The following is a 123004-nucleotide window of genomic DNA, read 5'->3' as shown; positions in this document are numbered from 1 at the left end:
ATTTTGTTTTATAGACCATACTATAGGGAAGCATGAAAGGGAGGAAGGAGTTGGAATTGGCATTCCAGGTGTCAGGGCAGAGACTATAATTTAAGATAAAGAAGAGGAAAACTAAAAGAAGCCTGTGGCTGGCAGACATGCAAATTCCTGAGAGATTCTTGCTGGCAGATCCCAGGGCAGGGTTGTAGTCTCAGCCTTATATCTGCTTTCTTTCAGGGAACCTCCCTTGAAGAGTGTGAAGAGGTAGTCTCCACAGTTTTTCAAATGATTTTTAAAAAACTGGTTAACAACACACCTTGATCCTAGTTTTATCTGTAACTAAATTTCATTTTTAAACTTTTAAAATTATACTTTCAAATTATATTTCATAAAAAGTAATCTCAGGTCTTCACTTTTTAAAATCCAGTTAAAATGCATAAAAAGCATATTGTTATTTCCATTTTAAATTTTTTAATTGGACTGGTGTTTTTTTCACCTTAAGGTATGATGAATTATGGTTTGCTCAGTGATGAATAGCCTCTTTACCTCATCCCATTATCTACCACTCTCTTCCATGTCTTCTAAAGGCTCCTTTTTATCTTCTCAGTTTGAAAGTTTGGTTATTTCTTGGAGTCCTGTTCTAGGGCCGCTTCTCTCATACAATATACTTCCCCTGAGTTATCTCATCTCCCCACAGCTTTAGTTACCATCTCTGTGCAGATGATCCTAAATCTGACTAACTGCCATGGATACTGGTAGTAGAAATGAGTAGTGACTTTCCCTATATCTAACACCTTAATGGCTTAAATCAATGACTGTTTCCAATGCTGACACAGTGATTGTTTCAGGGATAGGTCTGAGACCTAAAATGATACTACTGGATTAAATATAGTACCAGAATTTTTTCTTAGAATGATAGGACAAACTTTTTTCTCTTTCTTTCATTGTTTCTTTTTTTTATTGGAAGTAAAAAGTTTATGGCACAATTGCAGGCCTTGCCTAGGGATGGAATCTATACAGAGAAAGTAGAGATAGATTAAAAGAAACTGAATTTTGGATCTGGAGTTGTGGCTTGAGGCAGAATATGTACTTAGCGTGAACAGAGGCCTGAAGTTCAATCCCCAGTACTAAGAGAAAAAGAAAAGAAACTCAATTTCTTTTTGGTATTGGGGATTGAACACAGGGCCTTTAAAATAAGCTATATCCCTGCCCTTATATTTTTTATTTTGACACAGGGTCTCACTAAATTGTCCATGTTATCCTCCTGCCTCAGCCTCTCAAGAGTTCTGGGATTACAGGAACTCACTACTGGCCCCAGATAAAAAAGAAACTGAATTCTTGCCACCATTGCTGTACTCACTGGGTAAAGCTGTGCCTAAATTTTTCATGTACTTTAGATCCAATTATATGAACTAATTGTTGTCATTTGTTTGCTTATCCTAATTCTGTTTGGGTTTTCTGTCATGTAGAGCATGGATCACCCTGATGGATTTAATTCAACTTAGATCTTAGCACTTATCACAATGTCCTGTAACTTCCTATGAACTTGGTTTTTTTTCCACCCTAGACTGTAAGCTCACTCAGTGCAGAAATGGTGTTTCGTTCTCTATTGCATTTCTAGGTTCTAGCACAGCTGACAGACACACGTTAAGCATATGGTTTGAAAAATAGTTGTTGAAATAATGTTTGTCATTAAAGTGTGCCATTAGATAAAAGACATTTTGCATATTTTTAAAATAATTCTAGGTGAAGATTTCAAGCTATTTTATTTTATGCTTAATTACAGCTTTGGTTTTCTAAAAAAAACTTATCAAAATGTGCAAAAATTTGTTTATAACTTGTTAGTTTCTTAAGGGCAGGTACTATACCTGTCTTGTTCATTATTGTTCTCTTAGCACCTGGAACATAGAAGGTACTTAATTTCACCATCCTTTCATTAAATTATTTCTGTTAACATATAAAATTCTCTAATATGTTTAAAAAAAGAAAATCAAGGGGCTGGGGATTTAGCTCAGCGGCATAAGTGCCTGCCTTGCAAGCAGGCAGTCGTGAGTTCGATCCCTGGTACCAATAAAAACGAAAAAGACAAAAAAAAAAAAAAAAAAAAAGAAAATCAATTTTACTTCTATTTCCTCTTTATTTTTTGGAACCACTCCATGCAGGTTTTTGCTCCCATGATTCCATTAAAACTGCTTATATAGTATCTATGTTGACAGTATAGTGAACAGTTACAGTTTAAGAAGCATTCAACACAGTTAACCCATTCTTCTTTTGGGGACTCATCATCTTCTCTAACTACTGGTCCTTCTCATTCTTCTGTGTTGAGTCCTTTATTTCTAGACCTTTGGGTCTTAGTCCTTCACTTTGGTCAGTATATATTCAGTCTGTCTCTAGAACAAGTTATTCATCCTATCATTTAAAATTCTGTCTATGAACTGATGACTCCAAAACCTCTAATCTTGGCTTTCCCCCATATATTCTACTCAAAATTCTCACATGAGTATCTCATAGGCAATTCAAAAATAATTTACCCAAACTTAATTATACTCAATTTTCTTTTTCAAACTCAGATTTTCCTTGGTCTTCAATTTCTTACACTTAAATTTTTCGAGTCAAAAATATGGGTCAGCATTGAAAGAGGGCTGGGAAGATGGCAGATTGATAAGTAGCAGGGTAGAGAGCCTCTCTGAGAAAAACAACTCAGATGCTAGAATTTAACACCATGGAGAAGACCAAATGAAAGGAGAAGGATTCTCACAACCTGGGAAGAAACTGAGGAAAAAGAAAGGAAGGAAGGAAAAAAGTGGACGAAAGGTTGGAACCAGATGCACTGTCACTGGAGCCAGGCCCACGCTGTGCTGGGCACGCCTTGGAGTCAGACGACTTGGTTGTGCTGAAGTCACTGTAGCGCCGAAATCTGGGATTGGAGAGCCCAAGGTCTTTGGTGGGAGGATGTGGTGCAAAGGAGAGAGAAACCTACATGTAAAGCTGCATTAACCCATGGTGAGTGCCAGGAATTGGGTCCCATGGAAGAAGTAACCAGCTGGACGACTTATTGGAGTTGGGCAGAACAGGCTTGAACCTGGAACCACAGTGGCATCAGTCAGCTGCTCCTTGCCCAAAGAGGACTGGTGGGATCTGCTTGGGCTGGGTCATGCCCCTGGTTGGGACCAAATAGCCAGGGATGAAACTGTCCCAAACCTGTGACATCTGCACAATACAGACTAACGTGCTGAAGGTACTTGCTTGTTGACTGGCTTAGAGGAGAGGGGCCAGCCCATATCGTCCCTGTGTACACCTCACAGATCAACAGCAAACTGGAGAGGGCAGCAATCCCCTAGCCAGCGCACTTCAGAAAAACCATAAACAATATGGAAAAGGCCTGAGACCTCCACCATACACCTGTCTGAAAAAAACCAAAAACATGACAAGAGAAACAAACAAAAAGCCTCCGCTGCTGATGCAGGGAAAATAAGTCCAGGAGATAAATAAAGAAGAAATTGAGGGTAGCAAACATGTAGTATTGGACACAGCATCAGCAGACATAAAGAAATACCTTTGGGACCTCATAGACAAAATTAAAACTAATTCTAGTGAGGCAAGATATAAAAAGATTAATAAAAGAAATGCTAAGCACCTGTCAAGACACAAATGGAACAATGGAGGAACAAGAAAAAGGAGAGAAACCTTTGATGAAGAATATAAACAAAATCTAGAATACATGAAACAGATTCAAAGAGATTACCAGGAAATTAAAAACTCCATTGAAAGCTGGCAAAATGCCTCGACAGAAACTAAAGTTAGACTTTCAGAACTTGAAGATAGGTTTGCAATGTATGATCATGAAAGGAAAGCTCTTAAAAATAACAAGGAACCAAGAAGTAACAATACAAGGCATAGAAGATAAGAGGATTATAACTTAAGAATAAAAAATATGAGTGAAGAAGCAGGAGTAAACACAAATGAAATACAAAGGCTATTCACAGAAATAATTAAGGAAAACTTCCCAAGCATAGGAAAAGGAAACGATATTCAGTACATGAGGCATACAGAACTCCAGCCACCTACAACCAAAACTGATCTAAGCCAGACGTATAATAATCAAGATCCCAGAAATTCATCACAAGAACAGAATATTAAAAGTGGTCAGAGAAAAGAAACATCACCTATAAAGGAAAACCCATCAAAATCATGACAGACTTCTCGACACAAACTATCAAATCAAGAAGAGCTTGGAGCAAAGTATTCCAAGTCCTGAAAGAAAATAACCTCCAACACAGATTGAAATACCCTGCAAAACTCTCTCTCAAAATTAATGGGGAAACAAGATGTTTCCATGACAAAGAGGAACTGTGGGAGTTTTTGATCCCCAATCCAACCTAAAAAAAATCCCGAAGGACACTCTAGAGAGAAAAAAAAATCACCAGGATTCCAGGAACAGTGGCAGAGAGGCCTCAATGAACGGTGCAGACAGTGGAATGAAGGACAAAAGTAGACAACCAGTGGCAGAAAAATAGCATAGCAGGGATGAGGCAGAGAAGATAATCTCTAACATAGATGGCCTTGATATACTAACAAAAAGAAACACAGGCAGAGTAGATCAGGAGATAGGGTCCATTGAGATGCTCTGCATAGGAAATATAATCTGAAAGAGGGTTAATGAATTGAAGTCAAAGATGAGAAAACGATGCTCTATGTGACAGGGAACCAGAGAGAAATAGGGACAACTCGTCCAGCAGGTGCAGATAGTTTGGAAAGTCATGACACATTTGTGCAGTGGAGAACTACTCAGCTATAAGGAAAACCTCGAGTAGATAAAGGAATACAACTTAAGATCAAGTCCAGGGATGAAAAGGTTCAGAACCACTTAGGTAGATAGTGGTTGCCCCTCTAATCTAAAAACTAAAGGAGTTAGTGGGACCCAAAATGTACAGTGCACCCTGTGAAAGTGAGCGGGGAGAAACTGTCTAAAAAAGGAAGGCAGAGGACATTGTTAATAGTGTTATCAGGATTTAAAACCCACATTATTCTCATCACCACTCTGGTTAGTTTCATTATATTCTGTTCCAGTCTGTCTACTTGTACTAGATTTGAGGGCACAGACAGCTATCCCCAAAATAGGATATACTACGGTAAGTATCCTCAATTTTCTATTAACTTAACCTGAAGCCCTGTATTATTTACACTATCTTACTATGACTGATCTTATTTGAATCTGGTTTGTTAGATCGCTATTTTGTCTTGACTGATTTTATTCAAATTTGGTATGCTTGACAGTATCAAGTCTTAGAGCAGAAGCAACTACTCTGAAGACGACAAGATGCAATAGGATATCCATTCGAGTTTATTAACTGATTTTGAAGTCCTAGAATGTGTCTGTTTTGTTTTTATTAATATTGCTATGTAGTGCTATGTTCAATTATATTATGCCTGATGATAGACAATTCTACTGAAAATAAGAGACATCATAGTAACTACTGTAGATCACCTAGTATTGTAGTTTTATATGTCATTTTCATTTTATGTTTTTCTAGGAATTTGTTTTGTTGTCTTGTTTTGTTTTTCCTGCTAATACAGAAAGGATAGGTATATATGAGGAGATTCACACACGTGTAGAATTATATAACATACAATGTAATGGACAGATACTCTAAAGAACATGAGACACTATGATACCCAAGTGCTAATTCCGTAACTTCATGATATAAAATCTAGCAATACTATTATTCTCTGTCCAGTGATATTAGTCTGTTTTCTTTTATTTAATTTCAACATATATAAAGACACAAACAGCTATTTTGAAGAGAATCAGAGACATTATGGCAGCCATTGTTGGCATTCCTATTATCTGTTCTTGAAGACCTAAAATGCCTTCATCCTGTTCTGATCAGTTTAGTACTATTTTTGTTCGGTATGAATTCACTGTATGTGAAGCTATGGACAACTATTTGGAAGGAAACAAGAGACAATATGATAGACAGTGAAGATCTCTAGTGGTATTGCTTTGAAATCTATGTTTCTTAAATTTTTTTCTTATGATCTGTTTATTATGTTAAATTTTACCCTCTTTAAAATAAAAAAAAATGTGGGTCATCCTTTTTATTTCCTCCACTGTTAGAATTTCTGTTAGCAACATCTCCAAAATAACTCTAGTTAGCCAGTATCAATTCATCTCCCCTACAATACAGGTATCACCTGTTAGGTTTTTCTGCTTCCATTCTTACTCTTCTGCAATTCCTTTTTGATGGAATAGCTAGAATAAAGTTATAAATTGGATCACACCTCTTTGCTATTTTAAACTCCTCCAGTAACTTCTGTCATTCTTAATCTTCCTTCGTTATATTTCTGGCCCGTTTTTTTCTAACCATATCCAAGCCATCTCCTTTTCCTTTCCCATAGTATTCTCCAGGTCCTCTTGCCTCTTTAAACAGGCCAATCCCATTACTGCCTCAGAAAAAGTACTGTGCATTTTTTCTTCTACCAGAATGTCCTTTACCACTTCTTTTCTTGGTTGGTCCTTTGCATTCTTGAACTTCAGTTCAAACCCCTTATTTTTGGAGAGGCCTTCACTGACCACCCTGTCTTAAATTTGGCATCCTTCAGTTGCTTGCTATCTATTATTTCTTTCTTAGCTCCAATCACAACTTGCAGATATGTTGCTTATTTTGTCTCTTCCCACTAAGAACTAAGTTCCTAAGAATAGGGACTCTTCAAAACCCTATTCCAGGTGCCTAGAACAGTTGGAGATCTGTGAGGCACTCAGGAATTATCTGTTGAATAAATCCATGTTTATGTTTTTGGTACTTTAAACTACTGTTGTTTCTTTATAGTAATAAAGAATTGGGTTACGAGTTTTTAAAACAGAGGTACCCCGAGTCCACAAAAGTAGAGTGTTCTGAGACGTAAATAAAATTTTGTTTCAGGACAGTTTAGCACAATTGCAGTGATACATTCATCATGGTGGATAAAGGAGCAAGGAGCCAGCTTTTCTTGTGTCAGGTAACCAGAAAATGGTTAGAGTGAAGCATGCCCTTGTTTTTTCATTTTCAGGCAGTTGATCTTGGAAATAGATGGACAGACAGCATAGGCTGTTCAGGTTTGGGGAGGCCAAATTTTCTATTCTAGAGTGAGAATGTAGACTCTTTTCTTTCATTTCTAACTCAACAGTCCCACATTTATTTAACAGCATTAGTGAGATGATAACAATCATTGTTTTCTTTACACATTCTCCTTGCTGATTCCCTAAATTAAAGAGACTGCTTATGAGACACCAAAGTTTTTCTGTGAAGTGGCAGTAATAAGGAAAAGGAAAAATAACATAGATACCGAACACAAAAATAAAATTAAAGTTATACCCTCTTTATTATGAACTGGTATCATTTCAGAGTTCTGATTCTATGATTTTAGCATTATGCCATAGTAAAGGGGAAGTGAGGTGAATGACAATAAATTTAGTTTTCTATATACCTTTCAACTATAAGACTGAAACTATAGAAATGAAGCTATCACACAATGGGAGAATACTAAAAGTACCTCTTATGCAAGCAATAATACTCTGTCCCTTACTATTAATATCTATAATCACCCATGAAGTAATTTTTTCCTAGGATGAAAACACACAAGGTTATTGTATTTGGAAACTTCCTTCTGTGGGACCCAGGAAGCACTCTTCACTGGGCAAGTAATGAAAAGATATCAGTCTTTATGTCTTTGCTTTTATATTTCTACTGGTACTAATTTAAAGTAATTCTCTTGTGTAAAAACAAAACACAACTTCCCCAAAAGATTGACTCATTTGCTGACAGGATGCACATTTTTCATTTTTAAAAAAACTTTATAGACTTTACATTTTATGCAAGTTTTAAACTTTCATTCCATATTTAAACACCTTCCAAGAAAAATATTCAATCCATCATACCTTCTTAAAAGTCTTTCATTGTTTGACAACAGAGTCCAGAAAACTATCTGAAGTATGTAGGTGACGTAGTCCTATTTTGAGCCCAGGATCTCTGAATCACTTCAATGGAAGCACCTCAAATGTCACTTTCTCAGAAAGACTTTCTCTAGTCCTCACCTCACCAATTTCATCACTTAGTTCTTACGAATTTCACACTAGTCACTATCTGGATTTATCAGTAGTTACATTCCCCTCACCTAAAAAATTACCTTGAACCTTTTTCACTTTGGATCCCGAGTGTCCAGTGCTTAAATGTTTGTGGAATGGATACATTCATTTAATAATCTATACTCAGTGCTTTGAAAAAAATCTTGTAATGTTGGAACTCAACACATTGGTCACTGACAAATTATCAGAGATGTATAAATCCTGCCAATTTCCTTTTTCAGTACTACATATAATTTAAACTACAGCAAATCAGAGTTGGCAGTCACTTAACAGATAATTTGATTTGTGTGTCTTAAGAAATTCTCAAAGCATTTTTTATCTAGTCCTTCCAAATGTACACAATATACTGGTATCTACATTTCATATATAAGTGTATCCTATTGTACAAAATTCTTCTGGGAAGGGGACTGGGTGGAGGGATGGAGGACTAAAAATCTGTAAGCCTAGTTTGATGGAAATCTGAAAAATTTTAGCAAAGTGGGTTTAATATAACACTAAGTTCATTTATGAGCCATCTTTTTTAGGAAAGCTTTTCTCTCCCTGTCATTTGGTTTCACGCCACAGTTCCACCTTTCGCCACACTTAAACATTATAACTTTTTTTTGTGGACGTTGATTCCTGCCTTTTCCTTTCATTAAAATTCCTGTGTGCATGCACGCTGGTTACTGAACCCAGGGCCTCGCCGATTGTGGGAGGAAATCAGCACTCTACCACTGAGATCCTCCCTAGCCCAGTGGTGTGAAACCTATGGCCTGCGGGCCTCAAGCTCAAAGGGTTCGCCCTTTAAATTCTAAAGAATTAGATGAAGGGTTAGCTATTCATACATAAATGCTTTTTGTAAGCTTCCTGCCTCCCTTGGTTTCATTTGTGAGTTTGTTGGTTACCATGGAAACAGCCTCACTTCTCAGCTTCCGACTGCCAGCCGGTCCCAGACTCATGCCTCGTGTCTGGGTTCTCGACGCTGGTGGTCAGTTCGCCCCAAGTCTTCTTGCCCAGGACTGCGATGGCGGCGGGGGTCCTGGGTGGAGTACAGCTCTGAGCCCAAACCCACTGCTCGGCCTGGGCGATAGGCTCAAAGTTCAGCGCTGGTCCTGACCGACGGAGGTGCAGAGAGTCGCGGGGGAAGAGGCGGCCGTCCGTGGCGACATAACCACCTCCCTGTCGTGGGTGCTCCTGTACTGCCAAGTCCCCAGTGTCGCCCCTGAGCCACTCAGTCGCGGACAACAGCGCCGGAGCCCCGGCTCCGCACACTCCCGCCGCACTCAACCGCTTCGTTGTCTTAGTCTCTGAGCACGCCCCGCTCCGTGAGCCGCCGCGTGATGGGCGCCCCCAGCCAACCTATGGGAGCCGACTCCGCCCCCCACCGCTGCCTCGCCCGGTCCCCGCGCCGCCACGTGATGCGGCCCGTCGCCAGCCAATGAACGCGGGCCTAGCCTCGCGCCCCGCCCCGCGCGCCGTGGCCGTTTGAAGTGACTAATTTCTGTCATATGACTGAGGCGCCCATGGGGGTGGCGGGGCGGCTGTAGGAGCGGGGGCCTAACGAGCTCGCGCCAGCGCGACCCCGGCTTGGCAGTGGCCAGCATGGCCCCTACACTCTTCCAGAAGCTTTTCAGCAAGAGGAGCGGGCTGGGCGCGCCCGGCCGAGACGCCCGAGACCCGGATTGTGCGTTCAGGTAGGACGCTGCGGGGCTGGGGGCGCGGAGCTGTGGCCTTGTGGGCTTGGTGCTCCGGCGTCGGGGCTTTTCGGGGTCCTACCCGTGGGGCTGCGGCGCGCAGGGGCCGGGAGCGGGCCCCCAGTGGGGTGAGGCCGGCTGCGAGCTGGAAGCCTAGGCGGGGGCGAGCCCCCGCACCCCTGGCCGCCGCTCCTGCCCTTCCCGGGTGCGTTTGTTTACGTCCCGCCCGCAGCCACGCGCCGCTGGCCCCTCCGGACCCTCGGGGCCTCGAGGCGCTCGGTCCCCACGCCCTCCTGGCGGCGAGCAGCACTGGGCGCGGGCCGGGCTGGACCTCAGCCGCGGTCCGGAGCGCCGAGAAGTCCTCCCCTCCTCCTCGCGACCAGTCGCCCTCTGGCAGCTCCGTGCCAGCACGGCTGGCGCTGTGGCGAGAGCGGCACGTTTGGCCAGCCTTCGCGTGCAGAGGAGGCCGCGGCAGCCAGGAGGCTAAATGCCGTTCTTTCGGGTTTCTTGGAAACAAAAATTGGAGCTGGGCACTTAGTTACCGGATTGAGCGACTTTACTGTTCTCTGAGGAGAAATGTGAAACCTAAGAGGTTAGGATAACTACTCGCCAGTCTGAAGTAGAACCGAGTCGAATGAAGTCTGGCGTTAGAATTAGCTATGCACACTTTTCCTTTACAACTGTTACTGAAGCGGAGCCGTGTAAACATTGAAAAGGATAACAAAATATTTCGTGATATTAGGGTCTTGTTAAATTTTGGTTGCAGTATCTGTTGCTGATAAAAACTTTGGAATTGTAAGATTTGTTACAAATTTGGATTCCAGATAAAATATAGTCGTGCAGTTATGTTTGGAGAAGCTGTGTATCTCACAAAAATGCCTGCATACTTTCTGCAGTGTGAAAACTTGCAGATATACCCAGGCCAGATGTCAATTATCCCTCAAAACTTGAGAGCCAGTTACACCGTGGTAGTAGGAAAAAATGAGACTCTACCAAAAGAAAAAAATTGCAACAGAAGCGTGAGATGATTGTACCACACTAGTTTTAAGATTTTTAAACTCTTTACGTTTCGCTAATGCAAAGCATACCAGGAAACTTTTAGTACATATGTACGGAATTGGAATATTAAATAGAAATTTAACTGACTTTTAGATGAGAAAAATTTTAGTTGTGAACATTTTGGCAAAGTGCTAACGTAAAAGACAGTTTTCTATTCCAGTGGAAAGTAAGGCTTTTGCTATACTCATGTGACTTTCTTTAACGTTTCTTTAGTGGTTTTCCTTTGAAAAATGAAATTGCAGCCTAGGAAAGACTGTACTGAAGTATCCAGTAACTCGAGACAATAGGCAGCAGGTTCTGGAGATAAATTTAAAAGATGACATTTGAATAGTGATTCCTATTTCAGACCAAAGACTGACTTTGGATACCTAGGTTTACAAGGGTCTTAAGTTACTGCAAGTGACTTTTAAGTGAAAAATTTGTTCTGTTTTTTAAAAAAATGTCTACTGTATAGTTGTGCAATACTTTACAGTTACCAAAGAACTTTCCCATCACTTATCTCTTTTGATGTTTCACAACTACCTTGTGAGAGAATCAGGGAAAGTCTCAGTATAGATAATGATATAATCCCTTTTCCCAGTGGAAGCCCGATAACTGCAGTGCATCATGAAAGTATTTGGTATAAAAGAGGTGTACTACAAGGGTACATGTGAGAAAATGAAAACTACTTAATGTCACACAGATAATGACTTGCAGATCTCATCAATCGTCTTTTTCTTTTTACTTCATTGGACTGTCATTTAAATACAATAAAATAAAAATTTTTAAGAGTACAGTTCTGTGATTTTGTTACATGCATGCAGTTGTGTACCCACTGCTCCATTGAAGGTTTGAAACACTAATCTCCCATAAAGTTTCATCTCCTTGTTTGCATACCATTGCCAATTGTCTTCACCCAAGGAATAACTCATCTACTTCTTTTCATATAATTTTGAATTTTTTAGAATTTCTTAAAGATGTAATAGTACTGTGTGTCTGGTTTATTTTCATCCATAATGGTGCTTTTTTTTTCCATGTCAATTTTATCAGTAATTTTGCCCACCCTTTTACTGCTGTGTACTATCCCATTGTTTGGGGTATACCACAATTTGTTTATTCATTCACCAGCTGGAGGACATTTGCACTGTTTGCAAATCCAGGCTCTAACGAACAGTTCTACCATAAACATTTCTGTACAACATATTTAGAAATAGATTTTCATTTAGTTTTGGTGCCTCACTAGCTGTAGGGTTCTGGGTCATATACAGAACGTTGTGTTTTAATTTTTGTTTGTTTGTTTCTTTCTTCTTTTTTTTTGATATCAGAGATGAAACTCACGGTCTAGCTTGCAAGGCAGGTGGTTAGGCTGCTGAGCCCTGGTGTGTTTTAATTTTTTAAAAAATTTTCTAGTAAAATAGGATTTCAAGTTCATACTCTTAATACTAGCATTGTCTTAATACTTTCTTAGTTTCTTTTAAAAAATAAACACTATTGTGGTAAGAAAGCTGTAGTATAATATTTGCTATCTTATCCATTTTGAATCTTTTGCTAGAGAGTAAAGTGACATCACATTGGGATTTTAATTCGTATTTGCCTAAGGCAATGTTCATCATCTTTGTATGTAGCCCAGGTTTTTTTGTAGATTAAAGGTTTTTTTGTTTGTTTTTGTTTGTTTTTGAGATAGGGTCTCACTGTGCAGTTTAGGCTGGCCTTGAACTCTTTTTGTACCCAGGCTGGACTTGAACTCACAGTGATCCTCCTGCTTCAGCCTCCCCTGGGATTACAGGCATGTGCCACCATGCCTGGCCTAAAATGTAGTTTTTATTTAGATATACCATTTCCTTTTTAGAATCCTTGTTTGGTTTGGTTTGGTTTGGTTTGGTTCTGGTCAGCTTAAATTGTTAAATCAGCAGTTAACTGTAGCTCATTCTCTGTTAGGAAGAGCATAGCATAGCTTGTACATTAGGCCTGATGATGACAAGCTACACACTAGGCCTCTAGAATATGACATAGTTTTGATAAAGAAGCTATAAGAGTCTTTCAGTGTTGTTTTTTATGGTTAACCCATTGGAAAAGATGGCCAGAGATCTTCCGTTAAGTCTTTACCTTATTATTATTAGCCTGTAGGTTTATTTGTGTTTGTCTTAAGTTTTTTGAGATGAATTTGAAAAGTAGCAGAGGGGAGTATATTTTACTCAGTCACTTGCAGAATTGAAACAGTAATTTGTGTTAAAGTGGGAGAGAAGGTGCTGTCTAGGAGAAGATACCACTTTGTTTTCTCTGTTAGGCCACTTTCCTTTTCTTTTTTAGAGCCTTCACACCGAGCTGTATCCCCAACCCTTTTTATTTTGAAACGAGGTTTCATCGAGTCAGTAAGCCGTCCTCTCAACCTTGCAGTTGCTATGCAGGCGCTTACTCCAGTGACCCTATTAACTAGATTTTAATTTAAATTTAAGTCCACTAAATATTTGGTGAATGAACAAAAAGTTACTGAATCAAAAAAAGTTCTGATTGATTTCACAAAGCTGTTTCTGCTTTATTTTTACTCCTAAATATAGTCATTAATTGATTGATTTAAGCAGGTTTTTCCTTGACATTGTTTGGCAATTTAAAGTATGATTTTATTTGTCTATTTTTTTCTTTTTTAAAATTTCAAAGATGGCCTCATTTTCCAAATAGCCTATATCCTCCATTTGTATCCCTCAGAACAGTGTGTATGCTTTTGTGCATGTGCTTCCCTAACATGGATTCTTTTTGGTAATGAAAGTTTAAGATTGCAAGGGGTTGGAGATACCATGGGATTTCTTTTCCACTTGGATATTCTGGGTTCTTGATTTTGTCAGATTGTTAAGTGGTTATTATGAGGGTCTAGGGTAACAATTTAACCTAGCTCTTCAGGGACACAGCAGGAGCTCTTAAGTATCTACTTTACAGTTCAGTGTAGGGCAACCCTTGACAAGATAATATTTTATTCCAAGTCTCCTCAAATGTGATTGGCCACTTTAAATATTTCTTTTTCTCTATAATGTAATTCTAGTGGTTAGAGTGGCAGAGTTGTTATCAAGAACGTGTAGGATAATTAAACTTTTCATTTTATACTATTATGGTTGCATTTTAAAGATGCAGCTGTTGGACTTTTTAAGGCTTTTTATTCTGCTTTTCTTACCCCTTTGTGATGTAATTTTTAGATTTCCGTCTATATCAAGAAACTGCAGCTTGTAAAGTTAACAAGGTGAATCAAGTTAATCTATTATTAAAGTTCCCACAATATGGATTTGATACTGTTTTATATTAGTTTTGATTACTAGTTACTTTAGAATATTAAACTATACATTTATAGTAGGTCAAAAACAAATTACTTGTGAATAAATACTGAAAAATGTTATCTAAGAAATACAAGACTTCTGCAAGCCTGCAAATGCTTGGTTGGCAATAGTACAGTGTACCCTTAAATAACATCTCCACGTACTTATTTCATTCCTCAATAACATAACTCTCAACAGAGTTTTGTTGGAAAAATGCATACCCTTGAGGGAAAATGTGTGGTTCAAATCTAAGAGGTTAGTTTTTTAAGGTTTTTGGTTCCCAAATGAAGTCTTCAGTTTAATCAAGAATCTGTTTCTTGTTTAATCATTCAGCCTTTCTTTGGCTGACTCATTTACTCGCCCAGATACAGTGCATTAGAAGGCAGGCAGCAAATAATGCCAGCATTAGTGCCCGGACATGATTGTCCCCCCCTGCTAGCATGTCCTCCAAACCCCAGGATCTGGTGTCCTGTGTAACACTTCCATCAAGACAGAGGCATAGGAAAAGGTTTCCACACCAGGTAGCTTTACTTAGTGTGGATTCATTCTTGCTACTAGTGACTTCTGTCACACTTGCATTTGGCAAAGGGCTTTCTGGTAGAGAAACCTAGGCTGCATCACATAACACTTCAAAAGTATTTCTGTTAAACCAAAAATACAAAATTAAGAAATTTCCAGGGCATTAAATTTGGTGTAAAGAAACTTCTCAGTAATCTTGGAGGGATTCCTCAAGTCTGTTTTAAGAAATAAATACTGCTGAGTTTAGCAGTAGATAAACTTTTGTTCTTGTGGCTCTTCTTTATATACTAAAACTTGGTGCTGTCAAGACCTTTGCTTTTTAGAAGTTCAGAGGGGATGGATTCTTAAATTATTCATTGACTTGAGTTTGTAGTTACTTCTGTTCTTGAAAAGTCAGTTATTAGCTTTTATCTTTCAGAATATTTATTGACGTCCTAATCCTTTGTAATCCTTTCGTATTCCTTTGTTCTAAAGCTCTGTACATATATTTTATTCACTATCATTTTAGAGAGATTTGAATATCCAGGCGTTATTTAATGTTGATTTTTCTTGAAAAATCTTTAAAACTTCATTATGAAAAATTTCAAACAGGGAAGTGAAGGGAAAACATTACAGACATTCTTTTATTTCATTTATAAATACTTCAGTATGGATCTCTAGTAAAAGATTATGTAAAAATGAACAATGATTCTTTAAGCTTTGATGCTTAGTTTATGTTCAACTGTTGTTTCAGAATTTTTTTTTAGTTAGATTTTTAAAGTAGGATCCTAATAAGCTCCATTATATTCATTTGTCTGTAGACTGCACTACAATTTGGATTTGGGTCTCATTTGTTACCTTGCGCTCTCTTTTTTCTCCCATGGGAGTTAGACCTAGGGGCTTGGTGGGATTCACATTGGTTTGTTGGTTTGTTGTTGTTTTCTAAGACTGTTTCATTGGTGGTACTATAAAATTGATCAGCATTTCACCAGAAAACACATAATCTCTAGTTATCTCACTTTTTGTGGGACTAAGATTGATAGGTTCAGGAAGGTTGTTCAGCTAATGATTTTAGCATACACTGATTGATAATTGCTAGATTAATTTTGTCAAACTTTAGTGTACATCAAGATCACCTTAAAGGACCAGTGAAAGCTCAGAATGCTGAGCCCCATCCCAATGACTTACATTTCCTGAGAAAGTTTTTAGGTAGTGTTGATGTTACTAGTAGTATGAGGGTTCCTCTTTGAGAATCACTGTAGTATTTCACTAGATTGTGCAGAATGATGATTTACTAATTATTATTTGTTTTGAAATAGTTAGTACAGGAAAAGCATTATAGATACTTAGAAATTTGCAATATAATAGTATATATTCTAGCAGACTTCAAATGTGGCCAATGAGGTTTTTCTTTTTTTCTTTTTTTTTTTTTTTTTAAGGGAATCGTTATCTTTGGCCAGTCAGAGTCCCTTGAGATTGACCGCTACATCCTTTGACATAACTGTAGTAGTTGTTCAGGCACCACAGTGTGCTATTTCAGGCATATTTCAGTTGCAGGATCATTTCCTCCCAAGGATTCCAATTGTTTTTGATAGGTATGGTATTTAGTGACCATTCTCCCTATCCTGTAGCTCTTTAGTGCCACAGTTCATCATTTCTAGGTCTTTTTAGAGGAAAATGCTGTACACACAACGTTTTCCTTCTTTTAAAAAGGAAAATTTTTTGAGTTTTTAAAATTTATATTTCTGTATGCTGTGCTTAAAATCATGTTTAACACCATTACTATCTTTTTTTTTACTGTACACCATATATAATTGTGTCAAAATAACATTTCCATTATTACAACATGGTATTATTATTAGCTATTTCTTTCTTTTGAGGTGATTTTTGTTTTTAGATTACATCTTTTTCAAGTCTCTTGAAATAATTCTTTCCTGTGTGGTTTTGTCACCGAGTATAAAATAGGTTTGTTTTTTTAAATTTCTAAAACACTATGTAAAATGTGATCCCAGAGTCAAATCTGTTAAGGAAAATATGCTACATAATTCTAGCCTTTGTTCCTTTTTGTTTTCTTCATTATAAAAAGAGTAATTTTCATTTTTTGTATATATATATATATATATATATACACACACACACACACACATGCATAATTATATTCTGTTCTTATGAGAAAGGTAGTGTTCAACTACACACCAATTTATACTTTCCTTTTTTATTAATAGTTGTGGAGCTTGCTCCATATCACTAGCAAAGGTCTTTTATTTTTTCTGACTGCTGAAGAATGAGTAGTCCATTGAACAGATGTAACAATTTATTTAACTAGTGACCTATTATGGACATTTGGTTGTTTCCCATCCTTAGCCATAACAAACAATGGGGCCTGAATGTCTATTTGTATATGTTTTTTCCCTTGAATACTACCCCCTCCATTATGTACACAGTTTAAATGTTAGTGACAATATATTTTAAATAATTTTTAGAATTATACTTAGTTTTCTGTTCTGTTAACCAACATGTATTATAAGCTGTTCAATATTTATGAAGTTATAATTTGTTTTATTCGTGAAAGCTGTATTGTAGAACTGATTGCATTGATATGTAGCTGCATTTTCTTTTAGGGCTAGAAGAAGTCAGGAGGGATATAATTAGTAAATTCAAGTGACAGTTGTAAGAGAAACAGCAGTAGATTCCAAGTATTTTAAAACAGTTGAATTTTTCTCTAATTTGTCCTATTGTTGTCATCCCATTCCTCTACTCTTAAAAGTACATTTTATTCAAGTGTAGTGTGTAGCAAGAAAAGTGTACAGATCGTAAACATATACTTTACTACATTTTCTCAAACTGAATCACTTATGTAATCACCGAGATATGGAAACAGTAGGAGTATCTTAGAAGCCTACCTCATTTCCCTTTTTAGCTACCCTATCACCTCTAAGCAGAGTCACCACTCTCCTGACTTTTAACATTGTAAGTTATTTAACCATTTATTTGGCTTGTTTTGTTCAACATATTTCAAATTTATCCATGTTTTGCATGTAATAGCATTGCTGCTGAGTAGTAGCTTGTGTGAATATGCAAGAAGTATCCGTTCTGTTGCTAACCGAGACATTCCCAAAGTGTTGTTTATAATTTGTGACTATTAAGAAAAAGGCTGTGAATATTGGTATGTATGTCTTAGTGGACAGATGCTGAACACTGTGATAATTTCTTTTCAGCATTTCTGTGTTTGCAGTAAACACTATACAATTGTTCTCAAGGTAGCACAATTGGCATTCCTCAATATTTTGTGTGACACATACTGTACTATATGTATGAGAATACATATTTAGCCCTACTGTAATTATACAGTATGACTTGTTCTATATCATATAAAGGATATAGATGAAATGAGTCCTTTCCATGTAAAATATGTAAAAATGCACCCATGGTATTAGTTTTGCTTGGATTGCAGTAAACAATGCAGTTTTATAGATTTAACGCTTTTACAGATGGGAAGAACAAGTTAGTAGTAGCAGAGAGGAATAGGAGGGGAAAGGGGCAAAGGGATGTGTTATGTACATACACAGACTCCCCCTAGTAAATGTAATCATTGTGTACTGCAACTATGTACACATTTAAAAAGTATAAAAATGTTAGGTTAGACTTTCTGGATATGGAGATAATAAATAAGATGGCTACCAAAGAACTCACAACCTGATACGTGAAATAAGAGGTAAACATAATTTCTTTTGCATTGTGCTGAATAAGTGCCAGGAAGAACTGTGAAGTGCCTGTAGTAAGTAGAAACGGGATAGTTTTTCTTTAGGTGGGGGAAGGACTGGATTTAGGCAAATACTAATAGGGAAAGATTTCCAGGGTGTGGGAACAGCATGAACAAATTCACAAAGGTAGGAAATCACAGATATATTGAAGGAACTCTGGGAATATAGATGTGCTTGTATATAAGATTTGCAAAAAATTAAGTTAGGTTTAGATTACTGGAAAATTCAATAGCAATAAATTTTTGTGAACAGGTAATCCCCAAAAGTTTGAGAAGGGAAGGTGTTCGGCTGTTCATCTGGTCCAGTTGATCACAGTTTTAGCTGTGACCTTCAATTTTAAAAGTGCCTAGTAAAAAGCTGGACATAGTGGCTCATGTCTGTAATCCCCACACTTGGGAGGGCTGAGGCAGGAGGATTATTGCCGTTCAAGACCAGCCTGGGCTACAAAGTGAGCTCAAGGCCAGCCTGAACTGCATAGCAAGACCCTGTCTCAAAAAGACCAAAAAAAGTAGATAGTAAAATTATAAGTAGCATAGATGGTATCACCTAGTTCTTATACCTGTGTCCAACAAATGGGTCTACTTTTTAATATAAAACTTTATTAGGATATAAATTCAATATACAGTTTACTCATTCAAAGTGTTTAATTGGGTTGTTTTTAGTTACAAAATTATGCAACTAACAATACAATTAATTTTAGAACATTTTCATCACCTGTAAAGATGTGCCCATTAGCTTTAACTCCCAATTACACTGTTGTCCCCTACCATGCACCTCCCCCAGTACTTTCTATCTCTATAGATTAACATTTTCATACAATATGATCTTTTGTGACGGACTTCTATCATTTAACATAATGTTTTCAAAGTTTACGTTGTGATGTGCATCACTACTTCATTTCTTTTTTGATAAATAATATTCCACTTTTGATTTAGGTATTCATCACTTAATATTTGGGTTCCACTTTCTGAGTATTGTGAACAGTACTGCTGTGAGCATTCTTATGTAATTTTTTTTTGTTTTCATTTCTGTTAGACATATGCTTAGGACTGGAATTATAGGATCATAAGATAATTCCATGTTTTAACAGTTTTAAAGAACTGCCAGTATTTTAAAATGAAGAATTCACTGACATACATTTTTGGGGATTGAAAGGAGGTAACTGTCGACCTAGTATTGATAGTTGGTGAAATTTCACTGAGAAGGCAAAATAAGTTTTCATATATATATGTGTGTGTATATATAAATGTACACATATATTATGACAACCAAAGTTGAGAGGATGTGTCATTTCAGAAAAAATTTGAGATGTAAGAAGAATTGGTAAAAAATAAGAAATAACTTACAGGGTTGGGTAGGTGAGGTGAGAGAATGAAGTAGAAAGCATTTTAAAATTCTTTAATGTATTGAGAAGATAATTAAGATATTATGAAGAATACACGTTAACATTTCAAGGTTACATGTTAAATGTATACAGTTATGGTTAGTCCTTTATCTGTGTGTTCTTCATTTATGGATTTAACCAAATGTGAATTGATTGCTTGAAAGAAATTGTGTGTTTTGAACATGTACAGGCGTTTGTCTTTATTCCCCAAACAGTAAAGTACAAGCAACTGTATACATAGTATGAATACGTACCTAGGTATTTGTTTTATTTTTTTGTCTTCTTGAGACTGAATCTCACTGTGTATCCTAGCTGGGCTTAAACTCATTTTGTTGCTCAGGCTGGCCTAGAACTCACAGCAGCCCTCTTGCCTCAGCCTCCTGAGTGCTGGGATTACAGGCATGCACCACTACCTGGCTTATAATTAGGTGTTCTAAATCATCTAGAAATAATATAAAGTATAGAAGAGGCTGCACATAGGTTATATGCGAATAGTACATCTTACAGTATAAAGGACTTGAGCATCCATGGAGTTTGGTACCTTTGGGAATCCTGGAACCAATTTCCTGTAGATATCAAGGGATAGCAGTCTATACTTTGCAAATAAATAGAGGGGAAATGAAATAACAGAAATGTAATTCAAAAGAATCTTTTAAGGGGTAGGAAAAGAATTCACAAAACAAGTGCAAAGCAACAAATTAAAATAGTAGAAATAATTTCAGCGCATTATAAATTATATTAAGTGAAAGGAGACAAAAGATGCATTGCAGAGGAAAAAAAAACATGTTAGGCTAGAAAAAGTAAATTCCAGCTGCATGTTGCTGTTTAAAAGAAAACAAAAATCCCCAGAATACACAAATACAGATACAGACAGACTGAAAATAAGAGGTTAGGAGAAGATATCTAGACAAATAACCAAAGGGAGTTGGTATAGCTTTAATCACATCAAGTTAAATAGACTTTACTATAAAAACATTACAAATGGTAACTGTAATAGAAGATTTAACTTAGCAGAAAGTTATGTTTCGGAAATACAAAAATCAAACTTGTCTACTGTTAGGGAAAGTGATTTTAGTATATCTCTTCTACATACTGAAGATAGAAAACAGTTAAAATTGTTAAAAATTAAAACTATTTTAGAAACAAAAGTGATTTATTTGATGTAATTGATATATATAGAAACGTGTGTTTTCTTAGAACTCTTATGGAACAACTTACGAGTCAAGGAACAAATTCTAAATAGAATTTAAAAACAAACTGGATTATAGATAGCATACTATAAAATGTAGGATTTATCTAAAATCTTATTAGTGAAATTTATGTTTATGTGAAAGAAAAGGAAAGATTCAAAGTTTAAATGAGTGTCTGTTTAAGGATTTAGAAAAGGAAAATAGAATAAACCGAAAGAAAATAGAAGTAGTAAATCTGAGCCCAAATTAAAGTAGAAAACAAATATAAAAAATTTTAAAAACTGAAAACTTTTTATGAAATAGGTAAACATAGTAAAAAATAATGAAGAAAAAGATAAATAATATTAGATAAATAGTATTAAGAATATATATTAGAACATTTCTATAGTTCAGCAGTGATGAAAAACATTGGACATTACTGATTTTTATAGCAAAATATTGCTTATGTATCAAGTAGACTTTTAAAGACTAGGTATATTTATTTAATTCTCTAAACAAATATACAAGGTAGATAAAGATTCATGTTTTATAAATTGTGAAACTAAAGCAGCGTTACAGATCAAGTCGTTTTCACAAAGCTTAATAGGCAACAAGAGATAGAGCATGCTATAGTTAAAGTAATGATTCATCCCCTCTGAAACTCATGTTGGTGTTTAATCCCTGTTTTGAGATATTCAGAGAACAGAAACTTAATCCAGTGTGATCTTTAGAGGTGGAGCCTTTGGGAGATGATTATAATTAGATAAGGTAATCAGGCTGCAATCCTATATTTGAATATTAGTGACTTTAAAAGATAGAGAAGAAAATTCATGGGTGTACCTTGTCTCAAGACAGATCACTTTGTGCCACCTTAGGGCTCCCACAGCAAGGTCATCACTAGATGCACCTCTCTCCCTTTGATCAAAACTGTGCACAAAAATCAACCTCTGTATATTGTGTTACTACTAGCAGAAAATGGACTAATAAAATTATGAGCCTAGATCCTTCAAACTGATTGTCTTGAATGCCAGCTTTGTTTATTGGTAGAATTTAAGAGTAAGATTTTAACTCTACCTCATTTTCCTTGTCTGTTAAGTGAAGTGGTAACTTGGCCATTTGATTGAAGGATGAGTCACTATGTGTAAAGTATTTTCAATGTCTGGAATTCTGAATTATTTTTTTAAATATTTATTTATTTATTTATTTTGTCTTTTTGAAACAGGGTTTCACTTTGTAGTTCAGGCTGACCTTGAACTCACTTTGTAGCCTAGGCTGGCCTCAAACTCATAGTGATCCTGCTGCTTCAGCCTCCCAAGTGCTAGAATTACAGGCTAGGATTAAAGGAGAAAGACCAAATGGTTAGTCATTGGTGTGGATTCATTTGTTAAAAATCATCATCCATTTATGATAAAAACTCTTAGCAAATTTAGAATGGAATTTTCTTCATTCAGGTAATTTCAGTAGATGAAGGCTAACTATCAAAACCACAGCCAGCACAATTGGGGAGAGAACAGTACAAATAGATTGACAAGTTGGACCATACCAAATGTTAACAGTGTGGAGCTGAGAGAACCCTTGTATAGTCATCTTGGAGTATAATTTCATACAGCCGCTTTGGGAAGCAATCTTAACATTATTATTCCGTTAAAGTAGAAAAGGCTCATATACCTAAGCAGGTTCTACTCCAAGGCAGTTGTTTACTTCCCGTAGAATTTTCATATATCTTTTTGTATTTTTCACCTCTTACACCCAAATAGGCCATCTTAGCATTGTGGTCAATAAGTAAATGACAGTTACTTGTATTGTTTCTGTGCAGTTCTTCATGCTGTCATTGATGGAAATAGCTCATATCCTTAACTTTGGAAGAAAGCTTTTCTAGAGAGCACCTAAGCTCCCATTGGACCTTAAGTCTGAAGGAAACTTTTTTTTTTTAAAAAAATGGTAACTTATTAGTGCATGTTAATATTACATGATGTAGTTTATTTGGGGAAGTTAATGCATTCATTTAACATACCTTAATCAGTTTCAGTTCTCTTAACCCTCTCTCTTCCTCTTCCCTCCTCTGACTTATTCTTTCTGTGTCCAGGAGCCTACCTTCTGGTTTTGGGTCCTCTCTTTCTAATTTATTTACTTATTTATTAATTTATGTGTTTTCTTAGGTTTCTCATTTAAAGGAAAACAAGTGACATTTTCTATGTGTTAAGCTACTGTTTGGACCCTCTTACTGCTTCCTCTTCCTTACTTGAGTCTTCCCTCCCTCCATATCTTTGCCATAGGATAACCTATCCTTTTTTGAATAATATAACATATTCTCTTGTATTTATGCTAGTAGAGAAGCTCTTTCATGTATAACCAGGAAGTAATGCATGAAAATACTAACACGAACTCATATGATATTACTTCTGGGCTTTAGTGTGAAGGTTCCAAAGTAGGAAGGAGATCGGGAGTCATTGCCTCTTGAGTCATAAAAGTTAGTCAAGTAGTTGTAATAATGATTCAAACTGATAAATATTTTTCTTCTTTGCAGATTAGTTGGCTGAGAGCCTATCATTATGCTTTGACCTTGTATACGTTTTGTTTTTGTAAGAGGTAGAATTTGATTTATTTTATGACCTCTACTTTGTTGTTTAAATGTTGATTCATCCATTTAGTGCATCTGTAGGAGCTAGTGTGCCTTACAGAAATACAAAGAGGGCTCTCCTAAAGTCCATTTATATCAGATTTTAATGTGTGGCTAGGGTATAGAATCACTTGACAAGAAAACAAGATGAAAAAAGATTATGCTTTCACTTAGATAACAGAGGCCTGTAGGGATAATTATTGAAATACATGTTAGAAAAACAAAAGCAATAAAAAAATAAAAAACCAAAATAAGCAAAAACAAAAAAGGAGTAACAAAACTAATTGATCATGTCTCAGTCCACTTTTTAGTTAATTGGTAAAATTGTTTTATTGTAATTCCAGATTAAGATCATGCTCCCATTATAGAATATTAGAACTATCTTTGGTTCTTGTTGTTGCTCTTCCCCTTCCTCTTCCTCTTCCTTCTCTTCCTTTTCTTCCTCTGCTTCTGCTTTTTTTTTTTTTTTTTTTTTGGTTCTGCTTTTTCTGCTGCTGCTGCTGCTTCTGCTTCTGCTTCTGCTTCTTTAATACTAGGGATTGAACTGAACCCAAGTTCTTTCAGAGTTACATCCCTAGTCTTTTCTCTTTTCTTTTAAGATAAGGATTTGTTTACTAAGTTGCTGAGGCTAACTTTGACCTTGCAATCCTCCCGCTTTAGCCTCTAGTAACTGCTTGGCTTCTTATTTTTAAATTCTGTATTTTAAATTCTAGTCATTGGATCCTGAGAAGATAGTGAATCAATAAGTAGCAAGGTAAAGAACCTCTCTGAGACAAACAGCTCAGAAGCTATAATTTATCACTATGGAGAAGTCTGGACAAAAGGAGAGGGATTCTCATGACCCAGGAAGAAATTAAAGAAGATAGAAAGAAAGAGAAGAGAAGAGAAAAACGTGGACTGAAGGCCGGAGTCAGACAGGCTCTCACTGGAGCTGATGCAACTCACGGTCACAGTGCTCTCACCAGAGCCGGTCCGATTCACAGTTGTATCGCTCTTGCTGGAGCTGATCCAACTCGAAGTCATGCTGAAGTTGGGGATTGGGGAGCCCAACAGACAATGGAGCCAGTGTGGAGACCTGCACTAAACTGTGGTGAGTGCTCGGAATTTGGTCCTCCCGTGGGAGGGGGGTGAACAACTGGATGACATACTGGTATTTGGAAGGACCAGCCTGAACAAGGAACCGCACAGATGTCAGTTGATCTCTTCCTACCCAGAGGAGATTGGTGGGATCTGCTTGAGCTGAGTCACACCCCTGGTCAGGACCCAATAGCCAGGAACAAAATGGTTCCCAAAGTTGTCCCGAACCAGTTCTGTCCATGCGGCACACACTAAAATGCTGAAGGTCCCTGCTGGTTGACTGGCTCAGAGGGGAAGGGCCAGCCAACACCACCCCTGCTTGCACCTCAATGATTAACAGCAAACTGGAGAGGGCAGCAATCCCTAGCCAGCACACTTCAGAAGAACCATAACCAATACAGAAGGGGGCTGGGACCTCCACCATACACCTGTAGGAAAAAACCAGAAATGTGACAAGAGAAAGAAACAAGAAAAAACTCCAGCCACCAACTCTGGAAAGATGGGTTCAGGAGAGGTAAATACAGAAGAGACTGGGGGAAGCAAACATGTAATATCGGACACAACTTCAGCTGACATAAAGAAATACCTTTGTGACATTATAGATGCACTCAAAACTGGAATACTAATGCAAGTAAAGCAAGATATAAGACGATTAATAAAAGAAATGCTAAGCACCTCTCAAGACACAGATGGAACAGTGGAACACAGAAAAAGGAGAGAAACTTACGATGAAGAATATTTAAAAAACCTAGAATAGATGAAACAGATTCAAAGAGATTACCAGGAAATTAAACTCGATTAAAAGCTTGCAGAATTGCCTGAAAGAAACTAAAGATAAACAAAACTTGAAAATAGGTTTGCAGTGTGTGATCACGAAAGGAAAGATCTCTTAATAAGGAACCAGGAAGTAACAATACAAAGGCTGGAAGACGACAAGCAGATCTATAATTTAGGAATAAAAAATGTGAGTGAAGAAGCAGGGGCAAACACAAATGAAATTCAAAGGCTAGTTACAGGAATAATTAAAGAAAACTTCCCAAGCATAGGAAAAGGAAATGATATTCAGATACATGAGGCATACAGAATTTCAGCCAGCTACAGCCGAAACTGATCTACACCCAGACATATAATAAGATCCCAGAAATTCATCACAAGAACAGAATATTAAAAGTGGTCACAGAAAAGAAACAGATCACCTATAAAGGAAAACCGATCAAAATCATGACAGACTTCTCAACACAAACCATCAAGTCTAGAAGAGCTTAGAGTGAAGTATTCCAAGTCCTGAAAGAAAATAACCTCCAACCCAGATTGAAATATCCTGCAAAACTGTCTTCAAAATTAATGGAGAAACAGGATGTTTCTATGACAAAGAGGAACTGGGGGAGTTCATGATCACCAATCCAACCCTACAAAAAATACTGAAGGACATTATATAGAGAGAAAAAACACCAGGATTCCAGGGAACAGTGGCAGAGAGCTGAAAGGTGCAGACAGTGGAATGAAGGACAAAAGTAGACAACCAGTGGCAGAAAAATAGCATAGCAGGGATGAGGCAGAGAAGACTGGCTATAATCTCTAACATAGATGGCCTTGATACACTAACAAAAAGAAACACAGGCAGAGTAGATCAGCAGATAGGGTCCATTGAGATGCTCTGCATAGGAAATATAATCTACCTGAAAGAGGGTTAATGAATTGAAAGTCAAAGATGAGAAAACGATGCTCTATGTGACAGGGAACCAGAGAGAAATAGGGACAGCTCATCCAGCAACTGCAGATAGGTTGGAAAGACATGACATTTTCGTGCAGTAGAGAACTACTCAGCTGTAATGAAGGAAACCTTGAGGCTTTTGTTGGTAAAGGAATACAACTTAAGATCAAGCTCAGGGGTAAAAAGGTTCAGAACCACTTAGGTAGATAGCGGTTGCCCCCCTAATCTAAAAACTAAAGGAGTTAGTGGGACCCAAAATGTACAGTGCACCCTGTGAAAGTGAAAGGGGAGGAAATGTCTAAAAAAGGAAGGCAGAGGACATTGTTAATAGTGTATCAGGATTTAAAAGCCACATTATTCTCATCACTCTGTTTAGTTTCATTATATTCTGTTCCAGTCTGTCTACTTACTTGTACTAGATTTGGGCACAGACAGCTATTTCAAAAATAGGAGGATATACTACGGTCACATTCCTAATTTCCTAATAACGTAATCTGAGTCCCTATATTACTTACACTGTCTTACTATGACTGATCTTACTTGTATCTGGTTTTTTAGATTGCTATTTTTTATTGGCTGATTTTATTTGAATCTGTTATGTTTGATAGTATCAAGCCTGAGAGTGTAGGCAAATACTGTGAAGATGACAAGAATCACTAGGATACCCATTCTGGTTTCAGTATTACCTGCTTTTGTAGTCCTATAATGTCTCCAATGTTTTGTTTTTAATTAATGTTATGTACTGCTATTTTCAATTATGCTGTGCCTGATGATATAGACAAGTCTATTGAAGATAACAAGAAACATAGCAACCATTGTAAATCACCTAATATTGTGCTTTTATATGTCTTTCATTTCATGTTTTTTTAGGAATTTGTTTTGTTTTTCCCTGTACTACAGAAAGGATAGATATACATGTAGAGACTCATGCATGCGTAGAATCTCTAAACAAATTTTTAGAACTAATTATTTAATGCACGATGAAATGAACAATTACTTTGGAGAAAAAGGGACACTAAGGTACACAGTGCTGATTACGTAGCCACATGATGTGAAATCCCGCAATACTATTCTTTGTCCAGAGTGATTTTAGTTTGTTTTGTGTAATTTCAACGTATGTGAAGGTATGGACAGCTGTTGTGAGGAGAATGAGAGATGCTATGACAGCCATTGTTGACTTCCTTATGTCTGGTCTTGAAGACCTAAAATGCCTTCATCATCCTGTTCTGATCAGTTTTATACTAGGCTTTATGTGAATTCACTGTATCTGAAGATATGGACAACTGTTTGGAAGAAAACAAGAGACAATATGATAGACAGCAAAGATCTCTGCTGGTCTTGCTTTCAAATCTTTTACTCTTGCATTGTTTTCTTGTGGTCTGTTTTGTTTAATTTTACTCTTTAAAACAAAATTAAAAAAATAAATTCTGGTCATTTTTTAAATAGCTCCATTGATTTGTATTTAATTTCAAATTTTGCTTTTCTTTTAAATCTGCTTTGTTGAAATGTGACACATTCAGTAAGATGTATCCTTTCAAGTATGTGTGTATTAATTGCACCTTTTTATTTTCTTGACATTATGACATTTGGGGCCCTGCTTGTCCTGGAGAGATTGAGCTTCCCAGGGTTAGCTAATTCCTAGAAACACCAAGGTACTTACATGCAGTCAGTCTAGTCTTCCAGCTACCTCTTTATTTGTCTTGGCCACTATCCTGCTCCTGTCATCACCCCAGGACCAGGTACTAAACAACCAGGGATAGTGCCTATATCCAAGAGACCACAAATATCCAAAGTAGCCAATTGTAAGATTGCTTACCTTGCTTACTTGCCTTGCCTGTTCTTTCCCTTGAAACCACAATAAAAGCCCCTGATACATTTTCCTCTCACTCTCTTGCTTCCTAATCTGCTCTGGTGCTACAGCCACATGGCCGTATGAGGAGTGACATCCCACTTATTTCTGGAGACCTTTGTGTATGAATGTCTTCCTGCCTTATATGTCTCTGCATCTACATGTCTTAACTATACCAAACTGAAATAAAATATTGGGATACATTTTAAAACCATACACTTCTATCAGTTTTTACTGCTACAATCAAGATATAGTACTCTGTATCATCCCAGAATATTCTCTTCTTATTCCTGGTCATTAGTCTGGCCTTGACTTACCTTTATCCCCGTTAACATCTGTGGTCTACTTTCTGTCACTGTACATTAATTTCACCTATTCTGAAATTTCATGTAAGTGAAATCTAAAGCAGCATATTTTCAAAATTCATCCATGTTGCTGCTTGTTTAGAAAGCTCATTACTTTTCATTGAAGACATTTATTCCATTATATTAATGTACCAAAATTTGTTCATCCATATACCAGTTGGTACATTTTTGTATTAGTTCCAGTTTGGCGGGTTATTTATATATAAAGTTGCTATGAACATTTGTAAATCTTTGTATAACACAGATGTTTATTTATGTTGGTTAGATACTAGCAATGTATGATAATTTCCATTTCACACCAACACTTCATAGAGGTCTCTCTAATTTTAGGGAGTCTATTAAGAGAGTGTAACATGTCATTTTGCTGTAGTTTTGTTTTTCCCTAATTCCTGGGTATTATTCCTGAGCATATTATTATTACTGATATATATATATATATATATATATATATCATATATATCATATATATATCATATATATATATATGACTTCAGTAAAGAAGTATTTTGTCCATTTTAAAATTGAATTGTTACCTATTGTGAGTTATGAGAGAACTTTTATGTATTTTGGAGAAAGGTTACTTGTTAGATATGTGCATTGTTAATTTTTTCCAGTCTGATTTGTCTCTTTATTTTTTAGTGGTATCTTAAAAAATCAGAAGACCTGGATTATTATCAAATATGGTTTATTCTCTTCCAAATTTTATTGTATTTTTTCATACTGTAAGAAAATTTTGCACCTTTATTTTATTTTATTTTATTTTTGAGACAGAGTCTCAGTAGGTAGTTCAGGCTGGCCTTGGACTTACTCTGCAGCCGTTGGCTGGCCTTAAACTCACAGAAATTCTCCTGCCTCAATCTCCCAAGTGCTGAGATTACAGGAGTGTGCCATAATACACTTGTATTAGTAGCTTGCACTACTCTTAAGGTCACAACATTTTTCTGTTTTCTTTTAGAGGCTTAAGCCTTTATGTTTAGGACTTTGACTCATTTTGAGTTTATGTATGGAGGGAGATAGAGCAGAGCTTCATTTTTTTCTGTATGAATGCACAATTCATCCAGCACCATTTTTGCAAAGATGTTATCTTTTTATATTTTCTTGATTATGATCTTTTAACATGGTTCTGTCTTGTATTGTTGCATTCTAGTTCGGGAGGTATTTTCAGAACAAATGAACAGTGAAACTGCCATCCATTATGTCCTTGAAGTAGTATACAAGTATGATTGTCTTTGAAATATACAAAGAGAAATTATGAGATTTTATTCTAATCATCAAGCCACAAAGCTCTACACATAATATATTTAATAAATAAAGATGCTTTCTTAGGGGCTTGACCTTAGTTGTACACAACCTGAATTTTTGTTTTTGCTCAGGTAGTGTAAACAGTTTGCAACAAGAGAAAACTGCTTTTAATAAGAGTCTCCAACTTCAGGAAACTTAGACTCGAGTGGTAGAGAGATTCCACATACCTCTAAAAATAATACACATGTTTGGTAATTTGTGAAAAAGGGAATGACATTTATATTCTAGTAATTTTCATCTTGAAGTGTGCAGCAGTGGGGCCTCTAAAATAGTTACATTGTCATGCCTAGAATTCATTTTTTGGAAAGGTTTCTAGGCATGTGAATGTTTTGGCTTGTTTCAAAGTTCTCCAACGTGATTTTGCAGTACAGCTCTAGTTAGCAATTACAGATTAAATTCTCATAGTTTCACATTTTACCACTTAGTAAGTGATATTAGGGCAGTTTTGCAAATGAGAAAATAAAGCAATGTGGTTAAATACTTTACTCCACAAGTGATTGAAAACAGGAAAATTTGTAAAGATATTTTAAAATTGAATTATATGTAACCTTTGTAATTAAAAAATATGAATAGAAATGTCTACTATTTACTCAGTCTGACAAATATTAGAAAATTTATTCTGGCAGAATATTTGTAAAAGAAATCCTGTTAAATGCTGATGAGAGTCAAAAATGTACTCAGCTATTTTGGAGAACAATAAATAGTTAACTGAAGGTAATGAGATAAGCATGTTACACTGTTTATTGAACATTATTTGAACTTTGCAGTTTTAAGTTGGTTATTGTGTCCATAATTAGAGATTGATTACATAAGTTACAGATACATTAGAACATTGTTGTATGTCTAAATTGAGGTTTCCATATATATTAAGTTTTAAGAAGTTGCAGAATAGGGGCCAGGGACATAGCTCAGCAGTGCAAGTGCCTGCCTGGCAAGTGCAAGGTCATGAGTTTGATCCTTGGCACACAAATAAATAAGTTGCAGAATAGTTTGCAATATCTTTTTTTGTATATTGCAATATGATCTTCTTCTTGTAAATATGTGTATATTAATTCCTCTATATTTGTGTATAAGAAAAAATCCAGGAGTAACACAAAAATGTTAAGAATGATTACCACAAGGACAAAGTCTGTTAGATTGATTTTCACATTCTGTATTTATTTATTGATTTTATTGCCTTGGAGATAAAGTCTCATCTGTAATTTTAAAAAAGATGAGTGTGAAAAGTAAAACTTGATTATGGTCAACCCAACTAAGTGGCAGAGTTAGTATATGGAATTATCAAATTCCAAGGGAGAATGTTTTCAGAATGATACTTACCAATATAATAGTTGATTTGCCAAAGAAGAACACTGCATATACTGTAAAATTCTTTATATACTATAAGATTTTCTTTGTAGTGTATAGTCCTATGAAGTTTTTGGAATGAACGTTGCATGAAGAACAATAAAACTTAAGAAAAATGTACAGATAGTACTTAGCTCAGTAAATTCATATATTAGGTCAGGTAACTAATACTCAGCTCAAAAATAGAACATTGCCTGTTTTTATGAAGGTCCTTATCATGACACCCCCCCCAACTATCCTTACTGACTTCTAACACCAGGGATTTATTTTGCCTAATTTTGAGATTTATATAGGTGTTGTTATATATAGGTGGTGTTTTTGCTTGTCTGGTTGCCACTGCTTGCCCCCTCCCCCCCCTTTTTTTTTGGTACTGGGAATCGAACTCACAACTGTGTACTTGCAAGGCAGGCACTTATGCCGCTGAGCTAAATCCCCAGCCCCAGCATGATATTTTGTCCATGACAGTCTGTAGTCTAGTTCACAATCTCATTGCTGTAGGATTTCTCAAACTCAGCACTATTAATATTTTGGGTGAAGTTAATTCTTCATTGTGAGAGCTCTTCCTGTGCGTTACAAAATGTTTGTGGCATCCTTGAGTTTTACTCTTTAGCTACAGTAGTATCTCCCAGTAGTGCCAAACTAGGATATAATCAGATAATGCCACATGTCCTCTGTGTGTGGCCATAGCCATCTTTGATTGAAAACTATAATAGTACACAATTCCAGTGCAGATTGTTTCCTGTTGGAAGTTGTAATGAGTAATGCTGCTATGAACATTTTTGGGGGCAAAAATATGCACACATTTCTATTGAAATGATACCTCAGATTGAATTTATAGATCATAAGATAAATATATGTTCAGCATTATTAGTTTCTGCTATCTTATTTTACAAAGTGATTGTATTGGCTTTCAGTCTTTCAGTTATGTGTGAGAATTTCATTTGCTTCATATACTTAATAGTGCTTGAATATGAACTCTGAATTTTTGAAATTAGGGCAGTTGTTTTACTCTCTGGCATTCCCACATATGTGGAACATAAAAGAGGCCTGTTACTAAGTAAAGACATAAATTATGGCCTCTGTTTTATTGTTCTATAGGCCTGATGTTATATAGCTTAGCTCATAGTAACCAATTGAGGAGCCACTGGTTACTCGTCAGGGCTGCTCTTTCTATGTTGATGACAAGGTCCCCCTCCCCACCAACTGTAGCACTTTATTGACTACACAGGGCCGTTTGTTCACTTTCCGGGCGAGTTTCATGTCCTGAAATGGCTGTCATAGCCAAATGCCATAACTATCTTAAGGTTTACTGAAATGTTTTTCTAGTTTTGTCATTGAAGTAAAACTTTTTAATCAAATGTGATCCCCATTTTTTTGTTGTGGTTATGTCTTATGGAAAAATGACACTTTTTTCCCTAGTGAACCATCAGCTCTTTAAGGTGTTCTGCATATTTCTTAAATGCAAGTATGTTAAATGCAGTTATAGTTTCCTTGCTTTTTAAAAAGGGCACATCACTACTACTGTGTCATTATTGCCATTGTTACCATCATGCTTGCTTACCTATGAGAGAGATTTATGTATTTATATGCACTTTATTAAGGTAGATGAAGTCTATGTAACAAAAAAATAATAAGCCAATTTGAAGTGAATGACTCAATGGCATTTAGTGCATCCAGTGTTAATGCAGCCACCACTTCCAACTAGTTCTACAACATTTCCGTTTCTCCACAGTAAAACCCTTTTCTCATTCAGGAATCTGTCTACTCTCAAATCTCTTGGCAGCCACCAGTCTGCATTCATTCATTCATTCATTTTCTCTCTCCTCACCATTTTAGATATTTTCTATAAATGAAATAATACACTATTTGTATTACTTTGTGTCTGACTTTTTTCACTTAATATATTGTGTTAAAGTTTCATCCATATTGTAGCAAGTGTCAGTACTGTACTTCATTCATAGGTGGGTTATAATGCACTGTATTTTGTATGTATATTCACTTGCTGATAAATATTTTGGTTGTTTTCCCTCCTTTACTGTCAGTGGTGCTGCTATGAATATATATGTACATGTACTTACAGTCTTGTGACTTTCACACATAGCTAGATTTCTCTAGTTACCATCACTGGTAATGATTGCCCTAACATAGTCTCCTGTGCTGCTACTCTGCTTTTGAATAGATTTTGTGCATACTTCTTAACTGCTGACAACTACTGATTTTTTTCTCTAGCTTAATAACAGCAGGAAATTAGTGTCTTAACTATGTAGTTTTAAGTTTTATAATAGATTTTGCTTGAGTTATATTTTAAAATGAAGAGATGTTTTAGAAATCAAGAATTAGAAATATTTTATACTTGAATTCATTCATTCATTCTTTCTTTCTTTCTTTCATCAGGGTCTTATTATGTAGTTCAGGTTGGGCTTGGACTCATTGTGTAGCTCAGGCCAGGCAATCCTCCTGCTGCAGCCTCCTGAGTACTATGATTATAGGCATGTGCTACCATACACATCTGGGTATTACATGATTGTTGACTAGGTACAAGTTTTATTTTTAAATGGACCGTTTCTTACCCTGTTTTGTTATTTATAAAAAGGTTTTTGAGGTTTTATATTTTCTTGCTAAAATCTTCCATTGGATATATATTGATTGTTTGTATGTTAATTTTTAAAACTCAAGAAAGATTACTCAGCTATCAGAAAACAACATGCACAATAAGATAACTGTTTGCCAGGAAAAAAAAAAAAAAGCACTGTTGTCTTCTAGTACCAGTTGGTATTACGTAGGTTTGTTTGCTGGCTCATATCTTATTTATAGTAGTTTGGAATCGGAAACCAGACACTAAACACACACTCATGTTCCACTGTAACTTAACCATACATTACATTCTTGCTTTTTTTATAACTATTTTTACTTTCCCATGTATGTACTTCTGAGAAGTTGGTAACTTATATATTATGGAACTATAGAAGAATACAAATAATAGGTATTGCATTGAAATGCACTCATTTGTTAAGATGATACTTATAAAACTATGTAACCTAAATAAATTACAAAATAATAGATATTTTATGATCCTCAGAAGTTACTGAAAGTGAACATGAAAAGATATGTTAGTGTTATGTGTCTAGTTTTAGAAGCTTTCCAAGCTCCTTTCTCTTAAGAGATTCTGTTCAGAGAAATCTCAAGTCCAATGATGCATTTCTTAAAATATTCCAGATGTATAGTAAAGATTCCAGATTGTAAAATTTTGTAAAAGTGTCCAAAATCAGATTATTGATAATTTTAATTGTGTATCTGTTTTTTTCTTGGTGTTTAGTGGCTGTGTAACCTTGCTTTTCACCTTCAGCATGCTGACAGAAGCATTGTGATTACTTCATTTTGTACTGGGAATGACCTTTGTGAGTTGGCCTGATAACTGTTTCATAACAAAGAACCTTTGTGAGTGAATTTTTAAAAATCTTACAGAACATAATGGAAAACTATGAAATTTAAAGAAGATATTAGATATGCAGTTTTCAGAAGTCATTCTGAAAGTCAGAGGTCTTAAAAGTCTTTCCTGTCAGACTTGAATGTTATCTTTTAGAGCTACCTTTGAGAGTTAACATAAACTGGCATTTAATGTACAGCCTTTAGACTGGAAAATCAGACTTTTTTAAAACTGCATTTTAAAAATGCAGAAAATTTCAGTAATTCATTTTAAAAATACGTTTCATTACTTTAGTCAACAGATTTTTGGATTTTTTAAAATATGTAGCAGTCACTGTGCTTAGTCTGAATAAAAGATCTAGGTTATAGGCTTCTGTTTGTTAAAACTTGAAATGCTTTTTATTAAGTTTTTTATAGTTTTCACCTAAATGTATAGGCAGTCATAGCACAAACAAGAAAAAGCACCCTCATACAGTAATTATAATAACTAGAGCAAAAGCCTCACTACATAAATAGATAAAATGCAGTATCTTAAAGTGGTGTTTTATAACAAAGAACATTGCACTAATGTTACATTTTAAGAAATGTCTGTCATCTAATGCAGAAAAGATAAATGTGCATGTATAGGCTTATACATACCTAGAACTTCTAAAGAGTTTACAAAAATTGATTTTATTATTGTTATGGTATGAACAGCTACTTTGAAGAAAACGAGACTTTGCGGGAGCCATTCAGCCATTCCTGTCATCTTGTTTTGAAGTCCAGTAATGTTTGGTTTCTTTGTTTTGATTGGTTTTAGTCAGTTTTCTTTTTGATTTCAGTATGTGTGAAAGTATGGACACCTATTTTGAAGAAAACGAGACATTATGGTAGCCATTGTTGATTTCCTATTGTCTGGTCTTGAAGACCTGTAATGCTTTCATTATTTTGTTTGGATTGGTTTTATCCTATTTTGTTTTGTTTGATTTTATTGTGTATGAAGGTATGGACAACTATTTCAAAGAAAACAAGAAACATTATGGTAGCCACTGTTGATTTCCTGTTATCTTGTTTTGAAGTCCTGTGTTGTTTCCATTGTTATGTTCTGATCTGCTTGTTTTGTATTATTTTCTTTAAAATAAAAAGTAGAAATGGTTGTCATTATTGCATTTTCCAGTTTATTAACATGCATAAAATTAAAAGAAATATGAAATAAAGGGTGATGGAGGAAGGAAGTGATGAAAGAATGAAGGAAAAGAGCTGTAATGGAGGGAGAAAACCAAGGGCTGTGGAAAAAGAAATAGAGGAATGGAAAGAGAAGGTGAATAGCACTTTTTAAAATATATCGATCTACTTTACAGTTGGAAAATATTCTTGGAAATCTTTTCAAGCTGATTATTTTTAACTGGCTCAAATTACCAAAATCTTAGAGTGGAGTTGTAGCTTAGTGGCTGAGAGCTTTGCTTAACATACCCAAGACTGTAAGTTCAGTCCCCAACACGGTGTGCATGCATGCATACTTGCATACATACATACATACTTGCGTACTACACATACATACATAAATCAGCCTTTTGGTTTGTTTTGAGCATCCCAAATTACCAGTCTTCCTTCAGCATCTCATATCCCTCGCTTGTCCCTTGACTGACCACTAATTTTTCTCTGTGGAATCAAAGCATAGAGTGGTATTCTTATTTTTCCTGCAACATGCTATTAAGACAGCCTGGTAAGTAACCCTTCTTACAAAAATTTTATAAATACTTTAAATGGAATACATGGAATTACAAAGGAAATTCATTGAAATAGTTCTAAAAAACTATTCTGGGAGAATATATGGGAAGTTACTTCTGTTTAGTGGTTCCTCTGTTTCTGCTAGAGGAGGTGGCATTGAGTTGTTCTTAAATTTAGTTCAGCCATTGGAAGGGATATGACAAGCTTAATAAGAGTGTCAGGATATGCATATAAGGAGATGGCAGGAAATGAGAGGTTGGGATAATGCTGGTGCTTAAAATATAAAGACAATTTTATTTTTACTAGGCAGATGGAAACTAGTCCAACAGTCATCTTTGTATTTTTAGGAAATTTTATCTGAGAGTGACAGAATAGGGAAAAGATTGGGATCACCAGCCAGAGAAGCACTGTTGGAGTTGTCACAGGCTACAGAAGCCAGGGGCAGCATTATGACTGTAGCTGGATAATGAGAAAGGAGGAGCAATGTCTAAAGAAGATTCAGCTTTTGACTTAATGGAAAGGGTGAAGTAGTTGTGTCCTGGATCTGGGAGATTTGGGCATGAGGCATGGTAGCGCCAGATGATAATGCTTTTAAACAAGGTAAAGAATATAGGAGGGAACAATGCCAGTAGGTATAGTAGGAAAACACGTTTAGTTGTATATTTAAATTTAAAGTAGCCTGAGATTTAGGTGTAGGCCTTACTGACTTGGCAGTGGGGGCCATATACACTTTGAAATCTTACTATTTAGATAGTCATAGTTATCTGTGAAGGGTGTGTGTGTGTGTGTGTGTGTGTGTGTGTGTAGTTAGTTTTGAGGTATAATTTACATGCAGTAAAATTCGCTCTTTAGGTTTGCAGCTTGATGAGTTTGACATATGTGTTGTCATATAATCTCCGTCAGCATTAAGATGCAGAACGTTTTCGTTACCTCAAAAAGCTCCTTTGGAGCCGGGTGTGGTGATGCACACCTGTAATCTCAGCACTGGAAAAGCTAAGGCAGGAGGATCATTGCAAGTCTGAAGCCAGTATGGGCTACATGGTGAGTTCACAGCCAGCTTGAATACATAGTGAGACTCTGTCTCAAAAAATCAAACAAAAGTTTCTTTGTAATACATTTGTAATGATTCTCCCCTCTCTCACATCCATCCCGACAGTGAATTATCTGCTTTTTGTCCCTATAGTTTTGCCTGTTCCTGAATGTTACACACATTAAAGTTACACATTTGTGTATCCTCTTTTATTAGGTTCTTTGTAAATGTTTTTGAGATTCCTTCATGTTATTGCACATGTCAATAGCTTATTTTTAGTAGCTTATTTTTGTTACTTTGTATGTGCAAAGATTGTTTAAAAACACAACATAAATGTATAAGACGATCCAAGAAGTGCTAATTTGTTAGAAACTGGATATGATGAAAATGTAAGATAATAGAATACAAGGAGATGACTGTCACATGTGTATAAATCTAATGAGACATAAAGAGACTGTATGTGGTAATGCATGCCTCTAATACCAGCACTATGGAGTGCTTAAAAAGAGCACAAGATTGAGACTGAGCAGCTTAGTGAGACCATGTCTCAAAATTGAAGAGGGATTGGAGGGCAGGTTGCTGAGGTAGCTAAGTATAAATGTCCTGAATTCAATCTCAGTATCAGGGTGATAGAGATGTTTGTGTGGCAATTGAACAAGAGACTAGGAGGGATAAGGAACACACTGTAGACTTAGGGCAAACATCTTTTGCTTTACGGTACAAGAAGAGTAGTATGAGTGAGTCCTATTATAAGTGAATCTAAGGGGGATAAAGGAATGATTATTTTAGAAAGTTTGTTAGCACCCATATGAAAGCCCATAAGAAATCACTGTTAATTTTGTCACAGTGGAATGATCTGATGAAACATTATATTGCTGGAAGATGAGTCTGGAATGATTTGGGACAGAACGTTAAGAATAAAAAATTACTATATTTGTGTGTGATACCATGAGGTCCTGGGCTTTAAGAATCATTGCAAAAAGCGGCAGTTTCATGTACCTTGAGACATTTATGTTTCTTTGTTTATTTTGAGACTTGTTAATAATTTAAATGATTAGCTGTACTTTTTTTTTTAGGTTCAATAACTTAATGGTGCTACTGACATAACAGTGCTTAATTTTCCAAGCTTTTGTTTTTATTGTGTCTATAAAATCACCACTGTGACTCTGAATTAATATATCTTAATTCTTATTTGTGAAGCCTTCCCCAAATAACCCATATTGTAAAGACATTTAAAAACCTGTTTCTATACTTTAGACAATATCTGAGTTTTCAGGTATTTATGGTAGGTTGATACAGTATTTAAAAAATGAAAACTTTTAATTTTCCTCCTTTTGGAAATTCAGAATATCTAATGTGATGATTAAGTAGATGAGCGTATCTGCTTTATTACAGATGACCTTTTCATTTTTTTCAGTCCAAAAAAATTTTTTGGGTATCAGAAGATCATTCAAAATACTCTCAGATTTGTTTTTGAATCTATGAAATATCAGCAGATTAATTTTAAAGTATACTTTTGTTGAAAATTAAACTTACTGACAAGCTGTTTAAATGGGGTATTATTGGGTGATTTGCATTTTTTTTTTCAGTTTTTCATAGCCTCAGGAGTGCTGAGATTTTTCTCAACCAAAAGTTTGAGATAAAAATCTGTCAATGAGTTTATCTTGGAATCTGAGAGAAAGACACAGAGAAAAAAAAAATCAGATTTTATAGTGGAACCTGTCAAATTACAGCTCAGTACTGACTTCCAGTAGCAATGCATTCATGTACATATTTTACCTTCCGTAGGGACATCTTCATTTTGACATCCCCCTAGTACATGAGCATAATCATGATATCAAATTATTTAGGTTTCTTATTTCTGTGATTGGATTTTTGAAATATATTTCAAAAGTGATAATTTACATTTGTGGTATACAGTGTGATGTTTTGATATTTGTATAAACTGTAGAATGATTCAGTTAATTCAAATGCTGTCACCTCACATGATCATTTGTGTTACGTGCGGGTGTGTACATGTGCTGAGAGCATGTAAGATCTCCTTTTTAGGCACTTTCAAGGGTGTATACATATAACCACTATACTATCATTTCTTGTAATTGAAACTTTGTACCTTTTGACTATTGTCTCCATTTTCTGACCTTTGTTACCACCATTCTAATCTCTGCTTGTGTGAGTTTAACTTTTGATTCCACACGTGCGTAAGATCTTTCTGTGAACCTGGCTTGTCAGATCTTTCTGTGAACCTGGCTTATTTTGCTTAGCATAACATCCTCTAGTTCATCTTTGTCGTCCTAAATAACAGGATTCTTTCTTTTTAAAGGCTGAATATTATACTGATATATATTTATATATATCTATCTTTGCCCCCTCATCCATTGATGATAAATATTTTGAGGTATTGTGAATAATTCTACAGTTGAACATAAGAGTGCAGATGTCTTAACACTGATTTCTTTTTTCCTTTCTCTAGAATGTGTACTCAGATGTAAGGTTGCTGGATCATATGGTAGTTCTATATTTAATTTTTTGCTGAGCCCCTACACTGTTTTCCATAAATGGCTAGTTTACATTTTCACTCATAGTGTACAAAGTTCCCTTTTGTATCTCATTGTGAATTTGTTGTCTTTGACAATAGCTGTTTTAATAGATGTGAGGTGATAGCTCATTATAGTTTTAATTAACATTTTTCATTTTCTGATGGTTATTGATGATGAACATTTTTTTTTTTTTGCATTCCAGACCTTTTTTGTCCTACCTTAATGTCTATTCAGACGCCTCATATTCCTACTTCACCTCATCCCCACTTTTGTTGCTGTGTTATGGATGGAATCTAGGATCTTGAGCGTACTGGACAAGTGCTGTACCACTTAGCTACATCCCCAGCCCTACTTGTTTTTTAAATATTTAAATATTTGTTTTATTGCTCTTGACTTATGTGAGTTCTTGATATATTTTGGGTATTAAACTCTTAATATAGTTTGCAAACATTTTCTACACAGGATTTTGTTGAGGAATTGTTAGGTCTACCTAAGTATTGCATTTAATTATTCATTAGATGTTTTGATTCTTTCTCAAATCCTTTTGTGCCATTGCCATCATCATAGGCACAATCCTGATAATTTTAAGCTGGTTATTTGTTACATTTATTTATAGTATGTATCATTTGTTACTCTCCTAAAAATCTGTGATGTTGTCTGTTGAGATTGTTTTTGCCTCGTGAAATTTTTCTCATTCCTTTTATAGATGAGTTTATTTTTTGCATTCTTATTTTCCAAACCTGATATTCAAACATTGCTGCTTCAAACACTGAAGTTTCTACAAAATTTAGTACCTATTTCATGTTATGATACTTGATTATGTAATTATTACTATTTTTGTAATCTCTTGATTAGGATGGTAGGCTCTTTCCGGTCTGAAATGACTGCTTTTAATTCTACAGAAGCCATTTTTTACTTTTATGATTAAAAACATTTGCATAGTTATAGAATAAATAGGTATTTCTTTTTCTATATTACGGCAGATTCCCGCTGGCTTGAACCATCAGTGGAACATGCATGACTGTACCACTGGTGGTACAAATGAAACTAATAATTTTTATCAGTGTTTTTACTAGTAAAATTAATAAAAAGCCACCTGATGGGATAGTCATGCATGTACCTCTGGTACTTAAAACTGCCTAGCAGTGGTTGGTATAGGGTAGGTGACTAATACAAGAGTGTTCAGTCAATAAAATGCAAGCATCAGTTAATAACCACCATTAAAAATGCATAGAGAGAGAGAGAAGAAAGATACCTTTTATTGTGTGTTTTATGTTCCAGGCATTGTGCTAAGTGCTTGGTAAATATTAGTTGTTTCTAAAGCCTGTTATCATCAGGGTTTGTAAGAAGAACAAGACGACACAGAACACATAATTTATAATATTATCTTATAATGGCCCCCAAAGTATCAAATACAAAAGAAAGAGTGCAGGAAATCTGTCCACACTGAGACCCAAAGAATCCAGCTGAGGGCCTGGATCCCTGTCTAGCTGAAGACCTAGAGCCCATGGCAGTGCCTGTCCCATGAGTCCACCTGGAGGCCTGGAGTCCATGACAATGTCCCATGTGATACAAGTCTGTGTCACGGGTCTGTGCTGGGAAGTCCCAAAGGTCAGTGGTGGAAGGCAGAAAGTCTGCACCAGCGGGATGAAGGATCTGTGCCAGAAGCCAAAGGACGGATCAGGGCTCCCTCAAAGTACCACAGGCAACCTCAGCGACAGTAAGGCCCCAAGCTTCTCCAACAATGAGAACAGCCTAATTCATACCAGGAAGCCAGTGTGACGAACTTCTCCATAAGATTGAACAGCACACCATCTTCCCTTCCAGAGCCAGGAAATGATGCTCAGCATAAGGACCAGAGCTCCCCCAAAGTGAATCGCAGCCATCCTCAGTGACAGCAAGGTCCTGAGCTCCTTCGATGATGAGACTGAGTTCTTATCAGGAAAGAAGCTTGACAAGCTCCTCTCGGAGCGCCAGTGACAAGAGGAGAGCTAGCAACATCGTGGAGAAACAACACTATCTCTTCCACTCCAGGTCTCCTTTTTGTCTTGGCAACTGTCCTCAGGTGGGCCATCCACACTCGGCACCACGATGATTCAGTCCAGCTGGTGTTACAAGTTGACACCAGTTATCAATCCACCACAAATACTTAACAACAATTGCATGAAATAAGTACTGTTATTACCTTAATACTGGTAACATTTGCCATTAACAGCATGGGAGAAGTAGTATGTGTTTGTTTGCTATTAGAACACTAATTACTGTGTTCTACTGATAAAGTATATTTAAATGAAGTTTTATGTTTAAGATGTCTACATTAGTAGTAAGTATCCTAAGACTATGTCAGATTTAAATGCCTGGTCACCAAATTAATGCTTATTTTATAAATTTATACTCCTAAAATATATCATAGTGATGTACCCTGTATCATCATTGCATCATTAATAAGAAACTTGATGTACAGTCGTGCATCACTTAATGATGGGAAACCATCTGAAAAATGCACTGCAAGCATAGGTTGTTCTTACACAAACCTATGTGATACGTATAATTCACTTGACATGGATCCTTGATGCAGTCAAGGGATGTAGAAGGGTGCTATTGCATACTACTATACAAAATTTTTTAAATAAGTAGGAATTCTAAAGAATGATAAAAATTCAGTATGGTAAATACATAAACCAGTAATATAGTTACTTATTAGCATTATCAAGTATTATAGTTCCATGAATAATTACATGTGCTATACCTTTATAGAGCCCCACAACAAAATAATTTTGTTTATCCCAGCATCCCTACAAATATCTGAGTAATGTGTTGTAATACCACATTGCATTGGCTATGATATCACTAAGAGATTGAAATTTTTCAGCTCCATTGTAATCTTCAGGGACTACTGTTACATATATAGGTCAGTGTTAACTGAAATGTCCTTATATATGCATGATGATATTAATGTCAGAGAAAATAATTTTGAATTTAAATTTCGATCAGACTTCTTTTGTAAGTTATAAGGTCAGTTTTAAAAAATATAATTATGCTTGAAAAGAATCTTATTCTGTTGTGAAAGAGAAAATTATGTGAGTTCAAAAACAGGCTAAACAACATAACAAGATGCTGTCTTGAAAGAAAGCAAGAAAGAAAAAGATGAAAAGCAAGCAAGTAAATATTTTGGCTATATTAGTTTAAATTTTTTTAAAAGTTTAGTTTGAGAAAATCAGAGGGCATTCTTCATCATAAATTTAGAGTTTTATGGTTTCTGATCTCAGAAAGGGAAAATGACTTACCTAAGAAGACTTCCCCTGAGACTGGTGTAATTATGCATCAGAGTACGGCCAAGCTTTGTAACAGACTGTAAGACAGTAAAGTATGATACAAAACTATTCCTTTCTCCTGCAGTAGTAAAAAATGTAAGTGGATACTCTTTGACAGGTAGACAATGCAGTTAAATAAAGTCACAGAGTGATTTAAACTGATCAGTTAATTAGGACATCTCTGTCATTATGAAGATGTGGCTTCCACTGTTGAGTCCAAAGAGCTGCTTTTTTCAGTTTCTCAGCTATCAGAATGAGGTAAGGAGAAGAGAGGTAGTTTTGTCTTCAAGAAGAGACCTACCATTTACTTAGGCCAATTGCTGTTTTATACTCCTAATAGTTTAAATTTAGTAATATTAGCTACACTTAGATGTGAAGGATTTGGGGAATGTAGTTTCTCTAGGTGGCTGTGTTCTTGCCAAAACCCTGGTAGTTTTTTTACTAAAGGAAGAGACAAAAACTCTAGGGGACAGTTGATAGTTTTGATTACAGTTCTAATTCTCAGAATTTTTATTGAGATTGGTTACATTGGTACTTCTGACTAGCATATACCTAAATTTGCACTTAGGAAAAACATAAGTATTCAAGATATACTACATTATTTGTACAGTTTATTCACAATGAGCCATACTTATCACTTAGGGAATGTTTTATGTAAGGAGTTGTTTATCACTCAAACGCTCTGCCAGCCAAAGGCCAGTCTTGGAAGCAGCTCTCTCTGAGGTCTAAGTCTTAGTTTTGCCATTGTTAATTCCATTCTACACACATAGTTTCTGCCTTTATTCTCGTTGTTCTTCCAGGTTTCTTACAGAATGGATGCCTTGTCTCTAAATAGACAAGACTACAAATAACAGTTTATGGATTGCTTTCTTGCATATTATCACTTCTGATTCTTCTAATGATTCTGTAATTAAAGATAGAAGAGATAAATTTTATAAACCATTTTTTGAGCATGCAGGTAGAGATTTATAATACCATGCAAGATACCAAAGGTGATAAAGGTTGAAAGCCAGGTCCCATGAGTTTCACGCATTTTAAATATTCTTTTTAAAATAATTTATATCTTTAAATTTGATCAGCACTAAGAAGGAAAGTTAAAGGGAGAAGGGGTCATTGAAAGTTAAATGTTCTGATAAGATCTATAAGAGCTTCCTTTTATAATATGCCTTCCTTAAACTTTGTGGAAAAGAAAAAAGAGGATTATATAGTCAGTTTACATTTAGTGTTTATAAGGATTATTCTCATTGTTAAAAGAGTTGGGGGAATGGACTACTGAATGTAGTATATTATATTTACTTTAAAGTATAAACAGAAATGTAAGAAAAATATTTTTATCTCATTGTTGTAAAGAAAACTCAATACAATCCTGTTTAGTATATTGTTTTAATTAAACCGATCTCAAGAGATTTCATCAGTGTTCGTTCGAAAATTAGTTTCCACTTAATGAGAAGCTGCTGACTGTCAGCTGTGGTGCTGGAAATTTGAATTACAGCTTCATACCAAGAGTTCACACAGGGCTTATGGTCTAATAGGAATGGAGACAGTAAACAAGTGATTATGACATAGTCTGTTAAGCAGTGGAATGAATGGTGGGTGCATAGAATGTTGGTTTAGGGCACTGGTAAGAGAGAATGAGCAAGAGAGACAGACTTAGACAGACAGACAGGGTCTCACAGTCTCTCCCTCTATCCCTCCCCCTCTCTCTTTCATAAGGCGAATGGGAATGGAAACTATTCCAGATGTAGGGATTGGTGGTGGAATTGATCAGGAAAGCTTCTTATTTGAAGTAACATGTAAACTGAGATCTGAGAGAAATAGGCCAAGAAGAGAAGGACTGCAGAAAATGTCTAGACCAAAGGCAAAACACAGTGGAGGTTTGTAGTGAAAAGAATGATTGGACCTGAGCAGGGAACAGGCATGGGAGAAGGGTAGTCAAGGCCATGTCTACTTGGAAGTTAGGACATAACCTGAGAGCTGTGTGGTATTGATGAGAGATTTTAAAGTAGGCAAAATAACATACTAAGATTTCCCACTTTGGCTACAGTGTAAAGAATGAATTGGAAGAAAACCACAGAGGAGAAGCTGGAAGAATAATTTAAACTGACGTGCTATGGTGGCTTAGATTTAAGATGATGACAGTATAGTTGTATAGTATTGAGTTAACTCAAGATATTTAGGAGACAGGAGCAATAGGACTTGGTGAATTTTAAGATACTTGATTTGAAAAGAGGCGGTGGAGGTTGACACTAGAGAAAGAAACCTTAATTATTGGCTTTTCTGTTTTGGAATATTTTTACATTGTTCTGTTATTTCTTAGGTTTGTAGCATTTATGCTTGTTTTCAAGCTTGTGCCCATCAAACTTTTCTTTTTTCATCAAACTTTTCTCTGGCCTATTCTTCATTATCTGGAAACCTTCCAGTGGGAAAAAAAGAGATAATCTTCCTTCTTAAGAGTATGATAGTGATTAAGTTGTTTTATATTCTTTGAGGAGAGTGTATCCAGAACCTGGGGAATCAAAGAAGTGATTATTTGTATTCATTCAAAATTTTGTTACCAGATTAAGGTATGTAAGAGCATAAGGCAATGCAGAGTATAAATGTCTGTCCAATTTGTTTCATTTCCTTCAGATTCTTTTAATGGTTATTTGTGTATTTTTGTATTATGTTTCTTAATTATCTTCCTTGAAAGTATTAAGGACTAGGAACATAGCCCAGTGGCAGAGTGCTTGCCTACTGTGTATGAAACCCTGGGTTTGGTCCCTGGCACTGCAAAACAAATGAATAAATAAAAACTGTGTACACAAGCATATTAATATTTTTGTCTTCATATCAGTGGTGTGTGTTATTATTTCAGCCTTCTTTTCTTCATGTAATAATTACTTTAGAGCTCTTCATAAACAGCCCACATTCTATTAAAAGCCCACACATTATTTTGTTTCATGGACGGTTACCATAGTGAATGAATGTACCACAGTTTTATTTACCAAATCCCCCATTGATGAGCAGTTTAGTTGTTGCTAGTTTTTCCCCACTTAATACATTTGGTAGTGCAGTTAACATGCTTGTACTATGTATGATTAAATTAAAGCCAGGTATGTGTCACAGGTCGGTCACAAATGAGCACCATATGTGTGTTTCTATGTACAATAAATATTATTGCTTACAGGATTGATATATAGGAATTGATGGTAGTACATGTGAAGAAATTAGCACTGTCTCATGGATTCAGTAGGAATATGAATATGAAACTTAGTCTACAACTTTAGTACATTTTAAATTGCTTCAGATGTTTTATATCAAATCTTTTAGGTATGAAATATTTTTGTCCTACAAGACAAGACTTTATAAAAGCTTTCAGATTACTACTGTTGTCTGTATGTCGGTTTTTGACTTAAAATCAAAGACAGATTTTAAAAAACTAATTGTCATATGGTGTGGACCCATTGTAACAGGTTTTATATATCTCATCAAATACTAGGATTATTAGAATTAAGTAAAGTTAAAATAATGGAAAATTTACAGTTTTTCTAATGAGACAACATGACACTATCTAGAACTTTGAAGGGAAAAGTAACTGCAGTAATGAAAATAGGACTATTGAATTCGCTACATTTGATGTACTGTTTCCAGGATTGAAGAGATCAAACAACCCTGTACCAGTTTTAGAAGCAGTCTTATTTTATAGATGAGGAAACTGAGGACTAGATGAATTAAGGTACTTCTCTTAGATCACATTCAGTATTTGTCAAGAGTTAGAATTTAAATACAGTTCTGCTGACTCAGAGCCCATTCTTCTCTTTCTGCCCTTTTGGGTGTGAAAAATGATGCAGGATCTCAGCATGTCATCTCCTAGGTGGTGGATTAGCAGCCCACTGTATTAAGGCGTTTCTCTTACTGCATTAGTCTTATCAACAGACATTCCCAGATACACTCTTCAGTTTTATGGAAGAACTTACTGGTAATGATAAAATATAAATCACTGAAAGACAGTATTTGTAAAGTAAGCTAAAATGTCTTTTGTAAATTAGTCAAATGATGTAACATGATACTTTTATCAAAGTTTGTAAGTTCAGAGACTGCATTTTGTGTTACACTTGACTGCTTAAATTTAGTTTAAGAGCTTAGATTACTGAGCCAATTTACACCCTGACTACTCTGGCGCCATAATCATTAAGAGTTTTTCTTTGTGTGTGTTTTTTGAAACAGTGTCTTGCTGTGTAGTTTAGATGGCTTTGAATGCATGGCAGTTCTCTTGCCTGAGCTTCCTGAATGCTGAGGGTTTGCTTTTCTACTTGCTGGTCAGCTGAGTAGTATAATATGGGCCTGCTGTGAGTTCCAAGAATGTGTGTATGGACTTGAGATAACAGAATTGAGACACCCAAATTGAGAGAGAGTTAATTCTGTTTTGTTGTTTACTTTAAGAACCTATAAGATTTCATATAGCTGTGGATTGTTGAAAACCTAGGTTCTAGCAATGGTTGCCTGAGCCTTCCTGTACTCAGTACACTACTTACTGAAATAAAGAACCGTTAACCAAAGGACGTGGGGAAGGGTGAGAGAGAAGGGAAAGGGGATAAAAGGAAATGCTTCTGGAAGACACCCAGAAGGGGCTGGGCTTAGTTGGGTGGAATGGGACCTCTAATCCTAGTTTTTGAGGAATCTCCACACTGATTTCCACAGTGTTTGCACCAGTGTGCACTCCTGCCAGCAGTAGAAAAAGGTTCCTTTTGCACACAGGCCCTCCAGCATTTGTTATTGGTTGAGTTTTGATAATAGCCATTCTTTCAGAGGTGAGATGGAATCTGTGTTGTTTTAATTTGTATCTCTTGGTAACTAGTGATGTTGAACATTTTCTCATATATGTATTTGCAATTTGTATTTCTTCATCTGAGAAATGTATATTCATCTCAGATGCCCATTTTTGGATTGGGTCTTTGAATTTGGGAGTCTGTTTTGTTTTGTTTTTTTCTCCCAATTCTCTGTATGTTCTAAAATGTAAGTGTTTTGTCTGAGGGACAACTGGCTAAATTTTTTTCTCACTCTGTGGATTGTCCTTTTATTCTGTTGGTGATTTCTTTTGTTGTGAAAAAGCTTTTTTATTGTTTTATTTTTTGGTACCAAAAATCAAACTGAGGACCTTGAATTGGCCAGGCAGGTGCACTGTAATAAGATGAGATGCCAGTTTATTCTTGGTAGTATTTCCTGTGCATCTGGGTTTTGTACATGAAATCTCTGCTTACACTTCTGTCTTCAAGATTTCTACCTATTTTCTCTTCCAATAGATTAGGGTTTTTAATATTAGATCTTTAAACCATTTAAAATCTGCTGTGCTCTGAATATGTTTCCCAAAATTCATGTTCTCATTTAATCACCAATGTGATTAGATAGAATTTAAAAAGCGCAACCCTTTTATTTACAAGTACCTCCACAAAAAGAGGAGGACCTTTTGGAGGTGAAGTTAAGTGGTTGGAACCTTCTTTTTTTTTTTTTTTTTTTTTTGGTCTTTTTCGTTTTTATCGGTACCAGGGATCGAACTCAAAGCTGCCGGCTTGCAAGGCAGGTGCTTATGCCTCTGAGCTAAATCCCCAGCCCCGGTTGGAACTTTCTTAAATGCAAACAATGGCCTTAAAAAAGAGCTACAGAGAAGCTGCCTCTCTCCGCTTTTCCCTTCTATATATCCCATCATGTAAGGACAGAGAACTCAGACATAATCTTGAAAACACAAACTGGGTTTCACAAAATACCAAAACTTGCAGTACTTGAATGTTTGCCTTCCCAGCCTCCACAACTGTGAGCAATAAATTTTTCTGATGATCAAAGAAAAAAAATCAAGATATGCTGTGTCCACCCATGCACACACGTGCATGTTTGTGTATGTGTATGTACTAATTGCCCAAAATGAATATAATTATTGTATATCACAAAGGTGCATCGATAAAACAGCAAAAAGTGGTGTCCCAGGTCTGCACAAGCTGCTAGGATAGTGCATAGTTTCCAAAATCCTTAGATTTTCTCTTGGTCTGATACAGTAGAAGAGGTAAAAGAATTGGCACACAATCTTAACTTGTATGTGAAAAATCTGGAATTCCTAAGTGAAACCCAAAAACAGGATGTAACCTATGAAATTATAGGACTGAATAGATGAAGCCTTTGGCAAAAATAGATTTTGTTGAGGGCAACAAGTTTCCTAAAGGCTGCAATCCCTCATGGTCCTGTTGCTAGGATTAAGCCTTTTTGCATTTCAACATGGAGAAGGTTTTATTTGAGTTAAATTCAGACTTGTTGTTTTGTCACCTGACAGTCTTGTGGTTTCAGACAAGTATAGTTCATTGCTATTATTAACATGAGTTAGCAGTTGTGCATAACTGCAGGTTTTTCGGGATTTTGAAAAGTTAGGATACCACTAATGTACAGCTTAACTCAAGATGTTATTTTTCAAGTGTGTTAAACGTGAAAAGTCACTCCCTGCTAGTCAAACATTTGGTATATATTTGCTTTAAATACATAAAGTGAAAATTTAAAAGTTATGTTAAATATATTCATTTTTTGAAAAGCTAATATAAATTATGTTAATTATTAGAAAACATCTTGAGAATATTTTAGACTAGATGTTACTTGTTATTTTTGAAATATATAAGCACTGTATTAGTCTTTAGTGTATGTGATTTTTGTCATTTACTGCTCTCCCTAATTGTGTTTACATAGATTTACGATAGATATTTGGAAAGCAATGTGTTTTTGTATATATGTCCCATGAATATATTTGTAAATAAAATTTAAATACTTGGCATTGTATTAGTAAATTGACCATAATTCAATTTTTATAGTTAATGTTCTTTAATGTTACTTACATGGACCTGAATTTATCTGATATTAAAATTCTATTACATTCCTTATCTCTATCTTCTTCCTGTAGTCCTTAATTTGTGATTAGCCAGTTGTTAATTTGGAGAAATTTTCAGTGTTTAAAAATTAATTTGAGTTATGGAAAGTAAAATTGGTACAATATGATGTCTTTTCACCAGTGATCATGCTTGCTTAAAAAATATTTTTATTCTTTAATGTGTGATTCTCGCAAATCTGTATGTGTGAAATGCAAAGTCTGTACCAACTAGAAAACTAGGCAACTTTATCTGCTGCATAGTCATTACCTGAAGAAACAGTAGGATTAACCTAGCCTTTCATGTGTTAACCTTTGCCTTTCTTCCTTTACTCTTGAAGAGATTACTTTTTTTTTTTTTTTTTTGTAAATCAGTTGACAGACATAATATGCTGCAGGCATTATTTTGATGTCTGGGAATCGGTTTATCATGTAATTCATTGAGTCAGGATAACATAGACTTTGATAGTGGAAGTATTCTAGATTTGTAGATTTCTAGATTGTGTCAGTTGGTCTAGAGACTGCTTCCTTTTGACCAGCATCCAACTGAATAGAATAAGGCCAAGGACATTTACAACATCCTGGACTAGTAAATGGGGATGGAGCTGTCAAAGAAAAGATTTTAGAAAAAATATTACAGAATAGAGGGAAAAGAACATTAATCTGCACACTTGCAAAAATATATCTGAATCTTACTAGTCAAAAATTTTAAGTAATTTGGCATTCTCAACATGATGCAGAGAAACTTAGTTTCTGAAGTAGAAACAATATCATAAAGAGATATTGGGAGAGGAGAATAAAATAAGATGATGTGGAAAGGAAGATAGGGAAAGGAAGATTGCACAGAAATGAAAATATCCTGTGACAGTTGTATTTTATAGCACTGTCAGTAATTGGTCGAGTTGATCTGTGGGCACAAAGGTCAGACATGAAACTATTGGAACCTAGAGGACAAGGAAAAGATGAGGAAAATGTATGTTGGACATACAGATTTGTATACAGAGGAATCATTGAAACAAACAAAAATCAGATATATAAGGCAAAGATACAAGAGTAGAAAAATACATATAGGTTAGGATTTTAATATATTCAAAACTATTCATTAAAAAGTTTTAATTTCACAGAGTACAATGTCATAGGAACTAACAGCTAACTTTTATTAAGAAGTTGACTTGGTTTGCTGTAGCTTTAAAATGAATTACTGAATCATTTTTTTAAATTGGTGGGTAACATATTTTTCCAATACATTCCTATATACCCTGATCCTAAGAACTTCTGAGTCCTGAGAGGATAATTACTTGATCTGATCCTTGACACTCCCACAGAGTTCTGTGTATAAAGAGTAAAATTTTGTTGCACATACAGTTCTGTTTTTCAAATGTACGAAGATGCCTTTTTTATTTATACCAAGTTCAGAGTAACCTTCAGTCATATGATCTCAGTTACTGTATACTACATTTAAAAAAAACATTGAAGTGACACCTTCTTGCCAAGTACAGTGGCACACGTGTATAACCCCAGCACTGGGAAGGCTGATGCATGAGGGTGCTGAGTTTGAGGCCAGCCTGGTCTATATAGTGAGATTCTGTCTAAAAAGACAAACAACTAAGAAAAAAAAAGAAAAAGGAAAAAGGATGTTGTTGGGTTGTTGGTTGTGGTGGAGTGCATGCACAAAGCCAGAGGTTAATTCCCTAGCACAAGTACAGGGATGGGGTGGGAGAGAGAAAAGAGACCAAAAAAAAAAAAAAAAAAAAAAAAGAATCTTCCTGCTATTAATGGTTAGAAATTGCTTACAGGCCATATTGTCACAATTACTGTATTTTTAAAAATGCATAATAAGCCTCATCAAAAGGGAATTTGAAATGCATTCATCTGTTACAGTTGGGGCTATTTTAGCCTAAAATAAATAATGCATTCCTTTGCCATTCTTTTCCTGGTATGTTTTACAGAAAGAAGGATGAATGTTATTTCTCTGTTACAGGACCAAAATGTTAAAATGGTATGGAAAGTAAAACGTACAACTATATACCAGTGGTGATGAACCTATGGCACACATGTTTTTTTTTTTTATTTTGAGACAAAAGATGTTAATGTATGAGTTGTTTTTTCTAAACTAAAATCTCATTTTTTGGATTTAATTGCAGTGGTGGCACTTTGTGAAAAACAAGTGGGATTTCGCTTGCAATTTGGGCATTCATCTGTAAAAAGTTCTCCATTATTGCTGTATAGTTTAGTTTCAAGGGTCACTTGCCAAAACTATCTAGTTAATAGATTTCTTTAAAGTGGGGTCTGCCCATATAAGATTTTTGAAATTTAGAAAATTTTACCCATGTGCAGAAAATCTTTGTCCAATTAGCTGTGTTGCTTTTGGGTTCCGACGGTGGCTAGTTCTTGGTATGTTGATCTTACATTGGGAAAGCTTTTTACTTGGTTCTTGCAGCCTTGTCTCTCTTTCATCCCTTTCTTCCTTCTTCCCTTCTCTCTTCCCTCCGCCCCCTTCAACAAACTCAGAATGTTTGTTAGTGCTTGTTGTGTGTATGAGGGAGTCCTTAATCCTACATACTTAACTTTTAAAACTTCACTGCTTTCTATTTTATATAGGAGTGTAAGATTTCATGGTTTTTTAGAACTGGTCTGTATCATCTTGCATCGTTTATATTTCAGTGAAAAATAAAAATGTTGAATAGGGCTCATGAAAGAAACACACACTAGCCATGTGAGTCAAATAATTGGCATTTTACCAATAATTACCAAAAGAATGAATGAACTAAAAGGCTTTCAGATTTGATTAGTGTATTGTATAGTATTTGATGCTGTGTAGAAGTGAAAACTATAGATAATAAGAGGGAAGTAGGGTAAAAAAGTTGATTCGATTATGTGATGATTATTGAATCAGAAAACTTGATCAAATAGGGAAAAAAGGTGAAATATTTAGGTATTTTCTTTGAGGGTGATAATTATTAACGTATTAGTGTGAAAAATACTTAACCCAGTATTTCTTAGCCATTTTTTTCCCATTGTCATCACCCAGGGAGCCCTTTTACATCCATTTTTCTAAGTCCTCATTTCCCCTACCGATTTGCTCGAATGTGTCAAACAGAAAACATGAAAGTAGATAAGCTGAAATCAGCGATAAATAACATCTGTGTAGAGTCTTAAACTAGTTTGTGGTTCTTTGCTGAACACAATAGCTTAATACTAAGAGTGTTTTGCTGTAGAAGGACAGGTAACTTTTGTGAATGATGGTGGTGCTTACCTCTGTTAATGGTTTGGGTTAGATATGTTTTTCAGTTAAGTTTTAAGAAAAAGAGGCAGCTTGATGAAATGGAAATCGTACATTATATTAGCTATGAGAAAGTTTAGGTTTTAGTATAGTCAAGTGATCATGCTAAACAATTTGAATACTGAGACCAAGTGAATTCCAGTGAAGTAGCATATGGATAGAAGTGACAAGAAACAAGGTCCACCAGGTCTCTCCAGTACAGTACCATTAGGTAGGTCATTTTTTTTCTTTACTTCTTCCATTTCTTTCACTTGAAGTGAATAAATTTGAGATGACTTATTTAAAATTATTTGTTTATTAAAGGAGCTTGTTTGAATTTGTTGTTTTGTGTATTCTCATGTGTTTCAAATACAATTATTTTGTTAGGCAGCTTTTCATAATAAGTTATATTAGTTGGTTTCCTGTGTCTGTAGATTTGAGAGTGTACAACTTCTTTCTGTAATTAGGCAAAGAGAATCAGGGCTTTGTCAGCAATGACTCTCCATTTCAGGAGTATACTCTTTAATAGGATGTCTTGCCTCATGACTTTTAATCTGCATTTCTTATTATTGTTTTGAGCTGTAACTCTAGGGGTGTCTGTTTCAAACCAAAACAGCTTTACAAAGATTACTGTTTTAAGTATGACTCTGTTATTTTTATCTCTGTTTTAGCAATTCCTGCCTCGTTTGGAAATATCCAAGAGTCCAAGCCTGTCTGTATGATGATCCTTTTTCATATTCTACATTTTCCCTCTCCATTTAGGAATACCTGGGCTGGCTTTTTTCTTAACATTCAGAATGCCTTCCCTTGTGTGCTCACTTTCTTCCCAGTTTCTCCATCTTTTTTTGCACTGAAGGACTATAACTTCACTTTGTCCTAGTGTTCTTTAAGACCTTTGATGCCTAGCTGATAGTCTTCCTTCTCAGATCCCTTTATATCGTCATGTTGGAAAACCCACACTTTTTATTCTGGCCATCCAGATCCTTCTTTTATCCTCTGCGTTGGAACATTTCTTTGGTTATACTTTGAGCCTTGTCCTTGTATTTTGAGATTTTCCATTCTAATTTCATGTTAGTCAAACTTTTCCCTTTTTTCTTTTTTAAAGAGAGTTGCTAAGTTGCCCAGAATAGCCTCAAATTTGTCATCTTTCCGCTTCAGCTCCCAGAGTGCTGAGATTATAGACATGTACCATCATGCTTGCCTATACAAAACTTCTATAACTAAAATTCTATACCCCAGTTTGGCCCACCAAGCTCACATATGCTTATAAATATGCTTGATTTCTGTTTTTCAGAAAAATGATCAAATGGTTATGCTCAATTTCACTTCTGTCTTCAAACTCATCTTTAGCAATTTTCTTGCCTTATTGTGATTTTTCTTGCCTTATTAAGTATACTCCACATTTCTTTAGGGGCACCCTTACTGCTGTTCTCTGGGATTTTAATTCAACAATTCTCATTGCCTTTAACTTTTACCAATTCCTTCTCAGTTTAGAAATATATACCTTAAGCACATACATTTTCCTTTATATTTTGTATATGTATATATTTTCCCTTTGTGAGAAAAGTGTCTTATATCCTTACCTTATCTACTTGTCTTGTGTGACTGTGTATGTGATAATCTCAGTTCTTCCCTGTTAGAGCTCTCTTTTGTTTTTCAAAAGTGTGCTGTTTCTGAGGTCAGTTCCATGGTTACCTATTCCTGTATCTCCCTTTCAAAGGGCTTCCTAGAACCTCATATTATCTTAAATTTTCAGCTCTTTTCAATCCCATCCCCAGTTTTGCTGCTGACACTCTTCTAGTCAGAGGACCAAAATGATCAAGTTACTATATTTCAGGGACACTGTAATTGATCTTTCTGCAATGTGTAGTGTTGTGTGCTATTACTTTCTTCTTCCTTGGCTTCCCTGACTCTGTAACAGCATTTTACCATGGCCTGTCTCTTGCTCTCTGGTGGTTTGTCTTTACTAATCTTCGCTAGCTTCTTCACTTGTATTCGCTGTGTCCTTAAAATATTATTGTGTCAGTCAGGTGTGGTGCTCCATATCTGTGATCTTAGTAAACTGGAATTGTGAGGCCAGTGGGCCACAGGTTTGAGCCCTGCCTGAGCAATTTAGCAACTTAGACCCTGTCACAAAAATTAAAAGGGTTGGAAATGTAGCTCAGTGTAAAGGCCCTGTGTTCAGTCACTAGTACCACACACACAGAGACATACACAGATTGGTTCTTTTTTTTTCAGTTACTATGTTCTCCTTTTCTAAAGTATGCAATTCATTGAACTTTAAAGTACTGTACATTTAGTACCTATTTATTATAATGCCATCACTACTGTCTAATTCCAGAACATTTCATGCCCTCAAAAGAAACTCCATACACATGACAGTCTCACTATAGATTTCCCAATTCTGTATGGTTTGGAGAAATGGAATCATGTGATCTTTGGCCTTTTGTGTTTGTCATCTTCTGTTTTGTAGAATGTTTTCAAGGTTTACTCTGTTGTAGGATATTTCTTTTTTTGAGATCAAATAGTTTAACTTTTAAAATGTGCCCTGTATGTCTGTGTATTTTCAAGTTGTGGAATGTGATGGTTCAGTCAGTTCACAGACTCATGAAATTTTTAGTGTCTATATCTTTTTTGGGATTTGTAGAGTAATTCATTTACTGTGTTTATGACTGAGGCTTCAGAGATAAGTTCTGTGCTAGCGAGCTTTGTTTTGATGAAAGAAACAGGCATGTGAATTAGTGAACACTGTGGGGGAAATACAGTTAGAATGTGTCCAAGATAAATGTAGTTCCAGAATTCAGCAATCAACTCTGCTTAGGTGAATTAGTCAAAACTTCCCAGAAGAGTGACATTTCAGTTAGATATTTAAGAAGAAATAGGTTTTTGCCAAGCAGGTTAAGGATGTTTCTGGTAGAAGAAATGGCTTAAACAAAGGCATGAAACTATGGAATACCGTGTTTTGAAATGGCATGTTTTGGCAGTACTGACAGCACTATGGTGATAACCTCGGCTTTGTAACATTATTCTGGAAAGGCAGATTTGTCTCAGATTGATGAGCTTAATGTCCAAGTAATGGAATTTGAATTTTCTTTGGGTGCTTTGGAGACCAAAGGAATTTGGATAAACGAGATGGCATCATTACTCCTCAAACGTCTCAACCCTAAATTCTGCATCGTTAGTATATACACATGTCCAGTATGTTCTTTCTTAATAACAAAATATGTCATTCTTATTTACACTTTCTTTGTTCTTTGACAGTTCATTTCTCTGTTCTTCCTCATTCTTCAGTCTTCTGCAGTGTTACTTCTGTTGTCTTTACTCCTTACAGCCGTGCTTGCCGTGGTGACCAGTGACTTGTTTTTAAAACTAGCAGATGCTTTTTAGTGGCTGTCATGATATTTCTTCTCTAAAGTACTCTTTGGATCCCATGAGATCACATTCCTGATTTTCATCCTATTTTGGTCTTTTGTAGTTTCCTTTGCAAAACCTGAAAAACAGTTCTGCAAAAGCAGTTCAGTATGGTGCAAATCAGTATAATGTACGGATGAATTTCTGGTTTAGGTTGAGCATTTAAGGTAGAATCTAATCATTTTCTCACACATTTGTTGAGAATTAGAGAAAAGATTAAAATTGTGTTTCAACACGAATTTGGAATGAAGATACTTTATGTTGCCAGTTACAGCTAGTTTCACAGTTACAACTAGTTAAGGTTCTTTAAGGAAATTAAAGAACACTGTCAACTGCTGTACCTGACTTGACCATTTAGCCTGATGTAACTGGTCTCTTTTTTAACAACTGCCCTGTCAGTAATTGCTTTCTCTTTTTATTTCTCTTTCCTACCTCATCCATTACATTAATCTGAAATTATGAAATATAATGCATATATAAAAGTACTTCAATAATGATTTTTAAAGATGTATACTGTAAAGTGAGGATCTAAGGACTATTTGGTCAAAGCATCGACTGTCATTATTGTTTCAGTCTGTCTGGAATGTCCCTTCCTGAGTGCGATCCCCTCTATTTGCCTCTGTATACCTGCACTCCTTCCCAAAACTCCTAGAAGTGATCACTCTCCAAACTTGAAGTTCACCATTATCTTTGTTTTTGTTTTTGGGTTTTATTTTTAAAAACTGTATATCCCTAGGTAGATCCTTACCTGTTTTTGACCTTTATATAAATGGGAAGATAGAATAGCTGTTTTGTGTGTTTATTTCCTCCATGGTCTGTCCCTGTTTTTGCCTACAGCTGAAGTTCAGTCATTGAGTTTGTCATATAGCATTTAATATTTTAATACAGTGTAATATATCTACCCATTCTGCTTGTGGTGAACATTTAAATTGTTGTCAGTTTTTAGCTTAATAGAGTGGGGTGCTGGAGATGGGAATGAGAAAAAGAGGAATTAAGATAGATCATGAACAGATACAAATTCCCTACAATGAACATGGTCATTATGTATACCTAAATTGTACCAACAAACTTAAAGGAAAAAAAGAGTGAGACTGCAGTCAATATTTTCTGCTATGGTAAACTTTTTGGGAGTATTGCTGGGGTCAACTTCATTTTTACTTGATTTTTGTCTAAGACGAAAAACAAACATGCACATATGTATAAATATGCTTTTCTAAGGTAATGTTGCCAATTTTTATTCATACTAGCACTGTCTGACTTTCATGCTTGGTTATCACTTTTTTAAAAAACTTAGTGTCTTGTAAGTTTTTTGCTGCCATTTAAACTGAAAAGTCTTGGTTAAACATTTCCATTTTATGAACTGTCTGAAATATGAGTTAATCTAATTATCTCATCTAGGTTCATGCCATGAAATCAATTTATATTTTCATTCTCTTAAATGTACTTAGTTGTGCTTACTGAGTTTATTTGTCTATTCATAGGGGATGACTATATTTTAAATATACTAAATGATAGTTGTCATTTTTAAAATAAAAATGCTTATTTTTTGCTTTTATTTTGTCTTTAACCTGAAATGTCATAGCTGTGTAACTTTTCATCACTAAATAGTAGTTTTGTTTTTTTTTTTTTTTTGAGACAGGGTTTGCCTATGTTCAGGCTGGCTTGTACTCACTGTGTAGTCCAAGTGAACTTGAACTTGCAGCAATCTCCTTACCTCAGCCTCCTGAGTGCTGGGATTATAGGCATACACACCAAGCCCAGCTTTAAATGGCGGTAGTTTATTCAAAAAAAGTTCTACCATCTGTTCTTTACTAATAATATAACTTCTAGCTCTATTATAGAAGTTTTATTTATAAGAATATATGTGGAATGTTTAGTAATGTTAACTAATGGATCTTTTTCTTTCAAGTTGGCCTTTGTCAGAGTTTGATCCAAGCCAGATTCGACTAATTGTGTATCAAGACTGTGAAAGACGAGGGAGAAATGTCTTGTTTGACTCCAGTGTTAAGAGAAAAAATGAAGATACATCAGTATCGGTAAGCATTGTTGAGTTTTTAAAAAATTAATGTTGGGTATTTTAATAATTAATGAATAGAATTTCAACTGTGATATTTTTGTGGGTAACTGTAAGTTCTGATTTTGAGATTAAAAAAGAAATACTTGCTTTTTCTAGCCAGGCATTATTTTAGTTTGACATTTATTTCCTTGTATGATTATTCCTTATATGATGACCAGAATTACTGGCATCCTTACAGAAAATCTGGCCTAAACTTCTCATTTTGGATTTATGAAAAGTGAAACCTAGACAAACGAAATTATTTATCTGAAGGTACAAAGCAAGTTAAGTCTCTAGTCCTTAGGAGCATCATATTTTTTCCTTAAAGTAGAGGCAAGAACTTTGTGTGAATTTTCAGTGCCATGCTTTGAAGTATGTTGTGAACCACTTTGCAGTAGTACATGTACATTCACTTGATCATGAAACATAGGTAATGCTACTGCCATCATGCACACTCAGGTCTCCTATGTAATATAGATACAGTTTCTTTGAACGTTTATGTAACCAAATAATTTAAGTGATTTTATCATATTACTATCCTTAGATAGTTTTCATCAATGATAATGCAGTGCTATTTTGTGGATTCCTAGTGAAGTACAGTGGTCATATATTTAAGCCATCATTGATGTTACATAAGGCTGTTACATAAGGATAAAGTGTTATACATAAGGATAAAGTGTTATAATTCATACAACTTTTTGGAAAAGTGGGTATAGATTTTAAACAACGAATATTTTATATTCTGAAGCATTAGAGTAGTCCTCCTTTACTTATGATTTCATTTATTCACAGTCAACAAAAAGGAGTGTAGTACAATAAGATCAATACATCTTTCCTTACTCTTCTAAGTGCAGGGATCATAGGCATGTTCCACATAGAAGGTTTTTTTTTTGTGTGTGTGTGCTGGGGATTGAACTCATGATCTCATGCTTGCCAGGCAGGCATTTATGCCACTGAGCTAAGTCCCTGGCCATGGAAGAATTTTTTAAACTGAAAAATACTATATAAGTACTGTTTGTTTAATTGAATTTCATTTGTGATACAGAATCTGGAACATGAAAAACAGTATGTCTAAATTAAAAGTTTTCATGCTTTATGCCTGCCTTTCTTCTACCCTTCTAAATAGTTCAGTCCTAAAACTGAGTACCTTAGATGGTAAAGGCACAGTGGCCCAGAGCAGGGTATCAGAGCCCAGTGAAGGAGATACCAGCCCTAAGAGTGCCCTGGCACAGGGTTTCAGCACCCAGGTGAGACGAGGACAGCCTTCACCCCCGGCATCTTAGCCTGAGGAGAATGCACTTGCAGGGGAGGCAGGGCAGGGCAGATGGAAGACCATCTATACCCATGAGGTTGATTACACACATGATAAAAATAGTGAGAAACATGCATTTTAGTGTCAGAGAAAGGAATTGGAAATAAGGAAACAGATAAAACTATAAGAGCTGTGTGGTGGTATTAGATTAGAATTGGAATTTTTAGTGTGGTTTTGTTTTTTATATATATCTACACACAAATACGTATTACTAACCCGATAAAGATTATATATATATATATGTGTGTGTGTGTCTATATTTATGTATTTATATATATATTATTATATATATATTTATATATATTTATGTGTATACAGACATATATTTTCTTGCTGTGTCCATCAAGAGGTCTTGGGAACAGTGAGATGCCAATGTAAGATACATCCCTAACAATGACATCATTTTTTTTTTTTTAATTGGTACCGGGGATCGAACTCATGACTGCCTGGTTGCAAGGCAGGTGCTTATGTTGCTGGCTAAATCCCAGTCCCAACATCATTTTTCTTAAATTCTATTTTTTACTAAAAGGAACCTGTTTTTCTTGGAGAAATGACTTTATACCTGGACCAGAATAGGAAAAAATAAAGATAAACCTGGAATTTCTTGTACTAGAAACTTAACAAGTGGGAGAACATGTCAAAGAACCCAGAACTCAACGTCAGGGAGCTTTTACTAGCCAAATTGGGCAAGACTTCAGTATAAAAACAAATAGTGATAGTAGCAGAACATAAATCATTGAGTAAAAGCATGAATCTGTACTTAAATGTATAAACTGAAAGTTTAATGAGAAATAGCATGGAAAATGGTACCTCCAATCATAAACACTTTTGTTTGTAAACAATTTGGTCTGCAAACAGAAATGTTTGGCAAAATTTTGTTTTTGTTTGTAAACTGCATACAACCATGATCAATACAACCATGGCTATCTTTCCCACACAAACACAGATGTGGCCATATTTTCTAAAATTGTTAAAAAAGTTGAAGTTCTTGGACTGAGGTATCACTGTGTGTGTGCCTATGGTATACATAAATTACACATATTTATATGTAAATGTATAGTTATATATAGTTATATAAACTATTATGTGTATATATACACATATGTATAGTTTCATAATCTCCCTTAATCACTCACCAAAATATTAATTATAAAATGACAAGAATTTCTTTATGGTTTCATAGTCATCCTTAATCCCTCACCAAAATACTAATTATAAAAAAGACAAGAAAAGTTAAAAAGGAAAGATAGACGAGAGTTTCTTTACAGTGGAGATGCTTAGTAAATAAAATCTAAATGATATTATCATCAGTGTCAAGAATCAAAATTGTGTGCTATAACATATGATTCAAGAAAGACACAGTGTAACTTAAATGTTATACTTCACAATATATAACCTAAATCTTATCACAAGATAATGGAAAGAGACATGAAACAATTCAGTCTGCAAAATGACTGTCCTGAAATCTTCAAAAGTCAGAGAGAGACTGAAAAACTTTTCAACAGGAGGAATTCCAAAGAGAAATAACAAATATGCAAATACAAAGAAGATTTTGAACTGAATTCTTTTGCTCTTTGTGACATTACTTGGACAGCTGGTCAAATTTCATTGGAGCCTGAGAATTGGACAGTTATAATTTATCAGTGATATTTTTTCCTAATATTTTTGGTGGCACTGTACAAATGTAACATTCCTATTTTTAGGCAATACACATATTTATAGGTGATAAGATATGTTAAGCAGTTTTTCTCATTTGGTTCAGAAAAAAAGTACTTTGTAATGAACTTGCAACTTGTTTCTGTTTGAGATTGTGAAAAGAGGAAATAAAAAGTGTAGTCTAGTTATAAAATAAAAAGCCACACTCATTTCAAAATAATGTTTATAACAATGTTTATGCCTAAGTAGAGGATATCGTGTGGTTTTATGGCTTAGAGATAAAATACATGATCACTTCTTTAAAAGTGAAAGTAAGAAATAGTGAGCAAATCAAGGCCCTATTCCTGTAATTCCTTCTCACTGAAGACTGGTGCTTGTCTGAGGGTTGCTAACTATCCCTTATCAGACCACTAGAGCATTCTATTCCACTGCATTTGTTGCTATTCGGTGTCAGAAAAGCTATGACTTCTGAATGGGAGAAGGAAAATAAACCAAAGTAGCTAGAGAGTTCATGAGAAAAAATGTGTGTGGTCTGCTTCTGTATAAAGTCCTATGCATGGTTTTGTACTTTAGTTCTGAAATTAAAGTATTTGTCCCTTTTTTCCCTCTAACAAACTACTTTTGATTCAGAGATTGGATGTGTGTAGTTCTCTAAGCCTGGAATTCTTTGTATCCCTCCTAGTCTTTCACCTTAACATGTATGCTTTTTTTCGTAGTCCTAACTTGTCACTTTCTTCATCTCCCTAGATTGAGTCTTCTTTTGAAGGACAAGTCACTTAAGCATCTTTGTTCTTTACCTATTTATCTATAAATGGGAATACTGCTACTACTATTCAGTATTACCTATATTTACTCCTTAAAGAGCACATTTTATAAATTTTATTTGTGTGGAGTTGACTGACTGGGAATGTGGCTTAGTGGTAGAGGACTTTTCTAGCATGATTAGGTCATGAGTTCAGTCTTCAGTACCACACACGTGGGCACACACACACAGGAATAAGTATATGTATAACAAAATAGTACCTGGCCAGGTAGTAAATGCTAACATGAATTAGCTATTCCTACCATTTGTTTTAGTAGCATTTTAAATATCTGTTTAATTGTAATGTATTTCTATAATTATTTGTTAAATGTTTCTTTTCCATAATAGACTGTTAATGTGAGGAAAAAGATTATCTCTTTCTTTATTCATCTATGTTTTTTAGGATTTGATACACATAATACAGTAGTCAAATACTTTTGTTTTGTTTTTTTTTATTTAAAGAAAAGGAAACGAAAAAAAAATACATGGAGATTAAAAAAAAAAGGGTAGAAATAATACTAAATTACAGACAAACAAAAGGTAAGAAATTGCCAGTTGATGAGTTACAAATTGTCTTCTTCAAAATGGCTGTTCAGGTTATAGAATTAAAGTATTTAGAATGACATTCAAAAAAGTGACCCTACAAACCATTCTGCTTTATGGCCGAACAAAAGCTCCGTAATATGATTATCAGTCCCACCTATTTGTTTTACATCTCTAAGAGGATAAGGTTAACCATATCAAAACAGAACAGAACATTTAAAAAAAAAAAAACAATTTAAAGAAATACAGATTTCAAAGCAAGTCCACTGGAGATCTACCTTATCTAACTGTCTCTAGCTTCTTACAAATAGTTGTCCCTAACTTCACCCACTTTCTATACTTATTGCATATTATAGAACAAATCAAATCATTACAGGATGATGGAGTCTTTTTAGGTCCTCAAGTTCCAGATTAGGGAAGACATTTCCAACTACCATCGCATCTCTCATTCTCTTTGTGATAGCCGTCCCCATCTCTGCATATGCTGAAGTTGAGCTGAAGAAACCAGTCCAGAGTCATTTTAATCAGCAAGCAATAGATTGCTAGAATTTATATTATAATGCTACAAAATAAGCCTCGGGTTTTTCAGGTCTCTTCCTCAGAGTATTTGTTCCTATCCTCTCTGTATTATAGGGAAAACCAAGTCATAACAAGACAGCGAAACAATTTCCTAGATAAACATGCAATGGATAAGACTTATAAAACTATAATATAAATGATCTTCCATAGCTACTATGTTTTCTCTTGTTATTTTCAATAGATTTGTCGACAACACTGGCTTATTATAGTTAAATATACTATCACCTATTTTTATAAAAACTTATCTTTGACTGCATTGTAGTATTTGAGAGCTGTTACTGATTCATACCAGTATGGATATCCTTTACATCCTGTCATGCTCAGAGTAGTTTCCTCTACTTTTAGGGTTGATTCTAACACGCATACCGATTTCAAATAGGATCAGTCAAGGCCAACCAATAGTCTTATGATTCAGATACAATTAAGATCAGTCATAGTAAGACAATGTAAGTAATACAGGATTTCAGCTTAAGTCAATAGGAAAATAAGGATAGTTACCATGGTATAACCTGCTATTTTTGGTTCTAGAGGTCTGTGTCCTCAAATCTGATATGAGTGGACAGACCAGAACAAATTTAATTCAATCTAAATATGGCACTAGGACTACTGTGTCTTTTAAATCGTTATACACCATTAGCAATGACCTCTGCTTTTTTTTTTTTTTAAATATAGTTTCAGAGCTGTCTCTACCAAAGACTAGCTTACCGTCTCTGCCTCATGTCTGCTACTCCACTTTTCTGCTATAATTTGTCCACCTTATTCCCTCATTCCATGGTCTGCCCCGTACACTGAGGCCTCTCTGCCACTGTAGCTGTAATCCTGATATCTCTTCCTCTCTTTCTCTGTAATGTCCTTCAGCGCTCTCTGTAGGGTTGGATTGGTGGCCACGAACTCCCACAGTTCCTCCTTGTCTTGAAAGTATCTTATTTCTTCATTAATTTTTAGAGAGAGTTTTGACGGATATATGAACTTAGGTTGCATATTTTTTTCCTTCAGGACTTGGAATATTTCTCCCCACTCCCTTCTTGACTTAAGAGTTTGTGTTGATAAGTCTGCTGTTATTTTGATAGATTTCCCGTTATAGGTAACCTGCATCTTTTCTCTGGCTGCTTTTAATATTCTGTTTTTTTGGTGGATTTCTGGGATCTCGATTATTATATGCCTAGGCGTAGATCTGTTTTGGTTGTAGGTAGCTGGCGTTCTGTATGCTTCTTTTATCTGGATATCATTTCTTTTTGCTATACGTGGGAAATTTTGCTTTAATATCTCTGTGAATATTTTTTGTATTTCATTTTTGGATGTTCCTGCTTCCTCACTCACATTCTTTATTCTTAGGTTATGCATCTTTTTATCATCTTCCAGTTTTAGAATTGCTTCTTTCTGGTTCCTTGTTATTTTTAAGAGGCTTTTTCTTTCACGTTCATAAGCCCTAAATCTCTCTTCAAGTTTCAGAAGGTTGTCTTTAGTTTCTGTCAAGGCATTTTGCCAATATTCAATGGAGTTTTTAGTTTCCTGATATTCTCTTTGGATCTGTTTCATGTATTCTAAGTTATGCTTAAATTCTTCTTCAGATGCTTCTCTTTCTTTTCTGATTTCCTCAGTTCTTCCATCTGTGTTCTCTTGGGCGGGGCTTGTCATTTCTTTAATTAATCTCTTTATATCTTGCCTCACTTGGATCAGGAGTACATCTTTAAATTCCTCTATGAGATCATGTAAATACTTTTTAATTTCGGCTGATGCTGTGTCGAGCAATGGATGGTTACTGTGTTTGTTCTCTTCAGTGTTTAGTTCTCTTGGGTTTAATTTCTCCTGTTGAACAGCTGGAGATTTTTTTTTATTTTTATCTCTTGTCATGTTTCTGGTTTCTTTCAGACTGTCCTGGAGTTCTCTGGCCCTCTCCGAATTGCTTAGGGCCTTTCAGAAGCGTGCTGGCTTGAGTTTTTGCTGTCCTCCCCAATTTGCTGTTATCTGGGGTAGGCTGGGATGCAGGGGCGGTACAGTCTAGTCTCTAGCCTTTGTGTCAGTTAGTTCATAAATTAGGCTGTACTTTCTGGTTGTCACTGAGTTGTGACCATTCTGCATCCGCCCATTGGGCCCCAAGCAGAGGCCTGGTCTAGCCCCAGTAGCTCCTGCCAGTTCTCCCTGAATCAGAAGCAGCTGGGTAATGGCACAGGATTCTGCCCAGGTCCCAGCCGTTCTCTTCCAAACCTCTCTGTGATAGGAGCTCTAGAAAAGCAGATCTGCCCAAAACCAAGATGGCTCCCACTAAGTTCTCCGTGCGGAGCTGAAGCCAGCAAGCAATCAGACTCTGCCAGGACTCAAGATGTCTTCCACCAGCCCTCCCTACAGGGGGACCTGGTGATGTTACCAAGCTGCGGTTTCTGCCGCCAGGCTAATATGTCTGCACCAGATTCTGTGTTATTGATTTCCCCGTGGTGGCGGGCCAGCTGTTCTCTGGTCAAACCCAGCAGCCGCGGGGTTTTCTGTACTCACCAGAGTCCAGTGCAAGTCCCCACTCCGGGACCGCCGCACACCAAGCCGTCCACTTTTCCCCACCTTGCGGCTCAGCGCTGACCGGTCAGATTTCTGTGCACCGTTTAGATTCGAAACGCCAGAGCTCTGTACATCTGCTCTGGTGCAGCGGTGCAGAACTGGCTGCCACCTGGAGTCTCGATCTGGGTCTCAGTTTCCGCAGTCCCCAAAAGCAACTCAGCTTTTCGTGCTGGGTCCACGAGTCTGTTCGTTGATTTAAGGGCGCGGGATTTGCAGCCTCCGGTCTCAGCACGACTTTCAATCCTCCAGCTGTACTGTCTTGGTTAATAAGAATCGCTATCGATTTGTCTGGTCCTCTCCATGCTGTCTTTTTTTTTTAGCTTTGAGTTTGAATTCTCTGGAGAGATTCTTCGCTCGATCCCCTAGCTCGCCGCCATTTTCAGACTCCCCGGTCAGGCAAATACTTTTGTTGACTGATAAAACAGTTGTTTACAGTAGTAGATTTTGGCTGTAAATAGATGTGGCGGTGTTATTCAACTTTATTAGTCTTTAGGTTTCTTAGAACAAAAAGGTTAATAGTGTCATTCATGCCCAGTATTAGAGAAAGTATAAATAAATATGTATCATTTTGTTGGTGATAAATAGTAAAGTAATAAGTAGTAAAGTTACTGAGATGTGGCCAAGGATATTAATACTAAAATTAATAGTATTTTTAGTGAGTGTTTAATAAAAGAATATAAATGGAAATACCTTTAGATGTTAGTTCCTTATTTTAACTTTTGAAATTATGACTGTACATCATATGCTAGTTACCCAGGGTATTAGAAATAATAGCAGTATGTATTTTGTATATATAGTAATATGTGTACGTATGTATATTTTTCCCTTAATCATCATTAAGTATGGTCCTACTTCCCATTAAACAGAAAATTCAGATTGAGAAAGATAAAGTAGCTTGCTCACAGACCTAGGTTTTGAATTCATCTCTAGTTTAAACACCTCATTTTTTTACTTTAGATTTTTCATTAAAGATGATTTTGCAGTTGTTAAATATTTTTTCCCAGTATTGAGGGTTGATTCCATGGTCTTTGCATGAGCTACATCTCCACCCCTTTTTAATTTTTTGAGACAAGGTCTCAATAAGCCTTTTAAGTTGCCTCGGCTAGGCTCAAGCTTATTAAGGTCCTTCTGCTTCAGCCTCCCAAAGTGCTATATATAGGTATGGGCTTCCACACCTGATTTATATCCTTCCTTAAAAATGCTTTTGGTGATACTAGCAACTATAAACCATAAGCCTTCAAAACACTGTAATTTCAGTCAAAGTGCTTGCTCTTTCTTTTTTTGACTTTTCCAAGACAGGATACCAGTTGTAATTCAGACTGGCCTTCAATGTTGGGATTACAGATATTTTCTACCTTCAAATTGCTTTTTTTTAAAAACCTACCGGAGGTCTTCTGTATGGAATAACTGGTAAAGCACTGGAACATTGTTTCAGTAGTATCATAGACCTTGATGGAGTGTACTTTTAGTAGTTGTGTAAGCAGTGAAAGCTCTGAAACTTGTTTAGGAAGAGAGAAAAAGAAATATATCCTTCCCCCATAGTGAATGGCACAATCTTTTGGTTCTATATATATATTTTTCTGTTCATTACATGAGTACATTCTTATTTCAGAAGATAAAACATATGTAAGTATAGTAAAATATATCTCATTTCATTTCTCTTTCTATTCCTAAATTTGTTCCTAGAATGTTTGCCTTGTTTCTGGCAACAATGTCATTTATGTTAACTTGTATCAGTTTTTTATTATTATGTTAAATTGAGTTAATATTTTGAAATTAGTTGTAATTATAAGAAAATATTATTAGAAAAATTCATATAAACAGAAAGCCTTTGTGATTTTAAGTAATCTGTGAGAGCAGAGTGATTTCGAGACCAAATAATTTGAGAAATACTAAGAACACTGTTATTGAAGCCCTGCTATTGAACATTTGTAGAACACATGGAAAAATTCCAGTGATTTGACAGTGTTTGTGAGAAAAGTACATTGTGCATTTCCACATTTGCACAAATGTTTTGAGTAAAAAAAAAATAGTACTAGAAAAAACGTAGCAATATGCAAGTTTATATCATATAAAGGTTATGTTGTTTTAAGTCATTTTATTCTTGGTTTTTCTAAATGCTTTTGTATTATGATTAAATTGGATTATGATGAAAAATGTATTGAAATGTGAATGAAGATATTATGTATTTCAGAAACTCTGTAGTGATGCTCAAGTTAAAGTCTTCGGGAAATGCTGCCAACTGAAGCCCGGAGGAGATAGTTCTTCCTCTCTGGATAGTTCTATCACTCTGTCTTCTGATGTAAAAGACCAATGTCCTAAATATCAGGTAAGATGACTCATTTCATTTATTTACTCTTCAATTTGTGGATATTTTTGAGCATCAACCTTAGGAAGCAAGGTATGACAATGACTAGTCCTAGAGATAGATGTTTAAATAAGTAAATTTGTATATTTTTATTGGGTTTTTTTTCCAAATCCATTTTATTTCAAGGAGAAAAAGAAAAACTACAAAATTTCAAAACACATCAACCAGGGGTATAAATTTTTTTAAAAAATCTTAGAAATACAGCTATAGATAATAGCACTAAGGATATTTTTTCATTTTTCTCAATTCATATTTGTTAGGCTACCAAAATAATTTCTTTCATAAACCTGTGTGGTGTATAGTTTTAGCATCTTTCTTGAAATAGCATAGGTTTTATTTCTGGGTCTCTTTCTTTTCTTTTCTTTCTTTCTTTCTTTCTTTCTTTCTTTCTTTCTTTCTTTCTTTCTTTCTGTTTTTGTTTGTTTGTTTGTAACAGAGATTGAGCTCACAACCTCACATTTGCCAAGCAGGCACTTACACTGTGAACTAAACCCTCAGCACTACTGAGTCACTATTTTTAACTATTCTGTATGTCTGTCTTTATCCTAATACCATATTGCTTTGTAGTATATTTTGAAATTTGAAAGTGTGGTGCTTCTAGTTTAGTTCTTTGTCAGGTTTGTTTGGCCATGCATGGTCTTTTGTTAATCCACATGAATTTTAGAGTTTCAATTTTTGTAAAAAGTATTAGGATTTTGGTAGGGATTGTATTGAATTTGTAGATCACAAGTCTTTCAAAAAAGATATAAATTACCCCATTTTTGTATGTTTTTCTGCATAACAGAGTAAAAACTATTCTACTTGCTTAGTGAATTACACTTTTATCTCTTGTAGCTTAAAGAAACTTCGTTTTGATTTTTGGAGACAGTCTCACTATGCATTTCAGGTTGGCCTTGAACTCACTGTGTAGCTCAAACTGGCCTGGAACTCCCTGTGATCTCTTCCACCTCAGCCACCTGAGTGCTGGGATTATAGATGTGGGCCACAATGCCCCAGCTAGAGAAATGTTTCATGTGTATAAGAAATGGTTACAGATGTTGATTAGAGGATTATTTGCAGTAGCAAAAGACAAGGAATGACTTGAGTAGTCATCATTTAAGGGAACTGGCCTGATAGACTGGTATTCACATACAGTAAAATGCGATGCAGCTTTTCAAAGAAATGAGTTAATCTCTATTTAATGATATGATTGGATTTATAAGACATAACATGAAGAAAGTCGAGTTGCAGAACAGTGTATACAATGTAGAATTAAAACCATCAATAGAGAAAAACTACAACAAAGTGATTTAGAAGATAGAAATCACTATTTGAATAATCACAGTTTTAAATTCTGTAGTTTTACTAATGTGGTTATTGTTCAGGGTTCTCGGTGCTCTTCTGATGCCAATATGCTTGGAGAGATGATGTTTGGCTCAGTAGCAATGAGCTACAAAGGATCCACCCTAAAAATTCATCAGATCCGGTAAGGAGTTTTCTGAGTATTTTAAAAAATGAATGCAATTTTGGATATTTAGTGGGGTTTTTTTTGGTTTTTTTGTTTTTGTCTTTTTCCTTTTTATCGGTTCCGGGGATTGAACTCATGACTGCCCGCTTGCAAGGCAGGCGCTTATGCCGCTGAGCTAAATCCCCTTCCCCAAGATATTTAGTGTTTTTGAGGATGAGAGAATTCGTATGATCTGCATTCAGGTTGGACATGCCACTCACTTATGGCCCTGGGAGTTGAATGGCTTTGGGATTGTGCTGTGAAATCTGTGCAACTAACAAGTTTTAATTTAGAGTAAATCAGTAAGGTCATTCATTGAGTTTTGCTTTTCCTATGTCCCTGATCATGTATTTTTCTTTGTAGTTCGCCTCCACAACTCATGCTCAGCAAAGTCTTTACTGCGCGGACGGGCAGCAGCATCTGTGGAAGTCTTAATACGTAAGTGCTATGGCTGTAGAAGAAAATCGATTAGTTAAGATGTGCAGGGAATGAACATTTTTTAAAAATGCTTTTTGAATTATAGAACATATTCATATTTTCTGTCTTCTCCAAGTTTGAATATTCATGGAGCCTAGATGGCATTCTCATTTTGAGTTTGGTTGAACAATAGGAGGTATGATTTCTGTTTTTGTGAGTTGCTAGAAAGTATATTTAGAAGCAAAATGTTGAATGTATTTCCATCTTTGGTTAACATACTAATTCTCAGTTTTGAAATTTTGTGCCAAGTCAGTACATATATCTGTAGCATTACGCTTTATAGTTTTCTGATCTCCTTCAGACAGTGGTGACCTAGGTCATTCATATGGCTATTATGCATAGTCTACTATGGCACATAAACTAGTGACCACCGCTGTACTGCCAGGATTAGAATAGTAGAGCTGAAGCAATTAGGCCTGACATCAGAATAATGGGATTTGTGCCAGAAACTAGTAAATGAAGTACAGGATTAGGTGGTAGCAGACACCAGAGAAAGTTTTTGCAGGTTCCAAATTAGAATGGAGCTCGCTGGCTAGCCTAAGTCCCAGTGGTAACCTGGGAACCAGGAAACCTGCTCTGTATTCTCTTGAGCAATCATTTGTTGTAAACCACTTTTAAAAAATCATAGTTTGAGTAGTTAGTTTTACTAGCTGAGTTTCTAACACTTGTAGTTGTTTTTCTTTTTTTTTTTTACTTTCAAGAAGAAAAGGGAGATGTTCTTCAAAATATTCTTCAGTGTGTGAGCACTTAAAATCTTGATGCCAAAAATGTTGAGTTTTAAATTTAATGCTAAAGCAGAAATTACATAGCACTAATATTAGCTTTCTTTTTCTTTTCTGGTACTAGGAGATCAAGCCAGGGAACTCTCTTAGTCACATAGTCAGCCCTTTTTTTGAGATAGGATTTTGCTGATTTGTCCAGACAAGGTTTGAATTTGCAGTCTTCTTGCTTAGCCTCTCTGAGTGTTGGAATTATAGAATATCTTGGTGATTTTAGCTTTAATCATCTCAATTTCTTCATCGTTTCTAAATTCTTAATTCCTAGAATTTATAAAAAGGATACTTTTAATTAAAGCATAAAATAATTTTGTTTTTGGTTTTCTAAAAGATTACTAGAAGAATATAGGCCATTTTTTAATGTGTGAGCTAGTTTTTGGTTATTTAATTACTGCTGCAGCCTACCTTCCTCCTTTTTCTGCCCCTGGCTTTTTTTCCCTCTGCACTCTTTTCCCCCCACCATATCAGATATTTGCAAAATATTTTCAGGTTCAAAATCCAAAGGAAAAACTGTTTTGTAATATAAATCAGAGTCAACAGCTTTCTTCTGTAAAGGGCCAGATAGCAAATGTTTTGGACTCCTCTTGGACTCTTTGGACTCCATTGTAGCATTAAAAATAACCATAAACAATACATGAATGAGTGTGTATGGCTGTGTTCCAGTAATACATTGATCATAAGAGAGGGCAGACTGACTTAGTTGGCCATCAGACTTAGTTTACCAACCCCTGTTTGAATGATTAGTTATTGTTTATAGTGTTAATAGGAAAACAAAGCTTAACATGTTTCACACTTAAAATTTCCTTGAGATGTACAGAGTTGCTATTAAAAGCATATTATTAATATGAATTTTTTTCCTTCTTTCAATAGACTGCAAGACAGTCTTGAATTCATCAACCAGGATAACAATACATTAAAGGCTGATAATAACACAGTTATTAATGGACTACTTGGCAATATAGGTAAATGATTCTCTTGATTTTATAACTTTAAGAAATGTTAACAGTATAACAAAGGTTTGAACATATTTCTTAATCAGATCCTTTATAGATGACCAAAGAGTTTTCGCATAATATGAGTGAGAAATACGTTTATGTTGTTTGGAAAACATTTCTGTGAAAAAAAGAGCACTGCTAAAAATATATCTAATTTGTAAAAAAAAAAAAAACTTTAGAGCTGATTCATCTTTGAAAAGGAGCTGTGAGGAAAGCCCTTACTTGAGCTCTCTCAAATATTCTAGCTGAGAAGATTACTATACTTTATATCTTCTTTTTTAACCATGAAAGTCATTTTAAAATGATGTTTATTTTTGTGACCTGTAATTCATATTAGCAGATAATTCAAATTTGATGTTTCTTAAAAGATTTATTAGAATAACAGCTTACTTAGTAATTTGGTTAGCCAATTATTGTTATCATTGTATATAAGTTAAGCATTTTAAAATGACGAACTGTTTGTGAAATTTCTGTCATTTTTTTCCCTGGAAAGCTCACCTAAATTGCTGCTAACCATATTTCCAGTGCATAAAGAAATACAGTAGTTCAGGGAGTGGAAGCATTTAGGATAGTATGAGTATTTAGTAGAAAATGTTATTTATAATTAATAGATACACACTAATTATATTAATAGAAAAACTTGAGCAGTATAACATTTTGTTCAATAAATTTTAATAATTGAAGTTTTGGGACTGGGGATATATAGCTCAATGGCAAAATCACATGCCTGCCAAGCACAAGGTCATGTGTTCGACCCCCAGTACCAAAAAAAATTCAAATTTTTTCAAATAAGCAACTATTTATTAAGTGCCTACTGTAAGTTTAATAATGTTAGACATGTAATTTATAATGTATGTCTAATTATAGAGAAACAAAAAGTTTTTCTTAAGTCACTTGATTATTGATTTTTTTAATAAACTGAAAAATTTAAGAAAGTAAATCTTTTTTTCGTTATAATTTGACATTTTAAAAAGTGCAGCAGACTTAACTAAAATCTTGGGCATTGAACCTAGGCTGATGAATGTTAGTTTACATTTTCACCAGGTTTTTTTAAAATAGAATTTTACTAGGAAAAATCACTAAGAAAGAAAATGAGAGAGCTGGAAAGCCTAAGTGAGTCATAGATTCTGATGTGAATCTAACCCTGCGTGAAGGAAAGAGGGATAGGAGTTTGTTGAGTAGAAAGATCCTAGCTTGCTTTACAGTCCAAGAAAGGACAATTTAGCAAGACCAATTTGGTTATCAGATATATTCAGACTCCCTGAATATGGACCTAGCATACCTAATGGTTAGTCATTGGCTTAGAGCAGTGGTAGTGAACCTATGGCATGCATGTTGTTATTCTTTTAAGACAAAAGATATTAATGTATAAGTTGTTTTTTCTAAACTAAAACCTCAGTATTCAGTTTTAATTGCAATGTTGGTGCTTTCTGATAAGTAAGTAGGCTTTGGTTTGCAGTTTGGGCTCTTATCTCTAAAAGGTTTTTCTTCACTGATTTAGAGTAACCTACTGGCATAGTATCCTTGCAACTGTGGTAAGGGAACTCAGACCACAACCAAGACCACAACCACTGGGGTTCTTGGTCAGTTATACTTCTTGTATTTAGAAATCTGTGAGGTAGTTACATTCTCAAGGCCACTACAGGAAGGCTTTCAGAAGACTATAACAATATGATCACATCCTGTTTGTATGTGTAAAAAAAAATATTCTAAGGTCAGTGAAAAGAGGTGAGCAAAATGGGATTGAAATATGTCATGAAAATCCCATCTCATGTAGATAAGTAATAGGAAAATAGAAAACCTCACAAACTCCCCTCAGGGTTTATAAGGAGTGTCAGCTTTGGGCCACATTTGAGAACTGGTAATTTGTAGGTTTTAGGTATATGAGGGGAAAATGGGACTGACTGTCTATTCACTGATGATAAAGGAAGTCATAAGGAAGATGAAGTGAAAGGATTAGTAGAGGGAGATTTATGAAGGAGAATGAGGACTTAGAATCCTGGCCAATTTAGAACTAACTTTATTAGACAGGGAAGCACCTGTGTCAGGATTCTTTACCAGGACCCTAACACATCAAAACATTCTCTGGTTGTTTCTAATTGTTAGGCAAAGGAGGGAAAGATGGACAAACATTTGAGCAAATTTGAGGACAGAGTGGTAGAGAAAGGAGGGTTCCCATCTAGGAACTGTGTGTGTGTGTGTGCACACAAGCATACATGTGCGTATTGTAAAAATCAAGTCATGCTGAAAATAAACATGAAGTGGATGAGCAAGAAATTTAAAGGACTTGATAAGTTTTAAAAAACTGGAGAATGCTAAGAAAAATTATAGAAAGAGCTGACCCCTGGAACATGGAAGGACTGCTGCACATGCACTATAATTATATAGATTCTTTGCAGAAAAAACATAGTGTCTTAGGGATTGAGAAGTACAATAGTCACTAAAACAGAAAGCTTCCTACTGTATCCTAGGTAGAACTCCTAGATGGCTAGACTGTCCTGATTAAACATAGTAGGAAACCCAGTTGGTTGCCTCTACTTATAATGTCCCTTTTGGATCTGCAGACTGTTACAATTTTCTCTCAGTCCGGTGTGTGGCCACGTTTTGTGGACATTAGGGAGTCTCATGAGCTACATTACTTCCATTACTTTATAGCTTTATATACTTAGATTGGGAAGTACAATTTTTGGCTTTCCTACCAATAAGATCTTTTTCTGAATTTGTTCTTCATTCTTGTACTAAGTACAGTGAGATGATGATGTCCTTACTACAGTTATAGGAGAATATTGTAGTCCTAAATGACTTTTTAAAAGAAATAAGCCAAATTAGGTAGATAGCAATACTGTAGGTTTTTTGGAATCATTAAAAACATTGTTTTATGCTAGAAAGGACTGAACATTTAAAATAATTTTTGCCTTGTATAGCAGAAGTGTACATAGGTATGAAATTGTCATTTATAGGGCTGGGGGTTTAGTTCAGTGGTGTAAGTGCCTGCCTGGCAAGCATGAGGTCATGAGTTCAATCCCTGGTACAAAAAAAAAATTGTTGTTTACATAAACTATGGGCACAATCTTTTTTTCAAAGAGGAAAAGCCAGTTTGAATTATTCTTACTTAGATTAAAAGTTTCTGTCCATATCTGTTGGTCTGCTTTCCTGCTGCCTTGCCTCGCTTTTTCCCTCTGATGCATTATAGCTTCTCTAACAGCCCTCTTTCATGTGTATTTTACATTTTTACCATGTAGGTCTTTCACAGTTCTGCAGCCCCAGGCGGGCATTCTCTGAGCAGGGTCCGCTCCGCCTGATCAGGAGCGCCTCTTTCTTTGCAGGTTTGCAATGTGCTCTGTGGGTAGACTAGTTGGTGTGCCCTAGCAGCTAGAGTTTGTAGTTAAGCTGTGGAAACAAGAGAGGAGATGGATGCAACTGAGGGGTTTGTAGTCAAGAATCACTACTTATGAAGTATCAGAACTTAATTTTTTCCTACTGAATATATTCCTTAAGTTTTCCATAAACTGAATTATCAGAACATTTTTAAAAAGTTTCCATTTGTTTCTTTTGGTTTTATGATTTTAACTTTAGAATGTTAATTCAAAATTTGTTATGACAATTATTTCTTATAATACTTGGAGTTTTTAGTGTGACTCTGTCTTGTTTCCATGGCTCAGTAGCTTTTGTATCGTAGTTCACCAATTGCAGAAAATATTCTTATTGTAAAATTTCTGATCTACATTGTTCCATAAAAATGATTTTTCTTGGAGCTAAGATTTAGATGAACAAGCACCATTGCAATATTCCATTGAAGGCATATGTAATTGTTTATGTTGTTACATTAATTATTATAGAGTGTGTACTCATGGTTATATACCCAGAATGTTAATTTCATTCTATACTTTGCAAATTTTACAACCAGTAAGCTTCAGGTATAAATTACCAGGATATGTAAAGATGTGCTTATTATTTTTCTCAGGTTGGTATCAGTTTAGCTTTTGTTTTAATTTTTATTTTCCCTATAAATATTAGATGTAACAATACATATTTGTCAGAAAAAATTAGGAAAACATGTCAAAAAGGCAAAAAAAAAAATGTTGCCACCTTGTCACCCAGGAGTACCCACTTATTTTTGGTAGTGTTAGATATTGAATTCAGGGCTTCCTACTTTGCTGGGCAAATACTCTACCACTGAGCTACACTCATGGTACTCCACCTTCCTCAAACAAAATTGATATCATGTTATTTAGAACATTTCTCAAACTTTTTATGAATTTTTAAGTGTATTATGTTTGTAGCTAAATATTTAATATAGGCAGGATTAGTAGAATGCATTGTGATATACACATCACTTAGACCCACCAATCAACATTTATTTGCTTGCTTTTTCACTTAATAGAATGTTGTAACTATATTTCTGTGTCATTGAATATAAATACTTACAAATATGAATTCTAGTTAACTCTAGTTTTTAAAAAATACTTTATCATAGATTATTTTCATACTTTATGTCAGTCTTCAGATCTCAAAGCTTGTTCAACTGAGTAATAGCTCTTGGTGTTGGGTTGCTGCCATGCTTGAAAAATAAAGGAATGCAGTGTGATGAGCATGATTTAGTTTGTGAATTAAAAGGACAACATTTAACCTGAGTAAGACTGTAACTTGTAACTGACAGTTTTATATTGGTTTACAGTTCACAGTAACCCAATGGACATGCCTGGAAGAGAACTGAATGAAGACAGAGACAGTGGCATAGCACGTTCTGGTAAATTTAGGTTCACGTGTTAATCAAGGTTTTTATGAGGTTGTTGCTAGCTGGCATTGATATTCTTTTTATCCCTGCTTTTGTCCTCTGATTCTCTGTTCACACTATGTTCATCTTGGTTCTTGCCATATAAGAGGATTGCGGAAAGAATAGAGAGATCTCTTCAGTGTTGTTTTGTGAGGGTGGTGAGACATGCCATTGCCCCAGCATTTGGGGGGTTGAGGTAGAAGGATCACTGTGAGTTGAAGGCCAGCCTGGAATATGTGGCTAGACCCTGTCTCAACAAACAAAACAAAATTAAATTTAGTATTTTTCATGTTCATTATCAAATATGCCTAGTGGAGGACAGTGATACCTGGATTGACTAATTCTTTCCACGATTCTGGTTGCAAAATGAATTGGACGACCAGTATATGAAAAAAATATTACTGAGGATGCTACTTAAAAATCATAGCAGAAAAAACATATTAGTTTATATCTGCTTGCTGCTAACTAGTGTTTAAATTTTCAGATTTTTCTTTTGTCTGACAGTCAAAGCATTGTAGCAGTGGTGAAGAAAGCTTGTACTTTCCAATACCTTAGGCAGAAAATCTTATGAGAAGGAATAATCAATCCCTCTAATCTGGGGACTGCAGCAGTGTAATTAAAGTAGAATCTACTGGATCTCTCCCACACACGTATTTTCCCTATGCCCTTTTTAGTATCTATTGATACTATTTGTTTTAATTCATGTTATGGCATATGGTATTTACATTAATTGGGTCATTAGGTTTTTGTACTCTTGAACATATTTAAAAATTTGTCATTATCTGTAGTCATTATTGACTTACCTGTTGTATACTGTTCTTCTGACTTAACAGCATCTCTCAGCAGCTTGCTTATCACCCCGTTTCCTTCCCCAAACTCTTCACTTACCCGAAGTTGTGCTAGCAGCTACCAGCGACGTTGGCGACGTAGCCAAACAACAAGTTTGGAAAATGGGGTGTTTCCTAGATGGTAAGTTCGAATCTGTACAAGATTAAGTAATTCCTAAACACAGTTTTGTGTGAAGTTTTTATAGCCTGGGGTTGTATTTTCTATATTTTAAGCCTGGAAGTGAAAACTTTTAAAATTATATCGTATTTTTTTATTGTGGTAAGTTACACAAAACAGTTGTTTTATTTTTAGCTGTGCACAGAAGTGATACTAAGTACTTTCACACCATCATCACTGTAAAACACATGAACTTTTTCATTGTCAAACTGAAATTTTGTACCAGTGAAATAAAGCTCCTCATTTCTCCCTTTTTGGCCCTTATAACTTTATGCATTTTCTATGAATTTGACTTCTGTAGGTACCTTATGTAAGTGGAATCATACAGGTGTTCTTTTGTGTCTAGCTTATTTTACTTAGTATAATGTCTTCAAGGTTCATCCATGAATAACATGTGTCAGAAATTAATTGCTCTTTATGGCTAAATTACATTCCATTGAAAGTACATTTTGTGTATCTATCTGTGGATGAACAGTTAGGTTGTTTCCACCGTTGTCCATAGTGCTGCTATGAATATGGGTATACAAATATCTCTTTGAGTCCTTACCTTCAATTCTCTTTGCATATATACCAGAAGTGGAAATGCTGGTGTTTGTAGTGACTGCATTTTACATTCCTAACCAGCAACGTAAAGTATTCTAATTTATCTGTCTTCACCAACACATTTTATTTTCTGTTTGTGTGGTTTGGTTGGTTAGTTGGTTGGTTTTGTGGTCCTGGGGATTGAACTCACAGCCTCGTACATGCTAATCAGGTGCTCTCCCATCCCACCCTCACCCCTTTGTAGCACTACCTAATAGATGTGAAGTGGCTTCCAACTGTAGTTTTAATTTGCATTTGCTGGTAATGGTCGTGGTCTTCAGGATCTTTTCAAGGGCTTATTTAGGTCATTTGTATATTGTTTTGGGGACATGTCTATTAAGTCCTTTGACCATTTTTAAAATCAAGTTTGTTTTGTTGATTTGTAAGTGATTTTAAATATATTTTAGATATTAATTCATTACAAATATTTTCTGCTATGAATTGCCTTTCATTCTATCGATAGTATCCTTTAATGTGCTAAAGTTTTTTCACTTTGAGGTAATTTGGTTTACTTTTTTTTTTTTTAATTTTGTCTGTGGTTTTTTGTGTTATATCCAAGAAATCTTTGCCAAACCCAGTGTCATAAAACAATTATGCTGTTTTTCTTTTAAGAGCGTTAGGTTTAGATCTTTGATTCTATACCATGTTTTGATGGTTAACATTCTTTATATTTCTGTTATGACATATTCTTGAAACAGTGGTTTTAGTTAAAGTACGTTTAATGCAGCTATGGATTCTTGTTTTCTTCATTAATGTATTAATTCCTTTATCTTTTAAGACAAGTAGCTTCTAGAACAGTGACTAGATTGTACCATACTCATCTGAAAACCTTAAAATATGAACATTTTTAGTTTGATTATGCATTGGAATTATCTTCTTTAACAACTTCTAATTAAAGTTATTTATAATCTGATAGAAGTGAAAACATACAAAAAAGAATACTGAGTAGATTCGACAGAGAGATATAATTGATAGTAAAATTCAGATGCATTTGATGCAACAGCAAAGACCTTTAGCTTGCCTACTTTTAATTAGCAAGTAGATTAATTTGTGAATTTATTTAGTTTTTTTAATTAAAAAAACATTTATTTTCAAGGTCTATAGAAGAAAGCTTTAATCTATCAGATGAAAGCTGTGGCCCTAACCCAGGAATTGTGAGAAAAAAGAAGATTGCAATTGGGGTAATCTTTTCATTATCCAAAGATGAAGATGAAAATAACAAATTTAATGAATTCTTTTTTTCACATTTTCCTCTCTTTGAAAGCCACATGAACAAATTAAAAAGTGCAATAGAACAGGTAAGCAATTATTCCTATCTTGTGTTTTTTATCTTTTCCTTGGAATTTTATTGTTGTGTTTTAGCATTATGTTTATTCATTTGGTAGAAAAATTAACAACCGCAGTGCAAGTACCTTACAAAATAATCTGGGAGAGCTTGTTGTCTAATGAAAGATCTAAGGCTGTTCCCACAAACTAAATTTTTGTGGACCTGTAGTATAACAGGACTAGTCTAGCAACTAGAGAGAAAAAAGCAGCCCTTCTGATCTCATGGCGTAGCAAATAAACAAATGTGAACGTACATTATTTTAAGGGATTAATTGAAATACAAAGTAGAACCTAAGGACAGGCAGTTTTAGTTCAGAAGAAATAAAAACAATTTCTTATTGGAAAACGGTTTCATTTGGATTATATCTGAAAGGATATGAATGATATTTTAAACAAAGTTTTGAAAATTGAGCATAGCACAAAAGCAAAAAAATCGATGACCTTACCATCCGAGGGAACTCATTACCACTTTGCTAAAAGTCTTCAGCCTTTTCTATGTGTGTTGTGCTTTTGTTTGGTACTGATTACTTAGCATTTTAAAATTTTGTGCCCATTTCAAAAAAACTCATCATTGTAACATCTACATGAAAAATGTGTATGTTAAACATAAATGTATCATAATTTAAATTGTTTTCTTTTTGGTACTGAGGATATAACCTTGGGCCTCACACATGTTAGGTAATCCTTGTTACTGAGCTACATCTGCAGGCCTTTTTATTGCATTTTGCGAGGGGGTATTACTAAATTTAGTTCAAGTCTGGCTGTAAACTATGATCCTTTTGCCTCAGCCTCCCTGAGTAACTAGGATAACAGGTGTGCACATCACCATGTCCAACATATAAATTATTCTTAAATATATTTTACTGGATTTTCTCAGTTATGAAACAGTTTTCTTATTAGGCCTTCACACATTTGCACAATTATTGCTACTTTAATGGCTGTAATCAAAGTTGTTAATATCTGATGGTAAGTTGAAGGGAAAGGATTTGAAGAGTAATAGTGAATAGTACAACAAACAGACTTAATGAGGACACAGTTATAAACGATCTAGAATATTTGCCAGAAAGTTATTGGTTTGTTTTTAAGGCTCTTCTAAGGGTATGCTTTTAGAAAATTAAATTTGGCATTAATGTGAAAGAGAAAAGGAAAAGTGTAGAGACCAGTTAGAATGACCCTAGCTTGCCATGGTGCACCTCAAGGGTCATTTGCCTCTGGAGCAGGCATGGATATTTATTCACATTGAACCTATCAGGAAAAAAAAGAAATAGCAGCAAATAGATTATCAGCAGTACTTTTTTACTGAATCAATGAATTAGAAGTCATTTGGGTTTATCTTTTTTTTTTTTTTTTTTTTGTACTGGGAATCAAACTTGGGAACTTCCACTTGCCAGGCAGGCGCTGTGCCACTGAGCTGTCTCCTGGCCTCATTTGAATTTATCTTAAGTGAGACACTGGTCACATTTTCTTCAGTTGGCTGCTGTCTTATTTCATAGTCCTTTGTCACCAGAGTCACAATACACATATATTGTGGCTGAAACATTTTAATGCTTTGAATTAAACTTATGGGGCACTTGTAGAATTCATTAAAGATTACTTTTTAAGTGCTTTCATGTCTTAGTGCTTTTGACCAATCTCTAACCTAGAGTATATGTTATTAATACTTACAGTTTTCTGTATATTTGTTCAATATCTCATTTTTTATTAAAGCTGACAGATAAAAATGAATGCTTCTGCATAACTGAATGGAAAATTTTAAAACTTTCTTAGTAGTTACTGATAGAATTTGGGAAACACTAGGTCATCCAAAGAAGTGGGAGCAGCTTTTAAACTACTCTTATTTTTTAGTAAAAGCTGTGAATTTTGCTTTTGAATACATTGGCAATTATTTTAAATCTGTGCCCTTTTTTTGGAGAGCTGTAGTGTAATTTTAGAATGTTACTGATAAGATTAAAGAGAACCATTCCTTGATTTCAGCAAAATAACAGTCATTTACTTCTGAATGTTAATCTCTTAACAGTTTTTAAAACATAAATTTTCATTTTTATCTTCTGATGCTTGATCACTAGTAGTTTAGCCTTCTTTTAAATATGTTCTTTAAAGATTCTTTATCAGCTTGTAACTATGTAAAGAATTTGTTTCACAAAAGTTAAAAAACTGTGAAGGTGGGTTTTTTTTGTTTTGGTTTATTTATTTATTCAGGCCTGCATAATCATTCATGGTTTCCTTTTTGTCTTTCTGGTGTAAAATTTTTCAACTTGTGCTAAATTTATTTTTAGGTGAATTTTGTTTTGTTTTGTTTTTTGAGACAATTTTGCTATGTAGTTTTGGCTGGCCTTGAACTTTATGTAGGCCAGGCTAGTCTCAAACTTGCAGTGATCCTCCTGCCTCAGCCTCCCACTATGGGGATTTGCCACAATACCTGGCTTAAATACATTTGTAAAAAATATGAGTAATAACTTGAGATATCTGTCAGCAGAATTTTTACATTGTAGTTTTTTTAAAAAATGCTAGCAGAAGCAATAACCATGAAATATAAGAGTTAAACCATAAGCTATTATTATATCTTGTTCTATTTAGAAAAGGGGAGTTTTTGGTAACCCAAAGACTGTCAACATTAGTGTATGTTGTCAGTCTATAACTGGCAATTATAATAAGAGATTTAACAGTTGAAAAATTAAAAATTTTTGATAATCATTAATGTCCAAAGGTATAGAGGGAAAGTCCCTGTAAACATGCATATCCTTTATTTCTTTCTAGATTAGGTTATTGGTAGTGTTCTGTAACATGTAGTTTTTATTTCCATGCTTTAATCATGATTCATAAAACAATTAACTGTGTAATGATTGTTTTCAAGGCTATGAAAATGAGCCGGAGATCAGCTGATGCCAGCCAGAGGAGTTTGGCATATAATCGAATAGTTGATGCCCTAAATGAATTCAGGTACATACTCCCCAGTTTTCCGTAATACAAAGTTGTTTCATGGTGTACCAAGAAAGGAAGGTATTTCTTTTCTTTAACTTGTTCTAATAAAATTTACTTCTTTAGGTTTCTTGGTACCATAGTCAATGTGAGGGTCTGATACTCAGGCCCCTTGCTCCTGTGCTATTAAATCTCAAATGCAGTTAGGTTCAGGAACATTGGAGCTCCATCAGTGGCAAAGTTTTTAATATGGACCTTTGTTTTCGACAGGCAAATGGCCAGAGGATAACTGTTGTCCCATAAGTAGGCTTTGTTCTCTCTTGGTTGTGTTGTTACACAGGAACTAGTTAAGTGTTGTTTAACCAGTGACAGTCATCAGTTGTTCTTGATATAAGGAACATGAACTCCATGATCCAAATGGCTTTATTGCCTGGTTCTTTCTCTTGCTATGTCACGGTGACTGCTCTTCTTTCTGCCAGTGTTTTCTGGCTCAGCATAGATTGTTCATGAAGCCACAACAGTTACTGTAACTACTCTTAATCCTGTGGCCAGGAGCTGTGCTGTAGGTAAGACTCACACTAATTGCTCCTGTGAAGTGATTCATTTTAGGTCTGACTTTACCCTCAGTTTTATCTCTGTTTAGATGAGAGGTGGTATAGCAGAGAAGATGAGAGCAGAAAGATCTGATTCTGTGTTGTAACCTTGCCTGTGCCGTTGATTACCCGTGGTGAACTAGAGCAAGTCCATAGCATTTCAAACTCTAGCTTTCTAGTCTGAAACATGCAGATTCAGCCGGGTGTGATGATGCATGCCTCTGCTTCCAATACTTGAGAGGCTGTGGCAAGAGGATTGCTGTATGGTCCAGGCCAGTCCAGACTGTGTAGTGAGTTCAAGCCCAGCCTGAGCTGCATAGTAAGAACCTATCCCAGAAAACCAAACAATGCAAATCATTAAGATATGCAGATTTATTTTAGTAATAATATAGTAGGTTATTTTAAGGATTAAATGAGATAATGTATGGTACTTAGCAGAATGCTTGACTTCAGTGGCAGTACTGTTTTCTCTGGCAGATATGACATACAGGATAGTTTCTCAAGTTTTAGTCCTTCACTTCATAACCTTTATGATTTTCTCAGATCTGTGCCATTTTAATTTAATTTTTCTTTTTAAATTGACTCTTGCCAAAAATTTTCTTTCATATGAAACTTTTATTACTCTAAATGAAAAATTCTTATTTTCCTTGCTATAGAAAGTTAATGAAAAAAATGAACTAAAAGCCAGGTTATGGTGGTACACACCTGTAATCTTATTACTTGGGAGGCTAAGGCAGGGAAGGTCACTGAGTTCAGAATGAGCTTGAACTGTATGAGTTCAGAATGAGCTTGAACAGAATGAGTTCAAGACCAGCCTGACAAGAGCAAGACACTGTCTTAAAAAAGTAATAAAGATAATAATAAAAACAGCAATAACAGTTAAAAGTGTAGCTTTATCACCTTAGGTTTATTATTAGCAGTAGTCTTTGCAACTGAATTTTAGAAAACCTGAACTCATGGTTTTTAATTGACAACTATGGTGTTCATTTGAGGCAGGGTTTTTTTGAATTGGTTTCTTAAACGGCCCATTGTATTTTCACGTGAGTGATCCCTTTAGCATGTGACTTGGAGGATTGCTGCGGTGAAACTGTAGTCATGTCATCTGTATGCCTTTAAAAGTGAAGGTGACTAAGGAGGGGTGGATTTAAATGGAAAAAGTTTACTTTTATGGGTATTATATAATCATAGTTTGTTACTCAGTTGAGGAAGAGAAAATGTCTAATCATTGTTTTATTTTACCATAATTTGTAGGGTAGAAAACCTTTTCTGTAGAGTAATTTCAGTGGTTGGGGGAAATGTAGGGAAACACATTATATAATTTAATTTTAAAATGTATTATTACTTTTTTGGTTTTGGAAAAAATAATAAACATAAGTAATACTCACATAATTTGCACATAATTTCTGCTATGCGTATCTACAGTAGTTTAACGTAGTCATATGAGAGTGTTCCTAACTTATTTTATGAAGCATGTTAACTGTATGATACTTTAATTTTGTGTCTGTTGTGGTGAAAAACCATATAACATTAAATTTATCCTAATTGTTTTCCAGGGTACAGTAATGTTAAGTATATTCATATTGTGAAATAGATCTAGAACCTTTTCATCTTGGAAGACTAAAACTTTATGCCAACTAAATAATAATCTATGAGTATAGTTCTTTTAGGCGTTCAGAATTTTATCCAAAGTTATTCGTAATTCCATTTGTTCAAACTCAAACCTCAAAGAATTCAGGTTATTACGTCCTCCCTCCCCCTCTTCCCCTCCTGTTTTGGTTAAACCCTGGGCTTTTGCACTGAGCTACCTCCCTAGCCCTTTTTGTTCTATTTTGGAATAGAGTCTCATTCAATTTCATAGGCTGGCCTTAAACTCATAATCTTCCTGCCTCAGGCTCCTGAGGCAAGGATTAAAGGTGTGTGCTGCCATACCTTGCCCTATATGTCATTAAACAAAGGCATTCTAAAGACTGCTGGGCTGGTGGTGCATGCCTGGAATCCTAGGACTTGTTGAAGCTGAGGTAGGCTTTCAGGTTTGAGGTCAGCCTCAGCTCCGTAGAGCGTTCCAGGGCAAGCTGAGCTTTAAATTTGGGGAGGATGTAATTTTTCTATTATTAGTCCTGATCTGAAGAACAGCTTGCAAATTATTTTTTCCATTCTGTAGGTTGTCTCTTTACTCTGTTAGTGATTTCTTTGTCTGTGCAGAAGCTTTTTAATTTGATGTGACCTCTTGTGAACTTTTGATACTACTACTTCTACAAACAGAATTTTGTTCATAAAGTCTCTGTCTGCACCTGTATCTTCAATAGTTTTAGCTATTTTGTCTTTCAGCAGATCGTTTCTGTGGTAATGTTTAGGTCTTTTATCCATTTTAATTCTAGTTTAGTGCATGGTGAGAGATAGGTCTAGTTCAGTCTTAGGTGTGATAGCCAGTTTCCTCAGCATTATTCTTGCAGAAGGGGTTTACCCCAAAAATAACATAACTAAATGTGCCTGAGGCTGTTTGTGTGTTTTCTATTCTTTCCCACTGACCAGTGAAATCTCTTTCTTGCTAATACCATGCTGTTTTTATTATGGTAGCTTGCAGGATTGTGATGCCCCTTGCCTTGCTCTTCTTACCGACAATTGCTTTCACTATTCTAGGCCTTTCTGATTCCATGAAATTTAGGATTGCTTTCTGCAGTTCTGTACTTGTTACTGGTATTTTGACTGGTGTAACATTAAATTTGTCTAACCATATTTCTAATGGAGGTATGGCCATTTTGAATCCTACTCAGAAAAAGGGGCCATTTTTCCATTTTCTGATATTCTTCTCTCTTCTTTGTCTCATTTTTCTGTTTTAGAGTACTAGAGTTTTCACATCCTTGGTTAGGTTAATTTGTAAGTATTTCCTTTTCCTTCATGCTATTATGAAGGCTGTTATTTCCCTAATTTCCCTCTCAGTGAATTTGTTACTGGTATGCAAGAATGCTGTTGATTTTTGAGCATTGACTTTGTATCCTGTTACACTGGGTATTAATTTGAGGTGTTTTGGTAGAGATTTTGAAGTCTTTTATGTGGAGGATCATGTCATCAACAAATAATGATAATTTAACTCTTTTTTACCTAGCTGTATTTCTTTTTCTTCTTTTATTGCTCTAGCTAATGTTTTGAAAATCAAGCAGAAGTGATGATAAGGGATGTTATCTCATTCTTGATTTTAGAAGAAAAGCATTCAACTTATCTCTGTTCAGTATGATGCTAGCCATTGGTTTGAGGTGACAACTTATCTCTTTCAGTATGATGCTAGCCATTGGTTTGAGGTGATGACTTTTACAGGTTGAGATAAAGACCTTCTTTAAAATTCTTACGTACTTCAGTGTTTTTATAATGAATAGACGTTATATTTTGTCATGCTTTTTCTGTTGACTGTTGAGATTATCCTGTGATTTTTGTCCTTGATTCTGTTCATGTGGTATATTAAATTTATTGATTTGTGTATGTTGAACCATCCCTGCATCTGTGGAACGAGTCCTGCTTGGTCATGATGTATGATCTTTTTGATGATTTTTCTGTATTCCTTTTGCCAGTACTCTCTTGAGGACTTTTGTATCTGTGTTCACTAAAGAATTTGGCCATGCAGTTCTCTTTTGGTTAGGCCCTTTTCTGGTTTTGAAATCAAAGTAATGTTTTGCTTCCAGGAATGACTTTGAATGACTGAATACTGCTTGTCTTTCAGTTTTATTAAAGAATTTGAGGGCTGCTGGCATTAGATCTTCTCTTAAGTTATTTAGAATTCAGCAGTGAATTCATTGGGACTTGGGCTTTTCTTAGAATTTTTTTTTTAATTACTTCTTTAGGGTCACTGACATACTGGCTTGTTCAGGATTTTATGTCATCTTGGTTCAGTTTTAGTAGTTCATGTATACCTAGGAATTTATCCCTTTCCTCTGCATTTTCCATTTTATTAGCAAATAGGTTCTCAAAGTGGTTACTGATAATCTGGATTTCAGCAGAATCCATTATGATTTCACCTTTTTCATTTCTAATTGAATGGTGGTAGATCTTTTCTTATTTTGGAAAGAATAGCTAAGGGTTTGTCTATTTTACTTATTCTTTTAAAAAGCTAATTCTTCAATTGATTGATTCTGTGTATTTTGTTTTTTGGTTTTTTGTTTGTTCTTTGTTTTTTGCTTTTTTGTGTGTGTCTCAATGTCATTAATGTTTGCTCTGAGCTATATAATTTCTTTTCTTGGTTTGAATCATTCTTGTTTTCCTGGGACCTTGAGGTGCATCATCAGGTTATTTATTTGAGTTCCTTCTGTTTTTATGATGTGCAAATTCACTGCTATGAACTTCCTTCTTAGGACTACTTTCATTGCGTCCCTTACCTTATAATATGTGTGCTTGCATTATCATTTGATTGCAGAAACTGTTTAATTTGTCCCTTAATTTTATCTGTGACCCATTGACTATTCAAGAGGGTATTGTTTAATTACATGTGTTTACATAGTTGCTGTAACTTCTTTTACCATTGATTTCTACTTTCATTGCACTATGATTTGATAATATGTGTGGGTAATTCCTGTCCTTTTGCATTTACCTAAGCATGCTTTATTTTATGTGGTCTGTTTCGGAGAAAGTCTCATGTGTAACTGTTGTTGGATAGAACACTGTTTATTAAACCCATTTGTTTGAAGATTAATTCAACTCTTTGATATTTCTTTTTGATTTTTTTTGTAATTGTTCTGTCCCTTTGTGATAGTAGGCCATTGAGACACCCCCTCATTACAGTTTTATTGGTGTTTATCTGAATTTTCATGTTCACTAGTGTTTGTTTTATGATGTTAGCTGTACTGGTGCTTCATGCATATGTTTACAGTTATAAACTCTTCCTGTTGAATTATTCGTTTAAGTAATATACACAGATCTTTTAGTTTCTTCTGATTATTCTTAGCTTGAAATCCACTATATGTGAAATTAGGATACCAACTCCTGCTTTTTTCTGGTTTTCTTTTGCATGGAGTATTGTTTTCCAGCCTTTGATTTTTAATATGTGAGTATCTTTTTGAATTAAATGTGTTTCCTGTGTGCTGCATAGTGCTGTGTTTTCTTTCTTGACTCATACTATCTGTGTCTTTTGGAGAACTGAGACTAGTCACATAGAGTTACTACTTTGAGGTACCTGTCATTGTATTACTTGCCTTTAATTTCTTCTTTTTTCCCCATTTGCTTAGCTTCTGTTTCCATGAGGCATTTTCTTTTTCTTTTTTTACTTAATGGCCATGTTGGCTTCATTGTCTCTTTCTAGGATATCCTTGAGAAATTTTGTAATGCTGGCTTGGTAATCATGAATTTCCTAGGCGTACCTTATTTTTCCGTCATTTTTAAAGGAAAGTTTTGTAGAAAACTTAAGGTTGGAAGGTTGTCTTTTAGGACTTAAAACATGTGGCTCCAAACTGTCCTAGCCTTTAAGGTATGTGTAGCAAAGTCTTCTGTGATTCTAATGGATTTACTCTTGTATGGGATTTGTTACCTTTTTGTAACAGCTTTTAAGATTATATCCCTGTAATAGACTTCTGGAATTTTGAGCTTAATGTGGCAGTAGAGTTCTCTTTGGTCATGGCTATTTGATGTTCTAAATGCCTCATTTATTTGTATGCGTCTTTCTTAGCCTGTATTTGGAAAGTTTTTTGCCATTATTTCTGTGAGCAGGTTGTTTATGCCATTTGTGTTGCTTCTGATTTCTTACTTTAGATCAGTCTTCTTTGCAACATGTAGTAGTTTTTAGGTCAGTTTTTCATGTTCTCGTTATTTTTAAGGTGTTTTTTGAGTAGTTGGTATTTGAAAGCATCATTGTCTTCTATTTGTAAAATTCTGATCTCACATTGGTCTGTCTCGTTTCCCATACTTTGAATATGATTTTTAGTCTCCCAATTTCTGATTGAAAGATTTTCATGGACTGTAATTCTTTGGTGAACTAGTCATTCATGTTTAAATCATTTTGTTAGCTCATCTAGCTTTTTATTAGTGTCTTCTGATTGCTCCTACATTTTCTTGGTTAATTACTTACATTATTGTTTCAGTTATATCTTCTCTAATCCCAAAGTATCCTAAAGTATCTTTTAGGGCTGGTTTCTTACCTCCTTTGCTATGCTTTTGAGTATTTCAGGTAGGTGGCTTATATAGTTTTGCTCTTTATTGCCTGTTGTATTGGCTTCATGCAAGTTGGAGGCTTGGAGAGAGGTTTTGTTGCGTTTCCTTCCCATTCTTCTGTCATTTTTGTTTGTTTTGTGCTGAGGTTTATAGCTGCTTATAATCTAAAGACTTTGTTGATAGTACAATAAGTTTTGGTTTAGGAATGAGTTCCATTCCAAGAGAACATTGTCAAGTCATATTTGTTCGTAAGTCTGGTAAAGTGTTTCACACCTTTGACACAAATACACAATGAAAATCTTTGAGAAAGACAAACACTGCATGCAAGAATACTGTAAAGAAACTATATTTACTTTTAGAATTTCCTTAAAATGGTAAGGTAGACACATTAAGTACTTCTGAGATTTGTTTGCATCTATAAATGTGCATAATGCAGTGTCCATTTGTATCTGTGAAATTTCACAGCTCAAATGTTCTTGAGGGCTTATTGTATAGAGATCTCTTTAGTTGATTTTCAGATATATTTTGAGCAAGGCTAACAGCCCCTTTGCCACAGCCCCAACATTCAGCTACCTTAGTTATTTTTAGAAAGAAGATTCATCATAAGCAGCCCAGCAAACAAGTACTCTTGAGAGTGTACTCCAATATTCTTAATCTGAGTGTTGGCTTATTCAGAACAGCTACAGTAGCATTTCCTGAGACAAATTAGATACTACTATTAATGTAGGAACCCATTATGTTTGACCCTTATTGCTAGACAAGAAACTGTCAATTGTGTTGTAAACATTAGGACAACCCGGATATTGACTTACAGCTAATAGGTACTAAATGCAATAGCCATATGTCTGCTAATGGTAGAAAAGAATTCAATAGTAATTCACAGAGTTATCTATCAAAGGATTAATAAAGCATTATGGTTAGACTGTTAAAGTTAGGACTTGGGAATGGGGTATGCAAGAGGAAAGTTTTGAAACCTTAGAGTCTGTGATGTAAGAAAGAGGAGAGAGAATAGAACAAAGGATCTTACTGGGGAATAGAAGAATGTGTATAGTATGAAGTAAAGGTAGGATGAAAAACTGGCAAAAAATAGAAAATCCAAGAAAAAGATAAAGATGTTACATAGAGAGTAAAAATAAGAGGGAAGCAATTAGTGGAAAAAACTGAAAAGGAAAAAAAGGACAAAATAGAGAAAAGGGAATAAAAAAGTAGAAGCAAGGCTGAAAGACAAAAGGAGATTATCCAGCCTTAGGAACTGATGAAGAGGACAGGAGGGAAGGGAAGAAGAAGAGCACAAACCAAATAAAACTGAAAACAGTGTTCATACAGAAAAAAACAGGGAATCAGAAAAGAACAGGGAAAGGAACAAAAACAAACAAAAAAAAAAAAAGCAAGAGAAAGAATTTCTCTGTGATGTGAAGCCTCTTCTGGGGTCCGCAGTTTTGTGGTAGTGTCCAGTTCAAGTTGTGATGTTGTTCTTGCTTGGTAGACAAAGGAAGCAGTCAGTTCCCAGATATGAACAGGCAAGCAGTAGGATTACGGCAGAAGGCAGGTTCTGGGACTTCCAAATCCTTTGAAATGCAGGCTGAACCTGGCCTTCAGTCATGGGGTGTGGGTCTGAGTCCTTTGTAATAATCTGGGTGTCTCTGGCTGGCCCAACCACACTCCCTAACCGTGGACATCTGCGGTTGGTGGTCCCTCACCCAGTCACTGTGGGAGTTTAACCCTCAGAGCCCTGAGATGAAGCCCACCCATAGCTGCTCTGTGTTGCAGTTCAGTTGGCCCCTCCATAAAATGACGTCCACCCAAGCCCTCTGTGCAGGGGACATGGCAGGCAGTTGGACCCGCCTCACTCACCAGCTTTTGTAGTGCACAGCTCCATTCCACTGGCACTTTTCTCCCTGACAGCCTCTGGCATCACCTGCTTTCACTGTACCTCTGTAGATTCCATCTGCCTTTCTGCTGAGCCAGGAACTGGAGAGAGAGTACAGATGGCCCCTTCCTTTTTCTGTGTTGTAGTCTGTCTCTTCAGTTTCTCTTTAGACTGCAGCTTTCCAGTCATATACCTTTTGGGTCCTAGGGATCCACCTCCTTCCTTCCTTTTCTACCCCATTGTCTGGATTCTGAATCTTGGAGAGGCTGATTCGTTGCTGCTTGCCATTTTGCCATTTTCCTGGAAGTCTGTCTTAATCAGTTTTAGATTGTATTTGTTTTCTTCCATGATAGATGATTGTACACCTACTCCTTAGCTATTTATCCTCTTGGAATGGCTAATAGCACTCTTGTTTTTCAGCTCTCTGAAGTTTTCTACATTCCTTGATTTTCTTTTCTTTTTCTTTTTCTTTTTTTTTTTTTTAATTTTTGTCCCTGCAATGCTATTAGAAAGCGGCACTCTGGCCAGTGTATTCCCTCTATGGTGCCCTGCACTCACGCTTTAGCATCCCTTCTTTGTACTTTTAGTTGACCCAAACTCACTTTGCAGAACGTGTTTCTTTCTACCTTTAGTAAAACTTTGCAAAAAACAAAGCTAGCACTTCTGCATTGCTCTTTTTTAATGTTTTCCTTCTTTTTCTGTGTGTATAATTTTCTTATTCTATAGTTTATGATTCTTTTTCTCTTTAGTACCATTTATGCTTAGTTTTCATATGATCTTTTTTCTTTGAAAAATAACTTTTGTCCTATCTTTCAGAATATACATTAGAGCATTGGTGGTATAGTGGCAAGCACAGCTGCCTTCAGAATATACATTAGAATTTGATTTAGAAGTTGTCTTCTGTTTTATGCATTGTTTGCTTTCTCTGGAGTTATGTCTAGTATATGTGTATTCTTTCGGTTTCTCCTTTTTTCTCCTTAAAGGCTTTCTTTAAATATCAGTGTTGCTTGCTTGCCCATTTGTAGTTTTGAGAAATGAGATTCTAAACAACGGGTCGGGACCGCCCTTTGCAACAGGCTTTTAACTGCTTTACGAGATTCTCAAACTTTTCATTTGTCACTTCCTGGAGGAGACATACATAGATGTTTTTTTCCCTAAACCTTGTCTACTCACCCCCTCCAATATGCAAATTTATTTATTTAAAAAAATTTTTTTAGTTTTAAAAACAAAAAAAGGATAAAGATAGTACAGATTTCAAAAAAGTAGGAAATAAACGTTAGTTAATATATTGCATATTGTTATTTTGAAAGTAGTTCAGATTACCAGATTTAGGCATAAAAGTGATCAATCAGTGAAAACATACTTTTTTCAATATGCAAATTTATTACTACAAGATATGTATGCTGTTTGTGTCTTTATACAGTGTAACAGATTCATATATTAGGAAGGATTTGGGAAATAGCTGTTACTCCCCACCCCGCCCCCCTTACTTAGTCCTTTTGTTGAAGAAATGAGATGATGATACAGAATTCACCAACTCTTCATGGGCCTGAATTAATTTTGTATTTTAACTCCTGGGGTCTGCTTTACAATGCATCTCCACCCTTTATTGCCATTGTGGGGCAAATAAACTCTTCTTTGTATATTTCTTCCTTGTAAGGCTGTAATCTATAGCTTCTGCATTCTGTTACTTAACCCACTAATCTTCCATATGTATTGTCTTCTAGAATTTTATGAAAAATATCTGAATTTTAATTTCACTAATGGTTCCTCTCCAATTCTGTTTGTTACAGTGGTTTATCTATTTTCAAATCCTTAAAGTAGTATTCATGTGGGGCCCTGCTACTGAAACAGAATTAAACACTATATCCAGCTTTCCATTATATTTGAATATCCTTAATTGTATTTAAAAATAAGCATTTTAATAATATTCCCAGTTTCTATTCTTGTATTTTCTCTGTAAAATACATTGAATTATTTTCTGAATTCCTTTTTATTTCATTTAAAATGCTTTTAAATCTTAGTTAATAATTTTATGCCCTACTAAAAACTTATTCAGTGACTCCTATTTGTTATTTCTGTTTATTATAATACGTTGAATTTATGTATTTTTAAAGATTTAGTAAAATTTATACAAGCTGATGAATTTTTGTCTTTTGGGGGGAAAGATGAGTGGTAATAGAATGTTGGGAGATCTTACTGAACTTCCTAGAGCTGTATTGTCCAATACATTCTGAGCCCTCAGTCACATGTTTGTTTAATTTAAATAAAAATTCAGTTCCTTAGTCATTCAGCTTATGTTTTTGAATGTGTAATAACAAATTGAACTGATGATGCAGACCATTTCCTTCATTGCCAGGACTTCTGTTAGATAACACTTCTAAAAAGTAGAAGGTAAAATAACCATCGTGTGGTTCCTCCAAAATTTGCTAGGATTTATACTTTAGGTTTTGCAGATTTGCTTAGTGTGGTTAACATACAGGACTTTGTTGAATAGATGGTGATATAAAGGAAAGGGATTGATATCTTGAATATGCTTTGAAGGCTTTAGGAGAGAATACAAATCACAGGACTAGCTATTATCCTAGCTAATACAAAAGAGAGCTAGGAAAGCATCATTACATTTATGCAGTAGTTTATTATGTTGAAGACTCAAAATGAAGTTGAGAAAAACTGCAGAAGGTTGGAAGAGTCAGAAAGTATAGCAGGCAGTCCCTATCGTACAGAACTGTACTTAAGAGCAACAAAATGATTCAGATAAACTATTGTTTTGAGTGGATAGATGGATAAACTATTTTCCATAAGAATATTTTCTTTGGTACATTCTGTTAATTATTTGTAGTATGCTTAAATAAAGCATGCAGTTAGAGCTGCAGGGCCTTAGAAATTTTCTAGTACTCTCTTATCTGTCAGAAGAAACTGGTGCCTAAGTTAGGGAAATAATTTATTCTAAGGCATTTAGTCACTGTGTGGGAAAGACAACATCTTTGAAGTTCATGTACAAAATATTTCCCACGCTGATTTCAAAGGAAAGGGTTGGCTTATTGACTTTTCTTAAAAACATTAAGTAAGCCAACATTAAGTCGGCTTACTAACTTTTCTTTAAAACATTAAGTAGATTAAGGCCCAAACTAACAACATAAATGTTAAGAATATGTAGTTTGAGGAACTATAAGTTACATACTGTGTCTTCCTGTTTTTAGAACAACAATTTGTAATCTTTACACAATGCCACGGATTGGAGAGCCTGTCTGGCTTACGATGATGTCGGGGACTCCAGAAAAGAATCAGCTATGTCATCGTTTCATGAAGGAGTTTACTTTTCTAATGGAAAATGCTTCCAAAAATCAGTATGGCTTCCTTTATGTTTGTTTGTTTTGTTTGTTTTGTTTATAAGTCATCACTGTATATTAGATGGTGAGCAAAAACAGTTATTGAAGTGGGAATATAAGTATTAACTGTGTAATAATAACATTCTAAAAATAATAAATGATAGGGTATGGAAGAATGACACAGAACCTTATGAGTGAAAAACAGTAAAAATATCTCTTATATGTTAAATTAAAATTCCTGACATCTTAAGAGATGTGAATTTTATCCACTTACCATTTTTTTCATAGGAAAGATGTATAAAATATGTCAAGAAATGCTAGAATTCCAATGATACATTTTAATGTGATATTTTATCATACTGTTTCCTTTCAACTGTTTATCAGGTCTTTGAAATCCAGATGAGTAATTCAGATGTTTTTATGTTTTTTCATAATAGAGTTTTCCTTCATTTTTCCCAGTAAGTTGGAAATGTAAGAACCTACTGGTTGTTTCATTAATGAACTGAATAGTTCATAAAGAACTGGATTAAACACTGAAAAGAATCCCTACTTTTTCAAGTAAAATGGTATTTTAGCTGGGCAGGATCACACAAACCTTTAATCCCAGCACCATGAGAAACTAAGACAGGAGTATCACACAGTCCTGCTTTGAGACTCAACTTAGCATGCCCGTGTCTCAATATAAAAAATAAAAAGGAATGAAAGTGTTAACTCAGTGCAAAGGTCCTGAGTTCAATCCCTTGTGCCACATGAAATTAAGCACTTTATTTTGTAATTATGATAGGAAATAGCTCCCTGTGAACATTTTCTTTATTTTAGGGATTTATTTTAATGACTCCTACACAGGGGAAAAAAAAAACTTCCTTTTTTTATTCTTGTGTTCCTGACCTTTCCCCTGTCATCTTTTTTTTTTTTTTATGTCATTTGGTCACATGAAAATATATATTCTCTGTATTAAAGTATTTTACATAGGGTTTTATAAAGATACATTGGGATCTGATAGGATGTATTTGTTCTCAGATTTTTGCCAGCTCTCATTACTGCAGTTTTGACCAATCATCTTGCATGGGTTCCGACAGTCATGCCAAATGGACAACCACCTATAAAAATATTTTTAGAAAAACATTCCTCTCAGAGTGTGGACATGTTGGCCAAGACTCATCCATATAATCCACTTTGGGCACAACTGGGTACGTAGTCTATAAACTATGTATTGCACTCAGCCTTTTTTGTAACTGTTGGCAATATATTGCAGAACTCCTCTTTTATCCCCTTTATCCTCAAGCATCTCTCTTATAGTGATCCTTTCTTGTCTGCTAAATTGTTCTATCTTAAGCCTGAAAGCAGTGCTCATGGCTAGAGCACTTCAGGTGGAACAGTAGTTAGGGGCTGAGAGCTGGTTTCCTAGTAACTTCACAGTGTTTTTTGTTTTCTTTCTTTATGTGCTTTGCCCAGGTAAACTCAAGCAACCATCACCTATGATTGCTAGAATAAATCTAATTAAGAGAAAAGCAGTTTCTTGAGGTTTCTGTTGTTCTATTTTTTGTTCAAAGAGTTGTTTGGGAAATATTTGTTTAGTACTAAGCACCATTAAATACATGGGAAACAAGTGAAAGCAGATGACTGATAAATTCGAGACGTTAGAAGGCTTTAAAGCACAGGCTTTGAAATCATATATTCTACATTTGAGTCATATTTTTTCTTTTTTTGAGGCAAGTTCTCCAGGCACCCCTGAACTTGCTGTGTGTCTCAAGCTGGCCTTGAACTGGAGATTCTCCTTCTTCAGCCTTCTGAGTAGTTTATTTATAAATGGGATAAATAATGGATAGTCCATACTTTTAAAGATAAAAAAATTGAGATAATACACATAAAGTGCTTAGGACAGCATATGATAAACATAACTTCTATTCCTTCTTTTCTTCCTTGATTTACAATTGGTGATGGAGGAAGTTAGATGAGAACAATTTGACCTGATAGAAGCTTACCATAGTTTGCTGTAGTGATTGAATGTTCTGGGTAGCTTTGTAATATGGCTTGTCAACTCATGTAACCAACCAGCCTTCCTTCATTCCTGCGTTCATTCAGCATAATTACAAATCACCTATGTTGTATGTATTAATGTTTCATTTCTTTTTAATGCTAAGTAGTCGTTTTGCATGGATATTAATTCAGCTTTTCAAGTCAAATAACTTCGTAGTTTTTTAAAACTGGAATAGCAAATCTATTTTCAATTCTACAGTATTTTTTTTTTTCCTTTTTTGAGTGCAAAATACATCCACAGCTCCATGGAAAGAGCACTGGTAGATAGAAACATGAATACTTTGGTCTTTGCTGTCAAGAAGTTGACAGTCTGTGCTAGGTATGGTGGCACATGCCTATAATTCCAGTACTCTGAAGACTGAAGCAGGAGAATTGCTGTGAGGTTGAGGCAGCCTGGACTAGTGAGCTCGAGGCTAGCCTGAACCACATAGCCAGACTGTGTCTCTGGGGGAAAAAAGTTGACAGTTTATTACTGTAGGCAGTATATATGCATGACTATACTTGGCCGAGAATCTTTGGAGTAGCAGAGACAAGAGAAAGCGAGAGTACATTCCAAGAGTAAAAGGAGAAGTATAGGTGTTAAGAGCACAAAGCATAGTGGTGCACACCTGTTAAACCTGTCTACTCTGAGGCTGAAGCAGAAAGATTACAAAGTTCCAAACCTGTTGAGGCAATTTAAGGAGACACTGTCTCAAAATAAAATTTTAAAAGGACTGGAATCTGAATATAATGGCTCATGCCTGTAATCCCAGCACTCTAGGAGGCTAAGGTGGGAAGACAGAAACTTTGAGAGCAGTTTAGCAACTTATTAAGACCCTGCCTGTCTCAAAATAAAAAAGGGTTGGGGTTATAGCCTAGTGTGAAAGCCCTGATTTCATTGTGCAGTACTGCCAAAAACCAAACCAAACAACACACACTAGGGTAGAGTTAAGGGGTGGAAAGCTTGACTAGTATGTATATGGCCTTGTGTTCAATCCCAAGTACTCCCCCCACCAACAGAAGCGTGTTTCAGTGGTACAGTTCAAGTGCGGCTTTGCTTGAAATAAAGGTGAAAAAGAGTTTCTGTGAGAAGATAAAATTGGAAGTGTAAAGTGGGATTAGTCATGAAAGATTCACTTGGCATTTCAAAGCAGTTTGACTTATTTGGTAATTAGGATTTTGGGATTAGTTTGGAACAGTAGCATTGTGATATTTGAGCCAGTGTCTTAGCTAGAGGAAGAAAAGTTACCACAATGCTGTCTATAACATGTATTTATTTTGATTTATTTGTGTTTATTTCTTTACATAGTATAGGGCTTTATAAAGTAAAAATAGAGATTTTAAATATATATACTGATAATTTGTAAAAATCATACAGAATTTACATTACTGGTTTTGTACTCTCCAGTTTTAAGTTGTTGTTTGTGCTCAAACTATGGGTTTAATTCGGGCTATAGCACAAATAATGAATGGTATAGCTTCTTCATTTGCACTTCTTGCCTCAACCACTCTCTTCCTCTCCTTGTCCACCAGCAAACACTGTGCTTTCCCTTTTCTGTGTTAGATGTAGTTTCAGAAACCTAGCCCTAATCCTTGCATATTTAGTATTTCTGGCGTTATTTTTCCACTCAGAAAAAGGTGCTGTACATTTCACCTGGTACAGGAACTACCCCTGAAAAACGTAATTTCCAAAACCTCTTTTAATTCAACAACAGCAACTCTTTAAGGAAGAAGATAGAAAATCATCATTTGCTTTCTTCTTTGGTTAAAACCATTCGTCTTTTTCATGCTGTCCTGAATATCAGTCATCTGTTAAAGAACAAAGAATAAAACTTGAAGTAGTAATGTTCATACTGAAAGAGTGGGTTTCTCATAATGGAAAATAGCCTGCTTAGCTGTGTGAGTAAAAGATGTGTCCATTTACTGGTTCTTCTTTTGCAGGAGATCTGTATGGCGCTATTGGCTCTCCTGTACGGTTAGCAAGAACTGTGGTGGTTGGCAAACGACAAGATATGGTCCAGAGGCTGCTTTATTTTCTTACTTATTTCATAAGATGCTCTGAACTTCAAGAAACTCATCTTTTAGAAAATGGAGAGGATGAAGCCATTGTTATGCCAGGCACAGTGATTACAACCACTTTAGAGAAAGGTGAAATTGAGGAATCGGAGTATGTACTTATCACAATGCATAGAAACAAAAGCAGTTTGCTCTTTAAGGAGTCTGAAGAGACAAAAATTCCTCATTGTAACTGTAAATACTGCAATCATCCACTCCTTGGGCAGAATTCAGAGAATGTGTCCCAACAAGAGAAAGAAGACATTCAAAACGATTCTAAAGAGTCACTAGGAATTTCAGATGAATGCCGAATGATTTCTCCTTCTGACTGCCAAGAAGAAAATGCTGTTGATGTTAAACAGTATAAATTAAGAACTTGTCTTGACACCAAGTTAGAGACTGTTGTTTGCACAGGATCTGCTCCAGTAGACAAACATACATTGTCAGAGATGGGCTCAGTGCCAACAGAAGAAACATGGCAGGGTAAGGAATTGCTGGATTCAGATAACCACACAGACAAAGCAATGAGAGCCACAGGAATAGTTGTGGAAAAAAAGCCTCCAGATAAGACTGTGCCTGCTGTGTTTTCTTGTGATGTAACCCAGACAAAGGTTACTTTCCTAATTGGAGATTCTATGTCACCTGATTCAGATACTGAACTCAGGAGTCAGGCAGTGGTGGATCAGATAACCAGGCATCACACTAAATCATTGAAAGAGGACAGAGGGGCTGTTGATAAGCATCAAGAACCTAAACATGCAACTAAGGACCAATCTGGAGAGTCTGATAGACAGAACACGGTTTCTAGAGAGCCCACTGAACTTCCCTGTTGGAGTCATTCAGACCCAGAGAGCATGAGCTTATTTGATGAATACTTTAATGATGATTCAATTGAAACGAGGACTATTGATGATGTCCCAGTTAAAATAAGTACAGACGGTAAAGAGCACTGCTGTATGTTAGAGTTTTCAAAAAGATTGTGTACAAAAAGTAACAAACAGAACAATGAATTTTGTAAATGTATAGAAACTGTTCACCAAGATTCATGTAAAAACTGCTTTCCTCAGCAAGACCAAAGAGCTATGTACCCCATTCTTGTCCCTCATGGGGACAAAGAGAGTGCAGAGAAAAAAATTGCTGTTGGAACTGAATGGGACATTCCGAGAAATGAAAGTTCAGATAGTGCCCTTGGGGATAGTGAAAGTGAAGATACAGGTCACGATGTGACCAGACAAGTCAGCAGTTACTATGGAGGAGAGCAAGAAGATTGGGCAGAAGAGGATGAGATACCTTTTCCTGGGTAAGTAGAGTGTTCACGTTATGATAGGCTCTATCTAGATATCTACCATTGTTCAGCTACTCTCTGAAGGTTGGTAATAGCCTGATACTAAAAAACTAGATCACTGTCCTGATAAAACTCTCTTTATTATTATATATTCTTAGTCATAGAAAGAAATAAAGTTGAAACCCCAGAATCACCCAGCAAGCCTTTATGAAAGACATCAGAGAAAAGTTAAGGGGTCTTGTTGACATATAGGATATTGTATACTAAAGAGTTTTTAAGACATTTTGGAGTGAATTGCACTTCCAAAATGGACTTGTGTCAAGCCTGGCAGTTAGGGAGAAGTAATCACTGAGAAGGTAGGAAGTAACTATTTTAAAATAAATTTTGCCAAGACTAAGAAGAAGACAAGGAGGCTGAGTGTGATGGCACATATCTGTGGTTCCTATCACTTGGGACATCAAAGAGTATGTACTTTGTCAAATTTATAGTGTGATTAAAATACACTTAATATTTCCTTTAAAAAATACATACTATCATAAATCCCCTTCAGTATCATTCCTCTCATTTCAAACACACTTACCATTCTTGCACTTTCTGAAGAAGCCCTGGAAGTTATTTGGGGAGTGTCTTTTTGAAGCGTGATGAAAAATACAATGAATGCTGCTGCCAAGTATCATCCAGTAGAAGATCAGGTTCCTGTGGCAAGGGGCTTAGCTCAGTAGCACAAGCACCTTGCCTGGCAAGTGCAAGTTTAATCCCCGGTATCAAAACAAACAAACAAACAAAAATAGAAGGGCAGGTTCCCGAAGACATTATAGTATGTCCTCATTCACCTTATTCACCAGATCTGGCACCATGCAACTTCTGGCTCTTTCTCAAAGTCAAAATAATCATGACAGGTAAATATTTTGAATTGGTTGAGGACTTTGAGGCACCATGACAGCACAACTAAAGACATTTATTACAGAGGACTTGCAGAACAGCTTTAGGAAGTAGGGAGAATAATGGGATGTGTTTGAAATGACGGAGTATTTTAAGGGGTGTTAATGACAGTTCGTCTTTTACTATAATACATTTTTAAAAATTTGAACATTATCATGTGTTTTGATCACAGCTTGTACAAGGAGAAAAATCTATGGTTGACAAGTGTTACCTTCCTAGATTTAGACTTGTGACAGTTTTAGCTACTTTGTCATGGATGATTGGTTTTCATAATCTGATTGTATTAGAAGTGTGCTACTAATTCAAGGGACAGTTCCCCTGAATCTTTTTTAAGAAAGATGCATGCTCACTTCATTATAGAGTGATTTAGTAAGTTTGTTTTGGTCCTGCCAGAGGTGGTCTTGTTTGAGCACTACAGCCAGTTTTAAAAATGATTTTATTGGGGCTGGGGATTTAGCTCAGTGACATAAGAACCTGCCTTGAAAGCAGGCGGTCATGAGTTCCATCCCCGGTACCAATTAAAAAAAGAAAAGATTTTACTCTGTTTTGTAGGAAATAGTAATGGAATTATAGATTAGTGCAGTTCAAAAAGTTTTTTAACTGGTAAAATATGTTTATTACTAGTTAGATTTGCCTTTCTTGGGAATCTTTTTTCCAGGTCAAAGTTAATTGAAGTGAGTGCTGTTCAGCCCAACATTGCCAACTTTGGGAGGTCCTTGCTGGGTGGCTACTGCTCATCTTATGTCCCTGACTTTGTTCTTCAAGGAATTGGGAGTGATGAGAGACTCCGTCAGTGTCTGGTGTCAGATTTGTCTCATGCTGTACAGGTGAGTGACTGTCACTGTTCTTAAATTTATTCAGAATGAAGTCTGTTAACCAGCAGAACCATGAATTACCTGGGTTGTATTTTGATCGCACCTGTGTAGCAGAATCATTGTTGTCTGAATCCATCCTGTGATGTATAGGGCCTGTGTGTCCATAACTATCACTGAAAGCAAGTATGGAGCTCTAGGATTCTATCAAAATGAAAATCTGAAGTACAGAAAATATTGGGGTATTCATACTAAGTTCACTGATTAGATTACTTATGATATCAAAAAACTGAAAATGTTTAATTGTGAATGTGACTATTTTCTTAATTTTCTTTTTGGATGTATTGCTTTTACACATAAGTATACTTGCTTTCTATATATTAATCTTGTATCCTCTAACCTTTGCGAACTCTTTATTCTATTAGTTTGTTGTATAGAATTCTTACCACTTTCTACACAAGCATACGTTATCAGTGAATGGCTTCATATATTCCTTTCCATCTTGGTGCCTTGGTCTCTACCCCCTCCCTTTCTTTTTTAGTTTATTTTTTTTTCTTTCGGGTTTTGTTTTTGTGGATTTGTTGTTGTTATTGTTGTTGTTGTTTTGGTTTTACTTTTTGCCTTTTACCTGATTGTCTTGGAGAGAAAGAAACTTCAGTATAGTATAGCTTGGAAATGGTGGGAGCATATATTGTCTTGTACCTAGGCTTAGGGAAAAACATAGAGTGGTTCATTATTAAGTATATTATTTGTAGAGTTCTTATAGGTACTATTTATTAGGTGGAAGAAGTTCACTTCTGTTTGTAGTCCTTGAAGTTGTTTTGCTTTTGCTTTTCCCTCACCATTTAAACCATGAATAGGTGGTGGGACTTTTTTTCAAATGCTTTTTCTTTTTGTCTGGTAAGATAATCTTATGTCAGTGTTATGGACTATTTGATTCATTTTTAGAAGGTAAACCTTTGTTTTCCTAGGAAGAAGCTGCAGTTGATGATGATGTATAATTATTTTTGTATACAGTATTTTTCGTATATGAGTATAGGCCCTAACACTGAGTTATATCTCTCATCTGATCTTTTTATTTTTTAAGACAGAGTCTTACTGAGTTGCCTAGACTGGGCTTAAGAGTGATAGCCTCCTGCTGCAGCCTTCCAGAATGTTAGGCTCACAGGCGTACACCGCCATGCCTAGCTTCACTTATACATGTTTACTCTTGATGTTGGAATCTGTATTCATGAGGGATATTTATTTGTAGTTGTCTTATAACATTTTTGTCCAGCTTTGATATTAGCATGATTACTGCTGGCCACATAGAATGACTTGAGAACTTTTCCCTCCTCAATTTTATGGAATTGTTCTTAGAGAATTCTCAAGTATTTTTCTCTTTGATAGAATTCACCAGTGAAGCCACTGGAACCTACGCTTTTTAAATTAGGATCTCTAAAGCTTGGAGATTAGCTCTGTGGTAGATTATATGCATAGCATGTGTTAGCCATGTTAGCCATTCAACTACCTTTACCCCAAGCAGGATATTTTAAACTAAAAATTCAGTTTCTTTACTTTGTACATGTTTACTCTTGATGTTGGAATCTGTATTCATGAGGGATGTTTATTTGTAGTTGTCTTACAACATTTTTGTCCAGCTTTGATATTAGCATGATTACTTTTTTATTTCTTCTTGAGGTGGTTTGTTTTTATAGTGCCGAGGATTAAACTTGGAACTTCATGCATGCTAGACAAGCATTTTTATCACTGAACTATATACTCTTAACCCATTTTTGGTAGTTTCTGTCTTTCTGGGAACTTGTCCTGATGTTTAATTTTGGTGGTCAAATTTATTAGAATAAAGTTGCACATAGTACACATTTATAGTAGCTTAATCTACAAGATTCTACAAGATTATAGTAGTTTAAGTTTCTACAAGAGGGAATGCCCTCTGTGTTGTGAATTTTGTTTTGTTATCTGTGGGTTTTTTGTTGTTGTTGTTATTTCTCTAAATGATGGGGGCTTCTTCAAAGAGAGGTGTTCATTTATGGATTGGCTTACATTATAGATATTTTTTACCCACATCAAAACTACTAATGAACCAAATGGTCCTACTTTTCATAAAGTTTTATTACAGCCATTTATTTACATATTCCATAGGGTTTTTCCCATGCTAAACAGCAGAGTTGGATCATTGAGTTAGCCCTTTTAGTCCTCAAAGCCTAAACTTCTGTTTTGCTCTTAGAGAAATTTTTTGTTGGTTCCCATTTTAGGTAAAGGTTTATCAAACTATTTTCATTGATTTCCTCTATAATTCTTTATTATTTTTTCCCTTCCATTAACTTTGAGTTTAATTTATTCTTTTTTCTAGTGTTTTAAGGTAGAAGCCTATGTTAGTGAAAGTTCTTCTTTGTTAATAATGTAGGTTATCTAAAGCTGTCTAAAATTTTTCCTTTTTTTTTTTTTTACTTTTTAACTTTTTATCGGTATCAGGGATCGAACTCACGACTGCCTGCTTGCAAGGCAGGTGCTTATGCTGCTGAGCTAAATCCCCAGCCCCTGTAAAATTTTCCTTTTTAAGAATTGCTTTAATTTTATAAATTTTGATCTATTGTGTTTTCATTTCCATTCACTTCAAATTTTTTTCTAATTTACCTCTTAATTTTTTATCCATGGGTTATTTAGAAGTGTTTAATTTGTAAATATTTGTAGAATTGTTAACTTTCACAGTTATTTCTAATTTAGTTCCATTACAGTCAGATAATGTACGTTGTATGATTTCAGCCCTTTTAAATTTATTCAGACTTGATTATTGCTCAGCAGACAGTCTTTCCTGGAAAATGTTTCATGTGCACCTGAAAAGAATACACATGCTGCTGTTGTTGGGTGAGGCATTTTATAAATGTATCAGGCCACGTTGGTGGATAACCTTAAGTCTTTAATATCTTTGCTTATATATATTTTTTGGTTTAGTCGTTAGTTTGAATTTTCTATCTCTTCTTTTCAAGTGCATGTATAATTTTGTTTTTAAATAACAAATCTCCCCACCTGGAAAAAACCAAGTAGGAAATCATAGATGAGAAATTGTGGCTCAGTAAGCAGGCAGTCATTTACTTGTTACCAAAAGAGGATTAAACCTTCTGTGTCTTCAGAAAGTTACATTAAGTTGCAAATTTTGGTGTCTTATTATGTAGTAAAATTATGGGAAATTTAGATAAAAATGAAAGTTCATAAAGAAATCTTAATGAAAATTTTTGTTTGTATTTAAAAGCTATTTTTGGTCAACCTTTTAGTGCTAATCAAATAAATATTTATTCATCTACTGTGTTCTTTCTTTCTCTCTCTCTCTCTTTTTTTTTGAGACAGTGTATCACTATGTAGTTTAGGCTGGCCTTGAACTCACTTATAGAGCCATCTTCCATCTCAGACCCCCAATGCTGGGATTATGGGCATGCACTACCATGCCTGGCTTGATCTGTTATATTCTGAACATAGTGCCCAATATTGTAAGGGATGTATAGGTGAAAATGAATTTTTTCTAAGTTATTTACTTACTAATGGAGTCAATAAAGCCAAGTATAAGTGTGCAAATAGTACTTCAGAGGATAGAATGTACATGTACTAGATGTCAGTTGGTGGTATTTATCCTTTAGGGAAAGGACCATCTTTGTTATTTTGTGGTGCTGTACCCCATCCAGTACCTAACATGGTGCTCAGAATTTGTTAGATTTATAGAAGTGAGATTGGAATTTATTGAATTTGTTTATTTATGGAATTGAGAGTCCTTTACTAACAGTCTGTGTTGTTATGCCTCTTTTTTTTTCTTTTTTTTTTTTAATGGTAGTACTCAGAATTGAATTCAGGACCTTCATACTGAGCTATATTCTCAAACCTTACTTTATTTCACTTCATTTTGAGACAGTCTCATCTTTATGTCTTACCTCAGACTATCACTATCTTTTTTTCCCTCATAGTACCCATCACTACCCATTATCTTTTGGTATTCCTTCAGAAAGCTTAATACTGGAAAAGGTTGCTGAAGACAAAAGGCAACTTTTTGGTTTTAAAAAGGTCTCTACCTGATAATTCTTAAAGGAGGAATAGTGATAGTGATAATAGCATTTATTATTTTTATGGTCATATTATGCATTGTGTACCTAAAAATTTACTGTCTCAATCTTGCAGTCATTCTTTGAGGTGCTTATTATTATCCCTTTATCGTCATTATACATACCCAGAGACTATACTCATTTTAAGTTACATAGATGGGGAATGGAAAAACTAGAATTTAGTGCTAATTTGTCTGTTTTTAAGCTATGCCTCTCGGTTATCAAACCATTCTGTCTCTGAAACAGATAAACCAAATACAAATAGCAAAACTAACATTACAAAGTTCACAGGACTTCAATTATTGGTCCCAGGACTGTTCATAATTTCTTTCCATGATGGTAAAAAAATAAGAGCTATTTGTCTTCTGCTGTTTTAGGAACTGAGTTTTTAGTCTTTTCCTCTCATGTTTTCACTTAATCATATAGAAGTATTTATTATCAAAGCAATATTGTAGAAAGTTTGGAAACATTGACAGTAGCTCAATCTCAGCACTGGTAGATTGTGAGATATTTTTCATGGTTTTAGTCATTACATACTTAAATTTTATCGTCATTACATTTAACATGAGAATTATTTTTTATCGTTATGGAAAATTACGTAGGAAACTTTATACATGAGTAATAGGACACTTTTAAAAAAGATACAGTCGAGGGGCTGGAGATTTAGCTCAGCGGCATAAGCATCTGCTTTGCAAGCGGGCAGTCGTGAGTTCAATCCCCGGTACTGATAATTTAAAAAAAAAAAAAAGGAAAAAAGATACAGTCCACTAAGTATAATGGCTCATGCCTGCAATCTCAGCTACTTAAAAAACTAAGGGAGGAGGATCTCAGGTTTGAGGCCAGCCTGGCCACTTTAGTGACAAGCGTATCTCAAAATAAAAATAAAAACATTTGATAGTGTTTCCTAGGGGTAGAGTGCTCTGGGAGAGTGTCATTTCCTTTTCCCCCAGTTTCTAAAGAAGCAGCATTTTAAAAAACTACCAAATCCTGGTGGGTGTGTGGTGTGGGCCTGTAACTCCAGCGCTTGAAAGGGAATCAAGGCCAGCCTGGGCTACATAGTAAGACTGTCTCAAAAAATACATACATACATACATACATACAAACAAACTACCAAATCAAAATGGATTTATTATACAAAGTTTAGGAATACAGAAAATCAGACATAAACTTTCATAGTTCTATAATGCAGTGGCAGCCCTTTTTAATATAAAAACTTCTTCAGTCAGTAGGCTGTATTTGGCTTCTTACATAATCCACACTTGGCCACTCACTATTCTATACGCTAGCATAGAATACAGTGGCACCTCGGTTCATGAATTTAACTCTTTCCATAATTCAGGTTGCAAATCGCATTGGAAGAGAACTGAATCAATTGCAATGATTAGGTTTAATGTTGACCTTACAGGGAAATTTTTTTTTGGTTCTTGTCCAATGTGGTTTGCAACCAGAATGATTAAAAGAATTCAGTTTGTGAACTGAAGACCACTGTATTGAATTTAACAAAGCTTCTCAAAGTGATAATGTTTACATATCAGAGTAATACTGTGTGTGGTATTTTGCGTATATGAGACACATAGTACCTTGTATGTATTTGTTGTCATTCTGTATGTTGTATATACATACCACATATCTATAAACAAATGTAGCCTTATATTTATAGTACATGCATTTGTATCTGAATATATATAATCTTATTCCCATATATTATTGATACAGTTTATAAACATTTTTAATGTTTATCCCATGATTTTGTCATGGTGCAGTAGATACCACTGTTCTCCTGCTGTTAATTTTTTTTTTGTCTTTTTCCTTTTTATCGGTACCGGGGATCGAACTCACGACTGCCTGCTTACAAGGCAGGTGCTTATGCCGCTGAGCTAAATATCCAGCCCTCTCTCCTGCTGTTAAATTTTATTTGAGATGGAACCGGATGCTTTTTTTCAGGCTGGCCTGAACCTCCTGGGTTCAGTACATATCAGATCGTTTGTATTAGAGGTGCAGAGTGCTGTGCCAAGCTGGTTAACTTTTTTTTTTTCTCTACTTGGTACTGGGAATAGAACTCAAGGCTTTCACATTCAGCTATATAGCGAATCTATTTTATTTTATTTTACTTTTATGGTGAAAGTCTCACTAAATTTCTGAGATGTCCAAACTGGTTTCAAACTTGGAATCTTCCTTCCTCAGCTTTCCAGAGTGCTGAGATGATAGGCATGCACCACCACCAGCTGCTTAATGTTTTGTTTTGTTTTGGTCTTTTTGAGAGGTTGCAGTTCCAGTGGCCTTGAACTCACTATATACCCCAGCCTGGCCTCGAACTCACTGAAATCCTCCTTCTTTGGCTTCCTGAGTGCTGGGATTACAGGTGTGTGCCACCACATCCAGCCATGCTTAATTTTTTAAAGAGGTTTTTCTGGCGTTTTCTGTTAATAACACGATGCAGTTGCTACATTCTGTAGACTTAAATTATTTCTTTAGATTAGATTCCTAGTTAAGTTATTGGCCAGTTTCTTTTAGTTAGGGGTGGTCTTTGAATACTTGCCCAAAAGCTAACTTGAATAGCCTTAGAATTTACAGTGTCCCTAGGACCTGATCCCTTCGAAGCATTGGAGTCCTCTCTCTCTCCCCCCCTTCTGTCTCTGTCTCTCTCCCTCTCTCTCCCTCCCTCCCTCTCCTTTCCCTTTTCTCCCTCCCTCTCCCTCCTTCCCTGTCTCTCTCTCTCCTTTCCCTCCCTCCCTCTCTGTCTCTTTCTCTCTCTCTCTGTCTCGTCGTTAAGATAATTGAATAAAACTGGCCTATATTGAGAGAAAATACTGAAGTTTATTTGGACTATTTTGATTTAAAAATTGTGTCACTTAATTTACTATCTTTGAGCCTTCCCACAATGTTCCCTTTTACAGAAGAGTCCATATTCTCCTGTTCTTCGCCAGTAATTCTGTCCATATCCAATGCAGTATACCTTCTGCTTCCCCAGGACTTGGTTCCTGCTACATGTGTTATTAATGTTTCTGTTTTATTTCATTGAATAACAGGTTTTTCTTTTGATCTCCTTCAAAGACTCTGCCTCTACTGTCTTCTGTCTAAGAAAGGGCTTTGGTTGAGTTGTTACTACGTGGCATAAAGATATCCTTTGAGGATCCCAAACATAAGTATATCAAGGAGCAAAGTGAAACCCACAGCTGTCTAATTGCATTAACAGTAAAATTGAGAAACAAAAGGCCATGGAGTTTGAATTTTCAAAATTGTAATTTTACTCTAATTTTTGGTACTGTTCCATTTGACAAGGAAGGCTTACCTTTGCAAATACAGAAAGATACTAAAGTGCTGGCATTATAGAGCCACTATCTCTCTCTGATAAGCCAGGATCTATGCTTGACAGTTACCTTTTGTGTAAACTGTACAGAGCACAGATATGTGCCTCTTGGCCTTTTTATCAGTGTGAATTAAAATTCTGTTTTTCACTGTTTCTTCAGTTTTTAAGTTACAAGTATCATGCTTGTGATAAAAAATCCAAGTAATACCAAGATACACAGAGTAAAACCTAGAAGTCCTCCTTTATACTCCTAAAATTCCTAATTTTTTTGTCAGTGGTAAAAGAGCTTGATTTCAGCTGGGAGTGGTGGCTCACACCTGTAATCCCAGCACTCTGGAGGCTGAGGTGGGAGGATCCTTGTGAGTTCGAGACCAGCCTGGATTATAAAATGAGCTCAAGGCCAGCCTGAACTGCATAGCGAGATCCCATCTCAAAAAAGACAAAAAAAAAAAAAAAAAAAAAAAACAGAGCTTGATTTCAAGTATTTTCTTCTTTTCCTTTTCCTTTTCCTTTTCCTTTCCCTTCCTCCCTTTCTTCAGTCCCTCCCGTTCCCTTTCTTCCTTCTGGCAGTATATTTAACTCACGACCTTCACATTGAACTATATTCCTAGTCTTTAAATTTATTTTTATCTTTATTTTTGTATTTTTAAAATTTTTGTCTGAGACAGGGTTTTGCTGCGCATTTCAGTCTAGCCTTGAATTTACTGTATAGCCCAGGCTGGCCTCAAAGTTGCGGGGATCTTTCTGCCTCAGCCTCCCAAGCGCTGGCATTATACCGTACCTGGCTCCCAGTCTTTTTTAATGTTTTAAATTTTGAGACAGGGTTGCCAAGTTGCCCAGGCTGGGTTCAAATTTGAAATCTTTTGGCTTCAGTTTCTCAGAGTGCTGGGATTATAGGCACCCATCACCATGTATACCTTCATTCTGATTTCTGTATATTTTCATTTACCTGTCAATCTGAGTTATTTATTTATTTATTTTTTTGAGACAATGTCTGACTCTGTAGTCCAGACTGGCTTCAAACTCACTGTATTGCCCAGGCTGGCTTCGAACTGGCAGTGATACTCCTACCTCCGCCTCCTTAATGCTGAGATTATAGGTGTGCGCCACCACATGAGGCCTATCTGAATTTTTAAAAGCACAACTGGGATATAATTATATTTGGATGTATAGTGACTTGCTTTTTATTTAACAGTGTATGTTGGAGAGGCATGTTAATATGTGTTGATTCCCCCCTTTAAATTTTGTATGCAAAACTCTGAATATGTGCATTGGCAAAAGTAGAAAAATACAAAGCACGTGTAAGGTATTTCACATCATGAAGGGATAGCCACAGTGATGCACACACTCTTACCCTTGACTTGTTTGTACGAATACACTTTGCGATACTTCTTTTAACTCTTGAAATATAAGCATTTTCTTCAAGTTGCTTGGCGCATAGCTACACTCAGTACTATTTATAAAATGAATGAATGATCCACAGGCTTGTAGAAAACTGTTCTGTATTGAAAAACAAAGTTTTAGTAATGAATACAGTGTTTCTACCTGTGATGTTTTCTGTATGATATCTCAGATTGTCTGTTAGTAAGTTTTCATTCTCTGGCAGTAGTTGTAAGAATTTAATATCTTGGTTTTATTGAGGTGTGTGGGGTGCCTGGTTGAGATTCCCCTCGGGCAAATATTCTAACACTGAGCTACATCACTAGCCCTTAGAATTTAATACCTTTTTTTTTTTTTTTTTTTTTTTGTACCAGGAATCACACTCAGGACTTTATGCTTCCCAGGCAGGTGCTGTACCACTGAACTTTATCCCTGGCCCAAAATTCAAAATCTTTATTAAAGATATTTAATATCTTTTTCTGCTTTTGTTTACTATCTCTTTGCTGCCTCATTCCCTTGAATTATCTTTGAAAACTTTGTTACAAGTTGAATTCTTTTCTTTTTAGCATCCAGTTTTAGATGAACCAATAGCAGAAGCTGTCTGTATTATAGCTGATATGGATAAATGGACTGTCCAAGTGGCCAGCAGCCAGAGACGAGTGACAGATAATAAGTTGGGAAAGGAAGTGTTGGTGTCCAGTCTTGTTTCCAACCTACTTAATTCCACTCTTCAGCTTTATAAGCATAACTTGTCTCCAAATTTTGTAAGTATATATAAGGTTTAAATTACTTTGAGCATCCTGATAGGTAATTAAAGCCTACTATATATGTGTATGTTGAATAACACTACTAGCTTCATCACTTTTCTTTGAAAGAATATGTTTTGAACTAAATATTTGTTATGCATCTTCAGTTCCCATTGTGACTGTATTTGGAGATGGGATATTTGGCGATGTAATTAAGGTTAGATTAAGCCCTAAATGTGGGGCCTGCATGATGGGACTGTGGCCTAATGAGGAACAGAGAGTGAGACTGTTCTATCTCCACCCTATGAGGACACAACATGAATGCAGCTGTCCACCTGGCAGGAAGAGAGCCTTTGAGTCCAACAGTATTTACACCTTGATCTTGAACTTCCAGCTTCTAGAACTCTGAGACAATAAATTTCTGTTACTGAAGCTAGTCTATCTTGGTATCCTGTTACACTGAGCTAAGACTGAAAGGAGTGTATGCATATCTATATACTTTGCTTTCAGCACCCAGGACTTCTATTTTTAGTGTAGTCTTGCAGCATTTCTAAGCTTTATGTAGAATACTAGTGCATACTGAACCTTCACTATCATGTCAAGAGTTTGGATGATCCATCTTGGTAATACTGATAATGTCTTCTAAATGATATCATTTGAACTTGGAGGATTCTTTTCTCTTAGAATTATAAAATGGCATGGTTGAAAAACTCTGAGAATCAGTATTATAAAGTCTTATTATGACAAAACCATAGCTAACAACATATTTCCTGGTAAAAGATTGAAAGCTTTTCCTAAGATAAAGAGCAAGACCACTTCTATTCAGCATGGTACTTGAAGTCCTGGCGAGGAGAATTAGACTTGGAAAAGAAACAAATAACTTCAAAGTTGGAGAGAAATAAAATTATCCCTTTGCAGATGATAGGATCTTACATGTAGAAAACATAGATTGCATAAAGCTTCTGGGCTAATACACTTAATTTAGCAAATCTGTAGGATATAAGACCTAGAAAAGTAAATTGTATTCCTATGTACAAGCAGTGAACCATCCAAAAAAAAAATTTAAGGAAATAATTCCATAGCATGAAAAAGAATAAATTACTTAGAAAAGCAGGATGTTGTGGTGTACACCTCTGTAATCCCAGCACTCTGGGAAACTGAGGCAAAAGGATTACAAGTTGGATCTCAACCTGAGCAGTTTAATGACTTAGGAGGACCCTGTCTCAAAGAAACAAGGGGTTAGGGAGAGAAAGGAGGAACGTAGAAAAGAAAGAGGGGAGAGGGAGAGGGATGTAGTTTAGTGTAAAGGCCTTGGCTCTAATGCTGCAAATAAACTAGAAACACAAGAATAAATTAATATATATAAATTTAGCCAAGAAGGCAAAGGACTTGTAAACTAATACCTCTAAAATATTACTAAAAGAAATTAAAGATAAACATAAATGGAAACAAATCTCATGTTCATGAATTGAAAGACAATATTGTTAGGATGAAATTAGTATTTAAAGTACAGGTTGAATACATTCCTTATCAATATTCCAATTACTTTTTTTTCAGAAACAGAAAAATCCATCTTAAAAGTCCAAAGGAAAAACAAAGCTGGACGTTTCACAGTAATTCACCTGTAATTTCCAGCCAAGCTTAGGGCAGTTTAGCAAGATCCTGTGTCAAAATGAAAAATAAAAAGTCCTGGGAATATAGCTCAGTTTGAGGATCCTGGGTTCAGTCTCCAGTACTAGTAGGGGGAAGGGTAGAATAGATAACCCCAAAATAAACTCTCATCTATAAGGTTAATTGACTTTTTTTTTTTTTTTGTCTTTTCCCTTTTTATTGGTACCAGGGATCGAACTCATGACTGCCTGCTTGCAAGGCAGGCGCTTATGCCGCTGAACTAAATCCCCAGCCCCTGGTTAATTGACTTTTATCAGAGATGCCAAGACCATTCAACAGAGAAAACATTTTCAACAAAAAATGTTAGGAAAATTAGACACTCATATGCAAAATAATTGTTTTATATAAAAATGAACTCAAAACAGGTCAGAGAACCAGACTTAAGGCTAAAGTATAAAACTTTTGCAAGAAAACACAGAGGCAGATAATCTTCTTGACAATTTTAATGAAAAAGATCTCTTAGCTGTAACAGCCAAAGCCTATATAACAAAGCAAAAAACAGATGAATTGGACTTCTTCAAAGTTAAACTTTTATTGTCAACAAAGTGAAAAATCCAGAGTATAGGAGAAAAGATTTGTGGATAGTATATCTGGGAAGAGATTGATAGCTGGAATACAGTCATGTGCTGCAGATAGTTTTTTAGGGGATGACAGACATATCCTTGTGGGTCTATAAGATTATGATGAAGCTGAAAAATTCCTATTGCCTAGTGATGTAGTCATCTTAAAAGTCATTGTACAATGCTTTATTCACCTTTGTAGTAACACTAATACAAGTAAAATTTGTGCTACCAATTAGATGAAAGTGTATAGCACATACAGTATGTATAGTTATACTCACTAGTGAGAGTAAATGACTATTTTGCAGGTTTGTATATTTACTATAATTTATTTATTTATTTTGAGGCAAGTGTCTCACTGCATAGTTCAGTATTGAATTCGATAAGTAGCCCAGACTGGTGTCCAACTCATGGTGATCCTCCTGCCTCAGCCTCCCAAGTGCTGGGATTACAGGCATGTGCCACCATTCCCAGCCAGTATCATTGTTTTAAAATGTACTTCTAGTACATTTTAAATGTAAAAAGTTTTACAGTAAAAAGTTTACTGTAAAATGATGCCATGCTGATAGCAGCCTTATATTTACATATTCTTTGATTACATCAAAAGGCCTTATCAAGTGATTAACCTATGCCAGTGATGGTGAACCTTTTAGAGACCAAGTACCCAAACAGCAAATCAGAACCTACTTATTTATTACAAAGTGTCAACATTACAGTTACTCCTGAACAGTGAGGTTTTAATTTAGGAAACAAATGTTACCTGATGTTTGGCTGCTGAGCAATTTGACTTGCATGCTGATGGAGAGGGCCCTGCATGCCCATTGTGGCTCACATGCTATAGGTTCACCACCACTGACCTGTATTGTGCAGTCATGAAATCACTTGAAGATCCTCTGGGATATGTTCCTATTGTTAAGTGATGCATAATTGTGTATGAAGAACTACAACTAAACAAAAAGCAAACGGCAGAATTTAAAAATGGGCAAAGCAGGCCATGTCTGCAATTCCAGCACTCAGGAGGCTGAGGCAAGAGGATTGTTGTATGTTTGAGACCAGCCTGGGATATGAGTGAGCTCAAGGCCAGCCTGAACTGTGTATTGAGACCCTGTCTCAAGACACGCCCCCCCAAAAATGGGCAAAGCACTTGAATAGACTTTATACTGAAGAAAATACAGTGATGGCCAATAAGCACATCAAAAATATATCCAGCATCATCAGTTAAAGAACTGCAGATAAAACCACAATAAAATGCCATTTCATGCTTACTGTAGTAAGTGACAGTGGTATTACTCATAAGATGACTAATTCAAAACAATTCTGAGTTTTATTTAATAACTAGTTCTGTTTGCAAGGAGTGAAAAATATTAGAACCATTGTGTACTGTGGATAGAAATATGAAATAGTGCAAGTAACGTGAGTGACAATTTGGCATTTCCCCAAAGGTTTAACATATCATGTAATACCATATCATATTAAGGATTGTACTTGTATATTTATAGTTAACATGCAAATGGGATGGGTGTGGTGGCACACACCTGTAATCCCAGCACTCAGAAGGCTAAGGCAGGAGAACATGCAAGTTAAGGCCAACCAGGAATATACAGTAAGATCATTTCTCAAAAAAACCAGAGTGAAACAGGTTATTGTATCCTAATGTTCACAGTAAAATGATTCACATTAGTCAAAAGTTAGAAATGTAATAACCTATGTTTTAGCAAACAAATGGATAAACAATATATAGTATAACACATACAATGCAATATTCCACCATAAAAAAGAATAAAATTACATAGTACAACATGGACTGACCTCAAAAGAATCCTGACATGTGCGAGGTGCTGAGTTTGATTCCTGGTACCCCCCTCCCCCGCCCCATCCCCACAATCGTAAGTACAACAAACCAGGCATAAATGTGCAAATATTATATAATCTCATTTGTATGAAAAATCGAGCAAATTCATGCAGGCAAAAAAATGAATAATGATTACTGGTGACTAGTGGATGGGGCAAGAAAGGAATGAGTTATTGTTTAATGGGTTCACAATTTGTTTCGGATGAGAAAAATTTCTGCAACTGGATGGCGACAAAGGTTACACAACATTGTGAATGTTCTTAAAGCCGTGGAGTTTAAAGTAATACAGTAAACTGCAGTAAATTTTATATGTGTATATATGTGCATATTCTGTAGTTACCATTTTATTAAAGCAGTGTCAGCCTAATGAAACATTAAGGAAAAATACCATAAAACAATAAATGAGCTAAGCAATCCATTCCGTTGTGCTTTAACAGTCACAAAGTAAGTTTACATTAGGAGCTTTTAACTGACTTTTATTGGAAGGGAATATTCTCTGGAAGAATTTAGTGTTTTGACACCTAATATAGCATCAGTTTACAATGAAAAATCACCTTTTTGAGTTAGATGAGCAAATTAGTTTACAATAAACCAAATATACACATTCCAATTATTTTAAATTTACTGTTTCATGGTACTGGTTGTGAACTACTGCAACCTGTTTTTTTTTCCTTCCACGGAATACTGTATAGCCCTGTCTAATGTAAATATATTTGAGCAAATAAATTTAAATATTACATTTATCAAATTTGGAGTAGAAATATTTTTAAAAGTTTTGAAAATGATGATCGGTGATGATTGCACATTTTGAACGTACTTAATGCCACTGGACTATGCATTTTCAAATGGTTAAAGTGACTGGGGTAGAGTGGTACATGCAGTATTCCCAGTCTGGAAGGCAGAGGCAGGACGATGGAAAATTCAAGCTAAACTTAAACACATAGGTAGACATTGTCTTGTAAAATAAAAAAATAAAAAAAGAGGCTGGGGAAAATGGAAAAGCCTTGTACCCTTAAAAAAGTATAGGTTAAAATGGTAAATCTTTAATGTATATTTTCTATAGTTAAAAAACATACAAGCTAATCTTCGGTATGAGCCAGAAACAAATTCACTCTCTTATTTTATGTAAAAGACACATACTTACTGTGCTCCAAATTTTAGTTCACGTTGGAATAGCTAAATATATTCTCAACTATGTGATGATTTAAAATTTGACACTACTTGAAGAGTTGAAAAGAGTTTTTTGATGTTGTTTCTTTCCTATCTGCAGTGTGTAATGCACCTTGAAGACCGGTTACAGGAGCTGTACTTCAAGAGCAAGATGCTGTCTGAGTATCTAAGGGGGCAGATGCGTGTTCATGTCAAGGAGCTGGGAGTGGTTCTGGGGTAGGTTCATGGTTTCTTTTCTGGCTTTGCTTTCCCTCCCATCATTCTGTCTCTAGGCAAAGAGTGTTCCTTAGAATGGCCCTTTGTCCTTTTTAAGTGACTTCCTAGTAGAAGCTGGACACATAATTTTGATTACTCTCTACCATACAAAAGCACATTTCCTGTTACTAATCTTAAAGGCATCCCTTGCGGCATTACATATAAAAATGAGTTAGTCTGAATGAATTAAAGTGATTGGGTAGAGTGGTACATGCTGTATTCTCAGTCTAACTCAAGACGTGAGTTAGTCTGGATGAATTAAAAATCTACATTTTTACCTTAGAAGAAGAAAGTATTCCTTCATTATTTATTAAACGTTGTAAATTCATTATTCCAAGTGTTTGCTTTGCCTTTCAGATGAGCTGACTGAAGTAATAGCACCCTGCATGGCAATACTTTCCCTGCATCTTATTACTCTTCAGCATTGATTATATATCATATCTGTGTCAACTCTGATATTTTGTTTTTTCATTTTTTGAGACAGAGTCTCATTATGTAGTTAAGGCTGGCCTCAAACTTGCAGCAATCCCTGTGCCTCAGCTTTTGAGACAAAGTCTTTGTAGGCAAAGTCTTGCTAAATTGCCTTGGCAGGCCTTGAACTTCTCATCTTCCTGCCTCAGCCTCCTGAGAGTAACTGGCATATGTAGGTGTGTCACCATGCCTTGCCCTTTATATATTTTTTAGTTTGTATTTCTTTGCTACTAAAAACAATGCTAGAATGAATAGAAATCTTTGATCATTATAGGATAAATTCATGGAAGTAGAATTTTTAGTGAAAGAGCCTGCATATTAAATGTTTATAGTTAATGATAAATGTTTTGATAGCTGATTCTGTCTTACAGATTTATTTTCTTTGGTCCCAGGGATGAAACTCACAACTTCACACTTGCTAGACAGGCGCTTAACCCTGATACGCTAAATCCCCAGCCTTGATAGTTGATTCTGAATGCCATCTCTTCCAGCACCAATATAAAGTCCCACAAGCTACTATTACCAGTCTTTTAAAATCTTAAAACCTTCTAGCTGAAAAGTGACATCTGATTTATTCAGATTATTCTAACTATCTTAGTCTGAGAAATTTTTTCTTTTTCCATAAATTATTTGTGGTAGGATGTCATACCGTAGAAACATTTTTAGCCAAAGCAATCTGCATATATGCTGTTATTTTATTATACTAGATGGTACAATCATACTTTGGTACTCAGCTGCTTTGAAATTCATTGAATTTTGTACTTGATACACTTTGATGTAAACATTCTGTTCTGAACTCATGGTTTGTTGGCTACTTAATATTCAAACTTGAACTTGTCAGTGTTGATTGCTCCATGATTTGCTACCCTTTACAGCCAAAATGATTTATTTGGTACTCAACTCACCTCCTAGAGCCAATTAACTGTGAGTACCAAGGTACTGCTATAATTTGCCTTGCCTCATATATGGTCCACCAATAGGTTAAGTGAGATACTTTCCTGCTTTCATGATTTTTGTTACCCTTGAGTTTAGAGGAGGAGGCATTCCTTTCTTTTAAATTCATGGTTTTAGGTTCTCACTAAAAAAAAATTCTGACCTTTGTTATCTTCAGCTCTTCTTTTATGGCTAGATTGACACCTTAACTACTGTGTATGACATTATAGGTAGTAATCATTGTCTGTAGGGTTAATCTTCTGAGTACAGAAAGCTGAACGGAGTTTTCTTTGTTTCAGGATTGAATCCAGTGATCTTCCTCTTCTGGCTGCTGTAGCAAGCACTCACTCTCCATATGTTGCTCAGATACTCCTTTAAGGCATCTAAAGGTTAATTTTGGTGGCAAGTTAAATAGAAATGAAGAGGGTACCATATGTATTTATGGAGATTTTTTTCCCATATTAGACTTTCCTCTAAATGAGTCCATCTCCTGGGTATCCTGTATTGCATTGCATAATCTGTGTATATTGGATCGTTTTTCTTAACTGGACTCCTAGATAGTGGCAGATTTTTAACCACATGAAACTAAAGCAGCATAAACAACTTGGAGTTGAGGGCATTTGAAAAGCTCACGTATAAAATTCTACAAAACATAAAATTCTACAGAAAATTCTACAAATGAGTAATAGGAAAACAGTTCATATAATATCACAACTCATAATACTAAGAGGTGGCTCAAGATCAAAAGGCTCAAAAATAGCCCCTTCATCAAGTTTTTAATTACTTCTAAGTTACAGATAATCTGTAAAACTTCAATTATTTGTTATTTTGTTTTGCAGTTTATAACAGCTTATTTCTGGTTATTTTTCAGAGGTATTTTGAGCAGCCCATTAATTACAACAAACTGAGAATAATTAGTGATAATATGTGTTGACGTTATCCACCCGAGTGTACATATGTATCTATTTTTTTAAAAGCAGAAGTAGAAATATAAGACTGGGAAACATGCCTTTTTAAAAACCATTTTCAACTAGTATTAATTGTACACAATGTTGAACTATTATTTTCTGGTGACTTTTCTCTTTCACACATTCTAAAATACACATACAGCCAATCTTTTTTTAAGGGTGAGAAATGTAGATTCCAAAAATAAGAATACTACTTTATAGTATTTGTTTTATAATTATTAACTAATTCTTATAAATGTTAATATTTACATATTCAATAAATGAATTTAATAAATGAAAATTAGGATTAAAAATGAACCCAAAGCATTGGCAAAAATATTTTCTTTAAAAGTGCTCAGGTAACCAAGGCCTCTGTTCATATCAGCCCTTCTGGAATCCACAGGAGCAAAACATTTGTTTCATTGCTTAATAATACTCAGTTTACATAGCACTTTTTAAATTGTTCTCTTTTCTGTAAGAGCTCTTCCCTTCCAAAAGCTGATTTTTTTCAAAGACTTTTCAATTGTTACTGCTTTTGTAAATAGTGTAGAATGTTGCTTATAAGTAAGGCTATTAAGGAACCAAACTCCTGTAAGTAATGTAAATAGAAAGATGGTAGATAAAGTTTTCAATGTGCTCTACTACCTCAGTTTACTTGAAAATACTGCATTATAGTTTTTCCTTTGCTTATCTGGTCTGATATATTTAATGCTAGGAGTAAAGTTGATTCCTGCTTTCACTTACTATTTTCATTATATTTGATTAGTTTAAAAAATCACTTAGTCACAATATTTGCTACTCATCCATTCTTGTTATTTTTCATTAAGTGATGGGTGATTTATATGGTTTGTTTAGTCTTTGATCTTGAATTTAGAGTGTTGGGCCATATTTTGCTTTGCTATTTGTGTTTATTCAGGAAATTTTGAACTAGAAAGAGAAAAGAGGTTGTTTCAGTGGAATGTAAGTCTGAAATGAGTGTACTTGACATACTTGGCTCATGTCCTATTAGCTGCTTGCAGTTTGTACCTGAGTCTCCCATGGATGACTTACTGCCAAAGAGTGTTTTTATGGACAGATTTTCTTAACTTAATTTTCTTATTCCATTCATGAACAAAATTCTTTTGTTTTTTTTTTTTGCTTTTGAATTCAACAAATTGATCTCTTTGGCAGATTTCAGAATCTAGAAAAGTTGTTGTATGGGCCATTGTACATTATTTTTGATTGTGGCTCAGAATAATATGTAACAGATAGATAATAACTATGTTTGGGTGTTTTCTCCATCAGACTATTCTCAGTCCTATTTGAAATGTCTAATAAATTACTCTTTAATATTCTAGTGTTCAATAAATGAATGGCTCATGCTACTGTTATTCTTAAAACTAATTTGTGCTGAGATGGAAAAGACATATAGTTTCTTAAAGAATCATTAATCCTTATAGGATTCCTGAGTTTCATAATTCTTACCCTTTCTATAGTTTCTGGTCCCTACATCATAATTGCTCTTTTGTTACACAAAGCCCAAGGAATGAGCTGCTACTACTCCATTAAAGTATGGTCATTATGGTGAATAGGATGAAGAATTTTGGTCTGTTCAAAATAATTTTTTAAAAATTCTTATGGTACAAGTATCTATCACATATTGAAACACCTGTTGCAACAGTGAAAGTGAAAAAAGGGATCTTTTATATTACATAATTAAAACTAATTTCTCTGTGCATATATACTAATTGTTTTTTTCCTGGAATTTATTAATGTCTTAATTTTATTGTTTGAAAGTACTAAGTGCAATAAACCTACTAGCACAGATTTCATTTTGTTGCATTTGGCATACACTGAGGATGATTACTAAAGAAATCAAATTTTACATAATACCTACTTCTGGTAGATATCTTACAAGAATATTTGCTTTCTCTTAAGTTATTTAGATGGTGGATATATAAAATGTACATATTTGTTCTTTGTTCTGAATACATTTCTCAAATGTACACCTGTATTATAACCTCCCAATTCTAGGGGAAATTTGTGCAATAAACACACATGTCAATTTGATACATGACTTTGGTTTTTTTTTCAGTGTTAACGAGGTCTGTGTGACATTATGGATTCATGATATTAGAACATCTGGATTCTTGTACAAGTTGACACTTTGGGCATGATACATTCCATACTGGTAGAATTTGCTTCATTAGGTTGTGAAAATGGAGTAAAATAGTGAATATCAAAAATTTAGTTTAGGCTGGGTGTGGTGGTACACACCTGTAATCCAGCAGTAAGGCTGAGGCAGGAGGATCTCAGTACAAGGCCAGCCTGCACTACATTTTGAGGTTTTTGTCTCAAACCAACCAACAAAAAAAAGAATTTAGCTTAATGCTAGCACATCCCAAGTACTTAGTAACTTTTTGGCTGCTACTGTTACTAGGTCATCTATCTGTCCTTTCCCTAGTGGCTCTCATATCTCCTGAGAGAATTTTCAACATTCTTAGGAATAAAAACAAAATTTACACTAGTATATCTGACCATTTTCACAATTTTAAATGGAACATTCCTTTAAATACAGGCAACTAAAACCTAGACAAGCAATGTTTGTTTAAAAACATTGTATCCAATACAAATTACTGTGGTCTTTTAACGAAAATTGGTTGACTAGTTTAGGTTCTAATCTTGGTTTGCTGGTTGAGTTGCACATGATTGAACCAGTGCATCCTCTTATACTAAAGCCAGAGTTTCTATTTATCCTTATTGTTTGCTAGGCAGCAGTAACTCAGCCTCCGCCACAAGTAGGCTTGTTGGGAAGCTATTTTCCTCAGGCTTAGCTGGGTAGTCACACCTGAAGGCAGATCTAGACCAGAAGCTTTTTGGAGTACTTGTTTTTGTATTACAAGTTAACATTTTTACATTTAACTAAGAGAGTAAGTGTACTGTTTTAAAACAGGAATTGTCAAATATTTGTGAAAGAAATCATTAGTGTAAGAGCGGCTCACACATAGAAAATCTTGAGAAATCTTGCAACATCTCTGAGATCAGGAGGACTGATTTTGCTAATGAGAAACTTAAGGTACAGAAAATTTAACAGAAAATTTCCTGAGGAAATACAGTCTTTCCTATGTAGTCCATCTCATCTCAGATTAGAGTGGTTTTCCAGCTAGCTGGAGTGACAGAGGTAGATATCCAAGATTTCTTCATTTGTCTTTGACAATGCGAAGGTTGTGGGGTAGTAATTGAGACCAAACCTGAGCTGTAGTTCCACTAGGGACTGGGAAATTGTATCTCTGTGTGGGAAAGGCTTAGCCAGATAGATGAGGAGGAGTGAAGGAAATAATACAGTACTTCTATCACCTCTCAGTAAAGCAGACTCTAGGCTTAGCCACCTGGTATGGCTTGTATCTGTGTGTCTTCCCAAAGCCTCATGTGCTCAGAGGTGGGGCTTTTCAGAGCTGATTGGGTCCAGGGTATGTGGACTTGAAATAAAGGTATGTGATCAGTAAATTAGTTCAGTGATTGGTTTAACAGTTCTGGGTGTGGATAATAGGAAGCCCAACCCTGGATATATGTGGCATCACCCAGAAGGTTTGTAGCCTGGAGAG

The 123004-nt window shown here is 35.4% G+C and overlaps 1 protein-coding gene across 2 annotated transcripts; it reads left to right on the top strand.

Annotated features, from left to right (window-relative positions):
• The first annotated feature begins 9576 nt into the window (after positions 1 to 9576).
• Positions 9577 to 121469, top strand: Fnip1 (folliculin interacting protein 1). 2 transcript variants are annotated; one of them, XM_003464526.5, is made up of 18 exons: positions 9577 to 9777; positions 58692 to 58818; positions 68478 to 68612; positions 70016 to 70116; positions 70501 to 70575; positions 72261 to 72352; positions 75628 to 75711; positions 77064 to 77135; positions 77996 to 78131; positions 79846 to 80047; positions 82930 to 83015; positions 94793 to 94939; positions 95942 to 96111; positions 98882 to 100295; positions 101881 to 102049; positions 111382 to 111579; positions 116915 to 117030; positions 118773 to 121469. In XM_003464526.5, exons 1-18 carry the CDS (start codon positions 9686 to 9688, stop codon positions 118849 to 118851), a joined length of 3495 nt encoding a protein of 1164 aa, XP_003464574.1. In that variant the 5' UTR covers positions 9577 to 9685; the 3' UTR covers positions 118852 to 121469. The 2 variants fall into 2 exon arrangements, with proteins under 2 accessions (XP_003464574.1, XP_003464575.1); XM_003464527.5 differs by lacking the exon at positions 75628 to 75711.
• Positions 121470 to 123004: the final 1535 nt, after the last annotated feature.

This window comes from Cavia porcellus, unplaced genomic scaffold (assembly GCF_034190915.1).
Source record: "Cavia porcellus strain 051 isolate PalLab524CR breed Dunkin Hartley unplaced genomic scaffold, mCavPor4.1 scaffold_19, whole genome shotgun sequence".
NCBI lineage: Eukaryota > Metazoa > Chordata > Mammalia > Rodentia > Caviidae > Cavia > Cavia porcellus.
Note: the sequence above shows the minus strand (reverse complement) of the source record. Positions and strands in the feature narration are given on the sequence as shown.

Bases quoted from the DNA above. Each gene is read 5' to 3' on its own strand.
- Fnip1 (XM_003464526.5), top strand. From the start codon at position 9,686: ATGGCCCCTACACTCTTCCAGAAGCTTTTCAGCAAGAGGAGCGGGCTG. The intron at 94,940-95,941 runs GTATGGCTTCCT...ATTTGTTCTCAG, and splicing joins GAAAATGCTTCCAAAAATCA to ATTTTTGCCAGCTCTCATTA. The intron at 117,031-118,772 runs GTAGGTTCATGG...TCTTTGTTTCAG, and splicing joins GAGCTGGGAGTGGTTCTGGG to GATTGAATCCAGTGATCTTC.